The sequence below is a fragment of the Chaetodon trifascialis genome, chromosome 7 (assembly GCF_039877785.1).
Source record: "Chaetodon trifascialis isolate fChaTrf1 chromosome 7, fChaTrf1.hap1, whole genome shotgun sequence".
NCBI lineage: Eukaryota > Metazoa > Chordata > Actinopteri > Chaetodontiformes > Chaetodontidae > Chaetodon > Chaetodon trifascialis.
This window is the reverse complement of record NC_092062.1, coordinates 8,143,045-8,282,500: the sequence shown is the minus strand read 5'-3', so window position 1 is coordinate 8,282,500 and position 139,456 is coordinate 8,143,045. Positions and strand designations below refer to the sequence as shown.

The 139,456-nt window shown below is 41.6% G+C and overlaps 2 protein-coding genes and 1 non-coding gene across 3 annotated transcripts; 2 read left to right on the top strand and 1 right to left on the bottom strand.

Moving 5' to 3' along the window:
• Window positions 1-821: 821 nt before the first annotated feature.
• prdm13 (PR domain containing 13) lies at window positions 822-6,472 on the top strand. The gene is made up of 4 exons (XM_070966776.1): window positions 822-1,059; window positions 2,597-2,728; window positions 2,833-2,953; window positions 4,895-6,472. The coding sequence occupies exons 1-4, from the start codon at window positions 892-894 to the stop codon at window positions 6,382-6,384; spliced, it is 1,911 nt and encodes a 636-aa protein (XP_070822877.1). The 5' UTR covers window positions 822-891; the 3' UTR covers window positions 6,385-6,472.
• Window positions 6,473-59,464: 52,992 nt separating this feature from the next.
• Window positions 59,465-138,641, bottom strand: me1 (malic enzyme 1, NADP(+)-dependent, cytosolic). Its single transcript, XM_070967343.1, has 14 exons — window positions 138,403-138,641; window positions 110,759-110,892; window positions 107,929-108,078; window positions 86,138-86,213; window positions 81,194-81,355; window positions 73,189-73,292; window positions 64,540-64,649; window positions 63,513-63,610; window positions 62,820-62,933; window positions 61,991-62,096; window positions 61,644-61,786; window positions 61,352-61,525; window positions 60,273-60,371; window positions 59,465-60,158 (listed from the first exon to the last, which is right to left on the bottom strand). The coding sequence occupies exons 1-14, from the start codon at window positions 138,529-138,531 to the stop codon at window positions 59,991-59,993; spliced, it is 1,767 nt and encodes a 588-aa protein (XP_070823444.1). The 5' UTR covers window positions 138,532-138,641; the 3' UTR covers window positions 59,465-59,990.
• trnap-agg (transfer RNA proline (anticodon AGG)) lies at window positions 126,172-126,243 on the top strand. Its single transcript has one exon. It is a non-coding gene; the product is annotated as a tRNA-Pro (tRNA).
• Window positions 138,642-139,456: the final 815 nt, after the last annotated feature.

Below are 139,456 nucleotides of genomic sequence, written 5' to 3'. Positions count from 1 at the left end.
CCCGGCACACGCCGAGAGTCAATAGAAGTTAACAAGTCCTCCAAACTTTCCTGCTCCTTTTGTTAAACTAAGGCCACAAAGGAGGAGGGAGAATAAAGCGCTTTGAAGTGTATAAAACCCAAAGAATGCCAGCCAAGTAGATTTAAAGTAGCCACTGATTTCCAAAACCTGGCCTGAAAGGGAAGAATGGAAAAGGGTGAGGATTTATGGATAAATTATACAGTGGATTTGTCAGTTAAAATATCGGAACTGTCTGGAGGACAAAGCCACATGCTGAGGATTAATGGTCGCTCTGGACCTTTGATTCTGCACCCTCTTTTCTCTGCCCTTGACAAATTGGATTTTGGGGATGGGAAGGTCGCCTGGCCCTTTGTGTTTCTTGACCGTTTTAGAGCAATTCATTATGCGGCGGGGTGAGGGAAAGTCTCCATGTGACCAGGCCGGCCCGTTTTCCCTCTCCTCACAGCTGCTGGGAGAGCCCAACTCTCTCACACTCACTCACTCACACACACACACACACACACACACACACACACACACACACACACACACACACACACACACACACACACACACACACACACACACGGTGCTGCTGCTGCGAGCGCAGGACCGCTCCCCCTCTTCTTCCCCCTTTAAACTACCTTATAGCGCAGCATCACCTCTCTGCACACACCCCCTCTTCCCACACACACTTGCATCCTGAGCTGGAGAGGTCGGGAGGGGGGTGTGGGGTCTAGAGGGGGGCTACCTTGCCTGCGCCATCACTAGAAAAGCCGGAGAGCATAACGCCACCGCGTCACTTTGAGGGCGGATATCGGCCGGTCCTCATCCTCTCCTCCTCCTCTTCCTCCATCCCTGCAGTCTCCTACTCGGTCTCCATCAGTCTTCATGGTTCTGATCTCACCCCACGCCATGCAAGCCACCCGGGCGTCCACCACCGTCAGTGTGTTTGCGGACTGCAGCATCCCGGCCGGGCTGCGGATAGGACCGGTACCGGGTATCTTCAAACTCGGGAAGTACGTGTCCGACCGCAAGGAAGTTGGACCCAAGAAGAAGGTTAGTTAAAACACTTAAGAAATTGTTTTCGTTTGTTTCTATCTTTTTCCACTGCAGGCCAAAAAAAAAAAAAAAGCTTCTTTTTAAAAGTATTTTGAAGAGAGGTGAGGTAATCAGGTGCTTTGGACAGCGGTGAATAAAGGTTGGATTGCTGTGTTTGTAATTAAACTTTTATGTATGTATTTATTGCCAATTAATTTCTTACAGAATTGCATCAAAAAAAAAAAACTAAAAGAAAAATAAATATTTTCAAACTATACAATTACTAGAATTTGTGAGCAAATTTTACGCTACCAATTAAAATATATGTATATCAACATATATAACATTCAGCCTCACTATTTTGTACTTAAATTGAAGCGTGTAAGATAATGAAAACGAACGGACTGGACTTGGATTTTAAAGCTGTACTGTCAAACTCCATCGGGCCTGCGGTTATTAATTGGTTTGGCCTGTCAAGTTGGAAATAATTGAGCTCCATTAGTGGCCGACTTGTCAGTCTGCGCTTCTACTTAACCGGCCTAATGGGCGACCTGGGTCTGCTGTGTGGGATTTCATGGCCTCAGCCGCCTCACATTGCACTGCCTGGCGGGCCTGTTATCCCGATGAGCCGTTTAATTTTAATGTAATCCGGCCACAGAAAGATGCCACTGAGGCCGGAGCCCACGGCCTGGGGTTAGGAAAAAAGATAACAATAATAATAATCATACTAATAGTGATTAAAAAAATCTATATATATATATCATAAAACAAACATCTTCTTTGACTGGGGTCATTCAGATTAACACCACTGTGGTGGCAAATAATATTTTTTTAAGCCCAGGCAAGCAAAGAACTAGAAAAATTGAACTTTACCGACCTTAATTACTAAAATAAAAGACGCTTAAAAAAAAAAAAAAAAAAAAAAAATCTAACTTGCAAACAGTTATTTTTGCACGCAGACGAGTGACCAACCAATATAACCCCACCCTGTTATTGTTGGAGCTGTCAGCAGTTTGTGATTGATGCGTCTAAATGCGTGGCCCCGGGCTGCCGGCGATCATCAGGTGCAATCTCCGTGTCAAATGTCGCGCTTCGATCTTTAATGTCCTTGAACAGTTTAGAAACGCTCTGACACTCCTCAAATTCGTTTCCCATATCAACTCAATTAGGGCCGTGTGTCATTCTCTTTAGTAAATTAGCAGCGGAGCGGATAAAGACGCATTAAGCGCGTTTTGGTCATGCGTGGCAGCAGCACCTCCAGGTAATAAAACGGGCAGTCATGGGCGACAATGTTGGTGACAAAACCCGTTAAATAAGAGGTATTAAATAATAAATGAAACAATAAAAAGGGGGATTCATAAATACAGCTTGGAAAGAAAACTTTTTTTTATTTTTATTTTTTTACATAAGCCCAATAACTATATTATTTAGGTGGACTGTTACAACTTCCGTCTGTATGTCTGTGTTTGTCGGGAGACTTGTTAATATTTCCCATCATCCTGTACAGACAGTTATCAAGCTCATGCTCACTCTGACCCTGTGTTTGCTGCCTTAGATCCGCTTGGTACGCGGTGAGTTCATGGATGAGTCCGGCTGTCCCGTGCCAGACTGGATCGGATTCATCCGCGCCGCCAGGAACAGCCAAGAGCAAAACCTGGAGGCTGTGTCGGACTTACCTGGTGGACAGGTGACTTTACATCCCATCACATGAGCCGGTGTCAGATCCCCCCTCCCTCACCCATTTGGACACTCCAGCTAACTTCAGCCTCTTTGCTCCTTTTCTACTATAAGATTTTCTACCGCGTGCTGAGAGAAATCCCCGCAGGAGAGGAGCTCAGTGTGTGGTACTCCAACGCTCTGGCCCAGTGGTACGACATCCCCACCACGGCCACTCCTACGCATGACGAGAAAGGTAAATCAGACTGCTAATAATGATACGGGGGGTGGATTAACTAAACGGCCTATTGTCTGGAAATAAAACGATGGGAATTACAGGAAAATTCACATCAGCACACGAGCTCTGAATAAGGTGGATGTGGAGCACTGAGCATGTTAAATGTAATAATAATAATAGAGATTTTTTTATTATTTATTTTTTCATTTTAATATTAGTTCTGGTGGCAGGCAACAAAGGTGAGACCAAAGAGAGCTGTCACTGGCACAACATCGACATGTTGAGGGGTCCATCACTGCACAGTTAAATGACTGCCAATACCCGTGATGTCTCTCCTTTATCGCTCAGAGATGGACATCGATTGGATGTTGTTTTTTCCCTCAGGCAGCCCGTTCATTTTCTGTCATCAATTTATTTATTTAACATGAAGTCTAGAAAAAAAACAAAAAAACAAAAACAAAACCCTGGAAATTTAGATCACTTTCTTTTTGGGGGATAAAAAAAAGTTCCTGATGCTTCAGGCCTACATTGATTGCGTCGGTATTTAGAGAGATGAAGGTGCAGCCCACTCATAAGTGAATATTGACCAATTAACAAAAAAAAATCCGAACGCGAGATTATTACAAAAGATTACTACAAAACAGGAAACAGAAAACACAATTAATAAAGCTCTATAGTTCAATCTTAACTTCAACGACCACGGACATTCTTTCCTTTCAGATTCTGCGTTCGGATTTTTAATCTGTTTGGGCTCGTAATGATAATTTGGCTTTAGCGTTTGGGGATTATTTCCTAATCTTGACATAACACCAGCTCAGACGGAACGAATGCGTTGAAAAAGAACGACTATCATCAACAGACACTTTGCAGGGAATTCCATTAACTGATGGTGATTTTGGATTGCTGGTCTACATTTCATTTGGACTTGAAAGGGCCTCTTAAATAACGGGATAAAGGCAAAATGTGGAATCTTGAAATGATATCAAACTTGCGTCGAGAGTGAAAAAAGAGGCTCCGAGACGGAGGTTAACAAATGTCACTGCGTCATTAATATTCATGCATTCAAAAGCAAATAAATTCAAAAACAAGTGCTTCACGGTAAATTAGGTGGGTGCGTCAAGGTATTGTGGCCTAATGAATGCTAACTTTTATGTGCGGTGTATATTGCCCTGATTCTCCAGCGTAACACACCGTGTGCGCTCCTGGACATACGCTCGTTCCCATTATTAGGCGTCAACAGATGGGCCGGAGCCATTGTTTCTGGAGACTTGCGATTTCAAGCAACAGCTGCTGTCACTTCCACGGGAAAGAGCACAGAGAGGGAGAGTCCCGCGTTCAATGCATCGGTTTGTGAGCGCCAGATTGGGCAGGGCGTTTGCTCTTTTGATGGTGATCATAAACAATGGCCCGTATGAGGATTACAAAATCATTACATTTATATTAACCCCTGAATGCTCGTCTGGGGGGTCATTGTGATGGCTTCCTGTGTCAATTACCATTTGGCACCAGATCTTAGAGACTGGATCATATCCATTATGCCTAAATGTAAATTTCAGTTGAAGTGCAGCAGTGACTGATGAAAATTAGGCTCTTTAAATGGATATTTTCAAGGGAAACTCGGGTCTGTTTTAATATGACAATCCCTCGATTTTAATGCCAATGAAATACAAAACGTATGTGTCTTCTACTACATCACTCTTTCTATTTAAGTTTATGTGCGCATGTTGTGTGGCGATGGTGCTATTAGGGGAAGAGGATGTCTTCGTTGACGCTCACAGGTCTTTTCTCTACAGGTTGCCAAACCTGTTATTTACATTTTACGCACGGCTCTGGCTTTTTACGCACGGGAATATATTGAAAATTGTCAGACCATCAGTATTTGGCTTCACGCTGTGTTGTGTAATTTTATGATCTTCATCCATCTAATCACTAATGTCGTGTTTGCTGCTGTCTCCACAGGTGAGGAGCGTTACATATGCTGGTACTGCTGGAGAATATTCAAATACCCGAACACACTCAAGGCCCACGTCCACTTCCACTGCGCTTTGAGCAACGGACGGGGGTTTGTGAGCAGCGAGCAGGTCCGAGGCACGGAGACCTTCAGCAGGTCACCAAAGTCTGGAGACATCCCCAACACCTCCACCTCTCCGAGGAGCGGCCACAGTAACTCCTCCATCTCAGACTCTGGCAGGCGGGCAGTGTCCTCCTCACCGTTTCTAAATAAAGCGGGGCTGTCAAAGAAAAGCAGCTCCGAGGAGCAGGACAGGGCCCTTGACATGAGCGTTACCTCAGCCAGAAACCAGGGACACATCCTCGGCCTAGGCGCCACATCCTCAGTGCTGAGCAGCATGGGCTTCCACCCGGGTGTGCGCTCTGCCTTCAAACCGACCGGCATCTCCAAAGTCCCGGGCGCGGACACCTCCAGAGAGGACGCAAATGGAAAGCTGAGCGGCCTGGGATTCAGCAAACTCATTGGAAGCATGAAACCAATCCGCAATGTGGGCGAGAGTCTTAACGGTGGAGGGAATCACCCTCCCAAGTGCGCGCCTCCAATGATGGACTCCGCATCTCCAATAGTGCCATGCACAAACGCTATCAGAGGTTTCCCGCTGCTGCCGCACGTGGAGGAGACCTCAGCTTTTAAGCACGTGGAGAGTCGGTTGCACTCTGGCCTGTCCCCGTCCCGTTACCCCCACATGCCACCTGGACTCCATTTTGAGAGGTTCTCTGTCCCTCACTTCGACGGTGTCAAGACTTATGGAGCAGACTGTAACATCCCACTCATGCCCTTCACTGTCTACAACGGGGAGCTTCTGTACAGCTCACCCTACTATCCGCTGAAATTCCACTTCAGCAACCTCCTCAAGTACCCGGAGTCCATGTCCTACTTTGGTGCGCCCTCACTGAGCCAAGATCTGGGCTCAATCACCAACATCGACCGGGAGATCGCCATGCACACGCAACAGCTATCCGAAATCGCCGCGGAGAAGAACCGGACGAGGCTGGACTCGATGCCCGCCGGGAGCGCAAGCAACTCCGGTTCTGGCAAACCGAAAAAAGGACACCTGTGTCTGTACTGCGGAAAGCTGTACTCGAGGAAATACGGCCTGAAAATCCACATGAGAACTCACACTGGTTACAAGCCGCTCAAGTGCAAGGTGTGCTTCAGGCCTTTTGGAGACCCCAGCAACCTGAACAAACACATCCGGCTCCACGCGGAGGGAAACACGCCCTACAGGTGCGACTTCTGCGGCAAGGTGCTGGTACGGAGGCGGGACCTGGAGAGACACGTCAAGTCCAGACATCCCGGGCAGACCGTCAAGAAGCTAGACGACAAACCGGGCGGCCTGTTCGAGGACGCAGAGCACAAGAGCGACAATGACAGTGATGTGGACGTGTGCTTCACCGACGACCAGAGCGACCCAGAGTCCAGCAAAAACAACGAATGAGATGAGACTGACTTTCAGTTATGTACACAACATGTTATTTAGTCTTGTACTGAATCCTGAATTTTTACACTGTAGACAATGACCCAAGGGCACCAGTGTTTCCAAAATGAATGATGATTTGCAGTTGAAATGTTGCTTTTTCAATAAGAGGGGAATCATGTTTTTGTTTGATGTATTGGAGGGGAAGTAAATCATTAGTCAAATATTTAGTTGTTGGCCACAGTGATCGCTTTAAGAAAAGAATGCAAATGAGACTACATGACTTCTGAAGTTAGATATATTTTTGCGGTGGAAAAAAGGTCACAGCACTGTCTTTTATAATATGTCTCCCCCTGAGAATATATGGGTTTGCGAAAGCTAATGAACTAAAGGCCTTATCCAAAAAAGAAAAAAGAGAGCACTATGTTCCATCAGGCTGGATCTGGACACATTCTGTGAAATGATGAACTGCAAAAGAATATGATCCTTTATTGTTTTTTGTTTTTACTGTGAAAAGAAAAAAGGGCAACAGATTCGCAATATTCCCACATTCCCGTCTAAACTGGCAGTTGCACTTTAAAAAGAGCAATGGGAATTTCATTTCATCGAAACATGTGCATCATGGTTATGAGAATCAAACGCTTTTTTTTTTTTTTTTCCATGATTTTAAGAAAGATCTCGGATTCCCTGCGCCTCACTGAATAATACGCTGTACTTAAATTTGCACTTTCTTGCCGAGGCGCGCTGTTCTTAAGGAAGCAGCCAGCAGCAGCGCCCAGTTTATTTAAGGAATTTCTTCTACTCAAAGAAAATTGTATTGATTGCAGTTATAGCCTATGTAAAGACGTGTAAAGTATGATATTTCACATTTCAGTGCAGAAGTGTTGTATACGTTTGTTTATAAGTGACATTGTCTATGAGCACAATATTTTACTCCTGTCCATTAAGTCGTTGGTTTTTGAATAAATTTAATTTAAAATATCAGAAGAATTGTTTGCGGCTTTCCTTTTTTATCCGTCTGTTTTTCAAAACCAAAATGAACGCTCTCCATGTATCCTGGTGAAAGTTAGAGCCTGCTCTAATATTCATTAAGTTCCATGTTTTGAGTTATATCACACTATCAGCCTTAAGAATACAGTTGAACAGACAGGCAATATGCAGTGTAGATGGGAGAGCACATTCTGTCTGGTTATACGTCTTATTATTTTATTTTTTTTGGCACAATGTTAAACTCCGATTATGGCGCAGTAATAAACCCGCACCGACGCTCAGTCAGTGGGGCCTGTTGCCATCAAGAGAACCCTGGATGTGGAGCTGATGAAACGCAGCAAAGCTATAAGGGAATAATAATAATAATAATAATAATAATAATAATAATAATAATAATAATAATAATAGCAGCAGCAGCAGCAGCACATGTGTTAGTTGATTTTGTTTGTTAAAATGATTTACCCCCTTTTCCCAGTCATCCACACTAAAGCCATTAGTGCTCAGGTAGGAAGTATTCAGATCCTTTAATTAATGAAAAGTAATACTGCTATGTAAAAAGACTCTTTTACAAGTGAAAAAAAATCCACTCAGCATTCAGATCATAAGCAAAAGTGTGTCAGTATTATCAGTAAACTGTACTAACAGTATCACAATGTGTGTGTGAGCGTTGCTTTCTATTATCACATCATGCATTAATGTGCAATTAGCATTTTTCTGTAGGAGCTAGATTAAATATTTATGTGCCGTTTGGTCGTTTTAGCAGTCTTTAACAATGTGTCACACATTTTAAGCACATGATCATTTTGGTATGTAAAAATTTGACTTGTAAAGTAACCAGTAAAGGCTAATTAATGCAGTGAAGCAAATATTTCTCTGTGAAATGTAGTGAAGTAGAAGAATAAAATGGCATCAAATGGGAATACTTTAGTGCAAGTAATTCAAATGAATGAATGCAGTGCTTGGTCTGAGATTTACTGCAACTTTGTCAAAATAGATCCATTAAAAATGACGAAGCAAGACGTGAGGGGAAAACAAGATTGTTTGCAAATAATCATATAAGAAAACAATCTTAATAGTGAAAGCTGAAATCCCTAGTTCTCTACAAGAACTTTATGTCTTTTTGGACGCTTTTTTCATCATATGCATCCTCACCAGCCTTTCCAGCTTTAAGAGTTTTGAGGTGGGAAAATAAGAGATGCCCCCTCTTATGGATGTGGTGGACTGCAGCAGGGTGGTATGCCCTCATTGCCTTTGACACACTTCTCATGCGCTGACCAGTCAGACACCTTCCACGTCACACAGAGCAGCGGAGGAAACAACTGCAGCCATTTTTGAGACATCCCAGCAATGTGGTACTCTCAATGGAAATCTGGCCAAATCTAAAGCAGTATAGGCCTGAGTGCGTCATACTTCACTTCTGTTGATGACATTTCTGCTGCTGATTGACTTTACTTTTGTGTTTTCTGTCTGAAAATGTAAGTTCCTTCCACTCTACAACTACCCAGCATCCACAACTGTTCTGACTGTGGGGTCACAATGTAGAATAAGTGCAACAGGCAAAGAAAGAGCACAGGTCCCACACTGATGGAGGCTGGTAATCTTAATTGGCCACTGGTGAATGACTGTCTCCTTTCTGCACGATGTAAAGGCAGTACAGATAGGGGTGACCTTGATGTGGCATACTGCATCTATTTGGGAAAATTTTCATTGGATCTGCCTATAAATGTGCTGCTATATTCAATCTCTTTGGTCCCTGCCAGTTCTGTTATATATTGTCATGGTGGTGACATTGGAAACTGCATATGCACATGTATAATACATAGAGTATAGAACAGACAGACATACATATTTCGTTCCTTCTTTATTTCATGGTGTTCGTGAGAGATGTCAAAATTGTTGTTGGTTCTAACATCACACATATATTGATTTTTTTAAGGACATGAAATGACTCAGAAAAAGGAATCAGGGAGTGGAGAAGTGAAAAAAGTTACTCAATAAGATTTAATGTAACATAGTATGAAGCCTAATCAAAGAAGTTTCAGCCTTTTTGAGACTTTCAGTGTGCAAGTTCTCTATCATGTAAAAATGCTGAAAATTCATTCAAATGTGAGCGTTCTTAAAGACGACTCAAGAATGTGTCATATGCTGTTCAAAAGTTCCCTCACAATACATGAAAATGAAGCAATTCTTAACCTCGCTCTCATTTCATTAACTCTGCTGTTCCGTTCTTCTTCTGGGTGCTTATACAGAATAACGAGTGGTCTGTGTCCATTGTGTCAGTGGCCAAAATACTGTGCAGGTTCTCTGCTGCTCTCACTATTTCACTCTCATTTTATGCACAGATCGAAATACGTTCTGTCTGTGCTCAGACAGTTTCTCCTCCACGCAAGTAAAACTTGATTTTACTTAACAGCCTTGATGTACGGTAGAATGTGGTGTCCAACGAGGATGCACTCTGAGCCCCCTTCACTTTCTGATAGCCATGAGCTCATTTGTTGTTTCATAATGATGTTTTGTGTTAGCAGTGCTTGAATTGTAATAATAAAAAGGTGCAAGTATTTGCAGCCTGCATTTAGGCACACAAGGTGTATTTAACACAGGTGGGACTATAAAACAAGATATTTTGGTTAAACAAGCAGCCAGCTTAAATGCGTATTTACCAACAACTGCTTGGCTAATGTTAGCATGCAGCACTCTAAAGGTCCCATCCTTACAGTGAAGCCACAGGGTTTATACACCCTCCAGCTCTGAACAAAACTGAGTGATTTCCTGAATGTGTACCATGGCTGACATTAGGAAGCCAGATAAGAGGACACAGCATGTAAAGACAAAAACTTTAGAGCTAGCGGGAGTCACATTTCTCCTCTTATGGTAGAGGCTAACCCAGCATGTAGAGGACATGCCTGTGCACTGGAAGAAGAAATGGAAAGCAAACCTCCACCAAACTCCTGGTGCACAAACCAACTGCACAAAATGATGAAGGAAAGGACCAGTACTGGGATTACTAACTGTAATGTACTTTAATTAGTGACTTTTTAAAATCCAGTCTTACTTTTCATCAGTGAAAGAGGAAATGAACTGGATCACATTTTTTCTTACTCTGTTCTCTTTTTTTTTTTAGCAGGAAATTGCCTAATAATAATAATAATAATAATAATAATAATAATAATAATAATAATAATAATAATAATAATGGTAACAATAATAATAATACCTACTTTCACTTGAAATTAACTGTACCAAATAACAAATTGGACAGAAATCCAATGTGCTGGTATTCCATACCAGCGATGACTAGCCCAGTTCAAGCATGGTCTGTTTGGTCTCAGTAGATTTGAGTGGAAGCTTTGACTCTGCCTCTGAAAAATGTGGCCTTTTCCTTCCAAATAACAACTGGCCAAAGTGGAGCAGCGCAAATCTCTTGAGGTTTTTCCAATTGTGAGGGTGAAATGGATGGTGGGGTTGAGTGCGAGCCGGGTCTCTGCGATGGTAAAGATAGAACTGAACAACAAAGCAAGGCTTTTGATTTGCCGGTTGATCTTTGCTCACATACTGGTCACAAGCTTTGGATCATGTTGGAGAGAATGACACTGCGGATACAAGCAATCCAATCAGATTTTTTCACAGGGATGGTGACCTCACACATTTTCAGTGAGAATTATCCAGAAAAAAAGACATGCAGTTCTTTGCAGTTGAATTAAACATGATGCATCTCCCTTCTTGGTGTCGCAGATTTATCCCCTTGCATATCATCAGTTTAAGCCAGAAAGAAGAAAAGGCCAGTGTGATACATTCACAAACTTTGCCCACAATGTATACCAAACATGCCTTCTCATTATAATTGGCAACAAATGCACACCATGATTCAACCCACGGATTTATTGTAATTAACTCCAAAGTGTTTTCCCTCTCAGCGGGGGAGCGGCTTCAGAGGATCGGAGATGTCTGTCCCTTTATGTGTCTGCTCCCATGTGTTCACTGTAACCCTGTATTAGAGCCTCTCCTCTGTGTACAATACCCAGGGCTCTCCGCTGTGGGCCCCCACATCAGTCTGGACCCAGTCGCTTTTTGTGTTCAAACCCCCTTCACTCTCTCACACTATAACACCCTGTTCGCTCATCCCCTCCCACCAGCGTTTTCAATCAATTAGTGCCGTTCATTAGTGGAAACACTGTGGAAAAAAAGAGTGTGATTGAGAGAGTTTGACTCCCAGCCTAGAATTTGATCCAAAACCAGACTTCACTGGCAGGCCAACCACCACAATGACTTGTTTCCAGGCTACGATTCAGTCTCTTCTAAAGCCTGATGTGGGTATCCTTGATCACAGGAACCCTTTTCAGCCGCGTGTCTTGACTGATCAAGCAATGGACGAGACTTGATGAAGATCACAGATGTTTCACACTCATATTGGGGTTTTAAACAACAAAACGCTATTCACCACATTCATTGTAAAGGCTGGATGCTGTGAAGCTGAAAGGAAATGCGAATGTTTCAACAAAATTTGTTCAACTGAAAGAATTCAGAAAAGTCTTGCAGAGGTGAAGTTCTGAATAAAGTCTCCCCTGTCTCTCCTTATTCAACAAATACCCTTCACAACATGGAAACCATGCAAGACAGATAGTTTGATTTAAAAAAAAAATTAAAAGCAGTCTGATTACATATATTAGACAGATATCGGACATAAAAAATTATTAATTGTATTTAAGGATAAAGAAAAACAACAAAAAATGACTTTATCTCACTTAGTGTTTGTATTCTCAAAATGAATACCACATTTAAACAGTTGAATGAGACTGGAGACGTAATGACAACAGAAAATGGAAATTCTCATTTGTGAATTCAAATGAGATGCAGAGATCAGACAAGAGTCTTGTACCTTCATCTTTTCGTTTTCGATAGTTTTATGATAGGTTGATACCAAAGAACAGTTAAAATAGAGCCAGTATGCCAGTTAGACACGTCAGGTCCTAACATATCTTTATCTGTGTGTGTATATGTGTGTGTATGTGTCGATCTGTATTATTTATATCATAGGGGCATAAATCTGTTTACACGGTCACAGGGGGTTAGGTAAGTATAGTAGTTATGGTTAGCGTAAATTTCAAGGAAATGACTGGAAGTCATGTCACCAAAAGTGACAGAAACATGACTGTGTGTGTGTGTGTGTGTGTGTGTGTGTGTGTGTGTGTGAGAGAGAGAGAGAGAGAGAGAGAGAGAGAGAGAGAGAGAGAGAGAGAGAGAGAGAGAGAGAGAGAGAGAGCAATATACCAGCATGTTCAAAATGGCCTACATTTGGTAAAGTCTGACAATGATTCTCTGCCAAACCTGTGAACAGAATTGGCCGTACTGTGTCTGTCACAGGGCGACACGGTGGAGCAGCAGGTGGTGCGCGTGCATCACAGCACGAAGGTTGCTGGTTCGATCCCCGGGTCAGACAGGGCCTTTCTGTGTGAAGTTTGCATGTTCTTCCCGTGCATGCGTGGGTTCTCTCCGGGTACTCCGGCTTCCTCCCACAGACCAAAAACATGCTCATTAGGTTAATTGGTGACTCTAGAATTGCCTTTAGGTGTGAGTGTGAGCGTGAATGGTTGTTTGTTTGTATATGTTGCCCTGCGATTGGCTGGCGACCGGTTTAGGGTGTACCCCGCCTCTCACCCGTTGACAGCTGGGATAGGCTCCAGCCCCCCGCAACCCCGAAAAGGGATGGTCGGGTATAGACAATGGATGGATGGATGTCTGTCACAGTGCTACACAGCAAGATGCACTTGTGTGTCTATGTGTTTGCCAGATAAGTTCATCATGCCCTTTCCAATGAGAGCCACGGTCAGGCCCAGACGGCTTAAGAATGGCTCACAAGGAGGAAAACCTTCATTGTGTGAATGTTTATTGACACAAAGGTCTTCTCCTTGACAGTGGAGCACTGGCGGCTAACAGATCAGGCAAACACCATTTTGAGAGGGAGATTTTCTTGGAAGAAGGAGGCAGCAACATCTTCAGTACAGCGTTTAACACATTTTTGGATGTTTATTGTCATGGTCCATTGTGTTTTTTTTAAAAAAAGCTTTAAATATCTGCGTTACAGTCCCTCCACCTCAACAATCTAGATGGAGTAAATAGCGTGACACAGAAGGGAAAAAAAATCTAGTTTTGAACATTTTGGCTCTGGTGACTCATCGAAATCCATCATCAGCTCTAAATTTTGATGCGTACTGGACTTTGTTTTATAACCTAATAGCTGCAAAACTAAAGATATTCCCTCAGCAGCATGTCTTTACAGAAGCAGTGTCCCTGTTACTGGATGAGTCATAGACCTGTAGCTATCCTTGTACGGGCACAGAAATTAGTATCTTCTTCAAAATGTCTGGGACCAGTTGTTCCATTTTTCCAGATTGTCATTACATGCAAAGTAAGTAGCTCTTGTCTTCCAGAAAGTGCTTGTGTTCTTCACTGAGAATATCTCGTGCATGTGCATGCCATTCAGTATGGGAATGGTGGACCCTGACACTGGAAACTATTGAGAGGTAACTAATGGGTACCTCTTGCATTTAAGATAGAATAATCCTTTATTAATGCCACAGCGGGACAATTTGCTGTATTACAGCAGCAAAGGGGATAGTGCAACAGTGAGAAGCATCCTCAGTAAAAAAAACAGATTTGACACATGAGTAAAACAAGGCAGTGGTTGACATCACATTATTGCACACAGGGAATAATGATTTGATACAGTTTAGTATACACTTGTAAAGTCTGACAGCAGCAGGAAGGAAGTGGCCTATTGCATGTTCTCCATCAGGCATAATAACATAACCACCCTACTCCCTTCTCACACCACCTCCACTGGGTGGAGGGGGCATCACAGCACAGTGCTGGCCTTCTTAAACAGCCTGTTTCGCTTCTCCCTGTCAGCAGTCGAGATGCCACTGCCCTTGCAGACCACAGTAAAAAAAAAATGTCCTCAGCAATACCCCCTGCACTCCAAAAACCTGGGTCTCCTTAGCAGATACAGTCTACTCTGGCCTTTCTTAAATACTGAATGTTTATTATCAGTCCAGTCTAGTTTATTATTCAGGTGAACTCCCAGGTACTTGGTAGGATTCCACAATCTCAATGTCCGTTCCCTCGGTGTTCACTGGTGTAGGAGGAAAGTATTTGCACCTCTGAAAGTGCACCACCCACTTATTGGTTTCCCCGGATTGATCAGGAGGTGGATCTGCTGGTGCTATTCCACAAATCCCTGGGTCAGTTCTCTGTGCTCCCTGTTGTCCTGTTGTCCCGACAATTGCAGAGTTGTCAGAGAACTTTTTCAGGTGGCAGCAGCTGATTTGAGTCTGAAGTCTGCAGAGTAGACAGTGAACAAAAAGGGAGCTGGAGCTGGGACTGTTCCCTGCAGGGCCCCCGTCCTGCAGAATCACAGTCTTGTATCCTTGCATATTGTTGTCAGTTGGTGGGTAGTCCAGTGTCCAATGCTGTCAGGTGGTGGTCCATCCCTGTGCACTACAACTTGTCCCTCAGAAGCATGATATTGAAAGCAGTGGAGAAATCAATCAGAGAAATCAGAGAGTGATCCATGAAGGCAGGTGTGGACAGCGTAATTTACCTTGTCCACAGTTGATGATGGTGTAGGCAGGGGTGGGGCAGTGCATAGGGGCTGCAGGGTACAATCTTCCCTGTACAAAATGCTTCCCACAGAGTTGTATCAAAACAGGCTCATTAGACCATCTTTTCACTGTGTGAGTGACAGCTGGCTGCCCGCATATGAGAGTATAATGAGTGCATGAAATCATGAAATAAAGCCAGTATTTCATATTGACGTGTGGATGTTGTGTCCATAGCCGTAGCCAACTTGTAACTGAGTGGATGACATATCCATGGGAGGGATATGTCATCCACATACAAGAATTCCTTCGATAAATAGTAAGGCCTCATGTAATGACTAGCAGCTCAATGTCCTTACTTCAAACTGTTCTTTAATAGTGAAGTGGCCAGAGTGACCACTTCAACCACTGCCAGCCTTCATCCCTCTTTTCTCCTGTCCACCCACATCTGCTGGAAACCGTCCAAATCCATCATTCATGCCCGGAGTTAGCATGGTCAGCCATGTATCTGTCAACAGCATAATGCTACACTCCTGGTATTCCCTCTGAGTGCTGAGTCAGCTAACTCATCCAGATTATTGGGGAGAGATCTCACATTCCCCATGATGATTGAGGGGAGGACTGGTTTGTAATGTCTCCTCCTAATGTGGCACTCAGCGCCAGCAGCACCTCCCAGTCTTTTGCTCCTCAGCTCACGGAGAATATCAGGTCTGTCCCTGATATCACTGCCATGTTACAGAGCACTATTAGCTGATCCCTGGTGAAAACAGGACAATGGCTGTGATTGGGATCTCCAAATTTGATTGTGTATAATGCAAAAAACAGTAGAAGGACCAGAGGGACCACTGGTGCTGTGTCATCTTTGCCATTTAATGGCTATAGCTGAATAAATGCTGACCATAAATAATATCAAAAGTGAGTTTGATAATATTAAGGATTATAACTTTAAGAGCTGTGGTTTTCACCACCAAGAAGCCTTTAGATCTATAATTAGTGAAATGAGCTGTGACATCAGGTGCACAATCAAAATCACCCTGGGTTTTAGGACCAGGTCAGAACCACTGGTTTGTGTATACAATATTTACCATTACTGATCATCAGGAAATACACAGAATAGTCCTTGCTCAGTACCACTTTTTCAGTGTAGTGCAGCACCTGCTTATCTCAAAATGAAGCACGAACAAAGAAGGAAGAATTAGTAAACATGTGATGTTGCCATGTTGTTATTTCAAGGCCACAGTCCAAATTCTGTGTTTGGAAATGTGTATAGCAAAAAACACGCAGCTGGCTCTCTTTGTATCTGATGGAGTGTGGTTGGTAAACTAAAAAGTTGCCTGACAGAGAGGCAGTGACTGCTTGTCTCAGTTTCTCAGCCTGTTTTACATCTGACAGAACTGATTTTGTGTGACTGCTCTCCTGCTGGCAGCCTGCTCTCCTGGAGCAGGTAGACAAGGAGATGAAGGCAGGTAGAGTCAACACGCCAAACTGGTCAGACAGAGCTTGAGAGAAATGGAACAAATGGCTCCACATGCACACAAGATGCACATGAACCCATACACACCAACTTCAACTACAAGTGACCTTGCTGTAGACCCAGAGACTGCAAATTTTGAGGTAGACATGCGATCCTCCTGCAGCAATAATGGGGGTCTGACAGTGGATGTGAAGTGACGGGTCAGCCTGCTCTCCTGGAGCAGGTTAACCAGGTAGAGTAAACACACACAGCTGGTTTCACAGAGCTGTGGAGAAGGATGACACACACACACACACACACACACACACACACACACACACACACACACACACACACACACACACACACACACACACACACACACACTCATGGAAAAAAGCATAGAAGAACATAAAAAGACACTAATACATGTTGACATGCATACAAGCAAGTGTAGGGAGTTATACATGGAAGGTATAAGGAAGGACACAAGTTGTAATCAGAAAGATGGACAGCTGGACATCTGTCTGTCGCTGCCTATAGCATAAATATAAGGGGAACTAGTTTTTATTTAAGGGGAAAATTAAGGAGGACAACACCATGCATTATACTGAGGAGCACAATGTTCCGGATTTTGGTCCTTGTCACTAATTGAGGCAGACAGGTGAGCAGACAGGCTGACATGAAAGACAGCAGCAGGAGAAACAAGCTGACAACGTTGTCTCCAATGGATGAAGAAGCAGACATGAGGGTAATAAGGCAACGATCCACAGCCTCGACTTCAGTCAGAGAGAGACTATTAGTCCCTGGTCGTGGCCCAGCATGTCAGTTGTGATAGCAGCAGGTAAAAGGTTGAGACTGTGGCACACCAGCTGTGGCCCACTGGTGCCCTCTCCTCCTCCATCCCTCCACCACCTCTGCAACGCAAACACATGCTAAACAGGCCACTGCCTTCCACATTCAGCTGCAAATGAGGCCGCTTTGGGCCCCAGCCCTGTTTGATGTCATGAATAATGAGGATGAATTTTCATTTGCACAGGTTTCTGAAATCTGTTATAGTTACTGTTTAGGTCCCTCACATCAAGCAGTCAGGTCTGCGAGCTCTGGAGTTTATTCATATCTAAGTTAAACACCAACCCATACAATTCAAATCCACATATTAACAGATTTTGAAAAATGAATACACATATCATACAGCACATTGCTACTGAGTCCAATAAACAGTGAGTTTCTGCATTTTGTTAGATCCAGTATCTCAGCATGTGGAGCAAACATCTGAGGTAGATGTGTGGACCTCCTGGCAATGATGGACATCTGACAAAGTGGACATGAAGCGGTGCCTTGCCTGCTGGCAAAAACACACATGCCGGAAAAACATGAAGCTCACAAAAGCACACAAATAATAAACCATATCTGACTTCCTGCTGAATCAGAAGAAGCAGAACTGGAATGATGGATGAAAAATATAATCGCCTGCATAGGCCTACGACTCAAATTAAGACCTTTGTCTCATGTCAGTCAGCTCACTCTCTCTCCGCCAATGTTTTCTGTCTCATTCTATTGCTGACCATGTGACGTGAAGGTGAAAAAAAAAACCAATCAATACACATACGAGCAAACAACAAGCACAAAAGACTTAATTTCCATCCTTGGTTTGAATTATTAAGAAACAGCCAGGAGATGGTGATCTTAGCATAAAGACTGGAAACACTTAGCCTGGCTCTGTCCAAAGGCACCTCAAAAGCTAACTAATCTATATATGTTCTATATAGCTTGTTTGATCTTTACAGAAACCGGGGTTATGTGCCAGACTATTTCTTTTCTAAATGCAATGACTTCCTGAAGTCTTGTCTTCCCTGTATTAGACCAGATAACTAGATTTACAAGAGTGTATAATGTGTTAACTAATGAGCCTCAGCGGCCCTGATTACAATCTTTACCTTCGGACTGAGCCAGTCCAGCTGTTTCCCTGTGCTTCTAGTCTTAATGCAAAGAGTGGCTAAGATAATCGAAGCTAAACTAAGGTAAGCTACATTACCCACCTCTTGGCTGTAGCTTGGACAGATATTAATCATCTCATTTACCTCTTATGAAAGAAAATATAATTACAGATTAAAAGGTACAAAGAATCTTTGTATTGTTGGATGTGATTCTTGTGTAGATGGTAAAAGGGGTTAGTGCTGTTTCAGTCTGTTGTGGCGACCTGTCTGCAGCGTGAGTACAGTTTTCTGGTCTGTGTCAGACTTGCCATACATAAACCATGTCCATGCAACAGAAGTAGCCCCTTTTTTAGGGATGAGCTCTTCATTTGTCTCAGCTGTTTGGAATCACCCCGTTCTATGTCATGTTCACTCTCCTCCATGATTGTTTCTTTCCTGCGTGTATGTGTGCTGTGCAGGAGAAGCAAAGCGTTGTCCAAATTATGAAACATGCCCTATCAGGCATGCCTGCTGCTGGACTGAGTAGTTTGTTCAATTTGTTGTTTTATGTTACAAAATGCAGATGTTACTTTCTGTTGTTGTTTGTAATGTGTCTGTTTTGTGCTGGTTTACACTTTTACCTTTTTGTATTTTACTCCAAACGCTGATAAAGATGGAGTATTATATGGATGTGGAGCAGAATGATGGAAACATGTGAGGCAGTAAAAGTAGCAGGTCTAACTCTCATCGACTAACTGGCGGGTTAAAAGTTGGATTTAATTGAAGCCCACAGGCGCCTACAAGCTACAATTGACAGGCTGCTTATGCTAGTCTATAAACTGGTCAACTTATTATCCTTGTTAACATCGCTGAGGCGTGATGCAGCTGAGGCAGACTTCAGTTATTCTGTGTTCGGTACATGACTATTTGAAAGATGTTATCAGCACTGAGGATGAACAAAGCTCTACTTCTGGGAAAGCTCTTTATCTTTCACTGGTGTGAATCTGTAAATAAAGATGTGTTGAATGCAGTCCATTGATTTTCCCATTAGCCTCAGCCTACTGAACAACCAGGCAACAGCTAATGCACTTGTCATTACCATTCAAATTACTGGACAAGGTCTCTGAAAGGAAACCTTTCCCCAGGGCCAAGGACATTCACTGCTCTACTTATAAGTTTACATTAAAAAATGGAAATCACATCAGATATTTCACTTCAAAGTATCAACATCAATAATACTTCAGTTCAACTGATTCAGTTTTAAGGGTGCAACCTGATCACTAATTTGAAAGTAACTAGTAGTCAGTAAGAACTTGGGAGGGGCTTAATGCACAGACTCAGCAGCTGTGTCGTGGTTTGACATGACATTTTGTACTGACATTCATGATTCCCAGAGGACAAATCCTACTGACTTTGGTGATCCTCTGACTTCTTCTCTGGTGTCACCATGGAACTGATTTTTTTTTCTAAATATCTCAACAATTATTGGATGGATTGCTGTGAAATTGAACACACATACAAGTTGCCCAGATGGTGAATTCTTATGACTGGTGATCCCATAATTTTTCCTGTGGTGCCACAAACTGGTCAAAGTTATCTCTGAGAAATTCTCAACATCTACTGGATGGATTGGCACAAGATTTTATACAGCACTTCATAGTAACCTGAGGATGAATCTCACTGGCTTTCTGATGCCCTGACTCTTCCTCTGGCACCACTATGAGACTATATTGTGGGTTAAACTAATTAAAAACTTTGAATTGCCTTGAAGTGTAAATGAATGTGAATGTGCTTGCATGTGTTTCATTAGGATTAAGTTAAGCATTATAGAAAATAAATGAACTAAGACCCATGGTCTGCTTTGACAGTACATTAAAACTGCCAAGGCTTCTTTCTTTTCATTTGCAGTAAACTGACTGATTGAAATGTAATGCACAGAAACTATGTTTTTCTCAGCTGCTTGGAAAGGTCCAAAAAGTCAAAATGAACACATTTGGCAGATAAGTAAGTTGAATGCAATGAATTGTATTCTTGTATTTCTGCCCTGTATTCAAATGGAACATATACAAATACTGATGCGTATAGCCACAAAACACATCTATTCAATATAAAATATCTGAACTCTATCACCCAACAATTTGCTTATAATAACTGTGTGTGTGTGTGTGTGTGTGTGTGTGTGTGTTCTTTAAGGAACAATCTTTTTTTTTTTTTTTTTTCCCTCCAGCCTGTCTTTCACATCCTCAGGGGGACAATCATTACCAAACATTACAAAGGCTAACTATTTAAACCCTTGCTCCCATTGAAAGCCAATTCATACCGACTGAAGAAGAGAACTTAAAAAAGAAAGAAAAGGAGGAAAAAGGGAACAAAAGCCAAGATAGACTCTGAGAGAACGTGGAGGAGCGAAAGAGGACGGGAAAAACAGAGAGAGGGAGAGATGGAGAGAGCAAGACACATATAGAGAAAGCGTTGGAGAAGAGGAGGCTCTTTTAGGGTGCAGTGGGGTGTGAGACAGGTCCATTCACTCCGATCTAAACACTGTGTCCCACTGTGCATCAGTGCTCTCACCCAGGCAGCCAACACTGTGGCCACAGACTCAAAGTTAACCAGTCAACTCCATTACAGTGCAGGGGGCGTGTACAGACCTGCCACACCAAAGGGATCACGCCGGCCAGCCAAGAATATTAATTGCTTTTAAATGAACTGGAAGTCTCTTTATTGGGTGTCTGGTGTTGGTTTGTTATCTGCAGCCTGAAAAGGCCTCACTGCTCTTTGGTCTCACCGCCTTTGAAAGAGAAACTGACTCTGGATGAGGTCATTGATCAGCGGGGGCTGTATACTCCCAGTGGGTTTTTGTGCGTCCTGCCCCTTTAACTACCGCTATTGTACTCTGCCCATTCAATCCTCAATGCACTGCGGTCAATAAACATATTTGTTAATGATGCTTCCTCCCAAGTGTAGATTCAGTATAAAGTATGTTTACATAATATGGACCATGATGTGTTGGCTATATGTGCAGCATTTAATACATGCTGTGCGTTGTCTCTTTGCTAAACTAGCTTTTGATGGTCAGGAAGTGCCTCTAAACTGTAGGCTGACAGCTTGTTCAGCCACAGTGTCTTGTTATCTGTTTCTGCATGTGGTAGATTTTGATAATGTGACTTGTGCATGTGGAGGCTTTGCAGTTGTTTGAACATACCATGGAGCTGAGCTGAGTAATGACAGTAACAGTAAAGTAACCAGTAAAGTAAGTAATTATTTTGCTGTTTAGCAATTTGTGATGTAATTACTTTTCAATGAGTAGCCTAATGTATGTAATGAGATTTCCATTTTCATGACATGCCATATTGTGACATTTTATAGATAATAAAAAAAACATGATTGTCCCATCACAACAGGTACTGTAATAGAACAAATGTGAGCGCCATGTCCTGCACAGGCTTTATTTTTTTGTCACATAGGTAATTCCTCACTGCCTGCCTGTGACTGAATGCATTTCCACCTGTGAGCCCTGTCGGGACTACAATGGCTGCTGTAGCTCAAATCATGTACAGTGTGTCCACCTCTCCGGTCCCCACTGAGCTCTGTGTCTGAGGCCTAGCAGGCTAGCAGGGGGAGAGGATAGAGGACATTATCTATAATTCCCTGCGCCATCTCTCTTTCAAAAGGGGCCCAGGCACCAAACAAAGCCCTGCTGCTAGACAGCTCTGGAGATGAAGACGAAGCTGAGGTTTCACATCCCCATGAATAAGGTTAGATATTAATCCAGCTAAGAGAAGAAAAAACATGCTACAGGTTGCTTTCTCAGCTTCCTTTGTCAGACTATTTCTTTGTGTTGCCGTCTGTCTAGCTTGTGAATAGAACCCCCTCCTTCTTACTATGTCCATTGAAAAAATTGGCTTCTAAATACAAGCTATTAGAATATTTGTGTAGATGAGTAATAAGTTATTAGTTGCAATTACTGGTCATCTATTAGTCTGGTATAATAGACTGATTAGGCAGTGGCCCTTTTAACTTCTGAAGAAGTAATTTGGAAGACAGCCTACCTTTGACAAGGCAAAGAAAGGCTTCCTTTATTCAGGCCATATCTGGCTATTGTACTAACAGACATGTTATAATGGGATTACTAGCGACTACAGTGGACTGATGAAATCAATAGCGAACGCATCATTTTGTATAATTCACAGGTACTGGAGATGAGAAGAGATCTTGGCTAGTGAGAGGGCACTTCAAACAGGATGAATGGGGAATGGTATATGCATCACACAACCTATATTTGATGTAATTTACTGCATATGGGAAATGGTGGTGTTTATTCAAGATGACTGCAACACATTTTGACTTTTGGAGTTTCGGGCAACGGGTGCTTTTTGGAGCCATGCTTGCCTTGAGGGTAACCTGTGTTTGACCTTGGAGAAATTGGAAGCATAGCATCCTCTGTACAGGTAGAACCGGTCCTTTGTCAAAGATGATGACAAAACCTCCATTCATATTCTGTCTGAGTTTTCCAAGGACACCCCATTGTCGTCAAACATATCCGTCCCCGAATTCTTTCATAATAAAGAACAATGGCAGCTCGTGTGGTCATGGTGCTTGGACGACTGTTTTCATCCCTCTTTCTCTTGCCTTCTTCATTATCTTCAATCCAAGGAGATACTGGTAAATGCTTGCTGCTGTATTAACCAAACTGTTTGGACACATTTATATGCAAGTAAAAAAAACTCATTCACAAGTGAGGGCAGCTGTGTGCAGGAAAATCTGCACTAACACAAGGTGCCATAGGCTTGAGGGAATCAGAAATACAAAATGTGGGTTGTCCCTGAACATAGCAAGACCAGTCTCCTCTGTTAAAGACTGCTGCAGCCCACATAAGAGTGGACGTTCTTCATGCCTCTCCTCCCTTCATTTACTGGCTCAAATTGTGCTTCATGTGTCCTCATTCACCAGCGGCCACAGATGGAGCAAAGTGCTGACACTGGGCCAAATAACCCCAAACAATATCATCTTTCCATTGGTGGCAGACAAGTGTATTGCTTTCTTTCCGACCCACTTGTCTCCTCTCTGTATACCACTGCTTCTTCCTTGCCTGTTGTTTATTCTAATGTGGTCCGGATGGAGCAGCTGGTGGTGACATGGGGTTGATTATGCTGTTCCCACAGTGACATATTCAAAGGCGGTCGAAGAAGGCACCATTGTTGCCTCTGATCTGTGGATGACAGCGCTGCCTGTTGCACCAGCTCCACACTGGCGAGCTCATGGAGAGAGGGGAGCAGGGCGTGTGTGCAGGAAACATGCAGGACGTGCCAGGGTTTGACCGATATGGGCTTTTGAAGGGAAATACTAATATCAGGACAGTTGGTACGAGTCTGCTGATGATTAGTGTTTTTGTGGCAATGTGACATTTTATAATTTCAGTGATTACCTGCTGCATTTTATCGCTGTTAGTATGGAGACTTTTCTGAAACACCATCAACGTACACTACAAAACCCAGGCTAATGAAATCAATCAAACTTTTTAAGGCCAGATGCCGACCATACTTGTCAAGTGAAAGGAAGCTCAACAAAGACATTTCTAATAAAACAGTTCACAAAATCACACACCTCTTCAGCATACTGCTCTTTATTCCTCAGAAGGTCACAAGGGGTGAATCTGAGGTTGCTTCCTTTTTTTTGTATTAAGGCCATCAATATTCATTGGATATATAAACCACTACAGCCACATTTTCAAATAATTGTATTCTTTTATCACTCATCAATTGGTCAACCATTTGAATCTCTTTTCAATACATCTACAGGAGCTTTTGATCACATGATCATCATCATCTCTTATCATTAGAAATAGTCAAGATGTCCTTAAAGTGCTCAGAAAAGTGGAAATTTGACAGGAAGTTAAATCTCTGCAAATCTCCACTCATTCCAGCACATTTTTCAAATGTGTGTGTGTGTGTGTGTGTGTGTGTGTGTGTGTGTGTGTGTGTGTGTGTGTGTGTGTGTGTGTGTGTGTGTGTGTGTGAGACTGTCATGCTGGAGACGGGAGTTGACACTCTGACAATGAGGACAGGTTGGTCAGTCAGTGAATGTTCGCCTCTTTATTAATCCTGACCACAACATTGCTCTAACTTTACCAAGTGTTTTAGTTGTCTGATCCTAACCACACTTAAACCACACTTAGTTTACTTGCAACCACAATCTTTCCCTAAAGACATGCATGCTGTAGTTGCTACGTGTGGATAGAGCAGAACACAATAATTTATGCAGCCTAGTCTCACCAAAGGGTGCATGAATAACACATCAGTGTCTGAAGTCATTTCGCGTGTTATCACAACACAGTTTTTGCTTTACTGTGTGTCATTATCTGCTGCATTAAGATTTTGTCATTTAAGGCCTAAGTGTCATAGAGAAAAACATGTCAGGTGATGTAGTGTGAAGACAAGAAAGCCTGCATATGGGGGAGGTGTGGTCACTGGATGAGTCAGACAAACACATGACTTTCTACCCAGAAGACTGGTTTTCAAGTCCCACGTTAACCAAAGGTCAACATTGTCTTATTTTACCATGGGTCCCCAAATTAACTACTAATCATGATCTTCTCCTGACAGGTAAAGCTGGTCTCTAAGTCTACAATGCAAAAAGTGAAATCTAAGTAAGACGAAACATCTTAAATCACTCAATATATCCTTTTTTTTTTTTTTGCTGACATGGTTTCTCTCCTTACCTGGCAGTTTTTATGTTAAAGCATTTCTTTCAAGCATTTGTTTCAAGCTTTTTTGTTCTTCCTCATCTTGATAAGATATTACAACTTCTTACTGAGCTTTGATTAATGGTTCTGAGTAACTTACAAAGCAATTTGATGAACACTGAAGGACATCAGTGCTGTGTCAAGTCAGAATTTCTTTGTATTTAGACAAATATGCTTGTTTTTAGTCCACACTGGTAAGGTAACTGTGTGGAGATCTGCAGTCTCCCCTCCTTTTCCCCATCGTGCTCCTGTGTTTTGCCTCCCCTTTTGCCTCCTGTCTGTCTCTGCCATGTTTGTCATGTCTGAGTCTGTGTCACTGCAGGGTGTGGCCGACAGGTTGGGCCCAGCCTCCACTGCTCCTGAGCACAGCTGCGCTCAGTCAAAACTCACCTGTCGACACATTATATAAGCACCAGGTTTTCAGCCAGTATTTGTCCAATCATCTGCCTGCGTGGTTGCGCTCAAGACCAAGAAAATCACTAAACACCTTTTTGTCAGTTTTGCCTTGTTTGCCACCTGCCTTCCCGACGTACCTTTTGTGTGTCTGTGCTCAGATGTCAAATCCTCACCTCTGCGCTCTGCCAGTCTGCTCTCAATGAAGAAACTGGACCTGTCACTTCCTGGATTTAGCCTCTCTAGATTCTCTGCCTAGTCTGGATTCACTGATTACACCATCTTTGAATATTCATTAAACTGAGTGTGATACCTTGGGTCCTATATATCCTGAAACCTAATTGTGGGTTCTTTGAGACTTGATACTTTTTACTTGTTTTTAAAATCTCTGACATTTTCCTGCTCTGTTGGCTGACAATTTTTTTTCTTTTTTTTTTTGTTTCTTCTTTTAACACGTGACAAGCTTACTGTGGACAGCATTCCATCCAATTATCCAATATTGACGCTCCTGATGAGAGCGCTTGCAATGACCTCAACAAACTCCTCTGGCTAAAATTCATTGTCTTGAAAAAAATGTCCTTTATCCTGAAAGCTGTAAAAAGGTCATTTCAAATCTGGTGGTCACAATCCAACTAATCTAGCTCCTCATTCAACCCCCTCAGGGTTAAGAGGCCCAAATTTTATAATCCCAAATACCTTCCTTTTTAGTTTTAGCTTCTCTAAATTTGATGCTCTTCTTTGATAGACACCCTCTCAGTTCTCTATTTAAGAGAAGAGATTGGATAATTAATTTTCCTGAAGTGTGCTTTTTCACACTGTATCGTGTTCTGCTGTTCTTCATTTGAGTTTTCTTGTTTTCCATAAATATTCTTTTTATCGTGGACATGTTCACAAAGCCATCCTATCCCTTGTGTTACATGAAATTATTGTGATAAAAATCAGAATCAATCAAAAATCAATCAGGTCTAATCTTAGTCCTAGTCCTATGTATGCACACACATACAGAGTGCACGCACATACGCTCACCCAGCAGCTGTACTCTGTTTAAAAGCATATAGGACAATACCGAGCACACACGCAAAGAAGAACAGTGCAGCTAGTCACTCAGCCAGTCCAGCTACTTCATCACAATGCCCAGTTTGGATCATTTGGTTGGTAATTGCTGCCCACAAGTGAGCCACTCCACATGAATGGAAGTGCAGTAAAGCGTCAGCGGACATGATTTGTCTGCTCCCAGGTAATAGTCCCCCCCCAGCTCCATTCTGGCTGCCCTCTCCCAGGCTGCTTCTCCTGTTGAATGAGAGGATAAAAGTAGTGAGGGTGAGGCAGAGAGCCTCCCTCAGAGGGGGGGAGATATAGGCAGTCCATAATTACCTGTAATGAGACTTTTGTCTTGGAACATTACAGGGATGTTCTTGAAGTCACCCCGGAGGTGGTTTTCAGATGGAGGAAGAGCCACGCACGCTTCAAGTCCTCTCATCGCCCATCTCATCCATATGTGCAGTAATAAGTAATTACTGAAGTCTCATTGAAGTCCATGAAGAGTATTCTCCCTCCCTCCTTCCCTCTCTCTCTCTCTCTCCCTCTCTCTCTCTCAAGGCAGATGAATACCCGCCACTCATCTATTACACAAAGTGACACTCCTGGAGATCCGACGTGTCATCTCAATCTTCCTCTTCAGCCCTACTCCTTCGTCCCCTCCAACCCCCCTCAGTTTGAGAAAACAGCTGGCACCCTTTGATGTCTGACTGGCCTCTCACTGGGTCACCGTCACTGCTGCATCTGACATGCATCTATTCAGGCTTTTCTCAGGATGTAGAAATTTTTTTCCATATGGCACCATGCTGCAAATACCTATCCTGACTCCTAAAAATAATAGCTCTCATCTAGAGACCAAAATTACAGAAATGCTTTGACTGCCACTGAACACCTTTTTCTTAATCTAGCACAATGATACACAGGTTATATTTAGGGATAAAAGAATCCACCAAAAGCATCTCTTCATCACCAGGTACAATCTCTACTTGTTCCCCATTTGTTGTAGCATTATGATGGTTTATTACAAATCATCATGTACATCACTTTGATAACATCCAACATGGTAATGATTACTGATGTGGAAAGGAGCAAGAGGTCACAGGATAAGGCAGGTAAACAAGTGGCTAATTTATCCAGTTTGACTAAACCAGTTGTTCCTAACCACCAGGTCAGTAACCGGTACTAAACCACTCTGGCTAGCATGCTAAAAATAAACCTTTGTTGGCTACGTTTGTGGTAATTACCTTGGAGTGGTCTGTCTGTGCTCCATCTGTCTTCTTCATGCACTTGCCTCCTTGATCGGCGTGAGCTATGTCCCTTACTAGGTAGCTAATATTAGAGCAAAAAGATGACGCCTGAAAGTATTTAAGTTTCCAAGAGGTAGGGGAGATGAAATACCTAACCTAATTTCCATATGTTTATGTTCATGTCTGATCTTCTGACTGTGTTTCTTGCACCATCAGACGTATTTGTGCAATGTTGCTATTGCTATGTTGCTCAGCAATTACCCAACACCAACCAATAAAGTTGGGACACTGCATAAAATATTAATATAAACAGAATGCAGCCATTTGCAAACCAGCTTTGTTTACTGACAGTTTTCTGAAGTGTTCCTGAGTCCATGGAGTAATATCCTTGATACAATCATGTGTTCACAAAGTGGTGAACTTCACTCCATCCTCGCTTGTGATCGACTGAGCCGTTCCAGGATGCTCCTTTCTGTATCACAGTTAAAATCCACAACATGCTACCTGGATACTCTGCCAACAAACTTTTTTAAAAGTGTTCTTAATTGCATAGCTCCAGATGTGTTGCAGATAATAAATAATTCTCTTCAGTCTGGTCAGTTTCCCCAGGCCTTGAAAACTGCAGTAATAAAACCTCTCCTAAAAAAGACTAATATGGATGCTTCAGCAATAAGTAACTACAGGCCAATATCAAATCTTCAGTTTCTAGGAAAAATTATTGAAAGGGTTGTTTTTCAACAAATGCATGCTTTCATGATGCAGAACAATCTTTTTAATGCATTTCAGTCTGGATTTCGTCCACACCACAGCACTGAGACTGTACTTATCAACGTTTTAAATGACATACATCTAAATAATGATGCTTCCAAAACCTCAGTCTTAGTATTATTAGATCTCAGTGCTGCCTTTGATACGGTTGATCATGACATACTTCTTGACAGACTGGAAAAGTGGGTGGGACTTACTGGCACTGTACTACACTGGTTCAAATCCTATTTACAAGATAGAGACTACTTTGTGTCATTTGGTGAGCATGTGTCTGAACGAAAAAAGATGACGTGTGGGGTGCCACAAGGGTCCATTCTCGGACCACTTCTTTTCAATATCTACATGTTGCCCCTAGCTCAGATTATGGAGCATCATAATATTTCTTATCATACTTACGCAGATGATACACAACTTTATATTTCTGTGCCGTCACATGACTACAGTCCCTTACTTTCACTGAGTGAGTGTATTCATCAAATCAATGGGTGGATGTGCCAGAATTTTCTTCATCTTAATGCAGATAAAACAGAAGTGATTGTATTTGGCCCCAAAAATGAAAGGTCAAAGATCAGTGCTCACCTTAACTCCATGTCACTGACAACAACAGATAAAGCCAGAAATCTTGGTGTAACTATTGATTCTGACCTGAATTTTAACAACCATTTAAAGCTGTTTTCCAAATCAGCCTACTACCACCTGAAAAATATAACCAGAATTAAGGGATGTCTGTCCAAAGATGACATGGAAAAACTTGTTCCTACATTAATTTTCAGTAGATTGGACAATTGCAATGGAGTCTTTACTGGCCTAAACAAAAAATCAATTAGGCAACTACAGCTGATTCAAAATGCTGCTGCACGAGTCCTTACAAACACCAGAAAAATGGACCATATCACACCAGTCCTCAGATCACTACATTGGCTACCTGTGAGTCAAAGAATAGACTTTAAAATCTTACTGTTGGTCTACAACAGTAGGGTAGGGTTGGAAACATTATTATTTGCTACAGCTTTTACTTAAAGTAAATATATTTGCTCAATGGTTTTAATCATTCTAAATGCTAAATTATTGTCTTTTACTGGCTTCTGTTTTTAATTTTCCTTTAATTGTATTTTATTTTTATTTTTCTATTCTCTTTCTTTCTTTCTTTCTTTCTTTCTTTCTTTCTTTCTTTCTTTCTTTCTTTCTTTCTATGAAATGTATAATTTTAATGTATCTTTATGCTTCTGTAAAGCACTTTGAATTGCCTGGTGTATGAATTGTGCTATACAAATAAATTTGCCTTGCCTTGCCTTGCCTTTCATACCCAATCATGATACTATAACCTGTTACCAATGAACCTGTTTACCTGTGGAATGTTCCAAACAGGTGTTTTTGGAGCATTCCACTACTTTCTCAGTCCTTAGTTGTTCCTGTCTAAACTTGTTTGAAACATGTTGCTGCATCAGATTCAGAATAAACAGATATTTACAAAAAATGATGAAGCTGATGAGGTAAAATATAGATTATCTTTGTTTTGTTTTTTTTGATTTTCAAGTATGGGTTTGGGTCGTCGGGGTGATGTTGTCTTGTTGGCTCCCTTGAGCCAGGACCTTCAGCATGCACTGGGGCAGTTCACAGCCGAGTGTGAAGCAGCTGGGATGAGAGTCTGCACCTCCAAGTCCGAGGCCATGGTTCTTGACCGGAAAAAGGTGGCTTGCTCCCTTCAGGTTGGGGGAGAGTTCCTGCCTCAAGTGGAGGAGTTTAAGTATCTTGGGATCCTGTTCACGAGTGAGGGAAGGATGGAACGTGAGATTGACAGGCGGATCGGTGCAGCAGCTGCAGTAACGCGGTCGCTGTACCGGTCTGTCGTGGTGAAGAAGGAGCTGAGCCGAAAGGCGAAGCTCTCAATTTACCGGTCAATCTACGTTCCTACCCTCACCTATGGTCATGAACTTTGGGTCATGACCGAAAGAACGAGGTCCCGGATACAAGCGGCTGAAATGAGTTTCCTCCGCAGGGTGGCGGGGCGCTCCCTTAGAGATAGGGTGAGGAGCTCTGTCACCTGGGAGGAGCTGCTCGTCCACATCGAGAGGAGTCAGCTGAGGTGACTCGGGCATCTCTATCGGATGCTATGGATCCCGAGGCGAGGCGTTCCCAGGACACCAGGAGGAGGCCCTGGGGAAGACCCAGGACACGCTGGGGTGACTATGTCACTCGGCTGGCCTGGGAACGCCTCGAGATCCCCCCGGAAGAGCTGGGGGAAGTGTCCAGGGAGAGGGAAGTCTGGGTGTCCTTGCTCAGACCCGGCCCCAGATAAGCGGGAGAAAATGGATGGATGGATGGATTTTCAAGTATGTCAAAAAGGATTATCAAATTACACAGCATCCCTATTTTTTGGGAATCGGGGTTGTATTACGGAATAGTGGCAGAATATGAAAATAGTTACATTATATCAGAACTGTAATTTAAAGCAGGGCTAATTTATTTATTTTTTGGACACTTGGGGGTAGTGTAGTGCCACAGGCTGTAAACACTGACATATTTTCATCTGATAAAGTTGCAACGACGTGGCTTGACATTAGCGTCCATTTGAAGTCGTGTTTCTGACCATCTGTTGAACATACGACCAATATTGTCTGTTTAGCTCTGAGTTGGTTGCCACCAACTCCTGCGGGAATTTTCTGGCTCTTCAGCTGCTAAATGCTCCACTATGTACAACAGCTTGTTGCTAAGTTTTTTCAGCTCTGTGGGTTTTCGCATGGCTATTCACATTGCACAAAATAGTTTAACTAATTTTTAATAACAAAAATAATAATTTGCACAGCTTTAAGAATAGAATCAGAAGGGGACAATCCCCTTTATTTGTCACACATTACATGCACATGCACACACACGCCATCCACTTGTGAAATTTTTCCTCCGCCTTTAACCCATCCTGGTAAGTCCTTCCTCAGCAACCTATAGAACATCTTAATTACATACAGTGATTTCAGGGTCACAAATTAAAAGTTAATTGAACGGATTTAGCTTACACACACACACACACACACACACACACACACACACACACACACACACACACACACACACACACAAATATTTTAATGTCAAGAGCTCATTTCCTCTCGTGTGAACACACATCTCAGCATCCTCTCTCAACCCATCAGCTTGTTTTCATGGCCTCCACTTCTTAATATACCATTAACCATGAACAGCATATTAATTCAATTCCATGCAAAACTGTAATAAGATAAATTGGTACATTTTGAATGCCTTTGGAAGAATGGCAAAATCTGAACTGCTCTGCAAGTCACACACTTGATATTTATATGAACTTGAAAATGAATCTGAAGGGCTAAGGCTGTATTGTTTGAATTAATAAAAGATGTTTATCTGCCATCTTCGAGCTGCTGCAATGAAAAAGCATGAGAGGCATTTGAAAACAACACAAGGGCAATGATGAGGTCACCAGCATGTCCTCCATACTTAGCTCTCTGCCAGGGTGTGAGTGAGTGTGTGTGTGTGTGTGTGTGTGTGTGTGTGTGTGTGTGTGTGTGTGTGTGTGTGTGTGTGTGTGTGTGTGTGTGTGTGTGTGTGAGGTTTGAGTTCTTGAGACTTCTACCAGACTTTTTGTTGTCATTGCGGAAAATGACCCTTGGTGACCGCACGTGTTTAGACTCATACATGCATGCACGCACACACACACACACACACACACACACACACACACACACACACACACACACACACACACACACACAAACAAACAGCTGTGCGGGTGGGCTTGTCATTAGTGCTGCTTGTTTTTCTTTTGATTGAGGGAAGTTGCATTGCGGTGCAATGCTCAATGCACATTTGAGAGTGAGTGTGTGTGTGCCATGTGGATCCGTTCTCAGTGTCCACTCGGCGCTGGGACTAATTTGCATTCCTTTGTGTATGAATAAAGGACACCTATTCTGAGGACAGAGTTTACCAGCTGCCATCCAGGACTAGTCCTTATTAGAGCCCTGCTGTTCCTCTGAGAACGCCAGCACATGTTCAGCACACGCTGCTGCTCACACACGGACACACACATATGCACCCACACTCAAGGACACATGCACCCCCACATCCATAATCTATTCATACACAAATGAAAACACTCAAACACAGATGCACAAAAAGAAACAAACACACTTTTAACATAGAGGCACTTGCTGAGGTTTCGAGCAGGGATTACTAACACCAGTGGTAATACTCTGTAGTTATCAATTAAAGGACAAAGGTCACTGTCTCATACACCTGAATGTGTGTGCGTGTGTGTGTGTGTGCGCGTGTGTGTGTGTGTGTGTGTGTGTGTGTGTGTGCGTGTGTGTGTGTGTGTGTGTGTGTGTGTGTGTGTGTGTGTGTGTGTGTGTGTGTGTGTGTGTGTGTGTGTGTGTGCAATAAGTAATACAACTTTAGATCACAAGAACATGGACAGTTCTTGCACAAACTCAAACCCATTCGGACTGGATTTATAGCTCTGGGTGAGGTGGGGCTTTTATCTGTCCCGGTCAGTGATTTTAATTCCATTCAGAGTGCATATGTTCGTAATTTTTCAACCCTATCTCAGTAATAATTACAGCTGCAATTACGCACTGTTTTTCTGTGAACCCACTGGCCCCCCTGTAATTTAACTCCCATTTGGAACAATGGTCTTGTATTTTAAAGTGGATCCCTGAGTTATTCCACAGGAAGAGCTGCTTGTGCTTCTTCTTTTCTTTTTTCTTTCAGCTCAAAACTAGTGAGAAAATGGAAGAAGTCGCCAATGTTTTTGCTAGCCTGTGGTAGATGGAAACATGCTAACACCAACATATAGGTCTATTTGGGAAGTGGCATGAAAAATGAAAGCCATCAGCATAGCAAGACCCCATAAGCTTATCAAAGGTGCTGCCGTAATGTTTGCTACAGGCAGGTACTGGTATTCACTTTAGAGCCCCGTTTTTTTTAGCCTATATTTATTTATATTTTGGCAGGCTGATGCCATTAGCAGTTCCTGTTTGCAGTGTACCAAATGAATTATCACTGGATCACTTTGGTACTGACGAATCACAATGAATGATATCAATATGTTTCAAGGCTCTGTGTTAAGATTTGACTGAGTTATAGCTCAGAGAAGGACACATCAATAAATAAAACCTAATCAAAGTAGAAGCCAAAGTAAGCTGCCACCGAAGCTGTTGACAATAACCCACCATATTGCCTCAAGCTGATATTGCCCAGGTAAAAAGCCTCAATATTTGAAATGAAAGGTTAAAAGATAAAAAAAAAAAGCATACAACAGAGTTCCAACTATGGTATTTGATTTTGTTGTAACTTGAGTGAAAAATATATTCACTGATATTTATGCATTGACTTTAAACTTGCCAATTGAAGGCCAAAGTTTAAAATAAGAGCTGAGGATATAGAAAGAGAGGTTAGTTTTTTTTCTGTGGCCTCATATTTCTGTGCCTTTTACTCTCTGGCCTTAGTCGATTAAGATCAATGAGGCAAACACAAGGGTATGTTTCATGTCAACTATCACTACAACGGCACTCTTCACTGGGAACACCTTGGCACCTCTAAAGAGCAGACAGTATGAGCTTTTCAATTCAGAGTACATACACTTCAGGGTAAGTATGAAACTACAAACATTGGGTGAAATCGAAGTGCTACCTTTATTCTAACACACTTTATCAGCACTGTACAGGCAATACATGAGCTACATGTAATGTTTTACCATCAGCTGTTCACACTTCAGTCATTGTCATGACACAGCTGTTCTATTTTGTGTAAAGACTTCGTTTGATAAGTTGAAGCGTACAAAGAACATTAGAATAAGATTAGAACATAGTGAAAGATAAGAAACCCGGTGGAGCTAATTCATGGCCTGCCTATCTAAATAATATTCATAATATTAAATAGTTTTCTATGTTTAGATAACAGACAGTATTTCGGTCAAAAGACTGACAGCCTGCATTTCTTAACACTAGATCAGAATTTGCACAACAGTCCTTTTTCAGATTCAACTTCACAACAGCTTCCATAGCTTAGTAATGTTTTGACAATATCATGTAACCAATATTTCTCCTCTATCTCTATGTTCTCATAATTTATGCACAGGCAGTTAAAGCGATCATCCCACAGATGCTCGACATTTCATTAGGGTACTTCTTATAGCAAGAAGGTTAGGGCTTGTAAATGATTTCAGTTTATACTAAACGGAAGTCACTTATTATTTTTATGTATTTTATGTTATTAGTGAGGTTAAAATCCATTCATAAAGAGGAAAAAAAGCACACTACAGACTAATGAGTTTTGAGTAGGTATCACATTTACACTCGACTAATAACAGGATCTCAGTGTGCAGTTCTATTTATTCTATCTTTGAATGTGGTGTTAATGGACAGCAGTGCACAGTAGAAATAGAGTCTCACTAGGAACATTTTAAACAAACTATGGTCAAAAATTAAAATAAAAAAAAAATAAATCCCTGTCCTCTTTTTACTATAATACTATGTTTCTGAATTTAAAATTAGATGCAGCATTTTACAGTCAGGCATCCTCCGGCACACACCTTGTAAGTACAATACAATGAAGGAAGATTCTTGTGAACAAACAGATTAAAATTAGCACATAGCTTATGTTTTATAGTATTAGTATGATGTGTTGAATTGGGGCAAAACCACAGAGTGTAAGACAGGAGACAAATTGCAACATTTGTTGCAGTTTATTATGGGAAATGTAGTTGTCCATAAAAAGCAAACTACTCCACATAGCACCTTTAACTCTTAATTTCCACTGGTGATTATCAGCAGTGCAATTCTGATGTACTTGTGTTGTGAAGAGCTGCAGTAGGAGGTCTATCAGTGTCACTTGCTGTCACTCCTGTGAATGTAAATGACTATTAGATTAGGGGATGATTTGGGGTTTGAAAGGAGAAACAAATTGTTCAATTTGGGCTAATTTGAACAGAAGATGTAGACAGTGACCAGCTCGGCCTTGGCTTGAATAACTAATTACAGAGTGGAAAAATTATCCAGCACGCTCTCCAAAATTACAGTCAGGTTTAACAAACGGACTCTCATCCTGACCATCTGAGGGGACAGACTCTCAATTTTATGCTGCTGATATAAAGCATACACTTCAGTCCCTCCTGAGCTCACGTGTGTGTGTTTGTGTGTGAAGTGGTTGCTGATATTCAGGTCCATATAATATGTTTTTCAGCCAATATTATCCCACTATTGTTTGGGTTTTCTTCATGCCTTTCTTTTCACCAGTTCTCCTTTATCTATTTTGCATTAATTGCATCTCTCTTAATTGTCCATCTGTTAAATAGAGAGTTAGTGTGGTGCACAACAAGTGAGGAACAACAATGGCACTTCAGAAATGTTGCACACAAGCTAACACTCGAGTCCACTTCAGCGCAGTGACAAAGTGCAGTTTTTAGTGCTTAATCAAAAATCATTTTAAAGATAAAAGATATGCAAATTATGTTTGTTATTACACACTAAACAAATGGTTTAGATATGCTGGTCACTGAAAAGGGGAAGATGGAGTAACTAAGTAAGAGCAGACTTGGAATACAATAAGAAAAATAGGTCCAAATTTACATTTAAATTCTCTGTAGACACTGCAGTGATGGCGGTTGGGGTCTTTTTTTGTTCTCTGGTTTTCATTTCTCAAAAAATTCTATGGATCTTTGAGGTTGTGACGCAGGAGAGATGTGGGTGAGCACCTGGGTTGTATAATCAAGAAAAAATAAATAAAAAGCTTCTCCATACAACCTGCAGCACCTCAAACTGTTCATGAATCCCTCCAGCACGACATCTCTGAAGGTCAAAGGGTCTGCAGCTGCAGAGATGCTTCGCTCATGTTTTTATGCAGGTCAAAGTACATCGCAGAAAAGGGAGTTTTGTCTGTATTGTTTCCACACATATAACAAAAAAAAGAGAAAAGAAAAAGATTCTATAGAAATGTACACATTCTATCACTGGAGGCTGTTTCTCATACAGTTAGCCTTCTCTGAGTTAAAAATGGGCTCACAGATCACAGAACAAATGGATACCGGTCATCCAAGGCGCACGTCTGCCTGCTTCAAGCTTTCCTAGCAAAATCAAATATAAACCACCAAATAAAAGAATTAGAATTTGTCATGATAGGATGAATCAAGAAAGAGATTATTACCTTGTGGCACCTCCAATATTGGGGAAGAAGAATTAATTAATTAATCCCTAAATCCCAATCCTTTTAATTAAAAATGATCTTTGAACCACCACTGTGATGAATGCACATGAAAGGCAGTTGTTGAACTAAACCTATTCTTCTATTCACAAGCTAAAGGTGGTATGGGACTGCGTGGTAAATAGGCTGTTTCCACTGCTCTAATTTTTTTTATCTTTTTTCACCATTACTCCGATTGCGGGATACTCGTAGCTGAGAGAGGGGCTATGTGATGGAGTATGACCGCTGTCACAATACAGACAACAGAGAGGCTTGGTGAAAAATGTAATTTCCCCTCCTCTGTGGAGCTGTAGCAAAGGGGAGGAAAAAATGAAGCGGGCAGAATTATTTGCCTGCAACTACTAGAGCTTGTGGTAATTACTATAATGATGTCTCCAAGTCAAGGCACAGCCAGTGCCACAATCACACAGAAGCTGATCAGAAAATAAAAATTTCAGGGGGCACACAAGGCAGATACAGTCATCTCATTAATGCATGCTAAATAAGGGGAAATGACAGATGGATCTGTGCTGGCCTTTCACAAATATCAAGTGAGGTAGACAGCTGTGCGCTCGTTGTATTCATATCATTGGTACTGAGCTTTGTATGTGGTTATATGTTGAAAATATGGAACATTTTTACGCCCCCGACAAATAAAATCACTTGTATTACTGATAACATAATTACAGCATGTTTGTACACTGCAGCAGTTCTACTGAGGACACTCTGGTCCTGTCTTCTGTCTCTTCTCTGGGATTGTGGGAGGTTGCAATGGCATGAGGAGTTTAATTTGACACATTTTCCATATGTTAGGCTTTTGAAGCAGATCATGACTTTTATGGCAAAAAACAAATCAACATTTTTTCTGTATTTGTGAGTGTTTGCAATCTGCTATCTTCTTAAAAACAAGCAGGGTTGATATTAATTAGGTTGATTATATGAATTTAGATAAATTTAAATACATTTCATTGTGCTTTATATATATATCTCTACATACTGTATATTACTGTGTGTGTGTGTGTGTGTGTGTGTGTGTGTGTGTGTGTGTGTGTGTGTGTGTGTGTGTGTGTCTGTGTCTGTGTGTCTGTGTCAGCAAATAGTCGGGTGATAGATGTTTTATATTAAATAGATGTACTGTGTGCCGATACACATAATTATTTCTGTATCTCCCATTTGAATACAGGGCAGGAATACAAAAATACAATTCGCTGCACCCCTTGGCCAACTCAGGTTTGTGTCATTCTTATGTTTTAGTAAAAGATTTAAAAAGCATCATAATCAATCACTTGATTGCCAACTGAAATTTTCAAGTTTCCTACATTAAAATGAAACAGATAGGTCACCAAGCAGCATATAGTGAGTACAGTAATGTAGACACAGCTTGATGCTTCGTCTTGTCTCAGTTTTGATAAAAAGCAGTTTTATGCTAAGAATGAAGCTTGGCTACTGTTAATGCCAGTTAACATTACATATATGCTATGCTTCATTGGTTATCACTGATCTTACTAATGTTACATGTGTAATGTCACTTCAATTATATTGTTAAAATTAGGTGTATTTCGCTAATGGGTGCGTGTACATAGAAACACACATCTTATGAAATGCTGGCCAATAACTGATGTCAAAGACCTGGCTGCATACCTGGGCATTACTTTGTTATTATTATTGTTATTATTACATCCAATTACATTTTTTTTCTTTGATGTAAAAGAACCTTCAAAGGCCCCCTGCAGCTCATCATTGGCATTTTTAAAGCCCCCTGTTAAAACAAGAGTTGTTTTAGGAGTGTGGAATAATGAATTTCAGGAGAGTAGAGATTTGTAAGCTGTAACATGCAGAAATTAGACTTCTCTAAGGAGGACATTGCTTTGTGACCAAAAGCAATTTCTCTGTGACTTTGCGACTGGCCCGAGAAGACATGGTGGACATGCAGGGAGGGTATAGGCTGCTGATATGCACAGATGTTCCCCCTCATATCCACAAGCGTGTGACCACAGTCACTGGTTCGCCCTCGCCTGGCGACAACTGACGCAACTTGCCTCTTGGTCCCTCACATTACACACGGCCCTGTTTGATTCTGATGGGTCCTGAAGGCCAGGAAACATACGTGGCTGTAACAACATCAATGCGCTTCGCCAGGTTTTCAAGTCAGGGACATGTCTTGTTATAATTACTACCTATGTATTACTTATTGTGCTCCAGAGAGACATATCGTCATGCTGCTCCCTGGACAGTTTCGTGTTTTCCTCTCCTCCCTCGCCTCCTCCCTCCTTCCTGTCCTCCTTTCCAGAGAGGAGAGAAGACCACAGTTTGGGGAAAAAGCGAGGACGGGGAGAGAATGGTGGGGGCAGCAGTGATCTGCAAATCATTTATTTACGTTTGGCATCTGCATAATGAGGCAGGGAGCCAATGGCGGCCCTGGCTGGCTGAAGACAGGGTGGCATGCCTTCAGTTTTAATGGGCACACTGAGGAAACTTCCAATCCTTCTTGACATTTCTCATAGTGAAATAAACGTGCTCTGGGTCAGAGTGTCTATTAGGAAGATAAGAGACGAACAAGTCAATTATACTTCAATGACTGCATAGCCAGGGGACCTCATTAACATGATCAGGGAGGTCCATGCTGCAGCAGCCCTCTCCTGTGTGTAGCTCCTGATTAAGTTGTGGAAGAATGACATGGCCATTTTTTTCCTGCTTCATGTAGAAAAAGACAGAAAAAACACAAAGACGTAAATATATTCAAACATACATGAGCAAGCGCAAACACACACATATACATGGATACGCATATACACACAGTGACACACACACACAGCAGACATCGCCAGGATGCAGTGTCTGGCCAGCCACCCAGAAATTGTTGACACATTCAGAAAAGTGAGAGGCACACTCCATCAGGGGTTGTGGGGAGGATTTATCTGCTGATAGGGTCACGGAAGTGGATGCTTTGGGAAAACATTTGTGGCAGGGGATGTTGCGAGCTGTCATGCACAGCCTGGACTCATGGCCTAGGGTTGCAAGTGGAGGGTGGATGAGTTGTGGGGGGGGTAGCAGGCGAGCGGGCGGGGCACAGGCTGAAGCGGAGGCACGGGTTTAAAAAAGCAGAGCCTGGGGTTTGGTGGGCGGAGTGGTGCATGTTCTTTCCCCCCTTTCCCTCTGCGCCGGCTTGTTTGCTCAGTGAGGACACTGCGATCTGCTGACGTTGATGGGATGAGTGCAGACAGGGCACAGGAAGCATCGGCTTGTCTTTTCTAGTGCTTGCATAGTGTGCATCATATCCAGCCACTGCTTGGCTAAGGCTCTAATTAACTAATTTAAGTGCCTATCTGGACCAGTGGGAATTGATCAGCAGTCGTCTTATCAGTGAGAAAAGTATTGGCTATTACTTTTGACTGGAAGAAAAACATTTAGTCATCCAGAACTTACGTGATTTCAGCCATTACATTACTGCTTAATACTCCTCCCATGCCTTCTTTTTGGTTGGAAAACAGATTCAAGCAGTATTTATGAGCAAATGTAGACAATGTGAATGTATTTGTAAGAGGGGAAATTGATTACATTAAAAACAATACAATTTTCTTGAATAATCTGAAAACATTGGTCAGAACTTCAGGATTGATGAACACTTGCTGGATACTTTGGTGCAGAGAAAATTCACTGAGTATCAGCCGTGATAGCAGTGGTTTATTTTTCAAGATCTGATGTCACAAAATGTGTCACAATATAAACACAAGACACAGAATAAATGAAGAAATAAATGATGTAAACACAATGAATAAAATAGAGATAAAAGCGAGTTAACAGGATAACAGATATTAAAAGCTATTGACATCTCTCGCTTGAGTTGGACAAAAACAAACTGTCCTCTAATCAACTTTCCTTAGGAATGGATCTAATGTGGCAACAAAACTGATCTCATTTCTATCAACTGGCCAACTGGCATCCTTACCAGAATCAAGCTTGTTTGCAGTAATTTTTTTCTGGTTTGCCAATCTTGCTGTCTAACCATGAAGAAGAGAGGAGAGGAGACAGTAACAAGCCTTTGTCCACAGGCACACCAAGCACACACAAAGGCATCCCACTAGGAGAGGTCTCGGACATATCCGCTCACATACCTCCATTAATGCTCTCTGAGACATGAATGATTTGATTATTTGATGACAGCTTATTTCTTAAATCTGTTTCGGCACCATATGTGTCTAATATGCGGCTCGCCCGCCCTGTGAATGCCTTGCCCTGGGGTCTGTGAGAGGCCAGTGCAGTTTTCAAACCTGGAGGGAGGATTGGCTTGTGAACTCAGACAGGCATACCACGCTGTGCAAAAGCGCATCGGACTGGATTTAAGTGCATGTTCAAGGAAACATCTTCCTATTGCTTTGCATCTCGTGTTCTCTCTCTCTCTCTCTCTCTCTCTCTCTCTCTCTCTCGCTCTCTCTCTCTCTCTCTCTCTCTCTCTCTCTCTCTCTATTATGAATTAATAATGCTGCTTAAGGCTATAAGTGCCGTTTTTGAATATCTTGGCCTCAGCAAACCAACCAAATCAAGCAGAATAAATCTATGAGAAGCCTGTCTTTCATTATTTCCATTGCCTTCCTGGGGAAGTATTCTTGTTATCATAATTGGTTCCCCAGTCTTTTCCCTTGCAGGAATTTTAAAACACGACAGTGCTTCAAACTAACTTTAACCAGTTTTGCAACCTGTGTATCGTCACTCTAATTGGCTCTTCAGTTGATCTGACTGGATGACAGTGATGCCCTGATGATAAACCACGGCAGACTGTCCATGCTATTAGCATAGACTCCAAATTAATTGAATTAAGTCCTGTTTCTTACAGAATTGAATAATTGCCTCAAGTCAGGGAGTTTGACATTCAGTCCCAATGCAGTTTTTTTGGCGGTTGAAAACATTTAATTTTTTCCCCCTGAAAAAATACTGTATATCATTGTCATGTTTAGTGCAGTGAAACTATTTATATGAACTCTGATTTACATTGCTGCAAGTTTATTCTTGGTTAAATGAAAGCCATTATACAAACTCTCAAATCTCAAAAATAATAACTGGCTGAAAAATCCACATTTTTTTTAGCTACAATGTACTGTAATTTTTACTCATTTTACTCATAATTTTTTTTTTTAGAATTATTTGCCATATTTTACACATATGCACCAAATTACCCTTCCACACAAATACCTTCAAAATAAGAGACTAATTTGAAATTGTGTCTGATTTAGTTCATTGTTAAAGACTACAGTTATCTTATTATTATTTTTAATAAGATATTATTAAGATAACTATTAATATTATTATCAAAAAGTCAACAAATATTTGAATAGTGTAATCCATCCATTAATAAACTCTCAAGACTTAGTGTTGTTTGTGTATTACCTCCAGGGCTTTAGGAGTTGCAGCCGATGAATGCCGCAGTGCAGCTGGAGGTCACATAGGTCAGGACACCGAGGCCTCAGAGAGTTGCTCACTTTAATGAGGGCCCTGTGAGCAGTGTCCGTCACTGCATCTCTCCTCTCATTCACACCTCATATATGGAAGAACCTGACGGCTGACCCTTAGAAATCCCTCAACTGCAAGGATATCAAATGACTTGTCAAAAGAAATACTGAATCTTACTGAGCTGGAAACTGAAAGGATTGGCACCAAGTAATACAAATGACCTCAGGAGCAGTCAAAATCATGTAAACACATTCATCGCTATTGAAGCGTGCCATACAGCGGAGCACATTGTACAGTGGTATGGACAAATTGCCTTTAGAAATTAAGGAATTGCAAGGCAAATGGGCTGTTTTGATTATTTTTCTGCTCTCTCAAAGAACTTTCCCAACAATTGACACTGGCCTTGTTAATTCTCCACTTCTGAATAAAATCAATCCATGAGCTATGAAGGAGGTCACACTGTGGTCTTGGGATACAAGTATTCCTTTATCTAACTGCAAATAAAGCTCACTACCGCTTCAAGGTTTGTGCCACAACAAAATTTTCAGAGGAGAAAACTACAATAATGACACATTCAGCCTACTTCTGACCACAGGCAACAATTTTAGCAGCTAACCTGGCAGCAATTCCAATACATTTAGATTCTAGATGTCACAGAGGTTAGAGATTCCAGAAATGAACTATGAGACTGTGTAAACGTGTGTATATGGTGGTTGTGATGGGTTTGGGTGCTGCTGTTGTTGCCACTGGGATCTTTCTTGGCCATTTAGTCCTGCTAATGGCCTTTCTGCCACACCAAATCACCCTTCTCTCCAAATATTTAGACCTGAATCTCAACATCCCTTCAGGGGACAGAGCAAGCCCTTTAATTGATATACTGTGCATCCCCCGACCTTTGAATTCAGATGAAGGAGGAACTGGTAAACTGGTGTAAATAGAAGAACAAAAGGCTACAGCATAGAAAGAAGGATTTATCTTTTTCCCTGGGTTGCTGGTGTCATACTGAATGTCCCTGCTGCCTCAGATCTCTGCTGGAGATAACGCTGGCTGTGCCCTAACAAGACGTAAGGTTATGGTTGACTTCACTCCTCTCAGGTCTTCTCATCAAGGCGGAAGAAGAAGGCAGTTTATTCTCTCAAAGTGTGTTAAGGAAACACAGCACCTTATCTCGCTGCTTGTTCATTTGACATTTGGCAAAGAAAACTCTGATGTACAAAACACCAAGATCACCAGCAGGAATTTATACACTGCCTTTTTGACACAGACTTTCATTTGGATCAGCGGCTTGTTTGTAACTATTTAATGTTGCTTATTACTGTGGGGAGCTGAAGCATTTAACGTTCATCCCTTCAATAACCTCTGAGCCATACGAAAGCTGTTATGTTTGGAACAGAGCACAGCACGAGTGCCTGTGCACTCTCACGGCAGGTTGTTGTACTCTGTCTCTCCAGCAGAAACAGAAAACAAAGACTAGATGATGACAAAGACTTCATTAGACTTGTATTTTGAAGCTCAAAAATATTGCAAGTTTAGGTGACCTACAGCCTTTATTTTGAAATGAACAATTAGCTTCTCTGTGCACAGTGTGAAACAGGCAGGTAAAAAGACTACAGCATAACTTGCCCTGAAAACAAATGGTTGTTTCACAGTATTTTTATTGTCCCAGAACACAAAATAGTGCACTCCAAGCTTGACTACACAGAGTCGAGCTCTAATCAACACATGCTGCGGGGTCTGCCGCTCCGTCTCAGCCTGCCTACCCCCAGCCTGCCTGCTCTGTTTCCCCCAGTGTGCTTGTTGCCCTGCTGCCAGACAACCTCTGACTCAAGTGTCCAATGGCAATGAAATCATTGCCTATTGCACTTCTGTTATGGAACTTGAAACTAACCAACGTCCATCAGGAGAGTGTGGTCACCATTGCTTTTTCACACAGATTGCACAGGCAGACACTCAGACACTTTTCTGTCTCTGAGATGTTGCTCTGTCCTCTGTGCCTGATTGCCTTGATTTCCTGTAATGTGTAGTCTAACCCAGCTCAGCTGACAGTACAATTTGTAATACTTAAGAAGCCTTAATTTTAATGAAATTGTTCTGAAGTTTTTTTTATTTGGAATTGGTTAAAACCATTGTGTGATGATTTCGAGACTCTATATGATTAACTAAATCTTTTTCAAATTGACAAAACCCAGCAGACCTAATTTGAAATGTCCTGAAAAAAGGTCTTTGATCAATCTCATTTTAACTAATGTTCCTCACAAGTTGTCTTCCACTACTGCTTTCACAAATCACAGTAGTGGTCATTGTTTTAATCAAACAATCTGCAAGAGAAACGCTCTGCTCTGATGTTTTTTATGAGGTTAGGTGCTGAGTATATTGCACTTCCTGTAGCACATCTTTTTAAACTCTCCTTAGTCTCTATAGAAATCCCTCTCATATGAAAGTTCTCCTGATTGATTCTGAATGCTGACAAAAACAAAACTCATGATGTTCACAAGCACAAAGACACAGCCACTGAACTTTACATTTAATTACATTTCAGGGAAATGTGGAATTTGTAATTGATGGTTGTGTCTCCTTGAAGTTTAACTTTCATCAGCTTGTGAAGAAACTCAAGCTGAGGCCGGGTCTTTGTTTCAGGTATCGGTCTTGCTTTTCTATTGATGCAAAAAGGCTTGTTGCTTGCTGGAGTACTGAGGTTCATTACAAATCTTAAGGCTCTCACTCACCTCCAATAAAACAAGAAGAAGAAGACAAAGAAGAGGGATAAACGTGAGAAGGATGGAGTACCTGCCAAAGTTAAAATAAACCGGAGAGTTAAAGATATTTCAGATAAATCTGTGTATGTGTCTACTGTGAGGCGGTGAGAAGTCTGCCCCTACACCATGCACTGCTCCTAAACATACATTTGCTCCCTGAAGGCTAGAGCAGGTCACCGTGTCAAAATGCTCATTTGAGGATCATGGCCTGCTAACATTTTCACACTTCCCCACGTGCTGGCTAATTGACCATAATTGCCAAATTAACTGGTCAGCAATATAATTTGAATTATTCAGATTTTTTCTCCTCCCAGTCCTCCTCTTCCCTTCATAGGGCCTGTTTGGACTGTCATGTTCAATAAAGTGGGTTGGGATGGGACCCAATTAATATCATGAGCTGAACCCTCAAACACAAAAGAAAAATGGGACCCTAATGGGGACATTTCCTCAGGACATAATTGAATCTGATTACATCAGTTTTAATTTGAGCAATGTTGCCTGCAGGGTATGAGTTTGCATTGAAGGTATGTATGTTAAACTGAGCAAAAACTTAAATCACTGAACATCCTCTGATCCTAAATTACTAACCTGTAAATGTTTTTGTGTCAGCAGGTAAAATGGGTTCGGAAACCTTAGTTTATTAGGTAATATTTGGACTCATTCATGAGCACATGTTTGAACCAATGAAACATTATTAGACAGTAATAACCCTGAAAAACTAAACAAAAAATAAAGGGCTGGTCCACTCCTTCACAAAGAGAAAAAAGTGAAAAGTGACAAGTGCTTTTACTCAATACTTTTATATTTACAATGGATCGAATGACATGAAAGGGGCCACTAGTATCATCAAAACCACAATAACCACAAACTCTGCATCTGGCCTCAGCTCTACAGAGTGCTTTAGCATCTTTCAGCTAATTGTTTTGCTTTTATTGATCATGACTTCACTGTTTTGGGTCACTGTCATGGATGTCACCAGGGTCATTTTAATGGGCAGAGAAATGGCTCCAAATAAATGCTGAACAGTATGTGTGAATTGGTTTCTGCAGCCTCCATGTAGTTACGATAAGGTTTAATTTATAAGATGGGGCACTGTGTGAAATATAAATAGAACAGAATGTGATAACTAGCTAATCCTTGTTGACACGTTGAAAACGGTACAATATATTTGTTGTTTGACCTCATCAATTTCATTGATTTTTGTGAATATCTGCTTATTTGAATTTGATGCTGCAACATGTTTCAAACAAGTTGGGAGCAACTAAAGACTGGTAAAGATGTGGAATGCTCCAAAAACACCTGTTTGGATCATTCCACAGGTAAACAGGTTCACTGGTAACAAGTGATAGTATCATGATTGTGTATGAAAGGGGCATCCTGGAAAGACGTTCACCAGCAAGGATGGAGAGAGGTTCACCACATTGTGAACACATGATTTGATAAAGGAGATTAATACATGGACTCAGGAACACTTTGTACAACTACTGCCTGTAAACACAATTGGTTTGCAAATGACTGTGGTCTGTTTTTTGTCATATTTTACACATAAAGTCTTTAACATTGTGGGAATCAGGGTTCTACTCGTGTATTTCCACTAATACAAGGCATTCTATACTTCTAAATATGATCAGCTGTGACGCACTGTTATAGATAAAGCTAGTCAACAGTACAAATAGTAAAAATTTCTTCCACCTTGACCAATTAGAATAGTAAAATGCTACTTAAACATGAATGCAACTATAATTCCAGCTGTATTTCCAGGCCTGAAGAGTTCTCTTTCCTCTCTCTCTCTCTCTCTCTCTCTCTCTCTCTCTCTCTCTCTCTCTCTCTCTCTCTCTTTCCTCTCTCTCTCTCTCTCTCTCTTTCCTCTCTCTCTCTCTCTCTCTCTCTCTCTCTCTCTTACACTCTGATAGCCTAATAGCTCCTCTCTTCCTTGGTAGTCTTACCAGTATCTATGCACTGTGGACCTTCAAATCACATTACCCAAGGCTAGTCCAGACTTATGATCCTCCAGGCCAAACTTAATGGGACACCAGAGTCCCAACCCGCCTCAACCAGCCCAGTGGATTAGTGCTACTCGGATCCAATCACATCCAGGCCCATCACAGAGGCCCTTCAGACCAACTAACTGCAAATCTGAGGTGGCACCTCTGGCCCAAGACCTGCCCGAGTTTACCCATAGCCTCAGGTCCTCTGGCCTCACTGACCAGACTCGGTGCCCTCGGGGGACTGAAATAGCAGCAACAGAGAGGGAGAAAGAGGCTGACCGACCCAGAAAGACCAGCATGGTCAGACACATGATAACCCCTCCCCATTTTCTGTGGACAAAGATCTGGACTAAAGAACATCTGGGGGGCATCGCTGCAAGCAGCAAGAGTCACATCTTTGGCTGGTCAGTTTAGGAAGGGCAAGGAATGACAGAGAGAGAGGCAGAGACGGACATGGACAGATAAGGAGAGTGAGAGAAAGACATCTAGTTCTCGGCTGTGATACAGGTTAGTGGATCTCAAATCCACAAGATTTATTGAACAAACACTGCTGTTTGATTTACCTATTAATGGAGCATTTGTAAGCTCAGTCCTGGCACCTGTCAATTTTGTTTTACATTGGATGTGCAAAGATAATTTTGCAAGAAAGGATTTATCCAACAAGTTTCAAATTGTGTTGGTTTTAATACCTTAGTTTGGACACCATGAAATACTACTTCACAGGGACACCTCTGAGTGTGAAGGCAAGTGCTGCAGTTGGGAAGTCAGATACTGTAGATGACCTTCTCATTTACTGCTTAGAGAAGAAGTCTTTGCTCTTCTCAACATCAGGGATGATTGTGTCGCTTCTAGGTTGTTGAGGGGAAATTTTCTAAACTTTCTGAAAACTGTCTATAACAAATTCTTGAATATTTGTCAACTCTTATAAATTCAGCAAAAGCAATAAGTTAAGTTATTCCTTTCTTTGTATACAGATATTGTGTCAGTTTGGCCCAGTCTGTTCCACCAGCTCATAGGTCACTCTGTCATAAATGAAATGCCTTCTTAACTGCAGATCCACACACAGTTTTTTTTTTTTTTTTTTTTTACTGTATATCGTTTTTTCCCACCTGTATTGCTTTTACTTTTCATGCACAGATTGTTACACCTACTTCAGATCCAAACACAATATGAGTCAGACTACCTCCAGATGTGGTCAGACAGATCCAATCAAGACACACTGACACATTGCTTTCACATGCAACAGACTGTTTTTTTAACAGCAGGTTTAAATGGTGTCTTGAATGTGTCAGGCTCCAAAAAGTTGGATCCTACAATTCCCATCATGCAATTGAATGGCATTCCCTCATTAGAAACTGTGTAACACAGATTTTCTTTGATAAATATATGGTATCCAAACTCAAGCTCAGATAGCCTTGTTGACATCACTAGTTATTTTTAGAAGGATTTCAAAAGCTCATCCAGAGGCACATAGGATATTATACATACAACTGTTTCCACAGGCCTTTAATACAAACATGAAGCCAGTGTCTCAAATTAAAAAAAAGCAGTGTGTGCAGTTTGTGCGGTCGCATTTCTTCTTTACAATACAGTAAATGCAGTACGTGTTCAGGCATTCAAAATGTCTATTTTCACCTTTGTTTCACCACTGTTTTATCTGTTCATGTCGATTTCAATAACCTTTAAGACAACCTGTCAGTGAAGCTCAGCAGCTGAGCAGCAGTATCCATGAGACGCTACTACACTACAATACCAGTCCATGGCTTTGAGTACAGACTCACTGTACAAACAAGGACAAATCAGAGCAAGCATATCAGCTACTTGGTGAGAGAGAAAAGAGATATATGGAGACAGAGCGGGAGACATGGCTGGCGCTCTTTATTGTGCATGAGAGGAAACAGAGGCAGAAATCTGAGCTTAATCGCAAAACACACTTAAAGAACAGTGTCAAAACAATTAGGTCCATAACGTCAGAGCTCAGTGTAATGGAAGCCAGCAAGCTGACAGGAAACTAGTGAATTTGTGGTGGGCACACAGCGGCTGAGACATTTGTATTGTAACTTGTATGTTGACTAGTCTTTTATCTGATTGGATTACAGTAACTTAGACCACATGCAGCCAAGTGTGAGTAAAGCAAACCTCTTTTTTTTAGATTCACTCCCTCTCCCTCTCATTTTGTTTAAGATCCTGGTGGGTGGAGATGATGGATGGATGTAGACTCACTGACCTACTTGACAGACATTTCCACAGTCGTGTATACCATGTAAAGGACATACAGGCCTCATTTGGAACATACATGACGATCATATCTCTGATTTCAGTGCCTGGAGGCTCATATGAGGTAACATTGTTACCAATCAATGTTAGAGTTAAACGTATTAGTGAGCCGATGCATAACATTTTAAAAGCTAGCAAATCAGTGTGTCATCTGATTCTGTACTTCATGTTGGCTAACATATCTAATCATGACCGCACAAATATCTGAAGTCTTTTCTTTCTAGTGCAACAACATCCACTTTGAAGTTAGTATTGATAAGAGCACCTGCAATTTGACAACCAGGCAAAAATAACAAAAAATAAATAAATAAAAAAATCAGACTTGTTTGAGGTTGAGGTCTTTCACTGCTGCAACCTTTCATTTGGAATATACTCCCACCTTTCAACAGATAAAGCTTTTCTTTTTAAAAGCCCACCTCCCTATTCATCGGCTTTGTCATTATGAGACTGCATGGTGACGCTAGGCTGTGTTTTCAATTAGGTTGCTCGCTGTTTACAGGTATTGTCCTCGGGGCTGTTTGGCCAGTGTAGCCTGGCCTCCACGCCATTGTGCCTGCGGACAATAGATAATGAGCTATCCACCCATATGCAGCCAGCAGAAGACAGACACACAGGTACACAAACACTCAGGCAGTGTTGTCCTCAGTTGTATTGATTGATCTGTGCTGCTTGCATTTATTTTTTCCATTAAATAATCAGACCTGAACGACATTCTCTCATGGAGGTTTGGGTTTGGAGTGGAGTAAAGCGCAGGGAGCATTCAACACAAGGTCAAGAGCCTGATCAGGTGCTCTTTACAGGCCTGTGGGACATTCAGTGACCAGCACAACAGATGGCTATTTTAAACAACCTTTAGGGTATAAAAATGGTCACTTGGGCACTATGTTTACAGACTGTTACTGTTTTTACAGTGGCATGTATAATACATCAGTCACTGACCACACAACCAAATGTAAGACTGACTTCATGAATTACTTCATCATGTTAAGAATATTACATGCCAGCCACATGTAAGCAACTTTAGCATAAGGTGATACCATGGATGTAGGTCATAATTAGTGTGGCATTATATAATATAGGTGAAGGAACACAAGTTTGTGTTTTCATTGATTTCAATTACTCTCTTTTACATTCGAAACATTCATCTTGAGGACAAATTGCAGTGCAGGCAGAGGTCAAGCTCACATAACAGGCTATGAAAATGTGGATAAGCAGGTTTTATTTCCTGCTGGCATTGTGGATTCAGCACATGCTGGCCAAGTTTAACAAGCTGGCTCGAAACTGTCAGAAGAGTGAATGATAAATGAAAGGATGATTTGCTGCCTATCCATCGTTACTAATATTAGCTAGCTATAGACTGGGGAAAAAATGATTGAGTTCACTGTGCTGTTTAAAGGCTACAGACAGCTATCTGAAGCTAGGCTGAAGGTAGAATGTTTTCAATGCAAGAGTTGACATCGAGAATCAATCAACACACCTTAAATGTCAATATGAAAACTTTGACCATTCCAATTGTTTGTATTGGCTCTCTTGCATGACATACAATTTAGTGATGATTGGATCTTCAAGCCCTTAAAAAATGTATATGAACGTTTCCTCACTTGGAGAAAAATAGTGAGTGTGGTTCTGGTGTGGTCCGGCAGCTGAAAAAGCATTACACTGTGTAAAGCCCATGTATTAATCTCCTTTATCCAATCATGTGTTCACAATGTGGTGAACCTCCATCCTTGCTGGTGAACGTCTTTCCAGGATGTCCCTCTCATACCCAATCATGACACTCTCACCTGTCACCAATCAACCTGTTTACCTGTGGAATGTTTTTGGAGCATTCCACATCTTTCCCAGACTTTAGGTGCTCCCAATTGTTTTGGAACGTGTTGCTGCATCAAATTCAGAATAAGCAGATATTTACAAAAATCAATGAAGTTGATAAGGTCAAACACTAAATATATTGTCTTTATACTGAGGATTAGCTAATTATCACATTCTGTTTTATTTAAGTTTTACACAATGCCCCAACTTTTTTGGGAACAGGCTTGTATAAATGAATCCTTACATTTGCTACACAGGGGCGCAGAAACAAGTTGTAAACACAACAGTGGAAAATTATCACCTTTGTTAATGAACGATTGCTAATTTACACATACTGTTCAGCATTTATTTGGAGCCATTTCTCTGTCCATGAAAATGACCTTGGTGACAGCCATGACAGTGAACCAAAACAGTGAAGTCATGGGCCATTAAAGCAAAATAACTAGCTGAAAGATACAGTGCCTTTGGAGCTTTACCTATACCTGAGAATAAAAGCCGGGATATCTCAATTCTTATCATTCTTTTTAAATCATATCTGTTGCTAATGGTAGTGTAAACTAAATCACTTGAGTTTGCATTTACCATAGTTTGAAATGGACACAGTGTTATTGGCATTCATTCTGTGTAACCTGTGCACCAGATGCGCATGCACCGTGACGTATTGATCAAAAAGAAAAAAAAAAAAAAAAAATCAACCTTTGTAGGTTCTTTAATTTATCTGTCAGATGGGCAAACCCAGGTAGACTCTTGAGCAGTTAAAGAGATAACACAGCAGTCAAATTTACATGCCGCAACTGATGCTAAAAAAGGGGCCACCTCGTCCATCATGGCCACATCAAAGAGAACCTGGTTATTAATGGGCAAGGAGAGCACTGGAGGCTGCATTACCATCACATACACCTCCCTTTCCTCATCTTTAATCAGCAGCAGACACACTGAACATACGTACGTGATGACGAGCGGGCGACATGATCACACAAGCTAAGAGCACCAAACTGCTTTCTATATCCATAACAACCAGAAGCTGTTGTTGCCTCTCACAATTAATTAGGCAACTTATTTCACTCAAGATGCAATATGCATGTTAACTTAATGGGCTATGTCTGGTTTCAGAAAAAAGAGAAAATGCTTTGATGTTTACAAATCTTGGCAGTAAATCTCTGGCAGCAAACAATTACAGAATTAATGAAGATCCAGAAAACAATAGCCGTGGCTATTGTTGCAGATGCATGCATGTTAATATCTTAAAATGCATGCATGCTAAATGTGATTTCAGACAATGGTGTGCCTCAGAGTGTATTCAGGCTTATTGTGATTGCTCCCTTACTGGTCATGAGTGTCTCAAGTGTGATGGTGGGCTTACCCTTCTATGGACCATGGTCCATACTTGTAGATAAAATTCAAACTTTAAAAACATCAATTTATCACATATAATACAAATTACATGAAAAGGAATGTACACACATGCACACACATTAAACTATACATTAATTATAGGCCTATTGTTCTCTACCTGGTACAAAGTATTTCTTACTGCTGCCTGATGTGTTGGTACATGTATGCTGATCAAGTTGTGGCCAAAAATGTTGACACCATTTCACAGTCTCCACTGTTTTTTTTTCACACAAAAATTCACCATCCACCCAGAGACAGCATGTCGAAGTATGTGAACATTTGATTAATTTGATTCCACACAAACATTTTAAGTAATGTTGTCTGTGTTTTCAGTAGCCTGGCCACAGTTTTTATTCTTTGGTTGGTCAAATCAAAGGACACTTTATGGAATTGTATAATTTGCCAATTGCTCATATTGGAAAATGCACTTTGGAATACTTACTTATTTTCAAAAGCAAGTAATCCAGTACTTTAACTCAAGCAACAATTTGACTTGAACATCTTTCATTTGTATTCGAGTAGTATTTGACCATGAGCATCGATACTTTGACTCAAGTAATGGACCTGTAAACTTATGAATACTGCTGTCTGTAGACTTCAGTGAGATTCTGACTTCTCTCTACTGACAGTTTAGCCCTATCTTCTTTGCAAACTGCTCCAGTTCTCTCAGGTTTGCAGCACGCCTCCTTCCAAATGCTGTTGTCAGACCTCCCCACAACCTTTGATGGAGACTTTGTGACACTGGGTGGAACATTGTGCTCCAAAACACCTTGGTAATCTCCCAGTTCAATGATGCTACAAACAGACTGATGGTGCTCAGTACCAAAGGCAGCAAAGCAACCCCAAAACATCACTGAATCTCCTTTAACTTTACCTAAGTTAAATCAAGTTTATGATTTATGGTTTATGATGCGATTTACCAGGGAGTTCTGATTCGGTCTCATATTGTACTTGGATGGTGCCTGCCAATGCTTGCTAGCTTACTGCTAATGTACTGGTATTGTGGCTGTTTGGGGTGAATAAACACTTTTCATGTGTGTTGCTGTTGTAATGGTGGCAGAAAATGAACCCAAAATGCAGACCAAACAAAAGGTGGAGCTAGCTCAAACATCCAAAAGAAACAAGTGAAATCCAGGTGAAAACTAAGCAAGAGTCCCAACTGGCAGGGAAACCAAGGAAACACTCACAAACAGACAAGAATCATGAAACAAACAGGGTCCAACAAACAGAACACAGAAAACACTCATGAACATGAAATGCCATGTACAAGCAAATAAACAGAGAACACACAGACTTATACAGGACAACTAATCAGACACAGGTGAAATGAATCAGACAATCACAAGGGTGGGAAAACACAGGAAGTAAAGTAAAATCTGACACATGAGCAATGACTTCAAAATAAAACAGGAAATTACAAAACTAAAGCAACTGGATCATGACAATTGCATTACTCAAGTGTGTGCGACAAGCCAATAACTTCTTGATAACACCGCACACGGTGGACGTAGGAGTGCCAAGGTTTCTGGAGATGGACTTGATTGTTCATGCTTGGCTTCGATCTTCTGTCTGACCTCGTCAAGCGATTCTCTACTTTTTTCTTTTCTTCCTGTTCAGTTTAGTACACACAATAATAGAAAACAGCAAGAGTGAGTACTTTGCTCCATTTAAACTGGATGAATGAGTGATAATTAGATTGCAAGCACCTGTGACTCCCCACAGGTGAGTTCAAGGTGAGTCACCTGCTTGAAATCCAATTATTTCTTTCAACCTCCAAAAAGGTGCCAGTAACATTGTCTAGGCCATTTTTGGATTTTGGAATAAGCTAGGATCCAGTATTTTTGCAGGTTTTTTTTTGGGTTGTTTGCTTTGTTCCTCTGCAAACCAAAAAATACACATATTGAAAATATAAGATGTTTTTTAAAGAAAGAAGCAGTCAAAATGTGAAGCATCCAGCCTTGTTTTGTATGTATGTATAACACACCTTTTGAACCAATCTCCATTTTTGAAAACCCGGTAAATACTTTGTGTGGTGCAAATGTTCTAATCCAGGGTCATTAAATAATGTCTTTGGATGGACTTGTTTGGATAGTGGAGCAGAAGTGAGGGATTTAGGTCACATGCAAATGTCTTGCTTGTAATATTTTCAGCATGTGTTGATCCATCTGGAGCTTTCAGCAGAATAATAAGCACAAGCCTGGCTAGCATGTGCCGACATTCAAAAGGCGGCAAAGACATGCTCAACAGCTAAAGGCAATGTGCTGTGTAGCCTAACTAAACTAGGCTAAAACATGTTAAATTTCCTTTCTCTTGAATCATTAGGTAGGTAAATAGTGTCCTAAAATAAATAAATACAAATATCTGGACTTGTCACTTGCTGAAGTTTGCCTAAAATGAAGGTTCAACTCAGCAAACCCACATATAATTGCTCACTAATGCTACAAAGTGGCCTATTTTAGTAGAACATTGTTTTTTCACTGATGAGAGCTGCAGGGAATGATGTCTGCGCGCCCTGTGCTGCAACAAAAATTAATTAAACACGACTTTGGGTTGTGATCACACATGTCATGTTAGATTTCAGTGCAAGAATCCCCATGCTGAGCGCGAGGCTTCATCTAATTATGGAACAGTCATCAAGGCGTTGGCGCTCCTGCTTGGTATCTGTGCGTGGTACCCGTCCGAGAAACAACAGGCTGTCGGAAACCTGCGCCCACCACTGCCTCTCAGGCTAAAACCTGTGTGACGTGCAGGCCTCACGAACTGTCTGCTAAGCTGAGACGTCTCTTTGAATCACTCACAGGAACAGCAAAATGGTTTAAAGCTGCTGAACAGAGGTGGTTTTGATAATTGTCCTCATTCAGTCCACCACCAGCCAGGCAGGGCACTGAATGTGCTGAGAAAATAAAGGTCACTTGGTGCAACAACTTGTGTTGTTTCACACCACAAATAGTACCAAGACTTACATTGAGTTATTTAAATAGAGAAGGTTTTTGCACAAAAATGTTGCATAAAATAAAGACCTAACTAATTAAATGGCATGATGCCATTCATGATGTCAGAGTTATCGATCCTGTGAGGTTCACTGTCTTTTGGTGACTGAATGGTGTCTGTTGAGATGTCAGAGGTTATGGCTGAAGCTGCTCATGTGGATTTTTACTGGATATTATTGGATGTTGCAATGGCAGCTGTTAAAAGGAAAAGTAAATTACCAACACAGGGTTGAAAGGCAGGTTCAGGGAAAGAAGGGAGAGAAATGTAATTAAATCTCAAAATATTCTATAAGGACTGAATATTAAGGATTGACACAAAATGAGATACTTTTATTGAAAAGATTCAACACTGACAGTTGGCCACCTTTGTTATCTTTCCAATAACACCATTGTTACAGTTGTTAAACTGTTGCAGAAGGTAACATTTCAAATTCAGAAACTACAGCTCTTTGGCATGGGAAGGAGGTGTAACACCTTTTGTGTCGAACCCTACATGACTGCTTCAGTTCAGACGAGGCTGATGGAAACACTTCTGCAGTGGCACAAGGCCTCTGTGGTTTATGCAGTTTCCATACAGTACCAGCAAGATGCAGAGGAATAATAAGATTTCAGTCATGTTCATCCAGCACTCTGCTTTTCTGACATGGTGGATGCTGTGAACTTTTGAGTTTTTGTTGTAATTGCATCTATTCAGACAAAAGTAAAGTTAAAGTGAATTTATGAAAAGTGAAGACAAGATGTACAAGTTTATTGGCTAAAATCCTTGAAGTGTTATTGTCCCGCAGACTGTGGTGCTCTTTTACAACTCAAGTAGTTAGATAGCTGATATATTTCAAAGTGTTTCTTCCAAACAGTTTCAAATCTCTTTACTTACTATGATATATTGTCACATTTTTGCCAAGGCTTTTGGCTCTGCATGTGACTACAAAGATTTTATACACTCACAGACACCTCAAAGTTTTTCAATAGAGAAACATTTTTTATTATTTATTGGTGTGTGTATGTTTTTTTTTTTTTTTTTTTTTCAGAAGTTTATAGTTCAGGAAGGACCTTCCAAACGTTTAATTCAGATGTAATTCAAAGATTAATCACATTAAGACAAAAGTCACATATTACCTCTTTAGTGGAGTGGATACAATATGTTAAAATGTCACATCTGCCATGTGTTAGTAGAGTATCAAATTAAAAAGTTCAGAGAGTTTGTCTCTTTCAGAAGTGAAAAGACCAGAAGTGAGTCATGTGGCACCATAATGTGATTTATTCCTTTTCACTGATTGTAGACTATTATAATATCCACATAGGTTTCGTCCAATTTACCCATCATGATCATCTCAGGCTACAGTGGAAGCTATAATGCCCATCCACCAGCCCAATCATACAAAGACTAACTACAAACTATTAAGTGTGCTGTATGCTGAAAATGGAACTGGTGAAATTAGAGTAAATGCAGTGATTTATAGTTTGTTGTATTATTATATTTATGGTAGTCATTATTTTGTGTCATTATGGAAATTCATTTGCAACACAAGTTTCAGGAGACTTAAAGGACAAGGTAATGATAAAACGAAATGTGCTGCTGAGGGAGATCGACAAATGTGTGCGTTGAAATTATTACCGTCACTGATGCTGCATTACGGTGCTTTTAAAGGCCATTCACTGATGTCTGCTCAAACAATATGTTAGAGCAGCCTCTGCTGGTCTTTAGTGGTGGTTGCTCTTCTTCACAGACCTGCAAATTATAGCATTCCTACTACAAGTGAGGCGTTTCAAGTAAGGGTATAAATATTATAAATTATGATCAGAATAGTACATAAAACAGCAACATGCAATATATCTTTATAGTGAATCTGCAAATTAAACATAAAAATCATAAATTGTGACAGTAGAATAAGAAAAAGGGCCAAATAATGAGTCCTGAGAGGAAATGAAATGATGTTGTCTGAACCATGCTGTGATCACACAAGAATGCAAGCAGGACAAGCTGAGTGTGTGGTGTCCGGGCAGATTAGAAAGGGGTTTTGGGCTAAATGCCAGACAGGCGACAGGGAGGATGGGTAGACAGACTCACACAGGCGACATCCCCTCCAGGGCTTTACTGATTGGCACTGATCACAAGGTCTGAGCAATGTGCCATTTAACATGAGACTGTAAACAAGGTCAAAATGATGTCGGGTTACAGCTGCCACTCACTCGGCCTGTCTGCGACCAGCAAGGTGTCCCAGAGGGCTGCAGGGTAAAGCAGAGGCACGCAGAGGAGAGGAGCTAGTTCTCTACAGGGTACAGGGCTACCAAAGTAGCATATATACTGTAAAACTGTTGGGCTGTTCCCAGCCAGGTGTACTTGTGCCCCAGGGTTTAATTCTTTGACTTGCCAGTGGGTGCATAGAAAGACTGCAGAGTGGCTCAACTAATAAATTATGGTGTGATTAAAAATATACATTATATCCACTTATCCACTGAGCTTTAACACTTGAACGTCACATATTGTGAATGAACGTGTGTGAAAACTAGATAGCAAGCTAGAGGAGCGTTTTGAGCTTTAGAACATGGATAAAATATAGCTCTAAAAGTTATGGATAGATTGTTGACAAAGCTAAATGTAAAAGGTAAATGGGAAAATAGCGAACAGTAATAGACGGAAACAATGGTAAAAATCGTTCGCTAAATTAACTGTTCAAACAGTATTTGATAAATGGTGAAATAGCTCATCTGTATATCAGATACACAGTGGAAATGGTTTGCTAAAAATGGTAGAAATAAACTGCCAAATTAAACATTTCATACTGTTATCTAAAAATAACAGGTTAATGGTTGAGACAGTTGACCCAGCTCAAAGTGATGGATTTGGTTGAAGCAGCTACCTTCTGCTACTAGTAAGAAGGCAAACTTGACCAAACTGACCTGAGCAGAATTTGTTTAATCCCGTTAAGGAATAGCCTTTCACTTTTTATAGTAATAGTGCTGAATAACATCAAATTTAAAACGTATTCAAATGAACACACTGGTGGTGCTGATGAAGGGATTCTTGAGTTCATTGAAGGGCTGTGGGGTAAATGTGTGACAAAAAGGAGCCGCTGATGTAGAACATTTGATATTTGGAGCAAAAGGCTTTCTGCAATTTAGTGGAGGATCAAAGTTCACCTTCATCTGTCTTCCTCTTAAATCTTTCCTGTCTTCATCCATTCTGTAAAGCAGATACCTGTATCAAAATGTACGTTGTTGGAATAATACCATTAACAGGCTAGATAGCCGACAACTGGATGGTGTTGACATTGAGACATATTGATCATCATGTCAGAGTGGTGGTTGCCCAGGGCTGAATTAAAGGGAGGGTGATGCAAGGAGGCCAACAAATGTTTGTCTCTGAAAATCTCGCCTGAGGTGAGACGCGCAACACTGAATGCTGACTGGTCTGTTTGCTCCGCTATTGATTTCAGACTGGGATGGGCAGCAGGCCAGCCAAGGTCCCTGGTACTGACTGTCTGGCCTGTGATTGATTAATTAATGTAAAGTAATCCTCAGTTTAAATCAGATAACACTGGACAGACACAAAATCACCTGCTGCTTTTATTGAGGCTTGCATTACAGACCACATATTCTCTGTCTGTATGGCTTTATTTTATGTGCATATACCACTATCAATGCATTTATTTGCTGTTATAATTGCATGAAAATGAAAATAATGCTGATCAAAATTGTATTATTGAACATACTGATTGAGTCTCTTAAGAGTTATCAAGTTTCCCATTCAAATCTGTTGATAAAAATCAACTTAGACTAAATACATTTTTTGCATACTTGATATTTAAGTCAAGTGGCTAATTGTATTGCAACAACAGAAGTTGACCACTGGAGGGAGCCAGAGCGTGGTCAGACACATTAAAGAAACAAGTTTGCATGCATTCAAGTTGGTTACTCACAGTAAAGCAAACAAAAGAGGCAGATGGTGTCACTGCGAGACAAAATGAACATTCTGTACACTCTGTCTTGCACTGATGATAAAGCTACATTAAGATACAAAGTGTGTGTAACTTAAAGGACTTTTGTGAGTGATGTTTGCAAAAAATGCCACAGAGGCTACTTTAAAAATTATTTTATCTTTATTAGACATCCCTTTTATACCCAAGTATAATACTCCATGCATCCTTGTCCTTTGTCAGTACAAATGTAGTACTCAGACATGGAAACCACTAATCAAAACCATTTTTATCATTTCTATCATTTTCTCATTACAGTACAACTAAAAATAACCAGTGAAGGACTTTCCCCAAATATACCATCGCAAAATGTAAAGTGAATAAGTTGGAAGTTCTGCAGGCTACTTTTCATTTCACATTTGATCAGTTTCCCTTTTTTCAGTTACTAGTAAATGCAATATTTCTTTAATTGCTTTTTTAAACTACCATGCATTTCACCACTGGAGAGAGGGACATCAGAGATATAAAGCTCAATACATGTGTCTACATGTGTTGCCACCATTAATTTCATAGTGATTTATTAATGAGAAAATTCTACACACACCCACTTTCACATCCCAACATCACGTCTTGTGACGATATCGCATGTCAGTAGTTACCATATACCTCCAGGGCTCATTCTGTGTCCACTGCATTAAAGCTTGCATGACTGCACAGTCATACTGTTCTCTGGCCAGCGGTACGAGTCCACAGAAAACTCCTCATAATCAGTGCTGTAGATGAGTGAGTGCATATATGCTTGTTTGTCGGACGGCTCCGGGCGAAGTGTCGCCATGTTGTTCTCATAGGCATACTCCATGATCTGTAATGCACAGGTTTGGAAAAAAGAATGTTTTTGCAGTTTCACAAGCCCCCATACAGTACAACTGCACTCAGACAGACACTGTAAAGCACTTCTGCTACACTCAGCTCTCACCTTGACAGCCAGTTTGAGAGAGACGTCCCCGATACATTTGAGAGAGGGATACAATCTTCCTTCGCTCAGGTCTTTCTCTGTCACGAGGTGAGCAAGGGCCTGTTCAATGGTAAGCGCACAGCTCATGATATGGCACAGAGGGCAGTTCAGTAACATGCCTATATGAGTTGCATGAGCTGCTCTCAGCTAAGTTAATGACATATACAGCAGACAGCAGTGGGTGGTTTGAACTGTCTACATAACACTGGAAGTTAAAATATGGCACAGCTATTTTCTAATCACACTCCACTACATTTCAGATATTCTACTACATTATATCACACTTACAGTTACAAATGTATATTTTACATACGAAACATAGGATGAGCTTACAAAATATGAAGTATTGTTATAGCTTAAACCACCCTACAAAGCATGGCCAAATTTAGCTCCACCTTGACCAACGGCAACATTACAATGCTACTTACACATTTATGGATCAGTAATAATAATAATCCGATATAAAAGATTATACTTCACTTCATTTTAAAGACATGGCCTTAGTAAGACCTCAGGAGAGCAAGTAGAGGTTCACTGACAATATGAGTCCTTGATAACACCATCATACATTCACTGAATAAAATCAAAGTTTTGAAGAGGGTGTGTATATAGCAGTGTTTCTCATCAGGCCCCACTGCCCTGCATATTTTAGATCAGGCATGTCCAAACTATTCCACAAAGGGCTGTGTAGCTGCAGGTTTTTCCTCCAACCAATTAAGAGGATTCACTCTGACCAATCAGCTGTCTGAATACTGAGATCAGCTGATGAAATGAGTCAAGTCTGGTGTGCTGCTGCTTGGTTGGAAAGAAAACCTTCACCCCTTTGTGGAATAGTTTGGACATGCCTGTTTTATATGTTTCCTGCTCCAACACACCTGATTCAAATGAGTGGCTCGTTATCAAGCCACTGCAGAGCTTGATGACAAGCTGATCATTTGAATCAGGTGTGGTGGAGGAGGGAAACGTCTAAAACATGCAGGGCAGTGGGGCCCGAGGACCGGAATTGAGAAACACTGGTAGTGCGAATGTCAGTGTGTTACCTCTGCTGCAGTGAGGAAGATTTCCTCAGTAATGTGTCTGATGGCACAGGCGGTGACACCCAGGCCCACGCCGGGGAAGATGTAGGCATTGTTTCCCTGACCAGGGTAGAACGTCCTCCCATCAGGCAGTGTGACGGGATCAAATGGGCTGCCACTGGCAAAGATGCCCCGCCCCTGCAGCACAGTGGGGTATCATGTTTGAGTCAACCTATTTCATTCCAGATGAGCAATAAAATCACTCATAGCCACATGTGGGAATATAACTGTAATGAAGAGTGTTCACAGAGAGCACCTCTGTGAGTGTGTAACACTGCTCAGCAGTGCATTCGGCTTTGCTGGTCGGGTTGCTGAGGGCAAAAATGATTGGGCGTTCATTGAAGGAAGCCATGTCCCTGATGATCTGCTCAGTGAAGGCTCCAGCAACAGCTGCCACACCTGAAACAAAAAACCATCAGTGTGCAATATGGTAGTCTGCTTCTTTAAGAGCTTATCTTCAGCATTCCCCATATAACCTTAGGTTCTCACTCTTGTACATGCAGATCAGTTCCTGTCCATCAGTGTCACCTAATACCATGCTGTCTGATTATCAAAATGGCAAACTGGGAGTCTTATGAAAACATCAAATGCTGCTTGTTTTACCAATGATGGCTGTAGGTTTCAGTTCCTGGACCACATCTTCCAGTTTCTTCATGTGTGGGTGCACATGAGCAAACCTCTCTTTTTCATGAGTCAAGTGGTCTCGACCCTGAGGATTTAGAGAGGACAGCAGAGAAGGAGGACATTAAAGATATGAATACATGTGTGGAAAAACCAGACACTGTAAAAAAAAAAAAAACACCTTATTGTTTGGAGTTATTGCTATTGCTCTGAGTTTTAGCACTGAAGGAATGAAGAATTTCATTCCAGTTGGAAAATGAGAGAAAAGAGGAGGTGAAAAGAGAAGAATCTGAAGAAGAGAGGTGGGATGGAAGAGAGAGGGAAGAGAGAACATTGCTGGTGGAGAGAAAGAAGCAGCGAGGAGTTGGAGACAGTGAAGAGGAGGAGGAATGAAGGTCGAATAACATGGATATGGAGGACAAAAAACAGATGTTCAACAGATGTTCATCTCCTGGAGAGTCTTTTGCACTGATTCCAAGGAAAGACCCCTGTCTTATAAATTAATGAACCATGGGAAATGTTTTTTTTCTTGATTGTAGAGTAACTGATGTCAAACAGCTTAGGAAAATCCATCCACAGAGATTTTCAACCTGTAAAAACCTGTGATGTTTTCTGCATTTCCCCATTCATTTTTTCGGATGATTTTTCACTTATCTCTACTTCCTGGCATTTGTTTTCGAAGATTCCAAGACATATCATGGACTATGCACTGTTCATTCTGGCCAGTGAAAGTGACATTGGATTAGCGTATCTGTGCCAGCATGTGCACACGTTTGTTCATGTGTGTGTTTGCAGTGTTTTATTAAGACACCTTGACAATGAGACCCTTGGAATCAACCATCCAGATCTTTTTCAAACACTCCGCTTCAGCGAGTCCCTCTTTCTGCATGGCCATGGTGATCAGCTCAGCAATCCCCATTGCTGCCTGGAAGTAAGACAAAAGAGAGGGATCAATCTCATCCAAAATCCATACATCTCACTGATTGTGGGGAAGAGACCGGGCTTGATGATCTTAAAAGTAATGGAATTGTAAATGGAAATTATTGACCGGCACACAAATCTTGCTCTTTCTGGCTAAAGCAGCAGTTGGTATGTTGCACTGCCAAAAAACAATCCTCTTCCCAAAAATAAAAAAATGAGTTCATAACCAATAAAACACACCCTTGCTCGAGTCAATAAACTCTGTCATTTTCCTGCTTTTTCATGTTGAAGTTTGCATTTTGCCTCTATTAGATACAGTATCTTAAAACGCTAACCACCAGGAAGTAGATGTCTTTAAAGCCAAGTTCATACTGCTCCATATTTTGGACCGTTAACTTGGTCAGGCCATTATAGAGCCATCAATTCTTGTTGTGACTTGGTCGAGACACCCAGTTCTCTGACCAAGATCTGAAGCGGTGTGTATGACTGGCTGTCATGAGTCTGGAAAAAAGGCTGAAAAGGACAGAAAAATGACAGTGAACTTTCCTCTGTTTCACAATTCCTCCAAGTGTGCTACACATACCTCCCCTGCACCCTGGAACACAATGGTGTGGTCGCACATTTTACTCTTGGTGAGGCGGAGGGCAGCCAGGAGTCCAGCTACTGCTACTGCAGCAGTACCTAAGGAGTATTACAGATCATTATAGATCGACAATTCAGGTTTAGTCTGCTGATATTCTCCATGACACTCATGGTAATGCAGCAAATTCAAGATAACTCCAGAAAAGTTATTCAAATGAGGAATGAGTGAGCTGCTAGACAGACATAAAGGGATCAGATGTTTTCAGGACCCAGTCAACCAAAATGAATCTATGTAAATGGTATTTATATTAACTCAATATGGTGAAACTATTTATTCATAATAATTGTGGTTTTACTAAAGAATTGGGGATGTTCTGTAAATTGCTGGATCATTAATGTACTAACTACAATGCCCTAAAAATGTTTTCACCACTGGTTCCCTCTTTCACATGCCCACCAGACTGAAATGTAAACATAACTTGTTTGTTTACCAGAAAACTTCACAGGGCCCCTTTAATTTAAAATTTCAAGAAGAGCAAACATCGACACCACAGTCAAAACTTGATGTTAAAGATATTAAATCCAGGACAAAAAAGTTCACAATGCAGTCGCTGCTGCTCATAAAGCACACAGCTCACATTAAAAATTAAAGAGGAGTTAAATGAGCAAATATCTGAATTGTAAAAGCAACAATTATGCGACAGTATTAGTATTTTCTGGTAGATTTTATGAGTAGTGGTTCATATTGAATTTATTTATCTCCTGATCAATTAATATGTTATTAAAAACATCTTTACCCTGACCTCATGGGCTTTCTACACAACAACAACAACAACAACAACAACAACAACAACAACAACAACAACACACAATGGACTTTCTTAACTGAGTGAAATTTAACTGGCAGAATTTAACTGAGTTTCATGTGCTCATCTCCTAAATGTTATAGTGCAGAATGAACGGGTTAGGTGTACAGAGAGGATGTCTGTGTGTGTGTGTGTGTGTGTGTGTGTGTCTTGTTGAGTTACCTTGGATGTCATCATTGAATGTGCAATACTTGTTGCGGTACTTGCTCAGCAGACGGAAAGCATTTATATTTGCAAAGTCCTCAAACTGAATCAGGCAGTCCATTCCATATCTGCAAACAGAAGAGCTGCATTTCATCTTACTGAGCATAGAAAATAGAAAAGGAAATGCAGAGGAGATGGTGGGGCGAACTGTTATTGTAAAGGTGAAGGCTCATTTAACAGGCTTACTGCACACACCCAGACACACAAATTAATACATACAGAGAGCAGCCTCTGCTTTCAAATGCTTAATGTCAGTCCTGAGGGGGGCGCTCTCCCTCTACGCTACACAGCACTAAGTAAGGAATGAGGACCGGTGATGCTGGTTCTCAGGGCACCAAGTTTGAACAATGTTGAATTCAGTTTTCTGAATATGCACAGCTGTAAGAGTTTAAATGAAATAGAGAGTAGTGGTCTTTTTGTCAGAAGTCATGTCTTAAGTGAAAATTGAAGCTTTGCACACTCTTCTGTTTAATAGACATTTGACAAGCAGACACCTGTTTTCCCCAACCTCACAACAGCACCTCACAATGAGTATCAGTGAGGGAGGTCAAAGCTCCACAAAGGAGTGCAACCACAAAAACACCAAATTTAAAGGAAAAGAACACAGAGCCCACCCAGCCTCCCCGTAAAGCAGCAGTGTTCAGTTTTACAAGATGTTGCTCAGACCACCTATCACATACAGTCAATACAACAACACAGAAGCTGGTGCCAATAATCTCCTATAAAAACATCATAGAACAAAAATAAGCCCTGAGCCCAGCGTTATGAGACTGTAAATTAGATTTAGCAGCGACAAAGACGAATCCCACGTTCCCATGCCTTTCAACAGATGGAACTTTTGTTCAGGAATTTACTGGATGTTTGTGGAACAACTGCTGCTGCACTATCTCCAAGATGAAAGACAGGTTTTCAGCTGGAGGGGAAAGAAGGACACGGCCCGGTGAAGGTGTGCGGGATAACATTACATCTGAAAAGCTAATGAAAGGTAGATGATGAAAAAATTCTGCATATTAATCAAGAAATCTACAGTGGACATTATTGACGTCACTTCCTTAGACATTTTGTAATATTTAGTATTGATATCAAATTTTCATCTGAACCCAGATCTATTGTTTTATGGCTTTTCTGAGCATGAATGTCTATTTGCTAATAGCCAGGGGTGCACATAACTGGATCCTATGTATGTACACATGTGTGACAAAAACCCAGAATGCATAACGTCCAGTTGTTCCAAAATGTGCCTTTGCGGAAAAGGCAACAAGTGAATTGGGGACGGGTTATGAAATGGACAATGTTGTGAATGGGGCACTGTAAATAGTTTGCACTGTGAAGCTGGTACAATCCAACAGATGGCGCAAAAGCAACACTTAAAGATGCTGACTGCTATAAAACTCAGCAGAAGAAGAACACAGCAGCACCTGTTATTTGTCATCAACACACATTTCTCGTCTACGCACCTTTCTTGTCATTACGTTTGACCCACTGAAGTCACCTACTGTGAGACATGTCCAAAAAATAAAAATGACATGAAGCAGCTACTTTGGCGTTAAACCACCTACGAAGAAACGTCAAACCAAACCCGAGCACAAGAAAAGACTTTCCTCTGAAGTGGCTCCGAGATGTTCCACGGCTTCAAGCTAACGAGGACGGCACCGAAATGTGGTGCAAGACACTGCATACCGTTCACAAGCACATGTAGCTGAAAAAAAAGCTGCGTTTTGTACTGACTCAAAGAATTTCGATCATCCATTATTTGATAAACACAAAAAGAGGAGCACAGGGATGTGGCACAATTGCTAATAAACAATCTGCACTCAAGCTGAAACGTTGAGTCACCCACTGACTCACTGAGCAGTTAGGACTGAATGTCTAACCTAAAAACCTAAGGTCATGCTTTATTGTTCATATCTTCAAACAGTATGTGATGTATTATAACAGAAGAGGCTTTATGAACTAACCCGTGTGTTAGCAAACGTGAAGCCATCTTGGATAACAAGTTTTGTTGGGTTGTTGAAGTGTTAACTTGTACAAATCCACAAAAGACCCAAATGAAGCTGCTAACATTCCCCTTAACTCTAATATCTCTTAAGGACTGACTTCAAGACAGTGGGGGAACACTACACAGTAGAGTATTTTTAAGCTTAATTCCTTAACTCCCCAAAATGTAGTCAGCTGATGAAATGCTTCTAGGCCTTGGTTTGGTTACTGCAATAATCAACTCATTCCTCTCCATTACTTTACGAGACTCAGCGCAGTGAAAGCCATTGCAGGTCCAGATTTTTGTCCCTAGGACATGCTAATGTTTGTAATTTACACTAGAGCAGATAAACACACTGTTTAATCAGTTCCTTATACTTTCGCTCTGGTTTTGGTTTTGTAGAGGCTGAAAAAAATTAAAATCCCCCCAAACAGACACCACATTTTTAGCTATTGAGATACCGAATATTGCCAAATGCACACCCTTTCAGCACATGGTGAAATCCAAAGCTTGACAGACCTGCTGTGCCTAGTTATGGATGCTCAGCTGTGATTGGACAAACACTGGGGGATGGGGAATAATCTTTTTGCAATATAAACTACAAACGCAGCAGATAGTTAACTACCCTAATGCCCTTTGAATGATCTCTCTCTGAAAGTACAGTTTTTATTAAAACTGTTTCTCAGCTGGAAACCGTGGCAGGAAAGGGTGAGGCTGTCTGTATTAAACAGCAGGGATCATGTTTCAGTGAGTGAGTGATGGAGGAAATTGGGGACAGGCCAAGCACACAGGCAGAGCTGCTCCAAGCCCCCCGCAACCAACACCTGCAGCCTCGTCCGTTACCTGACCAGTTTTTCATAGTTAAGACACTGTTTGCTCTCTTTTCTCCATTCTTCCTTCCTTCCTTCCTTCCTTCCTTCCTTCCTTCCTTCCTTCCTTCCTTTATCAGCCTTTTCATTAAAACCCCACCTCATACTTTATAAGGAAAGGGATCCTCGTTTGCACTGTTATTGTACCACTCACTAAAGCTGTTTCCCACTTGTTACAGTGGCTGCTAAACTGCTTAAACTTTAAGTAGGGGGAGGATAAAGCTGAGCGGAAGCAAGACAAGAAAGAAATGCAGGATGAGATGCGACCTGAGTTCAGCTGCAATAAAACATAATGTCCTGATGAGACAGTGCCATTGCTGGGTCACTGTTTATCTGTCCCTCTGCCACACTGCAAGACACAGATTCCTAATACAGAGACTGACAGCCCGACTGACTTACTGCCAACACGGCAGTAGCGCTGAGGAGAGAAATGTGTTTTCTATCAAGCAGAGAGCAGCACTAAAGCACCGAGAGCCTGTGCAAAGAGGATGAATAATGAGGCCAAGAAGGGAGCTATAAACTTTTCATTGTGTTGGGGCTTTAGGAGACGCAGACAGGCGACAGGCGAGGATAGATGTGGCCTTGCCCCACTGCCAGTGCAGCGCCCTCTGCTATGGTTTGGTGCAGCTCGCTACTGGAAAGGTCACACCAGTTCACACAGGACCAAGCAACTCAGGCACAGAGTCCACAGAGATGGATTTGAAAGCATATTCCTCTGTAAGATTTGACAGTTGTACTCACATCCTGCAAGTATTTCCAGTAAAGACAGAGGATTAGGTTTTAAGTGAAAAACGATGTCAGCTATTGAATTCATTGTTTTATTTTAGAATGACAGCCCAGAAAGATCAGAGACTCCTGACACACATATGAGAATAACTGAGCTGTGAACACATGCATATTTACGGGCATCCACTGACCATAAGCTACAGAGCAACTATCTGTGGTTGTGGTATTGCAGAAAGAAAGTAACATCTTCCCTATGCAGAAAGCTCTTTGGTCCTTGGCCTGAGCCTATAAAGATAGGGGGAATGTTTTGACAGTGTGTGTGTGTGTGTGTGTGTGTGTGTGTGTGTGTGTGTGTGTGTGTGTGTGTGTGCGTGCGTGTGCGTGTGCGTGTGTGTGTGTGTGTGTGTGTGTGTGTGTGCGTGCGTGTGTGCTTTGCTGCAAACAAAGCTCCTCTTGGAGGCCATTTGTGTTTGTCGTCCCTATTCTGCCTCAAAGTCTGTTGTCTTCCCTTGACGACCCACTGAATGGAACGCCAAAATCTGACAATGCGCCTCTTTGCCAGCTGAATAAAAAAATACCCTGGACAAAGACAGCAGGATTTGCTTTTGTATCTCCGCTGAAGTATCAAGGGCAGTAACCTAAGCAAGACAGGGCACACCCAAAAGATGAAAAACACAGACCATATTCCTGACTGTGCAGAGGGAAATCCACTAATCTGTGAGAGGTAGGGGGAAAGACAGACGGACTGGGAGAAAGACTGTTCTCACACAAAAATTACCATAATTGCTATAAACAGATGTTTGGACTGCAAGCTTCTATTATGGATCTGTTGCCTTAAGTTGTTTTGAATTGGCAGAGGTTGAATAAATCATTCACCCAAGTTTATTAGGTAACACTAAATTAGAGCCTGCAAAATAAAGTGTCATTTTTTAGTATATGTTGGGCATTAATGGAACACTTGGGTGCGTATACTACGACAAATAGGTACAAGGGAAGAAGACTAGCACAATTTTTTAACTTCTTATTACAGGGTAGGATATAGCTAAAAAATATACATATGATTTTTTTTTAAATGATGTTAAACTATGGGGGAACAGTAATGTAGTTTTTGATAATAAATGAGCTTATGACACAGTTTCAGTTTGTATCAAACTACATGTAAACTATATCTGCAGGCTTTAATCTGTGGCTATACCGATTATTATTCATGTATTTGTTACTGTTAAATCCTTGGTTGTAAATATTTGAAACAGCGTTAAATTTGGTGATGAGCACACAGTGACTTTGAGCAAAGTTCAGGACTTGTTGATAACTCCACTACCAAAGGAGTGACTTTGTTCCACCTCTCATGACTGAAAAGAGAAAGAGACGTATCGCTGCTGTTGAGATTTGGCAGTGGGATCGCTTTCCATCTCTTTGTCCAGCGCTTTGTCAACAGCACTGTCTGTTCAGTGAGTTCTGAGACCAAAAAGGCCCTGGTGGGAAAGCACTCAAATCTGTCAGTACGATGTGAGAACAGGCAAGAAAACTCCTGCCAACACCTGCTTAAGGATGTAAAACAGTGACAGTGAAAACTCTTGATTCTGATGTGGCTGCTCAGTTGACTCCCAGTGTGTGCAACAATACAACTCTTTACAATAGAAGACAACTGCCACCTCATGTGTCAGCTGGAAGAGATTGAAAGGGTAGAAATGAACAACTATGTCACTGAAGTATTTAAAGTAACAATAGATCACATGCCTATTTCCATCTGAAAAGGGTTGGTCATAGTGACAATCCCACAGAGAATAATCACCCACCTCCCCTCAGCTAATACAGAGCACTTCAGCATCTCTCTGCTCACTTTACTGTTTCAGTTCAGTCTCACTGCTCTAAAACAATACTTTTCAGGTGGTTTGATCAGATTTGACAGTTGACTGACAACATAAGAAAACAACAACACATTATCACATTTATTCATTTTAATTTTACTTCACATTTATCACATTTTGATTTGAATGCTACCAAATCCCGACCGGTCAGAAGTAAATTACATCACCTTTTTCTAATTTAGCCCTGCCCATTTCAAACCAGTGAAAAGAGACTGAAGTCTCACATATGAAATAATGAAACTGTTCTAATGGAAGAAGCTGACCAGACAGGCAAACAAGACACCTGCAGACCAGGAACAAACCTTTCCTGCCATACAGAGACACATTGTTTTCTGGAATGGATCTTTCAGGGTTTCTTGGTGCTTATTGCAAAACCAGTCCGATATATTGAGAATAGATGCTTGTGAAACTGTTATTAATGTTTGATAGTGTGAAAAAGGGCATGAGACATGAGACGACAGACGCCTCCCCATGTGGAGAATCACTCAGACGTTTGGTGGTATGTCTGTAGAATGAGGGAGTTACAGAGGCCCAGCTCCTTCAGGAAACATAATCTGGCTTCATCTGAGACTTGATGAAATCTGAATCTTCAGCTAATAGGAAGTAGACGGATGTCATATATACTCCCAACACTCAGGGGGAGACTAAAACCAGAGGAGAAGGTATGAGTGCATACAGAGCTGGGGAGGACCTCTGCAAAGAAGGTCACAGACAAGGGTGCTCTGTCCAAACACAGCTGTCGAACCTGTGTTCATATATGTGTGTTTGTCTATACACACAGGCTGTCTGTTAGTGCCGTCCCCACGGGGGCTTCATGGCTTCGTGGCTGAAGCCTTAATAAATCCCCAGCCCCCTCTAGCTCTCCAGAGAGCCAGCATCTCTCAGCACACATTATTTCTCAAATCCCTGAGCCGTCATTAAAGACAAAGACGCATTCTGCGTTCTCTCTCCTTACCTCTGCTGCTGCCATCCATCCATCCATCCATCCATCCATCCATTGGTCTCTCTGTCTCTTACTCTCTCAGTGCCAGGAGTTTAAAAAGAATTGATGGCATTCCTGCTGCTGAGACTTCTGTTCTGTCAAATACTATACAATCATTTAGGACACAAACGGTTCTGACATCATGGTGCAGAATCAATAGTCAACCCAAAAATATGTTGAAATATGAAGCTCAGCTTAGCTTAGCACAAAGAGTGGAAACAGGTAGAAACAGCTAGCATGGCTCTCTCCAAAGGGAACAAAATCTGCCTACCAGCATCTCTGATCAACTTACTCGTTAACACATTATAAGCATAGACTGTAGAGCATGGACGTGGTTTCTGTGACATCACCCATCTACTTTTCACCTGCGTAATGTCAGAACTTGATCAGAACTCTTCAGTAACTTCAGTAACAAGTGTCATGTGACTCTGTTCCTGAAAAAACAATAATAGCAACATATGGTTACAAGATTTTTACATTTAAATAAAATTAAGAAATTGATATCAGCCTTAAAAATACAGTATAAACTGGGCTCTACTGAAAACTGTATGTCACTATGCCACATTAGATCCAGATGATGGGATGGGATTTATGATAAAAAAAGCCAATGTGTTGTTATTGACTTCTCAGTTTTAGGCATCCCTCCAGTGTCATCTCATTATCTACGTATACGCAGGAGGATTCTTCTCACACATCAACAAAAGCACATCAGGGATTAAGTGAGATGAAATGTAATTAAAAGATGAGCATCTTCCCTGGCAGAAAATGCTGAGCTCGAAGTTTTAAAACCTTTGCTGTGCCGTTGTTCATCCTTTTTAAAGTGTTGTGGGTGTGTGCAGGAGCAATGAGATTAAGGGATAATTCATTTCTGCCTGAAGACAAAAGCAGCAGACAACACCTGCTGGTTATTCAAGACAAGCGGTGGAGCTGGAGAACGGGAGGCTGGCCTTAAATCAAACACTCAGTGACATCACTAACCACTTTCCTTTAAATAAGAAGGATTTTTAAATGGTGGATTAAAAAAATCACCCCCAGACCTTTGCTGCTTATTGACAATGAGTCAATCTGAGGTAGTTACGTTTAGTTTCATAAAAAAAAAAAGAATATTACTTGAAAGACTGCAGAGCTGTAATCATTCATTCAATCTTTGAGCCCATAATTACTCATTTTCCGCCAATCTGGCTCCTTTGGGGAAAAAGCTTCGCTGTTCCCTGTAGTTGAGAAGCCACCCGGTTATTAGAGTCATGGCTTCCTGTTGCCAGCTGGAGGGGGCCCAGACCCAGGACTCTCCCTCTGGACTCTGGTCTCTCTGGGTTAGGACGAGTCTTAACCAGGCCCATGTGTGTGTGGCTGTGATGGCTCCACGGCACACAAGGACGCAGAGATACACAGACGTGTCAGGATGCATGCAGGTCAAAGGTATGCAAATGTCCCATTAAGGACAGGACTGCAATACACATTTAAGGTACACGACCCGGAGAGAAGCAGTATGACTCACCTCATTTCAGCTCAGAGAGGAGGGGAAAGATAAGATCAGCGTATGAAAACCAAACGAATGACAATATGGAATACTCTCCACTATTCCTGTAAACGTCTCTGTTTACAAGCTCAGCCATATTCCCAACGCATTCAGAATAATCAGGCATTGCATTCCTACATATCCTGTTTACAACAAACAAAGAAGCTCTCTTATCATCCCTGATTCAAGCAACTGAGTTTCCATGGACTAATAACCAAGTCAGATTGTGGATAATATCAAACTAGACCACATTACATTATGTTGCCAAGCGTTTGGTTAAGCTGCTGTCGGCTCTCTCAACCGCCTCCTGAATAGCTGGTTAGCTGTGCTCTCAGCCATCTGCCTGAGGAGAGCATGCTGTTGAAATCAATAGCACTGATGGTTAGCAAGTCACTCTGATCACTTTTCAGTAAGCTCACATTGCCGTTCAGCCAGTAAGCAGAGTTGTGATTGGCACTGCTTAGCAACCAAAACTGAATTCAAAGGAGGTAAAACTGAATCATCTGTGACTAAAGTTCCAGACCCCCAAATCCCACTGCATGCACTGACTGTGCTAAACTGCTTAACATATTTCTTCTCACAGCACCATGTGCTGTCTGCGTTGAAATGACAACAGCAGACAGAATAAAAGGAGAGGGCACTGAAGGCCAATATGATCATACCTGTCCGACACTGCCTTCATAAACTCATCCAACAGGTCATCATAGGCCTGGCCTCGCACTCTCCTATGTCTCAGCCCAATGTAGAGAGGGTCCTTCAGCAGCACCTGCAAAAGCATATGGAGGCAGAGGATACAATATGAAACTAATAGGAAGAAGAAGAAGAAGAAGAAGAAGAAGAAGAAGAAGAAGAAGAAGAAGAAGAAGAAGAAGAGGGGAGAAAAAAGAGACTCTGGGTTTAATGTTTCAGTTCAACTTAAAGTATCAAAAGTAAAATAGTGCAGAGAAATTCTCTCTGTCAGTATTTTACTATCTACTATTTTTCATGCATTCATACACTGCTCTATCAATGTGTATACTGCATTTTATTGCTGTACATGTATATTTTAACTACTTCATATACTGTTGGGTCGTTAAATCTACACCAATGCACCATATTCTATAAGATCATCATATTCTTGTAGCGTCGCTGTCTGGTGAGAACCACATATCTCTAAAAATCAACTTTTCTTCAGAAAAATAGCCCCGTTTAAAGCTTTTGAATAACCCAAGATGGATTTCATATGTTTTACTTAGCTTCAGAAGTAGGAGCTAAAAATTGTAAAAAGTAAAAAGTAAATGTACCAAGTCACATTCCACCACTGTAAAGTAGACAGACTACATTTTAGGAGATCTGCAGCCTTTGCAGCTGATTTAACCAAGAAAGAAAGAAAGAAAGAAAGAAAGAAAGAAAGAAAGAAAGAAAGAAAGAAAGAAAGAAAGAAAGAAAGAAAGAAAGAAAGAAATGAACATGCATGAACATTGTCATCTGTGTGAAGTGAACTTTGAGCTGGCTCTTGTGAAGTGCCACCTTGAACAACATTGGTTCTAGCCACAAGTAGTGGACAATGTAGCCCCATAATGCTAGCCTCAATAAGAGATGATGACTGGGCTACAGAGCATGGTAAGCTCACTCCTTTCTAACTCCAGTCCCCATTTTTAAACTTGTCAACCCCAACTGACACTGTCATCAATTTGTTTTGGGCAATGTGTAAAATTTGGTAGAGTTCCCCTTTAAAACCTACAATGATGTAATGTATGTATGTATGTATGTATGTATGTATGTATGTATGTATGTATGTATGTATGTATGTATGTATGTATGTATGTATGTATGTATGTATGCATGCATGCATGTATGTATGTATGTATGTATGTATGTATGTATGTATGTAAGATAGTTGAAAAAGTACATTGATTCATTAAATTGTATGCACTTACATATATTGAGACTTTAATATGAACCTTTATGGCCTGACTATCTGTTGTGAAAGTTAAGGTAAAGTCAGGAATTGCAGATCAAACGAATAAGTACAAAGCGAGACTTGACAGTATCTTTCTTGCAGCTGAACATGTGAAATTCGTTTACAGTCAAGATATCCAGATATCAGTGAACAATGCATTAGTATTTACTAATATCTCACTGGGTCAGTCCTTTAAAAACAATTCCCATTTTTGCAGCACTTAGTACCAAACTGCAAAGTTCTTTCCAGGAAACTTTCTATAAAATGATTAGGAAATTAAAAGCCTAGACTAGTTTGGGTCAAGCCCCAAGCACACTGGATACTACACCTCCCATAATGCAACATTACAGTGCCTTTTCATTCATTCATTCATTCATTTTCATTTCAGACACCTGTGTGTGTGTGTGTGTGTGTGTGTGTGTGTGTGTGTGTGTGTCTGTCTGTCTGTCTGTCTCCGGCATGCTCATACAAAGTACAAACCCATCTGCACCAGGAGCGACAGAGGAACTCAGACTGAAGAGTGTGTGTGTGTGTGATTTCTGTCCAGTCTTGACATTTGCTGGATGTGAAAATTAAAGAGAGAGGAGAGATATATACAGTGTGTGAACACATTCTCACACATACACACACCTGCGTAGACCTCTGTAGGCCTCAGACCTCTGCTATAATGTGAACCATATGTGTGACACCCCTGAAAAACACCTCCTGCCGCGTCGCTGCACACAGCCTGCAGATACTTCTATGTACAGTAAATCCTAACGCTGTTGCAAAGGCTGTCATTTTCATTGTATTATTAATCACTTGATTTTAGACCATTAATACACTGAATAAATGATTTACTGTATCCTCTATATAATAAAAACAAACTGTTGCATCTTTCCATTTTTTTTAAAAAGTGCATCCAAATTCTCCAGTGTTTCAGTCATTATGCGCTTCGGCTTCAGGTTAGCATCTGGTTGTATCATGGCTCAGCATTTTAAGTTTGCTGTTAAATTTAGTGGGTAACTATATGAGCAAGTGGGGTCAAAGTGGCAAGACTAAGAGTCTACAGTCAGCTCTGAGAGGCTTTGATTATTATTATTTGCTTTTCATTGGACAAAATTAAAGATATTTCTATTTGCCTTGAGGATGGCATGAAGCTATGTACTAAATTTCATGGCACTCCATCCAATAGTTGTGGAGATTTTTCAGTGCAGACCAACGTGACACTGACAAACCGACCAAAATTGCCATCTCCAACTGAGAATAAAAGGAAGAATAGATGGAAATTCAATGAGTTCCTCATGGAGGACGATTTGGAATGATGAATGTAACATGTGACAACAGGGGCCATAAGAAACAAGGCTGGTTCATTGTTTTTTAATCAGATAAAAGAGTCCCTCAAAGGCAAACTCTAACAGTGTGAAAGAGATGAAAGAGCAACACCAGACCAGAGGTTGATGGGAGGTCGTGTGTGTGAGACAGAGAGACAGACACAAAAACCAAAGAGAGGGTGAGACTGTGATGAAGTAGGTGGAAGTAAATGCCACCGCACAATGATAGATTGCTTACAGTCTTTGCTTTGTGCTGCTGGCACATATTTCATCAGATCTTTGACATGCTCCACCTGTCTGACATAACATGGTTGTGTCTCAACACAGCAAGCTGCAGATTCCCATCGAGACAGATTTGGGAGGATAGACTAATTTAAATGTTCTACACTCTGTAAACTTTGACTTCCGGGGAATTTCGATCCCAAAGGGTGGGGAACTGTATCCGGAGTGTTGTCATGCCTCACTGGGACTGGCGACCTTTACTTCTGGAGATGGATAATTAGAGGGTGCCACTAAGATGAGGGTGGCTTGGAGAAGGCAGAGGCCACCTTTCCATGGCAGGGTCAAGAGTTGCCATGGCCAAGAACAGCTCAAGAGGTTTATTTAAGCCAATATTTATTTGAAGTTGACAACTCATTTCCTGGCAAGCTTTTAATGGGCAGTAATAGGCTAGAGGTGGCCCAGTTCAACTGTAACCAAAACAAGCAAAACATTTTCATGTGATCCCACAGAGAAGTGGACTGATATCAGAGAGAGCTTTTGGTGGCAATTTCACAAGATGATGCAAGAGCATGAGAGGAGAAAGATAGAAATAGCTATTTAAAGTTGCTCACCTCTGCAGTGGAGTTTTACTTGCAGCTAACATGCTTCTGTTGAGTTATAGAGTATGACGGTGAGTTTATGTTTCATTTCCAAACTGTCACAAAAGTGCATTTAAAAGGTCAAATAGATGGAGTTGCATTATATGTGACTGGGAGTGAATTTCAGGTGGGCTGACCTCGTTGACACTGTGCTGAACTGTTGACATGAGTCGTCTTTCTGTCCCAGATTATCTACTGTTGATTGGCTAAGCTGTCCTTTGTGTTGTACAGCCCACTTTTCTCTCAGAGGGGATTAGTCCTCGTGTATGCCTTTACAGTCCATGCTTACTACAGACACAGAAGCTCCATTTTCAGGGTTGCAACAGTTTCCAAACGGATGACTGTTGAACTAATAATACAATGTTTTATTTGACTGCTTGGTTGTGGGGGTTTTTTGATGAGGAAGTTTAAGCAGTTTAACGTGCAACTTTCTTTTTTTAAAACTGTGACTACACCATTTACGAAAAAATACATGAAATATTGGAAAAAGGCCAGAGATCAAGAATAGCCTGGACCCGTTGGAGGTAAAGGACATGTGAGAGCCCACCCAGTGCAGACACACAAACAGCACATTGTGCAGGATGACATCACTGGCTCTCATTTCAGTGTATGTGTTGAGGTTATTCCAGGTGACATCAGGCCCAGGGCACACACAGAGATACAGTCCAGGGAGATAACTGGATGAAAAACTCCCCGTGGACATGTCTATATGTCTTATGTGTACTGCCTGAGTGAAAGCAATAAGAGCTGCCCAGTGAGAGTTTACTGCCGGGTCACACATGATATTACACAGCTACCACATTCCTCTACAGAAAAAATAACAAGTACGCAGTATCCAAACACACATTTTACACGCACTGTGATACCACTCTCATATCATCTCATGTGTGCCAAAAGTGAGCTGCAGTACACCCAGCAGCTGGTTAGCTTGGTTAGCATGAACACTGGAAATGGAGAAACACACCCCATTAAGATGTATTTATGGATTTTTGTAGAGAAAAGGTGTTAATTAGTAAGCTTTAGAGGTGCTGTTTATTTTGTTACCTTTGGACAGAACCAGGCTAGCTATTTCCCTCTGTTTTCTGGGCTAGCAATCCAACTGGCTGTGGCTTTGTGTGTAGCATACACGTGTGAAAGTGGTATCAATCTTCTCTCTAAAATGTTGGCAAGAAAGCTAATAAATGCATTTCCAAAAATGTTGAACTCCTTTATTAAAGACAGGGGTCGGGGGTTCTGCCTGCTTGGATATCTGCCTGTTTGTCTCTCTCTACCCTCATATCCACTCAAGGACAGAAATAATCCCATAATAACAGTCATTTTAATAATTAGCTAGAGCTACCACTACTGCATAGCCTCCCACCTCCATCTGCTCCCATCATGCCTTCGCAGTCAGGGCTGCAGAATGGGGGGGGGGGGGGGGGGGGCAGGGGGCAGCAGGCTAGCCCACCTCCCATATGAAGCCAGTCCAGAAGAACTACACACAGAACACATGAACACACATGAACACACACACACACACACACACACACACACACACACACACACACACACACGCACACACACACACACACACACACACACGCACACACACACACACACACACACACACACACACAGAGTTGCACAAACATAAGGCCCATTTATCCCATTACAACTCATTTAGCCTGTCATCTCTTTAGAATAATAGGAAACTGGAAAAGTCGGCCATGGCCAGGCAGATTACAGTAAAATCTCTTCTATAGCTATTTCTTTTAGCAGCAATACTACGTGTGTGTATGTGCTTGCTGGCAAGTTTGTCCCTGTGTGTATATATAATTTCTATTTCTGTATGTGCTGACTAATGCCTGCATCTAATATAACATTAAAGAAATTGTTGAACATTTTGGGAAATAATCGTATTGTATTTCTCGCCAAGAGTTAAGAAGACTGATATACAGAAAATATCATGTCCAGTGTAATTTATGTACTCTTATATATTCGTTCATATTCCACAAAGTGTGCTGGGCTATTGTGTGGGTTGCCAGATTCAGTTGGTAAACAGAAGCATATCCAACTAACTTCCTCTAAAACCACAAGTTGTCATTTTTTGCATTTCTGTTTGTGTATAGATTAAACAAACAATTTACAATGTGATAATTAGTGAGCTTCAGAGGTGTTGGGAACAGTAATTTTGAACTTTGGATAGAACCATGTTCCACACTTTACACACAGACGTGAGAGTCAACTTTTGGAAAGAAAATAAATAAGTGTATACTTAACAACTCCTAAAAGATCTTTACCCATTTAAAGTTGTTACTGTCCAACAGCGCTGCCTCTACCGCAGCAGACTGATCATCCATGAACTCAGAAAGAAAAAAAAACAAACAAAAGAAACAAAGAAAGCGTCTCTCTTCTTCCTACTTTGGCAGCAGGTATACGGCAGGCCGACTATGGATCAAAGACAATGAGACAGCTTGTTAAAGATGGCCATAAACTCTTCCAGTGCATCCAAGAATCTAATCTGCAGATAGTATTATCGCCCTAAACTACAATCACTCAAACAGAGTGGTTGACTCATTGTGGAAACTTAGAACGAATAGAGATGCCAGTGCAGGAAGAGGCCAATAGGTAGAGCTACGGTATATACTGCAGGCCTATAAAGATGAAGAGCTGAGGCGTAATGAGAGATGATTTTGCTTTCTTAATCCAGTTCCAATAGCAGTAAGATGTAGCACTGTAATATCTTTTATGGGCTTTCTGGGAAGACTACAGACTGTTGTTATAGTGCCAGGGATTTCTGCTGTGAGCCGGAGAACTTTGATGAAGTGTGTATTGGGTAAGTGCTGTCACAGAGGGACCTCAAGGCATCAATGATACTATCACCTGCATGAAATCAGTGTGGTTCTTTTGAGTCTTCGTCCAGTCTACCTTTTCAAGATTTCTGTTACTCATATTTCTTGGTTAATTCTATTTGCAGGCTCAGCAGGCTGGCTCATATCCTCATCAGCATCTCTCATCCTTCGGCCTTGACCACAAATACATTTAAAAATAAAACATCTTTGTACACATGGGAACGCAAAAACAATTCAAAACAACCCACAAGCATGCCAGGCCAGCAGGTGGTGATAAAGTCTACATCAATGATAAGTCAAATACCAGAGAAGAACATACTACAGTAAACGAAGTGGCAGCCATTGTTTCAGATGCATGCTCATTACACAAAGCAACAAACGGCATGTGTGAATTGAGGTCTTGGCATTATTGTTTCCCAAACTCTCCGTTTCACATGTCCACCTGGATACGCAGAAACTGCAGTTTTGAAACATCTGCACTTTAGAGGATGCTTTAATAAATCCCTGTTTTAGTGACTAACGCCGTTTGCGTGTGAACAAGAGGCCAAAATGCAGAGGAAAATGTTCGTTTGGCTAAATCTCCGTATACGTGTGGGCAAGGCTTTAATTCACTTGAGACGTTTGCTTTGGTTGAAACTGAACTCCAGAGACTGAGTCATGTGAAGACTGTCTTGGAAAATGGCGGACAGCTTCTGACATGCTGAGCTCAGCTGTGTTGGGCATCTGAGGCCGCCACGCCCTTGGCCAAAGCAAGACCAAGAGGAGTATATATAGAAAGGCACACAGACTATTCTTAGTCTGTTGAAGGCTACAGACACACGTGCTGCCCTGCCCAGAGTTTGAATCTCTTTTAGAGACGCTGTCATAGTGAACAGGGACCATAGGTGTGTAACTCCAGCTCTGTTGGCTGCTACGCTGTCCGACTGGCAGAGGGGAATGGTGCTTTCCCCAGCTGGCATCCATCAATGGAGCTGCGTACCTCACTTATGTAAAGGGTGTTTCCTGGTTGTAAAGTGAGAGATTTATTTTCTTTTTCTTGACTGCTTTTTGAGGCAAAGCCTACCTGGCTATGATGGATTAAGAGCATTTCCCTACTGGCACGCTGTATTATGTACTCAAGGCAAGTTACCTTGCCGGAGCAATATTTGAGTATGGGGCAGAAGAATTGAGAGGTGAGCAGGAAGGCCAAAAACACTAGACCATTACAACCTGAGGCTATAAGATAATAGATATGATGATGTAATTTCCCAACAGAGATGATTGGAGTTTTATCTAATTTAATCTAAAAGTTGAGCAAGCATGCTAACATGCTAAACAATGATAGTGAACATGGTATACATATTTCACCTGCAATGAATTAGCATGCTAGCATTGTGCGCTTTAGCAGCCTCACAGATGTGTTAGCATGTTATCTTGTGGCTGGTTTGCAGATGCTAATTTTACCTCATATATTGTTGGGTTATTTATTTTGCAATGTTGGTTATGTATAAAATCATTATTTATAACGTACCAATGGCCTTTACAAAATGTAGTGACATAAAAAGTACAAGAATTTCCTGTGAAAGGAAAAGTAACTCCATGAAAATGATATATAATTAAGTACAGTTCATGAACAAATGTTACTTTCCACCTCTGATGCATGTACAGTCCTGTAAAAATAACATGAGTTGCTTATAGTTCTGTAAATAGTTTGTCACTTGTACTTAAACCTCAGCTCTTACCTCATTTTCTGTGCCTACATCAAGCATGACAGGCAGGCACTGCTGTGGCGGCATGCCTCCACAGGCTGTGTAGAGGGCCAGCTTGCCCACTGGGATGCCCATACCATAGCAGCCAAGGTCTCCCAGCCCTAGGATTCTCTCACCGTCCGTCACACAAACAGCCTGTAAAGCAACATAACTGTCAGCCGTAAACTACAGTAGCCACACCAACAACATCAGCATTTTAAATCAGTGTACAATGCTGCTACATGTAGGATATTCTTAAATTAGATTTTATATCCCATTTATACACAATTCAATGAGAAAATAAGTGAAGCAGCAGTTCTGCCTCCGTGTCTCATGAGTTCAAACCTTCTTTACCAAAACAAGTCCACCCTGCTCCAAGTCCTCCTACACCCTCCTGGTTTCCACATACTAGTCACTTTATGTATTAAGCAATAATGTTGCTCTCACAGTATTAAACAAATAAATTATGTAACACTTAATATCATCAGCAGAAGTTTTTTATTTGAAATGTTCCTCCCTGAGTGTTTCTTTTTTTCCCACTATGGGTGTGATGCAGATAAGTCTGGCACAACATTTTTATAGCCTTGTTGCTCCCATAATCTGACAGGTTTAAATAGTGTCATTAGTTTGCCCAGTTTTCAATGTTTAAAATCTATAATTACCACACTTAATACCATTAGCAGATTCTTTCCACAGCTATCACTTGTAAATATGTGCCAGAAAGGCTGCCATGGATTATCAGTGGATGACTACCTCAGCTCCTGTTTGCCCTCTCTCTATGAAAATGTTAAAGTTAGGCCGTATTAGGTGAGTTTACGATAAGACCACCCTGACAATGAGAGGCGGCATGTCAGCGCTGAGGTAAATGCCCTCCTGTTGACAGCTGTGAACAGGTGGCTGAGGCTGCAGATATATTTGACATGTTAGGAATGCCTAGAGGTTTCGTCATTCTAAGTATGACAAGATTATGACTTGCACATAGTTGCTCTATACAGAAGATTAAAGGAATACTTCAGGCTTTTGGGAAATTGGCCAATACAGCAGGTCAAGACAACCAATGGTGAGCTCTTCTACCTGCCAAACCGATCACTGGATTTAGTGCAGACGCCATTTCTTACAACAGCCTTGTGTTAGATGACTCACCTCTTATGTATAATTCCTTGTTTTGGCTTAAAAGCTACTTAAAAGACTGGCACATCTGTTAGTTAGTTTGAAATAATACACAACAGTCTGTGGGTATTTACGGGTGCAATAATGTGTTTTGGATTAAATCCTTTACTTGAAATCTCTGGATCGTTGCCAATGTAACAAGACTGTTTGTGTTGGATTGTTATTGGTTAGTGGATCACTATGTCATATGTTCATATGTGAATTGTCTTAATTTTGTACATTGTTTGTTTGTTGGTGGTCTGACAGAGGCATTGATTGTATCTTGAAATGGTTTGCATCAATCAAATCACATGCATCTGAGTTTTCCAAAGACATGCCACATGAGTACAAAGCTCCATGTAGTGTGTATAAAGCATAGTTGTGTACTAACATAGTTTACACACTATTTTCATGTCACAGTCTATTTTCCTGTTCCTCCTCTTCAGCGCGTGGGCCTGAGATGCCCTCAGACTTTTTCTCCTTTCTCCATCAACTGACTGCCGCACCCAACCAAACACCTGTTCTCACTTCCCTCATCTGCTCCTCAGTTGCCTGGACGTCTCCGCCCACCTCCTCACCTGCAACTCTTTCCGTCAACAGCCACTCACTCTATGTGCTGGTCTACTTCCTTTGTTCCTTGTCATATTGCTAAGTCAGTGTCTAGGGGCCTCATTTATAAAACATTGCGTAGAATCTATACTAAAAGTGTGCGTACGCCCAAAAGCTGAAAATGGCGTACGGCAAAAAATATTCGGATTTATAAAACCGTGCGGCTGCACGGTGGCGCAGCAGGTAGTGCGCGTGCCTCACAGCAAGAAGGTTGCCGGTTCGATCCCCGGGTCAGGCGGGGCCTTTCTGTGTGAAGTTTGCATGTTCTTCCCGTGCATGCGTGGGTTCTCTCCGGGTACTCCGGCTTCCTCCCACAGACCAAAAACATGCTCATTAGGTTAATTGATGACTCTAAATTGTCCGTAGGTGTGAGTGTGAGTGTGAGTGTGAATGTTTGTTTGTCCTTGTATGTGGCCCTGCAATCGGCTGGCGACCGGTTCAGGGTGTACCCCGCCTCTCGCCCTTTGTAGCTGGGATAGGCTCCAGCCCCCCGCAACCCCGAAAGGGATAGGCGGTATAGATAATGGATGGATGGATGGATAAAACCGTGCGTACTCACACCTGCACGCAATTTTCCCTTTATAAATCACACTCCACCTGGAAGATTGCGCAGGTGGATTCACCTCACATCCCGCCCCCGACACACCCACATTTTACCATGAATGGTCAATGCAAAGTACCTCATGAATGTCTTTACATATAAATATGCCGAAAGAAAAAAGAAGAAATTTTACGGAGACTGAAATCGAGGTGCTTGTGGGTGAGGTGGAGGCCAGAAAGGATATTTTGTTTGGTGGTTACAGTAATGGCATCACGAATAAAATAAAAAAAAAAAAAAGAGTGGCAGTACGTCGTCACCGCAGTGAATAGTTCCAGTGCCACAGAGCAATCCGTGGCAGAAATTAAAAAGAAGTGGTGGAATGTGAAGGTGGAGGCCAAGAAGAAAGTGGCATGGCACCGTCGAAGCGCATCTGCTACTGGTGGGGGCAAGGGCGCACCCAAGCCCACACCGCTGGACACCAAGATAGCCTCGATCCTTGGTACGGGATGGCGCGGTTCCTGCGGGTGGGTCTATCTAACACTGGGCCCAGTTCAGCACATAGATCCAAGAGCACCGCTCTAGGGAATCTAAATCGGCTTATTAGCCAGTCATCATCACGGGCCAGGAAATCTCCGTGGTCCCTAAAACTCCTCTCCATCCTGATCCTACCATTTGCGTGATCTTCTAGCAGTGCAGCATTACGCACGAGTGTCACCGAACTATTTATATGCTTACTCAGCAAATTGAATGATTGTTACACACCTTGTCCCAATTAATACTAATCCATCAGTGCGATCCACCGCTCTGTATCATTTGAAGATGGAAGTATGATATATGAACATTGTGCATACAGTAGTAGGCCTAACGGCTAACTAAAGGAACACATCTATAACACTGCAGACTTGGGTGTTTATGATTACGCGGGTCTATAAGTCTGATATGTGATGACATTAAATGTATGAGATCAATCTGGCTTCAATTCACCACCTCACCATCTGCACCGCCAGTTCCCCGTCTGCAAAATGTTCGTACGCAAGCATCAAAGTTGGCACATTCTCACGCTAAGTTTATTTTTATAAATCACAACCTTTGCGTAGGAAGTTGTGTACACAACTTTCAAGCCCCATTTTGTGCGTAAGCAAGTTTTATAAATGAGGCCCCAGGTGTTTTATGTCTTGACTCTGTAATCTGCATATTCCTTTTTCTTCTTGAGTGACCCGATCAGTACAGTATCAGTAAGTGGACAATGCTAAATACGAGCATAAATGATCACCAAGACACATGATGATCAGATCACTCAAAACATTTGTCATGGCGGTCTGACCACATATCAGTTAATGCACATGCATCCTGTTGCATCCCCAACAAGGATGTAACAGGAACCCCAATGCAGGATGTGGTAATTGTTTTGATGATCTTGAAAAACTAGTTTTCTCAGCTAGCTGTGTGAAACAAATCTGGCGACACATAATAACTGCGTGCATAGGCTTTGACCCTCTAGCAGAAGTGACGTAGACACCAATCTACGTGGTCAGTTGTCCTCTTGTGATCGGACACCAAGGATGGATATTAAAGGTGTAAACAGGGTGTTGTGTCTGGAACATGTTTTTGCCTGCCTGACTTCAGTGTTTGACCTTGCCTGTTAATTGGAGTATAGACTCCTGTCTGCACCTTTTGATTTTGACGATGCCTGCCACACTTTCTCTGTAAGTCTTATGTACCTCATTTTATATTATTAAAGGTCACAAACGTGCACCTGGTCTGCCTCTGACATCTTCATGTGGCTCCATTTCTTGTTACCTTATACCCACCACCTGTGACAGTTCACTACTTTTAGATAACAGTATTTTTTTTTTTTTTTACTGTACATTATGTAAAACATATCAATCAACACATGTAATTTAGGATTACATTAGTATCGTGGACTGCTATCATTCAATATAGTTAATCTACAGTTGTGAAACCGGTTTAGGTAATGTGTTCTCCATAGAGACAATCTGTGTCTTTTCTACGTGAGAGCAGCATGTGTTATTGATAGATGTGTTGTGCACAAAGAATCTGAAGTTTGGTGTGTTATTTGTAACCTTTTTGCTGATACTGTACCATCCTTGCAATTAAAAAACAACACTGAATGCTGGATGCCTACATTACAGGACAAGCTTGGTGGTAATTTTTCAAATTGTCGGCAAATCCCATGAAAAGACCTAAACTAATATCACATTAGTCTGTGTCTCACAACTTTCCTTCCATTCCTGGTCTGTGTCTCTCAGCCTATATTCATTCCTACAATGGCACCTAAATGGGTCACAAATATATAGTTTCATTTTGAAAAAGCTAAAACAATTGTGCACTGTAGTTTTTAGTGAATGTTACTCAAACTGGATGAAATATTGCATTTCAGGGGAGTGAGCGTGTATTTATGTCTCCTTATTGGTAATGAAGGAACATGTGAACCAGTGCAAGAGTTTGGCTGTTTTGATGAACAATGGAACTTTATGGCACAGAGGTACACATACATGAGACTTTGGCAAAACACATACACTTGTTAATAGGATAAATTCATTGTTGGTTTTGGTCTTTTCACGGTATCGGTAGCGTTGTCAAAAATATAGATTTTTAGCGATAGCGATATAATTTACCTTCACGTCCTTTTCTGGCCAGTTCTGGAGCAGCGTAGAAATGTGGCCACGGTCATGAATAGTGATGAACAGCCCCCTGGAACATAGACAAACAAATAGAAGAACTTAAATTAACATATTAACTACAACCTCCTTTTTTGTATTTTTCAAAAATCATCACAGGGCACCGTAGTAAACTGTTTTCCTCTTTCTCACTCCTTAAATTTTGTGTTGGTTTCTGCTCTACCGAAGCAAAAAGTCACTAGAATAATAACCATGGTAACACAAGAACTCAAATAACTCATGAACACTTTGTACTAAAAATCTTAGCTAAGATTTGAAGGAAAAACAGCTTTAAGCTCTAACTGGGAGACTGTTTGAAGTTCAGCTTCTATGACTTTCTTTCTTCTGACCAAGACTTTATTGAATACTGATGGCACCTGGGATTTTAATGTTGAGCCCAGAGCCCAGGGCCTCCATGGGGAGTTTGCTTTGGACCCTTGAGGCTCCCCAAATATCCATTCATCTTCTTATCATCCCTTCCTACCAACCCTCCCTCTTTCCTTTCCTTGCTCCCTGGCATCAACGTCCTTCCCTCCGGGACAATCCCAGGATTTAGAGATCATCTCTACGCGTGGGGTCCAGCTGCAGCGTCTTTCCGATCCAACACACACCCATCTGGATAAAGTATGGGGGCAACACCTCCTCCATGTGCCAGTGACAGTAAAACCATCACTATTTGTAAGAATCTGCTCATAAAGTAAGAACCCAAACCCAGTCAATGAAAGTGGAGGAAAAAAGTGGAGAAATGTCAAACAAAAACAGCGCGAAACATTGTTAAAAGTAAGAATAAAATATCGTGAGATGAAGAGAAAGACATAAAAGTGTCACATAAAAATGCTTTGATAAGTCAGGGTCGCTGTAGGGCACACTGTCAGCATGGGTTTCCACTTAACACCACAGAATAAAAAACAAGTCTACAGCCATGCTAACGTCTCTGTGAAGCTGACACAGTGAGGCTTTGGGCTAAATGCTAACATCGGCATGCTAACATGTTGATGTTTAGCAGTAAGTGTTTACCATGTTTGACTTCTCAGTTTAACCTCATAGCATGCTATCAATTGCTAACCAGCTAATACTAAACACATAGTACAGCTGACATCAGTGGTCAGCATTTGCTCACAAACTAGAGTTGGAAAAATTCTAATTTTGCCCTGATGTTGGCACTACATGAAAAATTAAAGCATCACCAAAATTATTTAAATTTATCTTGATGGGGACATGAGAGTGTGTACCAAATTACATGGCGATCGATCCAGTTGTCCTAGTTCAAAATCAGATATGTCAACCTCATAGTGATGCCAGAAGAAAAGTAAGGAAATTATCTGGTTGCTATGGATGTCTTCAAAATTTCATTTAAATACCTTAAACCTGCAAACCGTTGAGAGCTGACGTGTTTGTGAGTCGCTGAAGGGCAGCTGGTCAGTGCTATGGCCACATGACACCAATTAACTGGTAGAGGAGGTCACACATGGCAATGACGTCGGGGGCCCCAGGACACAGCATGCTTGCTATCCAAAGGTAAACACTGTGTCCTCTCTAATCTCTCATCAATTAGGCAGAGTTCAACACTATTGGTCCTTTTTGGAACTTGACTATGTACTTAAAGACACTACGGCTGCTGAGGGCTTAACTTTGTACTATTTACGACATAGACATGAAACTACACTTTGAAACTGGCAGTATTAGTTCTTAGATAAAACGTAGCAAAGTAACAAGTGTGAGGTCACACTGTCTGTTACTATCAGAGAAAGAAGGAGAGCATGACTGATTTAACGAGTTTGACTGTTGTGAAGCTTTTAAAAGACACGCAGGTCACATGAAGGTCAGTAGGCAACAGACATCTGGGATCTTTAATTTTTAATCATTTTAAACACCTTTCAACTTTTCTGGCAATATAATGACACACATCTGCATACATCTGCACATACAAAAAAGTGTTGCTTGAAATGCACCACGGGTAGATCAGTGTAAAAATGTCTGCACAGCTGTTATGGAGCTATAGGGAGGTGGACCAGTTTTGTCTTTATATAGGGGACGTGTGTGAGAGAAGAAAGTGGGGAGAAAAGTGTAGCCTGCTGTGTGTGTGTGTGTGTGTGTGTGTTTGTGTGTGTGTCTGTGTCTGTGTGCTCATGTATTACTCCTGTTCCCACAAGTTAAATCATGACATTTTAGGGTGAAGACTGAGGATAGGGTTACGGGTTAGGTTAGGTAAGGTTAGGTTAGGTTTAGGGTTAGGAATATGCAAATAGTGGTAATGAATGTGGAAATGAATGTAAGTTTATGTAATGTCCCCACAAGTGATTTGTGTGTGCGCCTTACTTGTGGGGATGAAATGCAGGTCCCCACAATGTAAATCATTAAATGTTAGGATGAAGACTTGGGCCGAAGTGATGAAAACCTAATGTGTGTGTGTGTGTGTGTGTGTGTGTGTGTGTGTGTGTGTGTGTGTGTGTGTGTGTGTGTGTGTGTGCGTGTGTGTCTTTACCTAAAGCAAGAAAGACATGAGCCACTGCCAGCAATATGAGGGAAAGAGCAGCCCTGGGGCTGAAAGACTGACCCCATATTTTGATTGTTGGAAAACAACTTTTTGAGATGGATGAAAGCAGACAGGCAGGCTGTAATGCCTAATCTCTGTCAGCCTGACGGCTACTGAAAACACTTCAGGTTCCACTTGCTGTTATTCCTTTCTTCCTCCAATTTTAATTTTCTGCCACTCTGCGCTTTCAGAGCAGCCATCGACCTCATGACCTTTGACCCTGACAAGTACAATGAAGAAGAGCAACAGGAGTGCCTGTGACACCTTTTAACAGTCAAACACACACACACACGCACACACACACGCACACACACGCACACACACACACACACACGCACGCGCACGCACGCACGCACGCACACACACACACACACACACACACACACACACACACACACACACACACACACACACAGCAACTCCTCTAAGAAACCACATCAGGTATCTACAGTAGTGTACTCAGAGCAGCTAATCCACAGTGTCTCATGATGTCAGGAGTCGTGCCGTCACATTGTGAGGACTCCCCTTACTTGTGGGGATGAAATGCAGGTCCCCACAATGTAAATCATTAAATGTTAGGATGAAGACTTGGGCCGAAGTGATGAAAACCTAATGTGTGTGTGTGTGTGTGTGTGTGTGTGTGTGTGTGTGTGTGTGTGTGTGTGTGTGTGTGTGTGTGAAGCATGAAGTCATTTTGGCCTGTTTGAATATCTCTAAGGGGCTGCCACTAGTCATGATTTGGATTGGGGGTTAAAGGAAAATCCTGCCCTCTCATTCTTTTACAGTTGTTAAGCAAACATAAAATAAAAGCAAACAACATGTGGTTCTTTGAAGTAAACCCACTGCCCTGAACGAGTCCCCCTTTATAGACAGTGCCAAATTAGTTTAGTTATTTGACATGAATCCATTACCTTTAGCCAGCATAAAAATATAATAGGACAAATGAAAGTTGAACGACTCTTCAGCATCTCCACAACACAGATGTCATTTCAATGTGCAGTTTTCAGTTTTTAACAAATTGTTTAATTTCTATATCCAGATGTATTTTGTGAACAACTGTCTTGCAGGAATTTCACCAATACTTGAGACATCCTGGCTGAGCACAAACACTCAATATTCAAATATTCTTGCTCAGATTAATTTCTTAATGCAAAATTATCAGTTACAATATTTGTATTGTAATTATAGTACATGTGTGTATATATATGAATTAATTTAAAAGACCATCTCATAGAAAATCAAAAATTTGAACTTAGGAAGGACAATAATTTTATGTAACTTTAGAACATTTATTATGTAAACATAACTTTTAGGTTGCGTATAAAAGTACTTTATAACATTGTCATGGTATGAATCTGTACCTAATAATGTTTCCATTTTTCTGTAAGACAGGTTGTTCTGTCATTTAGGTGCAACCTGCACATCATTTCAACCCATTTCACACCAGAGGCTGTGCCATATACCTGCCATGCCATGATGAGCTGAAATATCTGTGTGTGTGTGTGTGTGTGTGTGTGTGTGTGTGTGTGTGTGTGTGTGTGTGTGTGTGTGTGTGTGTGTGTGTGTGTGCGTGTGTGTGTGTGTTTTTCAGACTGCTGCTGCTGAAATAACCATCATGAATACCAGTCGCCTCATTTTCTAGGTGAGAGGAGAGCCACAAAGCATTGAGCTGCCATGTCTGGCTCCTCCTGTAAGAGAGTGTGGCGAGAACAGAGAGGGTAAAGAAAACAACCTGATGGCCTGAAACAGCACCACTGCTGACCTGCAGCCCAACACAAAACACACCCCAGGGACTGTGGAAGGCTGAGGGCTGGCAGGAAGAAAAGCTGCTTTCCACACCACGACCTCAAAACACTCTGAACCCCATGAGGAGACAGGCCTCCGATCGTTGACCCGTATCCACACACAAACACAACCAGTCACCATTCTTCACCCCCACAACTAACCTTAATCTTCACTGTGCTGGATGCCCTCAGTTAGAAAGCCACATAAGGTTTAACAGACAAGGTGGATGCCAATCACTGAGAAAAGACTGTGAAAACAGTGTTAAAGGTCACAGGCATGCACTGCGATTTCTCCAACTAATTAAGCTCCAAATCCACCACAACAGACAGTTTTTATTTTCGGCCTGTGTCACCTGAGGAAAATTATGACAGGAAATTTTCCACTTGATTTTCTATATTTGTTTGAAAGGCCCTAATTGGAGCCAGCATCTCATAGTTTGACCGTGACCAGAGGGAAGAGGTAAATGTCAACTAATTGAAGAGGACAATTTTCTTTTGTTTGTAGTGTAACTTAAACCTTGTCACTTAAAAAAACGAAATGTCAAAGATTCTCTAAAAGCTTCTAAAATGTCACTTTGACAGACTGCAAATGTAATTGTTGAGCGTTAAAGCCAAAGTTCCAAACAATGAGTTACGTAAAAACCTATTATATGTCTTTCCATGCTGGAATTTGCAATATCCTTCCACTGTCAAGAAAATCAAGCATCATCCAAAGGATATCAACCGATTTCTAGGCGTTTGGCCCATTTGCCACCTTACCCAATAAACGATGGACAACATGACCATCTCCAGGTGGTCCAGTAGATCTGCTGTGCCACTGGCTTTTTTTAACCCTTTTGGTATGAAGTAATATCGACTTGTGACCCTTCAGCACAGGTTAAGCTTTAAGGTGCATTTATAGTGACTATACCACCAGATACCACTTGGAGTCTGCAAGATCTGTGATTGTTCAGTTTGGGCTTAAGGTTTTTCCTCTGCAAATTGTCTGCTCACCACAATCAACAATCACAGTGAGAGAATGAATCCTCGTATTCAGTAATGCCACTAATGCCTACATGAAATAAGTTACCTGGATGTCACAAAGTCAAGTAAGGAATGCAACCACAGCTACTCTTAAGGAATATAAAGCATGATATGGCCCAATCAGTTTCATACATTTGTTAGCTATTGCAGTGGAGTGGTCTGGCATGTGTGCAGTATTTCATGAGAAAATAAATGAAATGTCAGAGAAATTACAAAGAAATGTACATATTGTCAGTAAACACTTTGCGAGCCATTAAGATTTATAGTGGGGCTCCTTGTTGGCAACCAGTGTGCAATCTAAGGTAAACATAAGTGACAATTGCAACAGCCCATTGGTTTCCATTGTACAGCGAGCTGGAGCTGTCATTGGCCCCAGAAATGCTTATTGTTAGACTAATTACTTTCAGTCACTCACACAGGGAGATAGTGAGACGCAGTTAGCTTCCTGAGTGATGTAATCACGTGTCACTCTCATGGCCCGTGATAGTGCCACACATGAAATGAGCTAGCAGTGATGTGGTATACTGAGGTCCTACATAAAGAGTTTTGTTCAGGTATAACATGATCTGCTTCTGCAAACATAAACTGAATAATCAATAAAGTGTAAACGTCTAGCACAGTATGAAACTTGTGGTTCATAAAGCAGGGAGGTATCCCAGGTACAGTTTGCTTTTATTAGAAAAAGAAACACATCTATTCAATGGGAGAACTCCCCTGTGGATATCCATGGCTTTTCAAAACACGTTCAAACAGCAGCATCACTCCAAAATGAACACTGGATCCTTCTGCCAGACCAGCTGCTGGGATATTTGAGATATCATTTTATTAAAGCTGGGAAGTTCCCCAGGCCTTCACAGAAACAAAAACACACAGCTGCCAATAACAAGAGATTCATATTTAGAATTTCATTAGTTTAGACTAATCCACTCGCCACTTGGTTTGGGATCAAATGGTCACAAACAAAGACAAAGAGTGAAAAACACAAAAATAAACCATAGATTTGGATGTGCTGCAATTTGTTACCAGAAATGTGTCTGCCTTTTGAAACTGTGCCTAAATAAATAGTTCAGTTTTGTTTCAGTTTACAGGTCAAGAAATCTAGTCTAGTCTAGTGAATACATTGTACTAATGTTGTGACGTGGGGAGTGCTACCCTCTGATTAAAAGAAGCTGCTCCATGAGGTTAATAACTTTCATTCAGTTGCAGCTTGACAACTAAACAACCAATTCAGAAAGACATAAAACAGGCCGCAGCACTCAAACTGAGAGCACATTCTGGATCACATTGGGTGAGAAGAGATACAAACGAACCTTGTTTGAGATGAGGTCAGAGTGTAACATATTCTACATTTACATAATGTGAGTTATCTGACACAACCATGTCTCCTTCAAAGAAACCAAGAAAAGAATTTAAGGAAAAACCACCAAAACAGCAGCACACTCACTGTGTCTCTTTAATCCTTTAATTTGAGTTGGTTCTTCTGTTGTTGTCTGATGTTTCTTGTAAAATAGCTGCAGTGAGTTAAGCCACTTCAGTTTCACAGTACTCTGGCTTCCCTCACACTGGGCGTATGTACTCAACACAATTCAGAACCGTCATCACTGCTTTCTTTACACGTCCCAGCGGCCAGCGGGAGACAAACAGAATCATGAAGAGATTTGAGACTTCAGCTTGTTACTGGCAACATTGGAGTCTTGGTTACATCTCTGTCAAGATAAACCAAACATTTCATCTCAAGCCATGATGTGAGGATAACCAGTACCTTGGGTTTGGCTCCATGTTTTCATGTCAATAACCAATTTGTCATTACACTGGAAAGACCACGATCTGGGCCTAACACGTCTCTGTCTGTCCTCATATCAGGTGAGCAGTGTCCTGTGAGGACCAGCACGACGTCAAATGAAACAGCCGAGCACACCAATCTATGCACACAGACGTACAGTGCACTCATGAGGAGACAGGGTAATTTCTTGACTGGATGTGGTATCTGACCACTAACTGTAGAAAAGGACTGACGGCATAATATTTAAGCAATGAGGCCTCTGGTTTCAACTTTCTTTCTTCCTTTCCTGAGTGGTGTTTAACAAGTTAATGGCTTTCCATGGAAAGAGAGGAATTTAATTTCAGTTTATGTGAATACTGTAAGTCACCTAAAAGTATCCACATAACAGGAGAGCAAGTCACTTTTATTATTTGGGTTGTACCCTTGGTTTTGTTCATACTGATCATTTCCAAAGCAATTAAGTATCGTAAGAGAAACCAAAGGAGTGAAGCTGTTGGCATCACATATGCTGCAGCACATGAGGTGGCCAAGCAGCTGACTAAACCAATGGAGGGGAAGAAGAAAACTGTGAGAACAGGGGGTCTGGCTGTGTCAATCAATAACTATGTTCATGCTACAGCTTGAGCTGCAGCAAAGTCTGCCTGTTTTAAAAATAACTAATTGCAATGGAAAAGATGATCGTCAAAGAAACTAAATATGCAACAGACCTCTGGGAGAAGGAAAAAGTGCTCTGTAAACACAAAAGAAAAAAAAAATAAATAGAAACGACAAAGGGATCCGGAAAGTGGCTGAATAATTTTTGCATCAGCTCAACAAACACAGTTGTGCAGGCCATAATCTACCTTACATGTGCTCATTGTCTGAGCACATGTAAGCCTTCAGTTCCCTGTGTTTGTTCCATCAGAAAAATGCGCTTTCATAAGATGTCTGAGGAATGCATTTTTTGTTTGTAGAAAGTTAGCAGCAGTAATTTGCGTTCAACACACAGCTCTCATCACTTGGAAATGAAACGTGACAAGCAGGAATTCTCTTTCCATTCCCTTCTCTTTCCTTTCCCTTCACACCCTCCTCGCTCTGAAGACAATGCACTCTTCTTCTTCCTCTGCCTCCCACCCTCCATGGCACGCTCAGACTTTGAGAGGATTCCATCACATTACAAGTATTCAACACGGTGCCTGAATCACCCTCTCTTTTTACACAAGCAAGAACCAGTTCCAGTCCCTGGGTTTGGAAAACCATGACCCACCCCCACCTCATTCCACTATAGCCCACTGAAATCAGCCCGGGCGTCCACACAATAACTAATCTTCCTTTGTGAAGCTTTTCCAGACTTAGAGAAGAAGGGAAACTCAAGAGAATTTGAGGCCTAAATGAACACAGTTTAGCCAGTCTGATCGGCCCTTCATCACTTTGGGTAACACGCTGAAGCAAAACAGAAGAAGGCATGGAATCTTTGACAGAGGCCAACCTGCAGGTGATGAAAATAGCAACCAGACATTGTGAGTTTCTGGAGTTTCAAAGGCTGGCTTCTACTGTAGCTGTCCGGGTGAAGGAGAGACAGTCAAGTGTCCAGACAACTGGATATCCAACTTCTCTCTCAGCCAGCCTTACATAACTTGTGGTGCAAGAAACAGCAGGAAAAGGCCAGTTCCAGCACAAAGGCCCTGCTAAAGGAATCAGAGGCACAGACCTGATGAACCCAGCTGGCTATTAGAGGAGTTTCAGCCTTCTGTAACCAGGTTTTCCATTCATTCACCTTTTCACACATGTCCTGACATTTGAAGCATGCCAATGACGTTTTGTGTGGGTTGCAAAGTCACATGCAAAAGCAACCGCTTTTGCTTCGGCCAACAACTCCACCAGGAACAGTTTTAGCCTTCATATTTGCAAATGCTTCTTTGTGACAGTGGTCAGAACTGTATCACTCAATGCACATATAAGAAGACCTACTTGAAAATGGGCAATATAAGGTCACCATTTCATGAGAAGCAGACATAAAGATCATTGCTTATAGGAGACAGGTTAAGGCAATATTGTAAAATCATTTAGGACTATATGGATGACAATGATTTATGGCCCATTGTATCCTCCTTGACATTCACAGAAAAATGTGTGTTCAATTTTTAGGCATGTCTGTGAGGTGGTGGCAGGCGAGCTGCTTGTGTTCACTACAAAACAGATGGAGAAATGTTTAAGAGTTTCCAACTCTGCACAGCTTATGGCTGAGGAGATAATTCATGTACTATATGACACTAAGTGAGAGGCTGAAACCATCATATTTTACAATACAGCCAGTCAGTAATCTACTGTCCATTTTATGGCCCATTTAAATAGGTTGTAAGCAGGTTGCAAGATGATCCAGCAGGTCTTTACACTGGTATTTCTATTTATTTCCATGTATATCGGAATACTCAAGTAATCAATTAACCTGGGTACATGTCTAGTTTTGGAGATTCTGAATAAGATACCTGTGGTATTCAGTACCAACTCTGGAGAATGAGGCTCCTTTAGTTAGCTGTGGATGAGGTTTGGTTTAGGGAAACATGGGTTACAATGAGGACATTGTTAAGGTTAGGAACATTAGAAATATTTTGCTTTGGCTCAAAATTACTACATCTTTAAGGTTAGGGTCCTTCATATTATTGTTATAGTATTATCCACATGGTTCAGGTTGTACGATGATCATTAGGGTTAGGGGTTAGGGTTAGGGTTAATGTCACCAGATTGAATCCATTCCATTATAATGTGATCATACCAACATTCATAATTCTTACTGCTTCATAAACACAAGCTCTTATTTTTTTGGAGAAGAAGGTTAATGTATTTATATATTTATGATTTGTTTTTCAGCAATCCTACCCTCAGTCATATAGGAAGAATGTGTGCGCTATTAACATGTTACTGCTCTGTAGGTGACATTTCTCAACTCTCTGACATGGAAACTGGAGCTGTAGCTCTCACTGATGTAATGCTGGGGCCTAAATCAGATGTTCAGGGTGCAAGGGGAGAGGTCAGGCCTCACGAATTGAAAACACATCAAAGAGAGTCGAAAAGGAAAGTCACCTGAGGTCAAACCCCATTCCTGTCCAGTGGTCAGAGGTCAGGCAGAGTGCTAGAGAGTTAGTAAAAGCAATCATCTCAAAGTGAGGTCATCCATGATAACCAGACCGTCAATTTACTCAAAGAACTGTTGGGGTTATTAATTGCCTTGTCTCCTACAAAGTGACAATGAAACCATGCTTACTCTCGGTGGAACTAAGAGCTAATGTGTACATCCAGAATCATCAACAACCTCTTGTCATTCCTATTCTACATGACATAAACATGAAAATTTGACTCTGTACAAGTGGGAATATGAATGCTGTGAAACAACAGGATGGTTTCAGAGATCTGCCTTAAAATCCAGTGTGCTCTGCCAAAATACGCTGTACACAAATCACATTAGCCATGCATATTATACATAATGGTATTACAGCACATCAAATAGGTTTTTGCAAGACCACTGACATTTTTCTTTCATTGTTCAAATATGTTAAGTTCTTATCAGCTAACAGGCATTATCAGTTGGTAGAGGGAATGAATGATACAGCAGATTTTCACGCATCACTCAAAAATGAGCATCCACTTTCAGGCATATGTTTAAGCACAGACTGAGAATGTCTTCATTTAGTTTTGAGTCACTGTCCTATTATGTCGGGAAATGTGTAATTTTAAAGATCAAATCAATATTACAGACCCTGAGCTGCTACATCCTAATTCTCTGCGACCTCTTAAATGATGTACATGGCATGTATTGTGCGTGTGTGTGTGTGTGTGTGTGTGTGTGTGTGTATGAAGGATTGTAATTATACTGTTCAGAGTAACGGTTTTGTAAATGGCCAAGTCATTTCAACAGCTTGCATGACCAGCTTAACTGTGTCAAAACTGAATCAAATGAAATGGTATTTGTAGAAAATGTTTACAGTTTGGAAGGTCATTTCAGGGATTCCGCAACTTACAGAGTGCAGATGGATATCTTCAAGTTTTCAGTTTCTAGCCTTGGGCCAAATGCATGACAGAACCACAGCGTTCACAGCCAAAACTGAGCTGAGAGCTGATGGAGTTGTCAAAACAAAGAGAAATTACCTTTTAGTTTTTTCGTACCACATCCATTATCTAAGCAGAGGGAAGTTTTGAAATGACAAATAAGAAGGAGAGCCGCTGGGAGACATTAGTGTCAGATACTGCAGGCCTCAAACCATTTACAAAGGTCTTATCTAAGTGTACAAACATGGTGCAGTGTGATGGTGATCAGTGTGTGAGCTCTGCTGACTTAGAGCTTATCATCATCGAGGAGTGTCCCAAGTCAATATGAGGCTGACTCAGTTTCAGTCTTGGTTTTTGCTGGTCTGCTAATCTAAGATTTTAAACCATCACGCCTCTTTATAAATTTGTTAATGGCTTTTTTTTTTTCTTTAAATCACCTGAAGACCTCTGAGAGTCCTCCAAACTAAATAACAGAAAACACATACTTTTGACAACCTTAGTAGTATTACAAGCTTGCTTTATGATGGAGGTCAAAGTTCACCCATATTTCCATTTACCACTGCATCAGAGGGCATGATATGCTCCTGAAGTTGATGTTAAGTGTGAAGTCCTGCTGTACCGCCCTGTAACTTCCATGGCCATTTTTGGTTACAAAGAAAAAAGGCCATTGCATCTGGAACTGAAGCATAACATGCCGGCACCTGGAAAAATAAACACTCCTGTAAATCAGATGATCAGCTGGACTCAGCGACCACAAACTGTCAAAATCCTTCCTCTTTACTACTCCAGTCCAAGCAGCTTCATCAGGCCATTACTGAAGAACCAAGAAGTCTTGGCAGCTGTTTTGGTGGCAGCTGATCTGATTGGGTTGGTGTTTTTTGTAATTTTTGCATCATTCCATGAGACTGTAATGAGAGTTTTACACTACACTGCGAAGAAAGGCCAAGAAAACACCAGTCGATTGTCGATTACAGCATCCAAACAGGTTGGACTGTGATTCGGGGGAATTTTGGTTTACAGTTTCCACTGAAGGAGGAAACAAACCTGATTTGACAAAGTACTGAGGTGTGTTTCCATTCATAATGGTCATGGTTTATGGACAGTTCAACTGAGCTGAGATGTAACACTGGTCTTTCCACAAAACTCAATGTCCTTTTTCTTTCCTGCATAATATTCTAACAATAAAAATCCAGAGTGTGAGGAAATCCCCACAGGCTTTTTCTTTTTTTCAGTGGAGAGCTGGTGATTTTGTAACTGGTAAAGTTACAGTTGCACCACTGCTCTTCTTCCTTCTTACTGTTTATCCGTGTGTAGCAGATGCTAATGAGAGGCATATTAAGGGAAAAGATAAAGCCATTGTTGCCAATATCCAGCTCGTGGTCAGAAATGGTCAAAATCTGAGCTGACAGAGTGTAGGACTCTCCATTCAGCCCTGCACACATACATATGCACTACATATAGTATGTACATGCATTATACTACATCGCACATATCCATCTATTGAATGAGGCCAGCAGCATGCAACAACTCTGCTGAGGTGCTGGCAACCCTCCTACACTAGCTTTTGAAAAGCCACCTCCAACATGTGCTTTGGCAATACACACACATTTCTGCTTTGACAGGTGTCATAGAGAAATGATGTAGCTTCATTTCAATTTGCAGCCTCCTTGTTGATTTATGGAGCCCCTGCCGAAGAAATTGTGGAGAAAAGATAACATCATTAAAACATAGAGGGCACCTAAGTACAAAGTAGTGAAAGTGGCCAGCATTTACAAACATAGGATTATTCCATAAGGCATTGTATTTAATGCACCAACCTCAACCACTTCTAGGTTTTACAGCTCTACTACAGTTTCTCAAGGCAGACAAATGAAAGTGGCATCTATATTTGTTCAGATTATCACTATAGAGGAAGCTTCAGACTGAATCTCGACTAAATCCTTATGTACTTAACACTTCTGTCATTCTTTATTTTTTCCTCTCACTTGTAAAGCACTGTGAAATTTACATTAAAGCCATATGCTGAGTGAATTTTCTGCTGCTAAGACACCTCAGAGTGTGAGTCAGTGACACCAGAGTGTGAATCACAGTATTAGATAAGCTTCATGGGAGGGTCAGCAAGTTGGATTTTCCAATGGGGGCTGGTGAAATATTACTACTGCACACCAAAATGTGACCAGTGGAGATGGTGTAGGGACAACAGCCAAACACAACTGTGCTCTATAATTTTGCCCTTGGTGGGGATGGAGAGTCTTGTATTAATGCATCATTCAGCAGCTCCAGTAAAGTCAAACTGGAATGACTTCATTAAAAGGCAGAAAAAAGGTCTTTGGGGAAACATTACAAACATATCTGTCACGATCATGTCATCTTCTGAATGGGCACATCACTATACATGTTTTATTGACCACGAGCCAGCAGGCTGAGCCCTGGCAAAAGACTCTTGACTGCTATGACCTGCAAGGAGAGGGTCACCTTTCTGATGGAGACACCCAAGGGCATCAGTCTCCTTAACACTCCCTCCAGCCTTCCAGGCTATACGTTGCTTTCCAATTTCTTAATAACAATTGTGAACTTTTCCTCAAATTGTTTAATGTTAGGGTCTTTCTCCAAAAGACGTCCACCAGCTCTCTTCCGAATGTCTGGCAGAAGAAATATGATAATGAAAGGGAAATGGGACCCCACACCAGCATCTAAACAGACATTGGCAGGTGTGTTTGTAAACTGTTTAATGTGCTGCAGCTGACCAGCTAATAATCTAGCCAACAAGCTGATGTTAGCAGTGTGGTTTTCCGGAGGATGCTTGTTTGGTTGCTATTTCAACAAACTGAGGTGAAGGACCAGACGTGTCCTTGGATTAATTAGCTACAGTGAGAAGAATATATGAATATATCCGCAGGATGCTATTGTGGGTTGCTGTTCAGTCTGTGGCTGTTGTGTTGTGTAGCTACTCTGTGATAGATTGCTGATTTACTGCTTTATGCAAATATGATTAAAAAAATACTACAGCAGATATACAGATTAAAGTCAGCAGGACTTTAAAGCAATCCCACAGTGCTCAGAAAAAGAAACATGGACATCCAAACGATGATGATGATGATGCCAATTTGCTTTATGCTGCTTCATTCAAACTCTGCATGCACACTGGCAGCTGCCTGTCTGTTCTTAACTGTGCAATCTCTGGCTTACTCAGGGTTTTTGTAATAGCTACTGCAGTTGCCAAAATTTTAAATCTTCATCTTTTGATAAAGCCCAGACAATCACAGTGTCCACTCTGGCTGAATCCTGACCAACCAGAGTCTAACTAAAACATCTCAAAGGTGAGGCGAGACAGTGACAGAGGCAGCCAGGCAGGCTTTTAGGCTGACAGCCATTAGCCAACCCAAAAGCCTAAATGAATATGTTTGTGCAATGATTTCATGGCTGTTTCTTAGAGACACAATGGAACAAAGTAGAAGTTCTCTGAAAAAGCCAAATCCAACCACCTCGCTCTCCAACCATGTTACGCCACTCTAAGTCATGGAAAGTTATGGCAGATTGAATTAGCAGTGGTCCCTGTTACTATAGGTCACAGACAATTCAGCCAGGTAGTCCTAGTCAAGTAGACAGTTATTCAAAACCTATATTTAGTTTGATTATTTTCCATGTTTACACAGTAAACAATAAAGACTGCTGTGGATTTATGTTTGGCATTAGCTGACACATTCATTTATTATAGTAAGGGATACTGCAGGAAAGCTGGAGCTACAGTCTACTGTGCCCTAAAATTTCTTTGCTTTCACTGGCTCTACAATTCCTTCGGACATGAGCTCTATATTGTTATACAAAGACCTCAAAGACCAGGGTGGAATTAATCCCAAATGTTTGCCACGTTCCTCATGAGGTCAGTGTAATTCCAAACCAATGCTCTCCTCCCTACTTCTCCAGTGCTTCTCCCGTTCAACACAGGCATTATGAGCTTCTCTCATGGTCTACCAAAGAGAAAAATGTGGTAAACAAATACATCAGCAAAAGTCATGCAATCACTCATCATCAGGGAACAAATTCTCTGTGGAGTCAAGTTTTGTGGAATAAGTAGCTGTTTCTTATTGACGGTTTAAAGCAGGTCATCACAGCTGACCAGAAGGCAAAGGCTACTTTCTATTTATCTTGGATGCTCATTAATCCAAAGGAAACAGTTTGTCTCACATACTTGCAGTGTAACACTGTGTGTGGGCTTGAATGAGGTGAGATCACAGCTCAAAAGCCCCTAATCTGCAAGGTTGGAACATTTTATCATCCAGAATGCGCCACTCAAGAGGAGGCCACAGCAGCTTCAGCTGATGCCTTTCATTAGGCCTTTATGACCTCCTGCAGCACCTCCTCTGTTTTAGTCACAGAGCAGCCTTACAAGACCTAAGCATTGCATTATTCAGATTACAGTACATCTTTTATGCAACTGATAATGAATCAAATAGCCTTTACTTCCATGTGGCTTCGTACTCTATTATCCTCACACAGATATTTTACATTTACATACAAATGCAAATGTAATTATGCTGATGCAGGTTAGTAATAATTTGCCAAAATAAATTGGCTTATACAGCCACTCCACATATTAGGCTTCACTCTTCGTGGTCTGGCAAGGCTCAAAAAGCATTTGCATGGATTAGGGGCAGGGGTTTTACTCTGCAGGTGTTCTTCTTCCATGAACAACTTAAAACCCTTCCTGCACCTGACAAACCAGCCAATCACCAAGCTATTCTCAGACAGAAAACCACAGCAGTTCTGGGAATGCTGTCAAATTTCACTAAATCTGTCCACTGGTCTGAAAAACCAACAAGTACTGTGTGTGTATCCAAAGCTTGATATATCTTATTCCCCTGTGCCATACAGCTCCTGTTGTCCAAAAACTATTAAAAGCACAAAAATGAGCTATACTGCTGCACCGGGTCAAATGTTCCTTCACTGAAATTAACTTGGGCACTAGTTTATTCTGAGTCTCCTCAACACACACCATGCTGCTGCTGCAAATACTCACTGACTGGCAGGATAAATCTGGTTGGGCAAAGTCAAAGAAAAGCACTTCCTCCCTTGTTACCACCATTGAGGTACCCTTGAGCAAGGCAAACAGTGGCTGCCACATTCTGCTGCTGACTATACACCTTCTAGGTGTGAATGTGTAGAACTGTGTGAGTATGAACAGGGTGATCCTGAAAAAAAGCCTGGCTCTCAGCGATACTTTTGGGGTTAAATAAAAACTCATAAAACAACAAATACACCACTTACCCCCGACTGATAGGTTTCTGCTTTAGCTAATTTCACTATTGTATACAGAGACAAGCAGCGGAAATTGGAAAGTATCAAGACATGTTGATTTTAGTTTTCTTATGAGATTTGTTGACAGCAACTAAAACACAGAATAGCCAACCTTATCCTTACAGTAGGTGTTAACAGTGCTGAGGAAAAAGTGAGACAACAGTTCAAGTTCATCATTTGAATGCTTCCTATTGCTATCCAAATCTAAACTACTCTCTATACAGTGAATAGCTTTCAGTGGATGCCTTCTAGACTGATCATGTACTGACAAATGAGCTTGTGAAATTTTGACTAGCTGCCCACAGCCCATTTACAACATGGAATTAGCAGTTTGTTTTTTTTTTTTTTTTATCAAACTGATAGATGGATTTTATCTTGAGTTATATAAGCAGCAAGACACATGGCCTACAGTAGAAATGACAAAAGAAAAAGAAGGCATCTGGTCTTTGCCCTGCTCTATCTCTAGGGAGATAGAGAATGTCTACAGTTACTTTCTAGCTCCTGACAGAAAGCTGTAGTAGCAGACTCGCTGACCCTTGATCCTTAACCAGGAATCCAGTAATGGGCTACCAATGATCATTTATCTCCATCAGCAAGATGGATTGGTTCATGTCACTTACCTTGAGAGCTCCTTGAAGAGTCTGACTCTCACTTTAAAAGGGCCTATTACAAGTTTATTTAGACACTCCATCGAATGCACTGCACAGGGCTCGGTGACACTGGCAATGACTTAAGTAAACCTAATTACTTGCTTGAAAAACTTGGGATCATTTTTCTGCTACAAAACATTATCATTTATCACAACTGACTACATTCAGCTGTCAAATAAAGTACACAACCCACATTTATGGTGAAAACAGACACAAACTTTGTGTAATGAAGACAGACTAACTTTCTCTGCTAAAACACTGCATCCGCTCATGAGCTTTCCAAACCAATAAAAGTAAGCATGTTCACTAATCTTCCCATGATGTGAATGTGTTCCTTTTTCCAGCTCTCCTTCCTGCCTCTGCCCCATCTACAGATCAGTGAATCAGCTGTGTTTTGACACTTAATGGCGCTTGACCTTTGGCATCTGGTGCAGAGCCTGGTGTCGGAGTGTTTAGTCTCCATGTGGTAGATTAGCGGGTAAAGTCAGGCAAGACAAGGAGAGGCTGCAGCTTCCACACAGAACGTCTTTATACCTGGGAGTTCGTGATTAGAAAACTAATCTGCTGCTATGGTGGTCTGACTGGAAGACACGAATGCACGCACACACACATGCATAGAGGCATCGGTAACACAATACAGGCATCTAGAGGATGGTGGTGAGTGAAATGCCCAGTGCATGAGATTTAGATAGCAACAGAACAATACTTTACACTTCAGACACACCCAGCAGAGATTAGAGACATGAGCTGATCCCTCAAGATCACATAAAACAAGACCAAGAGGCTGCAGCCATGCTAGCGTCTCTGTGAGGGCGGAACTACACAGTGGTTAGTTAAATGTATAAAGTTTATCACGTCAAGCATCTTGGTTTAGCATGTTCGCTAATTAGCACTGAACACAAAGTACAGCTGAGGTTGATGAGAATGCACTAAGTTTGGCAGATGTTTGGGCAATAAACAGAGAATAAACAGAGAATTTGACAAATTGAAATCTGATGATACGGTGATGGTGCAGGACCACAGATTTCACTCATAGCCACAAAATGGCTAATGTCATAACCATGCATCGTCTGGGAGCCATGAGTAACTGGACCAAATTTCATGGTAATCTTTCAAATAGCTGTTCACACATTTTATAATAATAATAATAATAATAATAATAATAATAATAATAATAATAATAATAATAATAATAATAATAATAATAATAATAATAACCTCATAGTAGTAGTAGAAGAAAAGTTAGGGGGTCTCCTAAGTTGCTGGACTCTATCTTTTGGGGACCATGAAAATCTGTCAATTTATATTTCCACTAGTTGTTGACATATTTCAATGTGAACCAAAGAGGGGGAACAACCAGCTCACACTGTTATGCAGTGAAAATATGGAGACCATACACAGATTATTATTACTGACTCATATGTATCACGGTTTCATCCAACTCCCTTTTTCTCAGGAAAAGTTAGTGGAGAGGAACAGCCTGGCTGAAAACCTAAATCTGTCAGAGACAGTGGGCTTTGTCCCCTGTGTATTCTGCTAACTGATCCCCCTGATGCACATTTCCTAGCGGCCCAACTCCCAACCCAGAGGCCTCTGGAAGCAGGTCCTGTCCCACTGTGCTGTGAGATTGAGGGAGTGTATAAAATGACTCCTCCAGCCCACTCAGTGTGAGAGGAAGGGAAGCATGCAAGGAATATTTTCCACATAGTTCTGCAGGGACCGGGAAACAGGGAGCTGTGGGGTAACAAAGTTATGTGTATGGGAGAACTTAGGTTTCCAAGCATTTTAAATGTACCCAAGGTAAGCATTTACAATAAAACTGCTTGGACAAAATTAGGAAGACTGGGGTTTCACAGCTAATCAAAAACATTCATGGTGGTAAATGAAAACCATCATTGAATAAAGTGTTGAGAAAATTCTGGCTTTGCTGAAGCGTCATTGCACGATAGGGGAAAATACTGGAACTGACATATCTTTCTGATGCTATTCCAAAGCAGTTACCAAAACGTTTTTACTATGTTTTTAACATGATAAACTATGCTAATTATCCAAACTTAGATTGTTTTCTTAAAATTTCAGCTATCACTTTTAGTAAAATGCCATCTACCAACTAACAATAGCTAACCACTGTAGGTTACTCTCTGGATCATTGGCTTATGTGTATTACATCGTCAGTGATTATAGCTGACAGGAGTGAGTGAGTTTAAGAGCCATTGAAGGACAGTTGACTAGGGTGGTCTTTCTCCTATCTGTCTTCTTAGAGTAAAAACAAACCCAACACTTGTAACCACCTGAGTAAGGCTAAATGCAGGGCCAAGAAAAATAGAGTGTGGCCCTGAATGCAGAGCTGAGAGTGAAAGCACTATCAATTCAATATCTTTATTGGGCTACAGTATATCTATCCAACCGCCTAGGGAGTGTTGCTATCAGGTAGAGAGACTCTTGGACCTGATGAACCTATTTGAGGGAAAACAGATACTAGCAGAAAGGTGTGTGTGTGTGTGTGTGTGTGTGTGTGTGTGTGTGTGTCTGTCTGTCTGTCTGTCTGCGTGTGCGTGCATGAGGCTGAGAAAGCATGTTTACAGTAGATAAAGAGAGGACAGCCACGAACGTCTGCCTACTTGGAGCAGAGCCAGATCCACTCAAGGTGAACCCTGAACGGATTTCAACAGCTTACACCTCATTCACCTTGAGCTGAGCTGTCTGACCAAACTCCAGCTGAAAGAACTACTGCTACCTCAAATTCACTTCAGATTTGATAACATCAAAGACCAGTTCCACCATAATAGACACATGCTTTAAAGCCAGACTAGGTGATGTGTTTGAGAAGCATTTTGTATTGTATTTGTTGCAATTCTCTTTACATCCCTGACAGCAATTAATGCATCAAATGCTCTGACAAATGTTTAAAAAAAAAAAAAAAAGTATCTGTGGCAGTCGCAGGCCTGTAATCATTCCATCTGATGATTGGATGGACGCATGTACAGTACCTGCCTACCCATGCGCTCATAACGTGTGACCAGAGTCCTCCAAAAGGTTAGGCTGACATATTGCTAAAGCTATAAATGGATTTGTGGGGAGGTATAAAAGCGGGGCATGGAATTTTTTCGGTAACGTACTTTCAAATCAAGCTTTCTCTTTCTGGTTTCTGCAATGTTACCAACTCCAGAATTTGGGTTCATCACGCTACATCAAAACAACTGACAATTTGCTGTGGCGTGAGTCAATATGCATGAAGCTTTTAAGGTTTTAAACACAACCAAGATTACTTTCTTCTCACGAAACTTGCAATCCATGATTTCTTGCATTGTAGTCACATGAAATATGTAATTTAATAAAAAAATCTCAAACACATTAAGTTGTAAGAGTGGAATTTCAGGAAACATGTAGTGTTCCCAGCCCAGCACACCACAGGCAGACACTGCTCTTTGTTGGGTCCAATGTTGGCATGCCACTCAGAATGCAAATATGGAAATTTAATGGCGATGCATTAAAGTAAAATTGAAAACAGCCCAGTGTGGTTCTGTTGACTTTCAGGCGAGAAGATGTTCAGCAGTCTATTAAAACTGGATTAAATTGAGTGCCTCAGATAACTTTTTTTTTTTTTTTTTTTGACATTTCAATGACTATAGTTTAACATTTTACAGGTTTACAAGATCTCCTGGTTAGAATTCCTGCCAAAAGTGGTTTAAAAAAATCTTTTCATATTGTACATCACAGCAGCCAGGTTTCCATTCAAGTATAGAGCAAAGTTTAGCTGAAATTTCCAGAAAATCTCGAAAAAACTAAATAAAAATGCAAATAAATGTGCTATTTCATCCACCACTCTGGACAAAACTATGTTAATAAAATATCTGGGGTTGGTTCACAGAGATTAACAGACGATGGTCCTCATTAAACCACCACAGAAGAAGCAGAATGCAACAGCATAACAGCAAACAGTGAAAAACAATGAAGAAAACATGATGTAATATTTCTGTTGGTTTCATGTATTAATTTGAGGAAGGTTACAGCCTCCCCATCACTGCATACAGATCTGATGTTTTCAACTGTTCCTATTTTTAGTCTTTGGGAGTGCAAGCTTCAGTGGACGCTGATGTCACGTGCTTCATGATCAATTGTGAGCTTTCAATGCATGTTATTGAATTCCACCTCAGCCAGACATGAATGTTTTTTGACACTAGTCTTATTGCATGGCTTTAAAAGTGAGATGCCGCTACAGAAATAGTGGCTTGTTCGCTTCCGCCCTGACCTCACATTAATCTAAGTTTCTTCAGCTGACAGATATTTATATATGAGCCAGTGGGCTGTGATTGGTTCTTTCCACTGCACTCTATGTGAGAAAAGGCAGCCTGAAGCAGTGGAGTACTGGTACCACACAGCCAACAGCAGAAGAAAAATGCTGGCTGATACCAAGTGTTGCAACAAAAACAATAAAACTGCCAATACAATAAAACACTTAATAACTGAGTGGTGGAAGACTGACTTGGTGGGAACAGTGAGAGCAAACAGTATTATCCACCTCCTGTTGGCCTACTTCCTGTTCACAGCCAATAAGCTGAAGTAAATCTTCATGCAAATTGGGTTTATTCTTTAAACTGCAACTTGGAAATATATTGTTTTCTGACTCAAGATGTTGTGTGTCTCACCTCGGCCTTCGAAATATCAGCCCATACTGCTGACAGGCCAGGCCCACAATGGGGGTGTAAATGATGGGCATAAACCTCTCGATGTCTGACGTTATCACCCGATAGAACAGCTTCTCGTTGCAGTCCTGGAGCCCCATCAGAAACACATATCTGGAGTGACAGGGAGGAGCAGGGAGGGAAACACAGCATGTTAATCTTTAACATCTTGAGGACTCATACCTGCTGGACTGAGGAAGGGGTTATTAAAGTCAGATGTTAAATCCTGTGTGTTTGTGAGTGAGATGTACCAGGCAAGAACGGAGAAAGTACAAGGAAAGATGTGAGGGGGAATATGTCAGAGAACAGAGAGGCAAAGGTTAAGATTCTGAGTATGCCCATATGAGTGCTGAGTTACAGTGAGGCTACAAAAAACGAGAGAGAAGGAAAGAGAAGAAAAGAACTCTGCTCACATGTACAATAATTACTTGTAAAGATTTGTTTTGCTTTGGTTCCAAATGATTGGAAAAACACAGAGAATGAAAATCAGCCTCTCAGATAGCCTACACAAGCTCTTTGTTCCGACTGTAGATTGACCGGGAACTGAGGGTTTGCATATGACCCAAATTAAGTAGAGCACGCCAGAAAGGGCTCTATTCCTAATCAGAGAAGTTTCCATAAAGCCAATAGCACAAGGTGCCTCTTGTTGAGGGGATAAAAAGCATGCGCGCCCTCTCTGCTATAGGTTAGCAGCTGCACAATACACATGGTGACCATTGCTCTTGAGGAGTACCGTTTTCATATTGGTGTACCTAATTAGCTTCTGCCACATGTGATTTATCACACGGTGGGTTTCTGTATGCCTTATAGCATGGAGCTGTAATCAATTTTCAGGTTTAACAAGTTAACAAGAGGCCAGTGATACAAGATGCTTGTTGTCTGACCACAGCGACGTGACGTCTGCCTGTCAGTCTGTACGTCACACCTTTGAGCTATACATTATAGTAAACTGAATACTTTCAGGTTTGAAGAGATCACTGTGGACTAAAGGAAATTGTGATGGACATTCTTCATTGTTTTTGGACCAAAATTAAAAATGATTTATTGAGAAAATGATCATCAGATGAACTGATAATAAGAGCAAACATTAGCTGCAGGCCCAGGTGAGATATCCTGACTTTTAGTTCCTAATATAAAGCAAGATAACTCTGATTTTGAGCTTTCATATGCAGAGTAAGCTCATGTTGAGCTGATGAAAATCAAAGACATCACAAAGGCAAATGTTTGAAAAGAGTTCACAACTAACTTGAACTGCAACAATTTGATGACTTCACTCTTCACTGTCACTCTGACTCATCAAGCAGAACTATAACTAAATCCCCACATCAAATCCCAACTTATCGCTGCGGCATGCCATTGTTTGATTTTTCGTTGGCAAACATTAAGGAAAGTTTCTTTCTACATTCTTAACCTTAAAAGGCGTGAGCACTACCCACACCCAGGAAATAGGAATATTTACAGTACACACTGCTTTATAAAGCAGGAGCCATGCTGACTTCCTGAGTGCAGTGTTTCCTTTCAAGCTTACTGAGGCAGCCAGGACATGATCTATCTCTACCTTAATCTGTTTTTGCATGAGTGATCAGCTGGCTGATTTTAAGCTTGGTGCCGCTTTCTAACAACCTCATTGAATATGAGATTTCCCCTTAGCTGCACCATTTTGTACACTGCAGCGTTTCAGTTGGCAAAGCCTTTGAACGCCCGTTTCCTCTGTTGATGACAAGGTCACAGCAGGTACTTAAACCACTCCATCATCTCAGGTCATGAACACATGTGCTTGAGTGCTGTTCTCTTCGCCATCATTTGTCACAATAATTCAACGACATGACGAATTCCACTGAAAGAAAAAAATAAATGGGAGTCTAGCTATGTGATTAAAATAGAATGGGAAGTAGCAAAAGTTTGAAGTTATGGTTGTAAAAATATTTGAGAGCATCCAGCAGTGAATACCAAAGAAGGATTCGGAGTTTGGAAAGAGACTGTAAGTAAACACTGCAGGCTTGAGCAATGGCAAGCAAATAGCAGCGCTTAATCCGAAGCCCAAAGCTGGAACGCACTGGAGGCCCAGAGACAGATTGTCAGTGACATTGACAGGGCATGGGAATGGCAATGACAAGCTCATAATGACTGTTTTTAGATGTTGATGCTGGGATGTTGCTATGCTGGAAAATGAGGCAGCTTTATGAAGCTGTCTAGGTCCTGGTGACCCTAAATCCTGTCTCACAAAAACTCACTCATCCTTGATATCAGGAGTGACTGGCTGACTAATGGCGACTGGAATAAGAGGCAATTTCACAGACGGACAACATTCAGAACTCTGCATATAATTCAGAACTGTAAAATGGGGTATGACTTCAGTTTGAGGCCTCGTCTTGTTGATCAAAGAGCCCAGACTGAAAGGCCAGCATGAGGCAGATTCATTACATAATGCTAACAGCTATGACTCCTAAGCGTCTAATGAAGCATGCAAAACTGAAGTTTTCATTTGGTCGCTGTGGAGGTTATAAAAACAGTCGTGAAGGAGAACAGGGAGGAGAGGGAGAAATGGGAGGGAAAGAGGAGAGGACTGTGGAGATTAGTTCAGTGAAATATGTGGTGTTGGGAGATGGTTGTAGATCTCTGAGATCACTAATCCCCCTCTTGTGTCCTGAAGGCTTCCAGATGTAGGATCTCTCGGTGAACACAAAGGCAGGGGAATCCTCCAGGAGACCAGGCGAAACTGAACTCTACTGATACGAAGCTGATGGAAGATAAAAAGATACTATGTATCCATGTGCTTGTATGTTATCCTCACCTGTCCAGGTCGTCTTTCTTCATGTCATAGTTCTTGAGCACTCGCAGCAGCTGGACGTCCTGGGTGATGAAGCAGGGAGGCAGCAGGCCATGGGTCCCCAGCTGGAGCCGCTCCTCCAGGGAGAAGGCCATGCCCTGCAAACACACACAAGCCATCTCCATTATCCTCCAACATCCTGACACATACAGGGACATCCAGGCAGGTATCTGACTCCTCATGACCAACAGGTTGATATACAACACAGTGACTTGGGGTAACTGCAGCTGTTGAAGCTGCAAGATTAATGACATACTTGAGTTTGGGTGTCTGCTTCCAAGGTGATGGATAAGAAACTTGTCTAGATTGACTACATTACTACATTGACATGGCAATTAAAGGAAAGTTTGATCAATACCACTCTTATATCTGTCTGCTATTGCCAAGGGACAGTTTTCTTAGGTTAGCATAAGACTGTAAACATGGGGAAGCAAAGACTTTGTCCAGAGGTAAGAAAATCCACCTACCAACACATCTAAAGCAAACAGATTGATATGTTATATCTCATTTATTTAATCTGTACAGAAACCAATGTGTAAGAATGACAAGTTGCAGTTGGGGACTATTTCTTGGCCAGACGCAGTGACTTCCTGGAGTCCTTGATGGTGCCTGGTGACCAGCAGAGACCCCAGGATTCCAAAATGGTCCTGCTCCACCTGTAGACTTTACATGGGGATAAATGAACATTGCTTTTCTAGGCTCTGGGAAAGCTTTAAGAATACAAACCTAAAAATAAAAAGCTCATGTGGATTAAGAATTCAGAATAAAGGGATTAATAATTGACCATATTTGCTGTTTGAGGTGTCCTGGCAAACGTTTAACAGACAGGAATTAAAGTCGCAGTGATGTGGTTGACCACAGCAACAATTTGGTGGAGCCTTATCAAACATTAATACGTATATTAACTGGCTTTACAGGTGCTGATAGACTCATCTTTTTTCCCCTTTTCTCCATTTTTTTTAAGACAAGCTGAGCTCACCATCTTTTGTTTAACAGACAGGTATGAGAGTGGTATCAATCTTCTCATCTGACTCTGAGCAAGAAAGTGAATGAGCATATTCCCTAAAAGGTTGAAGTACTGCTTAAAGTATTGAATCCAGATGCTCAGACATCCAGAGGTGTAAAATCCAAACCTGGACTCTTTGCAGTAGAAGTCTACGTGCTTTGTGCCAATAAATGGATTTTCAACCATGATGAAATTTACAAAAACCTGAAAAGATTATAGGTAAAAGCATCTGGTAAAGCAACCCTAACTAACACCCCCCCTCCCCCTGGCTCAGCTACGCTCTGAAAACTCTGAACTTTGAACAATTGGATATTTAGGAAAATATTCACCATTCTTTTCTGTTCAAACATTCCTGAGTGATGAGAGGGGCAGCGTGTCAAACGTGTCCTGTGTTCGGCTGGGGTGTTTGCTCTCAGAGGGGCTCCTTCTCAGCCAGTCTGTGTTCAGAGAGGCCGCTGCTTGCTCACATTCTGGTGTGATGTCCATTTTTACTAGTGCACATCCTCCCAGACTAATATCCTGCTTCACTTTGACCTTTACTTTGGCTTTCATCTCACTCAGCCCTGACCTCTCAACAGGAATATTGAAAAACAAGCACATGTTTAGTGTCATGGTTGTAACCTGGACGAGTCTGACCTCTGACCTGTGAGGTTATTCCACAGAGGAGACAATGAGCTCACTCAGGAAGACGTGTCATGTGTTGATGTGACTTCGGAAAGTGGTGACGGTGTGAGACTGAGGTACTTCAGCTACAGCTCCTCTGATACTAAAGAGAGACATTTGTCCCGAAATCACCCACAACAAGCACTGAGTCCATATTTAAAATGGGAACAGCATTCTCTACTATTCTCTGCAAGTGAGGCATGATACAGTATGGTGGGCATTTTCATCCATAAAAGAGCAGCGACCCGGTGCAGCCGCAGCCTCAACATGCCAGCTACTGTTGCTGACTGGTGAGACAGAAGCAAGGCCGCCCTGTAAACGTCTCTGATTTGGATCACGTCCACAGACGCTTGGCCCGGCCGCCACAATTTATATCCTTTCCAAGCCACCGGCACTTTCTGTGTACTGGTTGTGTTAAAACAGTTCTGAGGTTGTAAAAAATGTGCTTGATCACACGAGACGCACTGTTAGAGGGAAGGAGAAAAGCACACGACACAGAATATATAAGCATTTGGAATGAAATTTGGTGGTCTTGGCGTCAGAGGAACCATCAGCGCTGACCACAGACACGCTTCCAAATCTTATTAGTCTTCCATGTTGCTAAATCAAAAAGCAGAGTGCTTTCACACTGTTGATTTTTGATTTTATCTCAATGATTCTTGAGGGCGATGCTGTTAAAAAGGAAGGAGTGAGGGGAAGGAAATAAGCAAAAACGCGTCATTTCCTTTTTGGCAAAACATCTAAAGAAATGGGTTTTGTGTTTGCTTGCTGTGTACAAGCTTTCAGGAATTACTGCATGTCATTACATAAGTCAACACAGAGCAACACATAAACATCGAGACACACAAGCAATGTTAGTTATTTAGCTGGCAGCGCTAAATCATCTGAGCATGACTGAAAAAAGGGCATCGGTTATTTCAGACACAAAAGTACGAGTCCTGATCCATCCATCGTTCTCCGGGGCTCGATGCAGTCTGTACTTAACGGACCTCAAATAGACAGAAGCAGTTCTGAATTACAACCTTCCCCAATTATCAAAAAAGATTTTCTATTTTTCAGAGAGCCAGCTGTTCGTTTCAGGCTGTGTGTGTGTGTGTGTGTGTGTGTGTGTGTGTGTGTGTGTGTGTGTGTGTGTGTGTTTGGAACAGCAGCTGGGCCACGATGCACCGCCGCTCTGCACCGTCTGCCACAGCTGACCATGAGGGATATATGGGAGAAAAGAGTCCTAAAATACATGAGGCAAACTGAGCTTAATGTGAGGCTATAAAATGAGATTCGTTCCTCACACAGAGTCCCACTGCTCTTTCATTAGCTGAGATACACTTACTGGATCCTGACATTCTGCTCTTTCTGTGAGACAGTTGGCTGTGCCTGACACAAGCCACACTTGCACACTGAAACGCTATAAAAAAGAGCCACAAAACACACATACACCCACTCAAACGGGCATGGCCTAGTCTATCATAAGTAGACACAGACAGTATTATCAGCAAAATGTATTTAAGTATAAAAAGTGAAAGCATTCGTCCTGTATGTGTTACAGTATATGACTGGATTTTAATACTGATACATGAATGTGTACGTACTGTAGCACTTTACTGTTGTTGCTTTAATCTACTGTGCTGGAGTGAAATCTGTGACTTTGTTGTCCTGAATATAAAATCTGCAAAGTAACTATAACGTTCAAATACAGTAAACGTAGTGTAGGAGTATACAAAAAGTCCAATAGCTCTAAGCATCAAATGGAAGCAGACAGGTAGATCCAAACAAGACTTAAATACAGCAGTGTACTTTACAGCACTAGACAGCACCGTCACAAAAGATTAAACTCCTTAACAGATTTACACGCACAGACACACATGGAGCTCTGTAATTAGCAGACTTGCTCCTTTTTTCTGTCACTGTCAGACTACTTAAAATTCATTTTTACTCTTCCTTCAAGAGGGAAATGTAATGTCCTAAAATTTGCTGTCTGTCTTCTTCTCTCTTTGTCCACACGGAAGGTCCACAATTAACAGCGTTCCTTCATCACCTCTGTAACTTCTGTGTCTCCTCTCTCGCACAGAGGGTCATTGTACAGTGTTACTGCAGTGGGTAGGATTGCCTTTCTGCTGTAATGGTAAATGGACTGAATTTAAATGGCTCTTTTTATAGTCTACCAACCACTCAGAGTGCTTTACAACACGTGTCAACATTCACACATTCACACAGATGGGACTTGCCCAGAGACGCTCAGACATGCAGGCTGGATGAGTCGGGGATCGAACCACCGAGCTTCTGCTCTGTGGATGATCTACCTACTGAGCCACACATATTTTTGAGGGCTTGTGTTAAAATTCTGTTGTTGAAGTTGAATATTTGTGTTCAACTTGTAATGAACACAAACTTACTCGACTCGTATTGTGTTTGTGTATATTTTGCTTGTAGTCACAGTACATGTATAGTTATATAGCAGGTGCTGTGTGTCTCAGACAGCTGCTGTGTTGTTGTGTCAGAAATGGCCCGTGTTAATCAGTCAATGAATCAACCAATCAGTCATTCAGTTGAATCACTTTCTTACTTCATGCCAGGTGGTCTAAAGAAGAAAAAGACAGAAGAAGAAAACATAAGATAGAAATCTACGACAGATTATATAATCTATATCACAGCCAGTCGATGTGAATGAAAAGACCCATGAAAGCATTCAATGCCTCATTAAGAATAATTACCCTCACAGCTCTGTGGGCCCTCAAAGGCTGCCAGTGTCACATGTGAAATAGATACCATCCATGGAGTTGGGCCCAAAGTGACCAATTAACATCCACCACAAAGAAGTAGGCAGCTTGGCCATCCAGAGGGGAAAGCCTGGCCTGTAGAGCGACTTTATGATTGAAGATACGGCTGGTTGGGTTGGGGGCGGGCACTGGTGACGGAGGTAGAAAAGAGCAGGGGTGGGGGTTTCATGGCGGGAAAGATTAGCAGTGCACGGGTCGTGGACTTTGGCTGGGAAAGCGTGGGAACCGGTGACTTCACTTTAGACATCTCTTTGACTTTTGACTTGAATGTTGCCGTCGCTGCGCCCCCGCCCTCAGCTTGTAAATAGAGCTGCCAATCTCTACAATTGCAAGGTCTCGTCTTTTGGACTCTCTCAGCCTGTCCATCACGTGGCCTTCTTAGGCATCTTCTTAAGACGGACACTGTCTCAACATTGAGGAGGTGGGTGCACGAGATGGTGGAGCCCTAAGCAGCTCCTTCAGCAACAGACTGCTGCATCTGCTGTGTAAGAAGGAACACTACTGTAGGTCTTTTATTCCAATGACTGTCAGACAGCACTGCGTTTACACACATACTGTTTGCACCACTGTGTGATTTATGGTTCAACATCTTGCTATTATATCCATGCGATATCATCTTCTTATTATCCATACCTTAAAAAAAACCCATGTGCAATTTTTCCCTTACCAACACTATTTTTTAATAATATATATGCAGATTCTTTTTGTATAAAATGTACATATATATTTTCTATTTTGTATTTTCTTTTACTCTTTTCTACATCCCTTTTTAATTCCTGCTGCTATTGCTGCTGTGTGTAACACATTCATTTCCCTGGCAGGGATTAATAAAGTTATATCTTATCTCATTCTAAAATTCACAAGAATGGTGATCCAAGATGGGTAAGCTTTCGTCTTGCAGGTGAGGAGCTGACACAGCTCCACACCAGGAATATCAGAAGCAGTGTATATAAAGTTTGGCAGAAATTAGCTTAAAATTCAATCCAGCAGTTCTCCTTCCCTCAAGGCAAAAACCTCCAACCTGCCACTCACACACAGCACATTCTTCTGACTCCTTGTTAATTCTCTTAACGGCCCCTGGGCAGCTTTTAATTGGGAAGTGTGAACCTAAAGGATTCAAACATGCAACAATGCAGACAGATGATTCGGATGTTTAGCAATAATAAACACAAATGTCAACATTTTCTTTGTCTGCATTTTTTTGTTTATGTTCATCAAAATACACCCACATATCCAAACCTAAAAGCGAACAAAAATGCACACACACGGACACACACACTTATGTATACACACAAAGCATCCCTGTGTTTGTTTGTCTGAATACAGGTTTGACTGCTGTAATGCCTGCTCTCTCCCCTCAGCAGCTCTAAACTGGGCTGGGCAGGATAAACCCTAGAAAGCTTCCACATGTCTCTGACCACATCTGAAGTGCCCGCACCCTGTGCCAACACATGTGATGCCCGCAGCTCCATGTTCCAGAAGCCGTGGTAACAACCCAAACGTGTAATCTACCCACTGGCCAGTGCCACCCCTTAACCTCGGACTGCTGCCATGCCCAGCCTAAAACATTCAGCGGGGAGGAAACAGCTAATTAGTTCACCAGAAGGCCAAACAAGGAAGATGAAAGAACAAGTCCTTTGAAACTGATAAAATGCCTTCTCTGCCTCCCTTCCTCCGTGCTGCCCAGGGAGTTCAAAGAGTGGGTTTGTTGCCACATTTTCAGCGTAAAGATTTAGAAATTCAAACATTCTGCTACCTCAACCTTTTAATTTCCATCTGCCACCAGCACACAGAGCTCTGTCTCACAGCTGAAGGCTCACAGCAGAGCCACTCCCGTCATTACAGTTAGTTCAATTCCTGAATGTCACTGTTTGGTTTGGTTCACCCACAGGAAGAGGCTCCTTATCACAATATCAACGCTGTCTCTGGGAGTTTTCTCACACGCTTTTCTCTTCTCAAATGTTTTCTCATGTTCCGCTTTCTGTGCGAAAAGCAATTTCCAAGACTGTGTTGAGACAAATTATCACCATGAGTGGAGCACATGTCAGGTCCTACACAAGCAGCAAAGATCCGGGGTAGAAAAACGAAGGCAGTGCTGAAGTGCCAAAAAACGGCCACCTGGGGCTGGTTCCAAAAGCGAGTCACTTCCCCATAGACTCCCATATTAAAATGGCCAACTTTACAGCAGAAAGAAACATGTTTACAGCCTGGTAGAAAAAAATATTTTGCTCTCCATCGCTAATTTCCCCATTAAGGACAACTGTACAACGTTTGAATCATACTAAGACTTAAATTTATGTCTAATTATGGACATGGCCACTTTGAGTGAAAGCTAGCTGCTAGGTTCCAGCAACCAGGCTTCATCCAGCTGTCTCAGCTCCACCCACACTCCACCTTTTTGTCCATTTTGGGATTTTTGGACAGTTGGTGCATACGGAGGTCAGATGAATGAATTCACCTCAAAAAGAGTCTTGGGGCAATATTAGTATAGTAATTTACATCACTCATTAGATTACTTTCATGACTCAGCCCAGTTTACACCTGCAGACATAGAAAATGAGACACTGTGGTTTAACAAGCAGCCATGCTACAGTATTTCATTCAAGTTAACATTAACCTTGCTGACTTTACACAGCAGCTTTCCAGAAGTCACTTCATTAACCTGATGCAAAAATTATATAAAAGCAATATTGGCAGAATGCAGACCTGCTAAATAATCTGCAACATTACCTTCTGAGGTCTGATGCAACCAGGGACTTAAAAACGGTAGCAGCTTTGGCTACAGCAGAGCAATGGCTCACAGTACTTACAGTCACATCGTCCAACTTTATTTCCAATTGCAATTTTGAGAATTTTCTGTAAGATCATATCACACGTAGTGGCACAGAACATTTTTTAGCATTTGGCCTTACACAGTGGAAGAAAATGAAATCATCTCCTTTAGCTGCCTCTTCCCTTTTCTTAACAAAAATAGGGGTCTGTGACTCACTATGCGGCTAAATAACTGGTTTCAATGGACAATTTTGTCAATGTGCTGACAAAGAAAAACTTGAACCAAAAACTTAAACCCTCAAAAGCCTTTCCATTTTCTGGGAAAACTTTTAAATGATGTAATTCCACGCAAAGCCACGATGGACTCGGCTTGTGAGATTCCCAGACAAGACAAGAGGAGGGGACCTTCCTGCTCACGGTCCTCTGCCCTCCAACACACTAATCCCACTTCCAAAATCAAAATCTGCTGGGTGTTTCCTCACTCGCCTCCTTTCTTTCCCTGTGTGTTCTTTGAGCTGCGGCTTCAATGGAGGTGCCCTCTGCTCCAGGAGAAACAACCCCTATTGAGAGAGACCTGAGCCTAACATGATAGGGAGGCCTTCCCCTATTGAGCCTCTCTCAACCACAGTCGCAGATCAGACATGGAGACAAAAGCCCACAGGCCTTCAACAGAGAGAGGGCTCAAATGTTTGGCACTGAGATATGGCCTGGCAGAGATGTGTGTGGCCACAGAGTGCTTCTCTATTCAAAGCTGTGTGGGAGAAGGAGTGCTTTCTTTTCATTACAGGCAGAGCAGAAGCACTACAAGAGATGGCCTTCTTGTATGACTTGTTTATCAGTAAAACCACTTGCTGAAAGTGATGTATAGTGATAGCCATCTTAACCCCGCTTCCCCTCATTTATCTGCCTTGCATTCATGTTACATTAGTGCTGCCACAGCTTTTTTTTTTAATGTTTTTCTGCATGTTGAATTTAATGGTTCAGGTCAAGTCAACAGTATTTATGAGGCATCTGAATAAAGAGTGTCCCAGAGTGTTTCATGAGGTTAAAACAGAACAAAGACAAAGTCAAGTACAGTAAAAGCAGGTAAAAGCACATCAGTCATACTGAAAAGGCAATAAAGAGGTTTAAAAGGTGTTAACACGGGGCTTCAATCAACTTTCTAAAATACAGGAAATTTATTCTGCTAGGCTGATACTTTTGGGTCCTGAGTCATGCCCAACTTTATGGTTCAGGTCTTATACAAGTCACTTTTTCTCTGAATGTGCTAAATTTGCAAAAATAATGAACATCTTGCAGGTGTGAATTGTGCGTTATTACTGTGATAGATTACAATCATCTATGGTTTCTGAGCTGAATGTGTTGCATGTTGCCATCTAATTTTTGAAGACCAGAGCGAAGTCAGGGTTCCTCCATGAAACTGGTTAGCAGATGTGATAAACTCACCACACTCCCCACACATTTTGTTGTACTAAGCAAAAAACTGAAAAAAAAAACATCCTTTCAGATGTCCTGCCAAAAAGGAAATGGCATCGGGATGTTTGATTAGGCTGTTTGTCTCTGTCGCTCTTTGTAAGACTTGAGAAGTTTCTTTGTCTCTCGAAATGGTGACGTGCTGCTCTGAACGTAAATTCTTTTGAGAAGCACCTTAACATTCAAGGCCACACAAAACTTTCTTTTTTTAATTAACCTGAACCTACAGTAATGGTGTGTTTATCCCACAGAAGTTGGTTTAGCTGCTACAAGCCTGCTTGTACATTATAGTGAGTCAAAAGCAAGTGTAATGGTACTATGTTCTGTATAATTTCACCTCTCGGAGGGTAGACCTTTGAGCGAAAAACCTTTGAGCTGGCAGTAAAATGTAGAACTTCTTCTGTGGTTGCCAGTATAAAAGTTGATTTTGAATAAACCTGAATTGAAGCTGTGGGGGGCCAACATTTGTGTAACATTCAACAGGACTGTGAGAAAGTCATCTCCAGTGGTTGAGTTCACCCACACTGTTGTTGCACCATAGACCAGCGTATCTGGATTCACTTCTGCTGGTGATGTCAGAGCTCCTCAGACCAGCAACCTCTCTGCAGCTGACCAAACAGGGAACAGAGGACAGGACTGCTGAGGCTGTTCCCATAAACACACGCCATCAGCACCATATTCTCTACCCCACAATCACCGCCACGTGTTCTCTCCACACCGCACCAGGACTCCAGCAGTTGGACACAGTTGGATGTGCAGCATACAGCAGTATCTCAGTTAATCATACCAGTGCATTAAGCAGAAAAGTATGACATCTATGCAAGATAAGTCAACACTCAGTATGATGGGGATTTGGCTTTGGCCTGAAAATAAAGAAACTTCTAGCCTTGAGGGTTCAGACATGCCCACGTAAACATCTTTATTCTTAACCGTGAATATGATATGTGCCCCAGACATGCAAAGTAAGCCTGTTTGGAAACCAAAGCTCAAGCAGGAGACTGGTAAATATTGACAGTCAGCAGACACTGAATTAGGAACTTGCTATCACAGGAAGCCTCCTGATGAGTTCACTGGTTTGGCCGACGGGGACCCACACATGGGGACTCTGGCCAACAGCTGGAGGAAAGACTGAGTCATACATTTCCATCCAGGCTCCAGTGTTTATAAACACACACATAGACATACATGCATGCACACAAATACATACAAGACGAAAGCAGTGGTGTTAATGCAGATTTAAGACAAGTCTTCAGAAATATCCATGCAGATGTACAATGCACAGGTATTCTACATGCACACAGATATTGTATACACATACACACACAGAGTCTCCCTAAACCCTGATTCACAACACAAAAAGAGGAGTCTATTTAATCCTGCAGCAGGAGAAGACCCACACTCCACGACGTCCTCATTGTGCAGCAGCACACCGTGGCGTCCTCTTGTTTTATCAACAGCGGCATGTGTGTCTAGACACTGTAAAAACATCTGGTGGGGGTAAGAGAGTGGATAGCCCAGTGGAATGACAGATTTATCCCATAGTTATCATAGTTGGGATTAGAGGATAGAACCCAAAGATGAGAGAAATGGCGGGCTGAAGACTGACCAAAACAAAGACAAGAGCGGGAAAGACAGAAAGTAAGAGGCGGGGATGCTCTTTTATGAAGGTAAAAGACAAACTGATTAGGCTGCCAGCGTCTGGCTGTTGGGGTGACTGGACTGGATGCAATGGACCACTCAGAGCGGTCCAGTATTCACAGCTCTTTTAGGCTGTGATCAGCCAGCCGACCAGGCTCATTATATAAGAGCAAAACCACCAGACTACTCACCACCACCACCAACACGCTCAGCTCAGCCTCTCTCTAGTGCTGCCACGTAGAGAGAAAGAGAAAGATCCAGTTCTGGTCTGTCAGAGGCTGCTTTCCTGCTCAGACGTGGTTTGAGCTGAAAGCAGAGGAATCATTTAAAGCTGCTCTAGGAAAACTTATTTGGTACAGTTACACTTGTTTTAGTTGTTGCCCAAGAAAAATATATGCCAGAGTGAGGTCACAAGCAAGGAATCTTCCCAGAATACAGGAGGCAATGAACAAATACAAGCACACGTTCACTGTGTCCACAGAGAGGTACGCTCTTCAGTACCTCCAATTTCACCACAGATTCATACCCCTTTGCCCTCTACCAAATCCATGTTCAACCCACGCTGAACTCACTAGATAAAAACATGAAGCTATGTAGATGTGTCAAAATGCAGGTGATTTCTGCTTTGTCATCACATAACCAGATCATATCACACAAGCTGATTAAAGTCTGATTAAAGAGCTTGTCACAGGCCTCTGAATCGCCACCCACATCTCCGATTTAAATAGGTCTCCTGCTGTTCCCACTGACAGCGGTTTCCAGCATTTGGAGGAACAGTGAAGCAATCAGGGCATGGATTCAGTATGGAGGCGTTATCTTCCTGCATAGCTAGCTAGCTACTTAGCTATCTTAGCAACAGAAAATTGGCCACAAAGTTGTATGAGATTGATGCTGCTTTACAAGCTGTCATAAGTCAACTTACTGAAATAAGAACTCTTTCATTGATTGTGAAAAATGTTAAGTTAACCACAGTTCATAACATTAGAACAAATATGTCACTCAACAAAATCAAAGCTACCGAACAAGAAATGGACTAAAAAAAAATCTGAAAAATACATTACTACATTTGCATAGCATGTTTTGGTTAAAAGTATGTTCATTGAACTTTAACCATTCAGCAGTGCACTCTTGAATGGACTGAACAGACAATTTTCCAGCATCACATTTAATAGAAATTGAGTAAAATTACAACCCTCTGCATGCACAGTGCATTCTCCCATCACAGCCCACACTACTGCCAACACTACTGCACTGTCTGAGACAGAGGACCACAGGCTTTCATGCACTTTCATTCACCCCAATAATATGATCAAAACTTGATCATATTATTGGGGTGAATTAATTTGGTATTTTCAATGATATTTCAGTTTACTCGTAGAAAGTGGCTTAAAGCAAAGTACATACTTTGTAACTTGTTCACACCCGATAGGTCTTGCTGGCTACCTGTTACCATGTGGGATGTAGCTTGATTGAGCATGATAACTGGGGAGTTTTAATTCATCTATTGCCATTCACTCTTGCAAGCTAGTTAACTTGCCAAACCAGTTCCACAGTAACAGAAATTCAACTGATTTACAGCAAAACTATGGTACAAAACAAGAAGAGCATGTTTCTTTTTTAGTGACAGTGCAGCAGTTTGTGTCAGTAATCCCTGTCCAAAAAAGAGAAGCCCACTGATGATGCCCTGAGAGTTCATGTAGAAGCAACACTTGACAAATGAGTGTGAACAGAAAAGGCCTGGGAGAGTTCTGCTGGAGGTACGACTCCAGCCAGATCCCACTCTAATTTCTCTGGCTGTGGGAGCTTGGAAATCCCCCTCGCAGATTACCATAAAACATGACCAGAACATTTTCTTGTTTCCGTCTAGGCGGTTTTGGGGAGGTGCGAGGTGATGGAGCAAGGAGGCGTGGGTGTGAAAGAGTGTGTGAGAGGAAAGGCTGAAGAGAGGAGAGAGATGAAGGGAAGGTGTTTATTTTATTTTAATCAATTTATGTTTTCTCAGATTAGTTGAGTACTCTAAAATCCTTCTCCCAGTATCTCCTGGGCTACAAGCACCCTTGGTTGGGATTCACAGCCATCTACTTGTACTATAAACATCACCTGGTCATCATCCTGACGGGACATCTTTGTTACAGGCATTGAACCTTTCTCATTCTTTAGGAATTTATTGCATGAAAATGTTGAAGTTTATAGGAGCTGAATATGTGATTAGCAGCGTCAATCAAAAATATTGGTATTGGCCTTCAAAAACTCTTTCTGGTCAAACTCTTCATGAGATGGAAAGAGAGAGAAAGAAAGCGGGATAAACCTCTACAGTGCTCTTTAGTGGTTTCTGGTGCACAGCGGAGGCCGCCGGCGAACCCAGCTTAGTGACGTATGATGTGTTCTCATGTGTTCTCTTACATTTTACATTAGAATAAGTGGGTAAGTGTGTGTTGGAGGAGTGATAAAATGGAAGAAACAGAGAAAGAGGGAGTGAAGGGCAAAATGAATGTGTTCATTCATGCTGGTATGTGCAAGCGTGTGTGTGTATGTGTGTGTTCATGCACACTCTCTACGTTTGATCTGTAAAACATACAACAGCCATCAATCTGAAAGGAGGCTAGCACCCAGACTGGTTCTTGGCAAAGACAAATACAGACCTTTATGCCCAAACTGCTGACCCGTCCCCTTCAACTATCCAATCCCCTCAGAAATGACTCTTCTCCTCACTTATAAATTACCTTTGGCCCTGCATCCGTCCCCTCAATCTTTTCTGGGAACCACTCAGAATGGCAGAAAGGGAGGAGATTTTGCACTGAATGATGGGATATTCCTCATACGATGAGGGTCTTGGGATCAGTGTCTGTGTCAATCATTTAAATTACACACCCATATGGAGTCGGTCCAGAGATGTTCTTGGATTTCAAAAAGTTAAATTCTGCAGGTTTCATGGTAAACTTAGACCAGATCTTTTAAAAGATCTACATTTTGGGCCCATGCTTCACAGGAATGCATTTCCTGATTTTGAGGAAGCAAGTCTAATGGCATCACTGCACTCATTGTTCCAAATGGCCACAGCAGTCATCCTACACTATATAAATTCTATAGGCATCAGCAATCAAGTGGAAACAGTAGCAACATAACACTGCTGTGGTTGAGGTCCTGCTGTGGCGACAGAGCAGCTCACATGTGGTCTCGCCGAAATGTGTCCAAAGCTGTGTCCTAATACTGAACCATATGCTGATCTTAACCAGACTAACAGGACATAGTGCATTCACAAAAAACAGTAAAGGATGTTACAAACTATTTCATTCTCATAGAGTTTTCATCCATATTGTTATTCTACATACTGTCAATACATCCCATGAAAAGTATTCGTCCATGTCTCAGTAGTGCCTGACATCGCTACCCTGTGGCCCATTAGTATAAATTGAAGACATAAATCTCACAAATGTAGTTTCACTTTTTTAAAGGCTCAGTCATTTCTGAAAACAAGTGGGCCCTGTGGTTTTAAGAAAAAGTTACTATACTATACGTACTATACTATACTATAAGTATTTATAGTACAGAGCAGTGTAAGTAAGATTAACTAAAAATAAAAATAAACTACAGTGATCATTCACAGTCATAGAGACATACTGTATGTCACCTAACTGTGCCTCATTGCTGTTTTTAATAGTTCATGGAAAACAAAGGAGCTCTGTGGGACAGACATACAGGCCTTCAGAGTGTCTTAGTGTTTTCATGGCATTTGTTGACAATAACAAAAATCCAGAACATCACAAGTCTGATCCTTAAATCTGCCATATGGACACTATTTTCCACTGCCATTGTACTTGTCACTATCTTCATCACAGCGTTGTCCACCAGCTTTAAATATACTCAAGATACTCATCACCTCTCCATCCAGCTGATTCCTCTAACCCAGTCCCCTACAAATGAATGTGCTCTGCTTTCAGTCCTGGCTGCTTATGTTTAAGATGAGGATGAGCATAAGAAATTGGATCATCTGCGTGGCTTTGTTTTGGATAAAACTCAATCAGGGATTCCTCTGAAACTATAGCCAGGAAAGCATGTCACATCATTTAATAAAGAAGGCAGATCAGTGTGGCTGACACACGGTTCGCACATGTTCACTGGAAGCCTGTCAGGATGAGTCAAAAACAAATGTAAGCACATGGCTGGCAAAACGCTTGTAAATTTTGGAGAATGTACACAATGTGTTGAAAGTGTCTCAAAGACAACGAGGGGTAAGGCAGTCTGAAACAGCAATGTGACAAGAAGTCAGAGATGTCTGTGCTCATTGAGATGAAGCTCTAGAAGCTCTAGACGTCCTAGAAGCAAACAAATGAATGACCCTTTTCTCCAGGGCACACTGCATAATTTCAGAGCTCTATACATGCCAGAAAATCACACGCTAGCTGACTTCTGCCCTCTGACACATATGACTGGTTTTCTGTTCAACACATGACAGGTGCAGCAGTGTTTCCCAGAAAACCATTCCTCCAACACCTCACTCGATACACCTGACCTAAAACTAGCTAACAAATTATAGAGTCACAAGCCCCATGAAAAGGCAACTTGAGGACCTTTAGGGACTTTGCTGTCAGTGAAAAATAAGAGTAAAGGTTTTCTTAAATGATCCTAATTGCAGAGAGTCAATGGGAGGCTTATTTATGGCCCCTGCCTCCTGCATGCAGGTGTAACACCAAAGAATGGAAACCTCTGCAACACACGGCCTGGTGTGCATTAGCTTCTATGCGCACGTTTGTATGCATGACTGCATGTGCACATATTTACATGTGTGTCAGAGAAAGTGTGTGTCCATTTGGCGTATTGACGGGAGCCTTGAGACACCCCAGAGCTACCTTGAAGTTGGTCTACACTGTGTTGAAGGGGAAGTTACCTCATTAGTGAAAATTCCACTACAAATGGCCACAATGAATCTCCTCTAAAGACTTAATGGTAGCACAAGCACTGGAGAGCCACGCTCACATAGGGAGGACAATGTAGGCCTCTCTGTCAGTTGGTCTGTCAATGACCTTAGTTCAGAGAAGGACTGTCGTTGTGGCTCGTTGGTCTAGGGGTATGATTCTCGCTTAGGGTGCGAGAGGTCCCGGGTTCAAATCCCGGACGAGCCCATGTTCTGCCTTAACCAAGTCAAGTTGGGGTCAAGTATGAGCCAACAGATTCTTTGATTTGTTGAGGCAGGGCAACCACAGGAGTTGATAGTAGAAATTGTAACGTTCTGTTCACTGGCAAGACACTGACACAGATGTGGCTAAAGGCCCCAGAGTTTGCTGCAAGTGATATTTTTCCCCATCAAGATGACTGGCTGGCAAATTGTTGTCTGAATCCAGGTAAATGATCCCTGCTAGTTTAATGTGAACCTAATGATTTACTTTAGGTTTAACAACCAGCAACCTCATCAGGTTGGGGCACAAAATTCATACTTTTTCTTCAATGCAAGTTATATGTCTTTGTAGGCATTTATACCATCTGCATGCACAAAAGATGGGTTTCATGGTGTAATGGTCAGCCCTGTGGACTATGAATCAGTACTCCAACTGCAGCTCAACTCATGGCAGCACCCTCAGTGTTAAATACACCACAGTGATCGTTCAAGCTGATATATCATGTACATTGTGGCCTCTTGTCTACATGCAGAAGTCACATAAAACACCCTCTAAGGTGCAAATGTTTCAAAATGCTGGTTCCTGTGTATCCCTGTGTTCAGAAAACGCAGCGCTTGGGAAAAATGACCTCATTTTGTGCGTGCCCATTGAGGCCATGCATAAAGAGCGCGAGTCTGAAACAATAATGATGGATGTTTACATTTGGTTAGCAGTGCGGGGGCCATGTGTCAGAAAGGCATTAAATGAACAAATTAGTATTAATAGTAGTATTAATCAATATGTATTAATCAGTAATTAGCTACAGTTGTACTGTGACAGTGGATTTATCTATATCATCCACTCCTATTGCAACATGCCTTCTATATAACTCTAGTTATTGTTTTTCCGTCTCTTCCCTAATGATGTACTGTAGTGGCCTGTATGCTGTAGTAGCTTAAAGGCTACCAAAGACAGCTCATTATCTCTTGTCTTTCGTCTCTTTGTGTTAGTAGACCATCAGTGCTCAGTGACAGACAGAACTGCACACTGAGCCTGATAAACCTGCCAGAGCAAGAACGGCCAGACCACCTGTATACAGTGCCAGACAAACGGGTCTTTCAGTGCGAGATGACCAGACAAAGCCAAGAGTGTACACTCTCAAAATAAACTATATTGTGATTATCTTACATTCATTGTGAAATAAATGCATGATACTGTAAAGTACATTTAGCGTGTTTAAAGTCGATGATATTATTTAAGAGTGTACTGGGTTAAAAAATAATCCTGATACACCTACAGTACATCATACATCTGCTGTGGTGTATATTTATCATCCATGTCAAATCCTTAGATTTGCTGTTGGTCCATCTTTCATATATGGCACAGGAAAAAGCTCAGGAATGTATGACATGGATCAAACACACATCAAACACACAAAAGAGACTGTTAATAATTTTTAGAGCAGAACGGAAGCAACGCCTCAATGGGCGAACTGTACAATACTTCAGAAAATTGGGCCAATGAGTTCAACAAATATTTGTCTCCAAGTTAGTATAGTTGTGTTTTCGTACTTATTGTTGACAGGGCTTACACTTTGATACAGTCGATACCTGCAATGGCTAAAGGTAAAGTTCACCAAAAGGTCACATGCTGCTAAATGTATGAAGGCAAACAAAGTGGAATAAAATATAATCAACTGCAATGTAACTTAACTTAACAAAATCAGTCATTGTGATAGGCTGACCTGCCTGATTCTGACTTGTTAGGACTCAGTATGAATCCAAATGTTTGGTCAGTGTCGGTGGTTTTTTTTGCCCATGTAAGCTGCACGTTTGTATTCAGTGTGAACCCGTAGAGTAGCAGGTTTGCCTATTGTGTCCAGATCCTGTAGGTTTTCTCAACAACAGGCCAGACGCCCCCCATCTGTTTCCTGCTAACATGGCAGCCATAATTGAGTTCAAGAGGATTGCCCTGCGAATAAAGCCCTTTAAATCCATCCCTTCCTCTCAGGAGGAAGAGAAAGAGCACACATCAGCTCCAGCCCATCTCTTCTCAGGATCTTACAGCCTAAGCTTTTCCCAATGAATGCCTCCTATCAAATGTGCCGTGTAAGGCCTGCATGTGCACTCTCATTCCTAAACAAACGTAGTCATTAGCAGGCCAAGAACTATGGCATTCAAACTTTGTTCAGAGGGCCAGGCACATTAATCAGAAAGATAACTAGTGTTTTCTCTTTCAACATTTCTGCACTGTGTGTATAATGCTGTCAGATATCTTAGTGTAATAGGAGCACTGAGAAAAGCATGCTCACAACAAAATGAGGAGAAATCAAGGTAGTGATCGAGCTGTGTGCTGGCTTTTTAAGCTTCATTTCATGTTTGGTTTAGAAAAAGAGCTTGACCACCTATCTCATATTTTATGCCAAATTTTAAATCTATTTTTCCCAGATTTTCACTGTAAAATAACCATATTTTGAACATGCTGTGAACTATTTTACTAATTTCAACTATATTTCACTTCATTTTTTGAATAATATTTTCATTCTATTTTGCTCTAACTGTGCAAGGGAAAAAATACTGGTGAAAATAACTAGAGAAGGAATCATTGTCTCATCCAAAACTGCCATTAAAGAGCAGACAGCTGCTGAGCCTTTAATTTACTTCTCACTTTCATGAGTCATGATCCCCACCTAGCAACACTAAGCTCTGACACTCACCAAAAAGAACGTCTTAAATTCCTCATCCTGAGCAAATATGCAACGTAGGGCTCCTTAAATCAGGAGGTGTCAACTTGTGAATGTACAGACACACTTGTTGGTCAAACAGCCTTGAAAACCGAGCTGCTGTTGACTTAGGGTGGGCACCCTTCAGTGGGTGGAGGTAGCGGACATGTAGGGTTCTTCAAACACAGCCAGTCCCCTTGAGGCAGCCTTTTCATGCTCCTCAGTCCAGGTCCCTTAGGAGCCTGAGTGTTGCCGGGAAAGTGTCCAAGCCTCTAAAGACATCAGCAACTCTGTAAAGCCTTGGGTCCAGATATTCCCTTTTGGCTGGTGGTGCTTTAGCATTCATTGGCCACGTTCAGGTGACAGCATGGACAGCCATGTCCTACTTCACAGGTGTTTGTGACGCTCTCCTAATGAAAGCACAAAATCCCATCCAAATATCTGTCCTTCATCTGGACAACAACCAAGGAACACTCTACAGCTGACTCATTTTGAGAGCCTATCAGTAAAAACTAAAGAAAAAAAACATGAAGGCAAATCCTTGTGACTTAAACAAGTGCATAAACAACAAGCAAACAAATCTGTGTGTCCACTGGCTGACCTGTCTTAATAGCACAGGAAATCTCCAATTAATTTGTTTGTGGTCCCACAAACAGCCAATCCAATTTCAGAGGCTGTCTCAAAATATCTGTCTAATTCTGTAGTCAATGCCAAGCAGGAACACAAAGGTTAATCACCTTTGTGACCTCACTAAAGTGCACCATCGGTACTAAAACATGAACATGTCAAGCTAATGTGAGGGCCCCACTAAAATGTGTTTTCCTGTTGTCACTAGTCAGTGATGACAAAAGTGTCTCCTGCCCCAGTGGCCACCAACATGGCAGCTGGTTCTCTAAATGCAGCCAAATGTGAAAGAAAAGATGTTTTTCTCTTCACAAAGTAAACATCACTGCTGTTAAAACACAGGGAAAGGATGAAGCACATTGTCAGTGGTAAATGGTACTGCTCTTCATTTCAGAGAGACACGGCCATGTGTAGAGTTTGCCATTTTTAATTTCCTTGTTCGTGTTGGATCTGTTAGTGATGAGAGCATTAGGGGTGAGGGGAGGGATAATGGTGGGGATTGGGGTTTTTCTAACCCATAGCCAATAAATAATTTAGGCCTCATCACAACAGGCTGTCACACAGCAAAATCCATCCTCATGTCTTGGTGAAATATTTGGTTCTAGAAGCTTGGTGATGAAGGAACAACGTACATACTTCAAACTATTACATGATGAGCTCTCACACACACACACACAAGCCATAATGCGTAACATTTATGCATTAAAAAATGCAATGCAATGCATCAAAACAACTAGTCCTAGTCATATTTTGTTGAGTTGTGAACTTAGATTACACCAAATGTTTCAACAATGTTTAAACCCAGAGAAATCTGTCATTTTTTCAAGGTAACGGTGCATTTCTATAACTTCTGGGGAAAAACTGAAAATTGTGAGCATGATTATTAAATTTCATCGGCTATGGTGATTGTTTAGAAATGAAGACAACAACTCAGAATCCCACACTACTTCACAATGTCATCAAACTCATTGGGTGAAACTTTGCTGTAGTTTTGAGGTCTGGTAGTTTCTGTGTAGACACCTGGCAGCAGAAATTACTGCTGCTGGTGTTACCAGGCCTTTAGCACATTAACTGACAGATTTCCAGCTCTTTATCGCACAAATCCCATTAATGCTAACCTCCTCATCGATTTTATGGAGCTTCAGCCACACAAACCCTGTCAATCAACACAGGTTCTGTCTTAATGAACTTGGAATTTGTACATAAAGAAACACTGAAACTAAATACTGCCTTTGAGTTCTTGCTGCTGTATCTTTGTTAAGACATGGTAAGACCTCCACCACTGTCATATAAACAGACAAAAGCTGCATTGAAGAGAAGAGGAGGGAAGAGATGGAGGGGCTGAAAGAGGCGGGATGCTTGAGATGAGCTTCATAGGTAGGTGATGAGGCTCAGACTGTCTCCCTCTGTCTGGGAAGAGCTAATGGCTTTTCCGTTGTTCTCACATGAATGAGGACCATCTTACAAAAAACACAAAAGTGAGCTGAAGAGGTAGGGCCATTTAGGAGGGCCTGCTGCTGAATAAACACAGCATCACAAGTGCGCTTCTGTGCGTGTGTGTGTGTAGATAGAGTCAAATTGACAGTGTGATCATATTACAGGCCTTCTGAGCCAGCGCTGAACAACACTGCTAGGAGCACTTATGAGGCTGCAGGTTAACAACCTATTTAAACTGCTTTATAAAATGTAGAGTATGAGTATGCGTGTGTGTGTCTGTAGCTCAAGTTGGGGTTGGTTACTGGAGGGGAAAGAGGGTGCACCCTCTCTCTGTCTGGCCGATCCACTCCAGTCCATCAGAGGAATGTCTGGTCACCAGCGATGCGTGCGGTCAACCTGAAGCACCTGGCCACACCTGGGACAACCCACACACACACACACACACACACACACACACACACACACACACACACACACACACACACACACACACACACACTCATACATTTCACACACATCCATGGAGCTCTGCGGTCCACCTCATGAAGGGGATTGACAAGTGCAGCTGCTCGGCATAAAGTTTGAACAGAGAAAGTTTTGTCCCAATTTCACCGCTCAGTTAAACAAGGGCTTGTAATCTGACTGCCAACATCATCAAGTTCAACCTCACGTAACCACTGTCATCCACCTCTAAACAGCCTGTAATAGACAACCACATACTGGTATTTTCACATGATTTCTACCCCACCCAGAGACAGTGCAATGATGTCAGAGTCCATGTGCAATGGTCTTTGGAAAACTTACTGACACATCAACATGATTGAGAGTAAAATAAAAACCGTGAGTAGCAACGTAGCCAATGTTTCCACAAACATTTGGCCTTCAAATTCATCAAGTTCTTCATTAAAGATTTGAAAGATGTTTCCTTCGTGATGGGAAGATTAATATGATGTGTGCACAAAACATGAAACTAAGAGTCAGGAGATGATTATCTTATCTTATCTTAGATTACAATAAAGACTCTAAGTAGTGGGAAACAGCTAGCCTGGCTTTGGCCAAAGATAAAAACAGTCTACAGTCACACTAGCGGCTATGTGATGCTGTAATTTGGCACAGTGGTGCTTTGAACTAAATGCTAACATCAGCATGCTATAAAACAGTGATAATGTTAACATGCTATTGTTTAACAGATATACTGTTCACCATATGTAATGTTTGCCTTCTTAATTTAGTACAGCTGAGGCCGATGGGAATGTGAATACATTTGCAGGTATAAAACAAAGTATCAGATATGTTAGCATTTTTGACTTGACGATGGTGCTAAATGGAAAGTCAGAGAATCATCAAAGTTACTACATTCATTTTGTGGGGATGGAGAAATTTCATATAATCCATCCAATGTTTCCTGAGAGATTTTGCTTCAACCAAAAATGTCAATTCCTCTGTGGCGCCAGAGTAAAGGTCATCAAAGATTAAAGATGCAGGCGTCCTCCTGTGAGGAATATTAACATCTTCAGTTGTCAAGATATTTCAATCTGAACAAAAGTGACTGACACACCGCTAGTGTGACTAAATGTCTGCCAACCTATACTTCTACAGCTCACTAATTAGCATGAGCATCTCATTTGTTTAACACAAAATACATTTTACAGGGAGAACACAAGTCTCATTGTCACTGTAAGATTGCCAGTCAAATAGCTATCATCGCTTAAGGTCTTTATGCTAAGCTAAGATATTTGCAGACTGAGACTAACTAACTGAAGCAAATAATTGTGTATGAGTAACGTTTTAAGAAGCCTAAAATATGACATTTTGTCAGAATTAGTACCATTGGGGACTCATAGTTTACTCCTTGTCTTACTGAGTCAAGACATACATGTGAACTTATTTACTTTAAAACCACTTCTCCATCATCACAAATATCCATCAGAGGATTTGCTCGAGGATGTGAAATGTTGATGTACAATGGATAGACGCCAGAGAGCTGAGACACTGATAAATGTAGAGAGATTACCGAGGTCCATGGGAATTTTGTCTCGCAGCACAAACAAAGCACTGCTGTGATAGAGCAACATAGAAAACTTTCAGCACAATGCTTTCATAAGTCTTGACTGTGCAGAAAACAAACTTTGTCTTCGTGTCATGCTGTGACTCAGTGGGAATCAAAGTTCCAGACTGCTTTGGCTACAGCCAGCTTCGGGTCATGAAGCCTTTCTCTCACTGGCACCTTTTACCAATTGTGACATAATTCTATTAGAGTGCATGCACTGTTATAAAAACCTTATCGGGCCTTGCTAGAGACACAGACCGGCTGGAGCACATTACGTTTCACATGGAAAACTCTGCAGATCAGTTGCTGTGCAGCAACCAAAGCATGACACATACCCAAAGGAGCGGATCCAGAGAGCCACACAGACACAGAAATATTTCCATTTCAGAATTAAAAGCTTGGAATATTTGTTGCCATTTGTTTGTTTGTTGCTAAATTTATGTATGTCGGTCTTGGTTAAAGAAAAACGCAAACCTGGTGGGGAAAGAAAATCTTTTCTTGGAGCAAAAGTTGATGAATGTAGCAGCCAAACCAGAGTACATCTAACATGAGAGCCTAATGACTTCCAGTTGCTACAGAGGGTTATCAGGACCGCCGCCATTTGGCATCGCAGCACATCCTCAATGCCCAATCAGTTACACTCTTGTTCAGCGCCAAGAGCAGAGATTGTTAATTCTAGTCTTACAGCTGACAGGCAACCTTGCAATGTCATATGGAGCCTGTGGTTGCAAATGGGGCATCGAATTGCAGCAATGTCTGGGCATGGCCATTCCATTTTATTCAGCATTCATAAGCTCTAATGATGCATGATGCTAGTGATTTCAGATTCCTCAATAAACAGACATTACTGTTTAATGAAGGGGATCAATGCGACTTCTCTGGGGATTTAGTACTTAAAGCATGATTGACAGCACCATCTCTCCATCGCATTTGAATGCATGTCTATTCATTTTTGTCAGGTCTGATGTTTTTGTGCACATACACATTCAAATACCTTAAAAGGCAGGTGCTGGACCAATAGAAGACCTTTTCAATGTTTTGTTGCACAAACAAGTAAAAAGTGGCTGCCACACAGTTGTTGTGAAACTGTACAACAGGTCAACAAACAGGCAGGAGCTGCAGTTCTCACTCTCTCCTGCACTTGTTACAGTCACCTTCACCTACAGCACAGAGCCAGTGAATGAGCATTTGTTGGCCGCCGGCACACCGACAGCTCAGTGCACTGAGACGGCATCCCTGATTGGGTGTGAAGATCATTTTTTTAAGGAGGTTGTTGTTGTTTTTGTTGTTGTTGTTATTCAAGGCCGTGGCAGGCGGAAAGAGCGTCATAGAGACGCACTGAGAGTCCGGATTCACACAGATGCCTCATTAATGTGTGATCAAGCAGAGAGACAGAGGACGTCTGTGGAGCGTGGCCAGCGCTCTCTTCCTCTCCACAGAGACTCCTTTTTACACCTTGCACCCCGACTTCATCTCCTTATTGCACAGTGAACACGCACAAAACACATCTATAATATCCGGTTCCACCTCTGCAGAGGCAGGAGGGGGTGTGTACGTATGTTACCACATGCATCAGTTGCACGTATGAGTGCAAGAGTGGGGAAATTAAAAGGAACTTGAAGCCTGTGGATGTGAGGACAGGCTGCTTTCAGCGCTGCCTCCCTCAGCATCAATTAGCAGGTTGTGCTGTGACCGGCTCCTGTTAGAGGTGAAGTGGGCCAGCTGAGGGAGGTAAACACACCTCATCCCCAGGGCCTGCTGAAATCAGAGGGAAGGCAACAATGTGCCACTGCCTGAGCCACAGAAGCCCGCCTGTGCCTGGCCTCTAACACGCTTTAGCAGTCATTTCCTACCTTCTCCTCCAATTTCCTCGCCCTGGTTCATGCACGGGGCTGACAGGGGATGGCTCACCTGGCTGCATAAGAAACCTTTTTTCTGCCATGACCCTAATCTGTACGTGGTTGATGGAGCCTGTGTTTTGGGTCACTTTGGCCACCTGATGAGAGGGTCAGGGTGATCAGATACAACCACCGACCGAGAAGTGGCATAACTCAGTGTAGGAATATTTATGTTTTGGTGTCTCTTCTAACCCACATAAGCTCATTCCATAATAATGAGAATTGGTAGCATCAGGTAGTTTTACTTTTCCAGAGACCATGGTTTTAGAAATCTGCCTTGTTTTTGTGATTGAACAAACCACTTAGAAACTGTCAAAGCTGGCTCCTCAAATCACTGTTGCTGAAACTTTCAAGGCCAGTTTTTGTACTTAAGTAATTCATCTTATTAAACCCCACGTTTTCCAAAACAATGTTACAGCACAAATTGTTCATTTGGGATGGCCAACTTGAAAGGGAGAGGAAGAGCCTTGTAAACCAAAGAACAAAGACCTGTGGCTCTCGTAACACTCACTCTTAACATTACTTAAAAGAAAAAGTAAGGAAATGGAGAAAGGGAAAATAGCAAGGATGAGAGTGCTGGTCTTAAAACTGTGAGTGAAATGATATTCCTGTGTCTCTGTGATTTAAACATAACTTCAATCTTCCAGACTTTTATTAAAACAGACAAATGGTGTAACATCCGAAGTGCTAGACCACTCATGCTTTCACATGAATTCAGGTCAACCTATCCAGCTCTTTTTAAGAGCCCTGCTGTACACTGGCTCCATTCAGGGGCCCAAGGTGTAAATTCAGATGTAAATAAACAGTTTACTGGGTCAGGTTTAAGCACTGAAGCCATAGGTCTCAGATTGACCTCTCTCACAAACAGCCATCATCCCAGTCTGAAAAGATTTTCAAAAGAAACTATTTGAAATGAGGTCAGTTAGGAAAAAGCAGTTCATCCACAGAAAATCGAAGGGGGTTTTCAAGATGGCTATTTAAAGAGTGGCTGGTACCAACAGAGCTGAACCACTGCAAAATAACCTGGAGCCTCACGAATCCAATGAGGTTAGTCCAAATTCATTACACAGCAAGCTTCAACAAGCTCTGACCGAAGTTGTGTATAACCTCAGGTCACTGTCACACACACTTCAATCACAAGCACATGATAACTAAAAATAGAACGTAATCACTGCTGAAATTTAGATCTCCGTGGTAGAAGACACCAGCCATCATTTGGAAAGCAAACTGGAAAAGCAGGTGAAGAGAATGCACAAGCTAGCTCACAAGACGGGGAAGGGGAAGTAATATAGACGAAGAAAGTCATAACTGGATTCACTGGTTGATGAACAAGAAATCTATTGTAACAAAAACAATTCAGCACAGAAACCAAACAAAGATGTAAAGATAAATTCTGTCGTCACGTGGCTTTTGTAGGCGAGACGATCATCAGGCTGTGCAGGATGTGGTACTGTTAAATAAACTGTGAAAACTTGGAATCACATGTTAGTGTTTCTCCAGGTTAGGGCCTTACTCACCATCAACCATACTACTGGATGACACAATGAGGACGTTACTCAATTTATGCTACAAGAACAGAGCTTTTAATGTAATCAAACTAACGTCCTATGACACAACATCAGAGACAGGCTGGTTTGTTTTAGTGAAAGCGACGTCCTTTCTTACATTTCTACACAGAGTATGTTTATATGAATGACTAAACTAACATGAGCCTCTCGTTAATGCCAGCTCTCACAAGAAAACATGACATCCGTGTCTCTGGTTGAACATGTCGAGATTACAAAGGGTGTCAAATTTGTTATTACTGGTTATAAAGCATCTGTGCACACACCTCACCTCACCCTACCACGCCATGCACACTTACACACATGAAAACAAACACACAGGGTTGGTGTGCAGTATGTGGCGGTCTCAGGAGTGGAGTCATTAACGTGCCTAACAAACAGGTCTCTGTGCTGCCACCAGCTCACCACCCCTCACTCCACAGGCACTGGCCTGTTTGAACCTCACTGTCTCACTTATCAGCTCACCGTTGACACCACCCAGGCCGGCAGCTGCCTCAAGTGACTGCAACCTTTATCACGCTGCAACAGCTTTTTTACGAAAAACGCTGTGAATTCATAGTGAAATAAAGCAAGAGAGCTTAAAGATAAGACATGGAGCAGTTGGCAGTTTTCCGTTTGGTCAGTGAGGGTGCAGAAAAGAGCTCAGAGGGAAGAAATAGACTGTTCAAGTGTTCTAAAATTAGTCTGACTTTGACAAAGAGCAGTCACACTACACTTGACATAACAGCGGCTCTAAATTCAGTCATTTTGATGGTCAGTCAGCACCATGGACAGAGACCCCGTCCCCACAGCTTGACCTCTGGGGCCCCATCCCACCACACAAACCAAGAGAAAACACTGGAAAGGCTAAAAGGCTGCCAGAGGCTCTTTTGTCAAGGCTGCGTTTAAAGCATGGGGAAAAAAATGCATCAGGGTAATTCAACAGCAAAGACTGGTTGGAGGAGTCTTGGTAGAATCTCACAAGACAGCAATGACAGGCTTTTCCCCCACAGTGATAACATGCAGAGTCATCAACTTATCTTATGATCTGCAAGGAAACTGCTCAGCAATAACTGCTGCATGATGAAGCAACTTCCAACACTGTTCCTTATTTTAGCTTAAGAAAGTAAAAACAAGCTCAAAACTTCATGTTTATGACAGCGCTGACTTATCTTACTTGACAACATATCAGCTTTCACAGTGAGCAGCTTGTCACAATATGCTGAATCACATATTGTAATGCTTACTGTGGGAAGACTGTGGGTTTGAGTAGCCATTCATTATGTTAAAAAGCACTACTGCCACACCGCTACAGTCTTTTTAAAGCCATATGTGACGAGGTATTATGAACAAAAGTCCCTCTCTGTGTGACAACAGCGTTTGGGCTCTTTAAATCTAAATATAACCACGTCTAAAGCTGATACCTAAACCTCCTGGCTAATGCTGCGTTCAACAGCTCCTCGGGTGCTCGGGCTGGGGCCAAATATCAACATGAAGACTTGTGGGAGTGTTAAAATATTGAATACATAGCAAATATGGCAGGTATTTTTAGTGATTGTTGCTTATGTTAGGAATGACAGAGGAATGACACTGAATATGGAGCACAGTTTTAACACCTTAGTAAGTTTGCCGTCTATTTTTAACATTAGCTCTAAAGTTACTAATTAGTTTTAGGTTTATAACCCGTTACTGGTTGGACATTACCAGCCTAAAATGTTAGCAAAACCTCGCGAATTATGATATTAGAGAACATCCCCATCTTTCATCGATTATACCCACACTTGAGGTTGGCCGCTGATGCTCCACTCAGAAGTGTAATATTTCCTACAGCCCATGAAGGCAGCAGCTAGCTAGCCAGGCTTGTTGATAGAAACAAGCTGAAAACTCTCACAACTGCGTCTCCACGCTCACCTTGTTCAGGTGGGGGTTTCGGGTCACATCGTAGCCCCTCTTCTTGGTGTAAACGAAGGTTTTCTTTTTCTCTTCGGACTTGTGCATCTCCGTTTCCACCGACTCCCGTCTGACCAGACCGTGTGCCATGTTGTTTGCCTCTTTAAATAGAGCGACGGTGAACTATTGTGAACTCAACAAGTGGATGCGCAGGTCCAACCGCTGATCTCTGGTCTGCAGATGTCACGATAGACACTCAATTGAAGAAGAGCCGCAGTGGCCTTATCAATGAGGCGGTTTTATTGGTTCTAATAATTCACTGTCTTCATACGTGCAAAGTCCCGTATGTGCGTGTAGTATCACTTGCCAACAGGTGAATGGTTGTCATTGGACACAGGGATGGAACGTTACGCTGCAGCTGAAGCCAAACTACACAAGTTCTCTCACTTTAAACCTTCATTTTTCCGGAAGTATGAATAAAAAACAAGTAGTGTCAAAGTGTTTTAGCAGGGGATTTTACTGGATTAAATCATGGGAGCTGTACAGTAATTATTAAAGGCTTTTAAGGGTTATGTATTGATCAGGGTTCAGGGTTATTCATGGGAAAATATCCATTATATTTATCCAAAATCCAGTAAATAACACCATACCAGACCACCCAACCCTTGAATGTTTTAATTATTCCTTTACCTCATGTTAAGGGGGTTTGGCACAGTTAATAAAAATAATGTGAGGCTAAACTGATGTTGCATGACTTTACAAACAACATATCTAATTATTATTTTCTAAACTTTAACCACCAGAAGTAACAGTAGCAACAAGTTCTTGCCACAGCAGTATGATAGCTGTTGTACAGGAACACTGTCACAGTGAGCAAGCAACATTCCCTGAAATGAGAGCAGAATTTGTCCGCTCTAAAATACAAAGTTCACTGTACGTATGATGAGTTTTTTGATGACATTTGATACAAACACATATCTTCGATCACTTTACGATGTGGAGTGTCTGAGAGCTGTGACAGCAGTGAGGTTTGAAGCCAAGGTCAGCCTTCAGCCTTCACTCTCTATCAGCAGCA

Bases quoted from the DNA above. Each gene is read 5' to 3' on its own strand.
- me1 (XM_070967343.1), bottom strand. From the start codon at position 138,531: ATGGCACACGGTCTGGTCAGACGGGAGTCGGTGGAAACGGAGATGCAC. The intron at 108,079-110,758 runs GTGAGGATAACA...CTGTCACTCCAG, and splicing joins AAGAAAGACGACCTGGACAG to ATATGTGTTTCTGATGGGGC. The intron at 62,097-62,819 runs GTGTCTTAATAA...CTAAATCCTCAG, and splicing joins CCAAGGGTCTCATTGTCAAG to GGTCGAGACCACTTGACTCA.
- prdm13 (XM_070966776.1), top strand. From the start codon at position 892: ATGGTTCTGATCTCACCCCACGCCATGCAAGCCACCCGGGCGTCCACC. The intron at 1,060-2,596 runs GTTAGTTAAAAC...TTGCTGCCTTAG, and splicing joins AAGTTGGACCCAAGAAGAAG to ATCCGCTTGGTACGCGGTGA. The intron at 2,954-4,894 runs GTAAATCAGACT...CTGTCTCCACAG, and splicing joins TCCTACGCATGACGAGAAAG to GTGAGGAGCGTTACATATGC.